General features: G+C 40.5%; 2 protein-coding genes and 1 pseudogene across 7 annotated transcripts; 2 read left to right on the forward strand and 1 right to left on the reverse strand.

Moving 5' to 3' along the window:
* Nucleotides 1–5,556: 5,556 nt before the first annotated feature.
* On the reverse strand, nucleotides 5,557–14,404 carry LOC133569371 (ADP-ribosyl cyclase/cyclic ADP-ribose hydrolase 1). 3 transcript variants are annotated; one of them, XM_061921653.1, is made up of 10 exons: nucleotides 14,131–14,404; nucleotides 13,949–14,032; nucleotides 13,763–13,886; nucleotides 7,892–8,018; nucleotides 7,685–7,802; nucleotides 7,538–7,620; nucleotides 7,400–7,473; nucleotides 7,232–7,324; nucleotides 6,187–6,273; nucleotides 5,557–6,120 (listed from the first exon to the last, which is right to left on the reverse strand). In XM_061921653.1, exons 2-10 carry the CDS (start codon nucleotides 13,965–13,967, stop codon nucleotides 6,018–6,020), a joined length of 828 nt encoding a protein of 275 aa, XP_061777637.1. In that variant the 5' UTR covers nucleotides 13,968–14,032; nucleotides 14,131–14,404; the 3' UTR covers nucleotides 5,557–6,017. The 3 variants fall into 3 exon arrangements, with proteins under 3 accessions (XP_061777637.1, XP_061777636.1, XP_061777638.1); XM_061921652.1 differs by having other exon boundaries at nucleotides 7,685–7,820; nucleotides 14,131–14,402; XM_061921654.1 differs by lacking the exon at nucleotides 13,949–14,032 and having other exon boundaries at nucleotides 7,685–7,820; nucleotides 14,131–14,403.
* Nucleotides 14,405–18,363: 3,959 nt separating this feature from the next.
* On the forward strand, nucleotides 18,364–73,560 carry impa2 (inositol monophosphatase 2). Of its 4 annotated transcripts, none has more exons than XM_061921659.1 (13): nucleotides 18,445–18,662; nucleotides 20,021–20,091; nucleotides 20,193–20,296; nucleotides 22,809–22,942; nucleotides 23,117–23,221; nucleotides 23,463–23,508; nucleotides 23,672–23,780; nucleotides 23,863–23,971; nucleotides 27,269–27,420; nucleotides 40,179–40,255; nucleotides 59,210–59,253; nucleotides 73,254–73,373; nucleotides 73,500–73,560. In XM_061921659.1, exons 3-11 carry the CDS (start codon nucleotides 20,234–20,236, stop codon nucleotides 59,228–59,230), a joined length of 816 nt encoding a protein of 271 aa, XP_061777643.1. In that variant the 5' UTR covers nucleotides 18,445–18,662; nucleotides 20,021–20,091; nucleotides 20,193–20,233; the 3' UTR covers nucleotides 59,231–59,253; nucleotides 73,254–73,373; nucleotides 73,500–73,560. The 4 variants fall into 4 exon arrangements, with proteins under 4 accessions (XP_061777640.1, XP_061777643.1, XP_061777641.1 ...); XM_061921657.1 differs by having other exon boundaries at nucleotides 18,446–18,662; nucleotides 40,179–40,345; XM_061921656.1 differs by lacking the exons at nucleotides 18,445–18,662; nucleotides 59,210–59,253; nucleotides 73,254–73,373; nucleotides 73,500–73,560 and adding exons at nucleotides 18,364–18,419; nucleotides 33,594–39,213 and having other exon boundaries at nucleotides 40,179–40,299.
* LOC133569376 (inositol monophosphatase 1-like) lies at nucleotides 59,224–89,187 on the forward strand (annotated as a pseudogene).
* The last annotated feature ends 52,452 nt before the right edge of the window (nucleotides 89,188–141,639 follow it).

Raw genomic sequence — 141,639 nt, forward strand, 5'->3', positions numbered from 1 at the left:
AAAAGAAAAGTATTTGCATAAGGATCGGTGTGAATTGGTTCCACTTGAAAGTTCACCTCGCGCTAGGACCTCACATACCTCCTGTATCGTCTGTAGAAGTTTGAAAGGGGAACATTATCACAATTTCTGAAGGGTTTAAACCAATAAAAATCACTTCCCAGTGGCTTTTTTTTTTCCTCGAAGTTTTTCTCAAAATTTTACCTATCACGCAATATCCCGAAAAACGGCTTCAAAGTGCCCGATTTATCCATCCATCCATCCATCATCTTCCGCTTATCCGAGGTCGGGTTGCGGGGGCAGCAGCCTAAGCAGGGAAGCCCAGACTTCCCTCTCCCCAGCCACTTCGTCTAGCTCTTCCCGGGGGATCCCGAGGCGTTCCCAGGCCAGCCGGGAGACATAGTCTTCCCAACGTGTCCTGGGTCTTCCCCGTGGCCTCCTACCAGCTGGACGTGCCCTAAACACACCCCTAGGGAGGCGTTCGGGTGGCATCCTGACCAGATGCCCGAACCACCTCATCTGGCTCCTCTCCATGTGGAGGAGCAGCGGCTTTACGTTGAGCTCCTCCCGGATGGCAGAGCTTCTCACCCTATCTCTAAGGGAGAGCCCCGCCACCCGGCGGAGGAAACTCATTTCGGCCGCTTGTACCCGTGATCTTATCCTTTCGGTCATGACCCAAAGCTCATGACCATAGGTGAGGATGGGAACGTAGATCGACCGGTAAATTGAGAGCTTTGCCTTCCGGCTCAGCTCCTTCTTCACCACAACGGATCGATACAACGTCCGCATTACTGAAGACGCCGCACCGATCCGCCTGTCGATCTCACGATCCACTCTTCCCCCACTCGTGAACAAGACTCCTAGGTACTTGAACTCCTCCACTTGGGGCAGGATCTCCTCCCCAACCCGGAGATGGCACTCCACCCTTTTCCGGGCGAGAACCATGTGCCCGATTTAACCGTCAGTATATCCACCCGTCCATTATCCTGTGACACACAGAAACAAACGTGGCGGATAGCACAGAAAGGTATAGCGATATTAGCTCGGATTCAGACTCGGATTTCAGCGCCGTGCCGTAAGCGATTGAACAGATTACGCATGTATTGAAACGGATGGTTGGAGTGTGGAGGCAGGTACCGAAAACGAAATTAAAGAAGAAACAGAAGCTTTTGAGTCATATCACGACAGACAGCGGCACGGGAGGAAGCGCAGACTAATTTGGCGATCGCCTTCTAACCAACGATTGGTATGTGTTTGTTTGGCATTAAATGTGGGTGGAGGGAAAGGCTGGATGCAAATATAGCTACAAATGAGGCATAATGATGCAATATGTACATACAGCTAGCCAGGGACGTGCACATGATTATAGAGGGGCAGGGGCTCAAAGTCAGAAAAGGGCAGGAAATGTTTTTTTGGTCTTTTACACAATATGGAAATTAATGTAAAATTAAATTTGCTAGTAGGAAGCTAACTACTTAGTTGTGTGTCCTTTGTAGGTAAAAGTGATCGCCATTTCTTTTGTGTCAACAAATTATTGTCATAATGAGTTAATTCACATTATCATAGGCTTGGAAGACATGAAAAGCAACAAAACACTGGTTTATTATTAGGCTATTTATTGTTAAAGATAAGCACTTTAATATTGAACGGTGCAACATGAACTTCAAAAAAATAAAAATAAAATAAATACCCAAATAGAAAAAACTTCAATGTGAAAATCTGTCCTTCTTCCCTTAACTTGATGAAAACACCATCAAGTTGTAACTTATGGTCTTTCTCACCTAATGCTCAGACTAAACAACTGAAACGCAATACAACCTTATATCTAAGCCTCTACTGTGAGAGAAATGTGATCCGCCATAAACACAGTGCATTTTATTTTGAATATAACCCGGTGTTTTATTTTGTATTTTTTACACTACTTCCTGTCCCGCACGATCCGCTCTGCTCTGTGCGGAATAGATGTGCCGTGCTCAATTGATGCGCTGTGCTCCGACGTCCGGCAAAAACAGAAGCTGACACAGTGAATAATAGAATAATACAGCGTTTTTCTGAAATATTACCCATATTAGATGCTGAATAAGTGGACGGCGACTAGACCATAACTCACAGGTTCAAGTTGCTCCACTGTCACGTCTCCTCAGGCCGCAGTTGGCTCTCTCTCCTCTCTCTCTCTCTCTCTCTCTCTCTCACTCACTCACTCACTCGCCCTCTCTCTCTCTCTCTCTCTCTGGCGGAAGCGCAGTCTCAAACAACCCGGTATTACAAGAAAACGTGGAGTTTTTGTACCGCTGTTTTTTTGTTTTGTTTTGTTTTTTTACATCCCTGACAGGATTTTATTAATGTTGTTTAAAGAAAAAAAAGCAAAACAAAAAACACACACACAGGCAAAGGGCACTTTTTAAGACGAGGCAAGAAAGGGCAGGGGCTCAAGCACCCATAGGGCCCTATGTGTGCACGTGCCTGCTGTGACATCACAGCGTGATCACACAGAAACAAACATGGCGGATAGCACAGAAAGGTATAGCGATATTAGCTCAGATTTCAGTACCATAAGCGATTCAACAAATCACGCATGTATTGAAACGGATGGTTGGAGTGTGGAGGCAGGTAGCGAAAACGAAATTAAAGAAGAAACAGAAGCTTTTGAGCCATATCACGACAGACAGCGGCAGGGGAGGAAGTGCGGACGAATTCGGCGATCGCCTTCTAACCAACGATTGGTATGTGTTTGTTTTGCATCAAATGTAGGGGGGAGGGAAAGGCTGGATGCAAATATAGCTACAAATGAGGCATAATGATGCAATATGTACATACAGCTAGCCTAAATAGCATGTTTGCATCGATTAGCTTGCTGTCATGCCGTGACCAAATATGTCTGATTAGCACATAAGTCAATAACATCAACAAAACTCACCTTTGTGATTTCGTCGACTTTATTGTTGGAAATGCATCTGCTTTGAGTGCCGCAGGATATCCACACATTCTTGCCATCTCTGTCGTAGCATAGCTGTCGTCGGTAAAGTGTGCAGAACAAACGAGGGAATTTCGCATCTTTTGGCCACTGGTGCAACTTGAATCCGTCTCTGTTCGTGTTGTTACACCCTCCGACAACACACCGACGAGGCATGATGTCTCCAAGGTACCGGAAAACAGTCGAAAAAACGGAAAATAACAGAGCTGATTTGACTTGGTGTGTGTAATGTGTTTGAGAAAATGGTGGATGGTTTCCCATTGTGACGTCACGGGTGAAAGGTCATTGCTCCGACAGGCGAATAATTGAAAGGCGTTTAAATCGCCAAATTCACCCATTTAGAGTTCGGAAATCGGTTAAAAAAAGATATGGTCTTTTTTCTGCACCATCAAGGTATAAGTCGACGCTTACATAGGTCTGGTGATAATGTTCCCCTTGAAGAATTGGCGGCGCTTTATTTTAGGCCGTGTAGCAAAGCCTCTTTTTTTGTTTTTTCTACAAAGCTGTCCTTCGGGCAGTGTTTGAGTGCCTTTTCCAAAAAGTAAGGCAAACAAGTGAGGCAGATGTTAGATTTGTTTCTGTAGGGACACTTTTTTACTGGTAGACAGTCGTTCCAAATGTACTTTTGCATAGAAAAAGTGGCAAAGCATAGACCTGTGCCAAGGACCAACAATCCACCTCATTCTAACTTTGTGGATGCACTGAGAAATTCCGAATGTGTTGGTCACAGAATAGTTTTTTGGGTTGGGGACGTAGATTTTGCCCCAAGTGAAGGAGATCCTCAGGATTTTGTTCACGAGTGAAGGAAGGTTGGATCGGTGCGGCCTCTGCAGTGATGCATCGATGTATCGATCTGTCGTGGTGAAAAAGGAGCTGAGCCGGAAGGCAAAACTCTCAATTTACCTGTTGATCTAGGTCCCTATCCTCACCAATGGTCAGGCGCTTTGGGTTGTGACCAAAAGCCGCTGCTCCTCCGCATAGGGAGGAGCCAGATGTGGTGGTTCGGGCATCTGGTCAGGATGCCCCCCCAGAACACGTTGCGAAGACTAAGTCTCCCGGCTGGCCTGGGAACACCTCAGGATCGACCGGGTGGAGCTGGATGAGGTGGCTGGGGAGAGGGAAATCTGGGCTTCCCTGTTTAGGCTGCTGCCCCCGCGACCCGACCTCGGATAAGCGGAAGATGATGGATGGATGGATGTAATAAAAATAATGAAAACGCAAAAAATATATATATATACATATATATATATATATATATTATATATTTTTTCCCAATATATACGTATGTATATATGTACACAAATATATATAAAAAAACATTTTTACTTTTTTTTTTACAAGTAATCTTTTTTTTGAATACATTTTTAATTTATAATTATTAGAATTTTTTTTTAAAGATAAGATAAACAAGTCAATGTAATCAAACCATATATATATTTTTTTTGTTGTTGTTGAAATTACAGTCAAGTATTGTTCTGTACAAACTTTTTGATCAATATTGTTCTGCAATCGAGCAAAAAATCGATTTGCAACCAGAGAATGTACGAACAGAACCTGAAAAAAAAAAACTGAAAAAAGATTTGCAAACAAAAATAATGGATTTTCAACCAAAAAAAAGCTTTTCATACAAAAAAGGTTTTTGTCGCAAAAATTTTTTATGGTTGCAAATATTTTTTGGGTTTTGACTTAATGTCAATTTTGTGGGTGGAGCCGCCTCTGAACATTATGTTAAAAGCCTTTTAGTTGGTCAGTAATGCACACCTGTCACGCCAATACAAAAGCTTCTCTGCAATTCAGAATCGATTCTCATTTTTTTTTAAATCGATTTTTTTTTTTAAACTTTGTAATTTTTTCTTTTTTTTTTATCAATCCCACAAACCAATACACAGCAATACCATAACAATGCATTCCAATTCCAACTGCAATAAACAGAGCAATTGAAAGGAGACACAAACACGACACAGAACAAACCAAAAGTAGTGAAACAAAAATTAATATGATCAAAAACAGTATCAATATTAGTTATAATTTCAGCATAGCAGTGATTAAAAATCCATCATTGACATTATCATTAGACATTTATAAAAATAAAAAAAGAACAATAGTCTCACAGTGGCTTACACTTGCATCGCATCTCATAAGCTTGACAACACACTGTGTCCAATGTTTTCACAAAGATAAAATAAGTCATATTTTTGGTTCGTTTAATAGTTAAAAAAATTTACATTCTTGAAATCAGTCGATAAAACATTGTCCTTTACATTTATAAAAGCTTTTTACAAAAATCTACTACTCTGCTAGCATGTCAGCAGACTGGGGTAGATCCTGCTGAAATCCTATGTATTGAATGAATACAGAATCGTTTTGAATCGGAAAAATATCGTTTTTGAATCGAAAATCGCGTTGAATCGAAAAAAATCGATATATAATCGAATCGCGACCCAAAGAATCGCTATTGAATCGAATTGTGGGACACCCAAAGATTCGCAGCCCTATATATGTATGTACATATGTGTGTATATATATATATATATATATATATATATATATATATATATATATATATATACATACATTCTCTCCATATACAACAAAACCATCAATGGCTAAGTAAAATGTTGAAAAATGCTGATAAAAGTTGATGAAAACATGATATATTTGTTTGTGCTGCTTCTAAGATGGCACCATATATTAAAATCCATAATTATTAGGTGAAAATGTACCTAAAAAGCTAGCTTCCAATGTCAGCATGCTAATGTTAGCATGCTAACAGGGAAACAGCTAGCATACATTTAAGATAGCGCCAAGCAACACAATGTGTGATTATTAGGTTAATATGTATAAAATTAGCTGAAATGCTACCTCAAAACGTGATTATAAGGTTAAAAAGTACAAAATTAAGCATTAAATGTGATTTGAGCTTTTTGGAAATTGGTCAGTTTTTGCATAAACCATCAAAGTGGTGATGACATCCCAGCAACAAAGAAAAGAGGTATGCAGTCTTTATCGGAGACATGTGGTTCCGATAATGAAAGAAACGTTGTCCTTAGTTCCCTGTGAACGCGGTCTTTCCGTGTGACAGGCTGTCTGCACATGTCCTGCAGGACGGATGTTCTGGGTTCTGGACGCACTGCAGGATCATCAGGATCCTGCAGACACAGACGATGTCACGTTAGACCCCACTCATGTGTCTTCCACGGTGACATGTCTCTTACTGGTCGTTGTCTGAGCAGGTCCAGCGGAAACCTCTGGATTGGAGGATGTGGATCAGGTCCACAACAGAACCCTGATGACAGGATTCTCTATGGATGAAAAACAATGAGGGTCTTTGAACTTTTGAAGAAGGAAAACATCTCTTTCCTCAAAATGTGTTATGGTAGCAACACACCTGCAGAGAGTCGTGTATAAAGACAGAATGGCCCACTTGCTTTCAAATTTGGGAGTAAACATGGTGCCCTGTAGTCACATGGGGGGCTTTTGACCAATCATTTAGGGGTTCATCAAGCCGTACTCTCGCTCGCTCTCTCTCTCTCTCTCTCTCTCTCTCTCTCTCTCTCTCTCTCTCTCTCTCTCTCTCTATATATATATATATATATATATATATATATAAATATATATATATATATATATATACATATATATATATATATATATATATATATATATGTATGTATAATGTATACTATATATACAGAGGTGGGTAGAGTAGCCAGAAATTGTACCCAAGTAAGAGTACTGTTACTTTAGAGATGTATTACTCAAGTAAAAATAAGGAGTAGTCACCCACATATTTACTTGAGTAAAAGTAAAAAGTATGTTGTGAAAAAACTACTCAAGTACTGAGTAACTGATGAGTAACCTGTTCGTTTAATGATGACGACAACAAGTAATGCACAAAAACATAAGAATAGCAATGAACAAATTCAGAGCCAGGAATATCTCTTAAGCAACTAAAACAATAATTTTTCAGAATCAGAAATACTTTAGTACTCTAAAAGGGGAAACATATATTATTTTAAAAATTGTACTATTAATATAATATTATATTAAAATATATTAAGTAATAATGCATTAAAATAAAAACAATTAAGGCTAATTGAGCCACAATAACGCAACAGCACCATAGCAGCGAGTAGCGAGCTGCAAGTAAATAAATGGAGCGGAGTAAAAGTCGCGTTTCTTAAGCAACTAAAAGTCTGATTTTGAGAGGATTTGAAACAAGTACTACAATATTGAAGCTTTCAAGGTTAGCATCCTCACATGAACGGGCCATCCAGGTTGGTCACCACTTTGACGTTGACATAGTTCACCCTGTGTGGATTCAGACCGTCCAGCTCCACACTTCCAAACATACTACAATATTTGGAAAAAACAAATCAATCAGAAACAATCGCAATGTTTTGACGTTATCCATTTCCCACATTGTACCTGTTTTTATTGAAGGCGTCGTCAATGGATCCATTGAGTAAGACGGTGATGTTCCCACATGCTGTTTCTGCAAACTTTAGAAAGAAGAAGCCCAATGGAATGTTCTAGAAGCGTTCATATCGCGGGTAGAGTACTCACGTCCTTTGAAGCTTGCCTCCACAGAGAGTGCACAGGGTGATCCAAACAGGCCGACCACTGGGGACAGGAGCCGAAATCAAAATCTGTGCGGGAAACAATGACGATGACATCGCCGTACCCAAACAGATCAGACAGGAAGTGGTATACCTGCGTCTTCCTGCTGACCGCACCAGATGAGATCGTTGAACATGTAACCAACCAGCGTGTCCTCCAGGGTCCAAAAGCCACGCACCACAGCTGCGTAGTCGTGTATGAGCGCCCGAGTCTTGCTCCAGAAAAGGAACTGATTAAAAGCAATGGGAGGTGGGATTCCTTCAGAATGAAGAGTTACTTGCAGGAAACGGTCCGCCATACCCGGTCACAGGCCCACGTTTGCGGCATGGCTTGGAACATGTGGCGGTAGTCCTCGACGGCCACGCCGCAAGACGCCTGCTGCACCACCGCCTCCTCAAACTGTTGCCAGATTTCCTCGCAGTCGTATCTGCGTATTGGAAAGGACTGCAGTGTGAGCATGGAACCATTTTTGGTGAATTATATCAGTGTTCTTCAACCACGAGTGCGCCGTGAGATACAGTCTGGTTTGCCGTGGGAGATTATGTAATTTCACCTATTTGGGTTGAAAATATTTTTTAAAAACCAGTACCTATAGTCTGCAAATGATGTGTTGTTGTTCAGTGTCGGTGTTGTCTGGAGCTCGGCAGAGTAACCGTGTAATACTTGTCCATATCAGTAGGTGGCAGCAGGAAGCTATATTTAGAGGGAGGCAGTGTGCAGGTAAAAAGGTGTCTTATGCTTAGACCAAAAATAAACAAAAGGTGACGATTTAAACGCCTTTCAATTGATAGCCTGTCGGAGCGATGACCTTTCACCCGTGACGTCACAACGTGAAGCGATCCGCCATTTTTTCAATCTCATTACACGCACCAAGTCAAATCAGCTCCGTTATTTTCCGTTTTTTCGACTGTTTTCCGGTACCTTGGAGACATCATGGCTCGTCGGTGTGTTGTCGGAGGGTGTAACAACACGAACAGAGACGGATTCAAGTTGCAACAGTGGTCAAAAGATGCGAAAGTCCCTCGTTTGTTCTGCACACTTTACCGACGACAGCTATGCTACGACAGAGATGGCAAGAATGTGTGGATATCCTGCGACACTCACAGCAGATGCATTTCCAACGATAAAGTCAAAGAAATCTGCTATATTGGAAAATAGACCACCACTGAATCTGCTGGAGTGCGTGAGCTATTCAGGGACTTTTTCAAGCGATGACGGCAGTCTATTCCCGCAGATAAGCGAGGTAAACCCGCTGGATATCTTTGCTAAAACGTGATTTATGCCACTTCTTTTTCCGTCTCATTTTGTCCACCAAACTTATAACTCACAAAGGTGAGTTTTGTTGATGTTATTGACTTATGTGGAGTGTGCTAATCAGACATATTTGGTCAAAGCATGACTGCAAGCTAATCGATCCTAACATGCTATTTAGGCTAGCTGTATGTACATATTGCATCATTAGGCCTCATTTGTAGCTATATTTGAGCTTATTTAGTTTCCTTTAAGTCCTCTTAATTCAATTTATATCTCATGACACACATTTAATGCCAAACAAACACATACACATCGTTGGTTAGAAGGCGATCGCCCAATTCGTCCTTGCTTTCTCCCGTGTCGCTGTCTGTCGTGTCGTTTTCGTCGGTTTCGCTTGTATATGGTTCAAAGCGATATGGCTCAGTAGCTTCAGTTTCTTCTTCAATTTCGTTTTCGCTACCTGCCTCCACACTCCAACCATCCGTTTCAATACATGCGTAATCTGTTGAATCGCTTACGCCGCTGAAATCCGAGTCTGAATCCGAGCTACTATCGCGATATCTTTCTGTGCTATCCGCCATGTTTGTTTCTGCTGGTTTCACGCTGTGACGTCACAGGATAATGGACGGGTGGAGATATCGATGGTGAAAATCAGGCACTTTGAAGCCGTTTTTCGGGATATTGCGTGATGGGTAACATTTTGAGAAAAACTTTGAAAAATTAAATAAGCCACTGGGAACTGATTTTTATTGGTATTAACCCTTCAGAAATTGTGATAATGTTCCCCTTTAAGAAAAGGCATTGAAGCTTAGGGAAGGCTTATGCAGAACGAAACTTAAACTGAACTGGCTACAAAGTAAACAAAGACAGACTGCTAGACAACAGCAAACACTTACTGTGGAGCAAAGACGGTGTCCACAAAGTACATCCAAACATGACATGACAATCAACAATGTCCCCACAAAGAAGGATAAAATCAACTTGCTAAAACAAAGTAGATGCGGGATAAATCCCTCAAAGGAAGACATGAAACCGCAACAGGAAAATACCCCAAAAAAGAAAAAGCCAACAAAATAGGAGCGCAAGACAAAAACTAAAAACACTACACACAGGAAAACAGCAACAAACTCAAAATAAGTATTGTGACTACGACTTTTTACTGTCAAATGAGTTTGGTTTTTTAATGATTTCTGCTGGTGGTGTGCCTCCATTTTTTCGCAATGCAAAAAAATGTGACTTTACTCAAAACATACTGACTCATATATTGGCTATTAGGCAAAGGAGTGATGGGAAGTCATCCATCCATCCATATTCTACCTCTTGCCCCTTTTAAGTCGCCGGGGTTGCTGGAGCCTATCTCAGCTGCTTTCGGGTGGAAGGAGGGGTACACCCTGGACAAGTCGCCACCTCATCGCAGTGCCAACACAGATTGACAGACAACAATCACACTCACCTTCACACACTAGGGACCATTTAGTGTTGCCAATCAACCTATTATGTCAGCAAATACGCCTCCTAGTGGCAGCGAGTGGGAAAGACACGATAGTCGTCTCACTGGAAGCTCAGGAATGCTCTTCTAAGATGACATCCAATATGTTTTAATGGGGGTTGCCCACATCTGAGGTCCTCTCCAAGGTTTCTCATAGTCAGCATTGTCGCTGGCGTCCCACTGAATGTGAATTCTCCCTGCCCACTGGGTGTGAGTTTTCCTTGCCCTTGTGTGGGTTCTTCCGAGGATGTTGTAGTCGTAATGATTTGTGCAGTCCTTTGAGACATTTGTGATTTGGGGCTGTATAAATAAACATTGATTGATTGATTGATAATTCCATCCATTTCTACAATTTGTCCCTTGATTTACGAATTAATTCGCTCACAAAATCATCAAAACATTATAAGGGAATAAAGCGATTAAAAAAGGAAAAACATAAAAATCCTACCCAATATTTTGAAATTAATTTACTAATTAATTTACTCACACAAACATAAACATTTTATATTAAACTCTAGTATTAAAAAAAAGGAACAATTTCCCTCGTGGTTGAATAAAGTTAGTATAAGTCTATTGAAATATGATCAATGCAATTATATAATTCAACACCAATAACCAATAACCAACAAAAACATATTAATGGTATTAATAATTAAACTAAAAAGATAACAAAAAGTAAATCAATTGAAAACATAAGAAATCCTTCCCAATATTTTGGAATTAATTTACTGATTAATTTACTCACACAAACATAAAAATGAGACAAAAAAAAGGAACCATTTCCCTTGTGGATCAATAAAATTTGTTTAAGTCTCATAAACTATTATTAATATAATTATTTCATTCAACACAATGACCAATAACCAACACATATACATATATATATTTATGGTATTATTAATTCGAATAAAAAGATAACAATAAGTAAATGCATTGAAAACAAAAAAATCCTACCCAATATTTTGGAATTCAATCACTAATTAATTTACTCACACGAACATTAAAAATGTTATATTAAAATCTATGATACAAAAAAAAGGAACCATTTCCCTTGTGGATCAATAAAATTTGTCTAAGTCTCATAAACTATTATTAATATAATTATTTCATTCAACACAATGACCAATAACCAACACATATATATATATATATATATATATATATATATATATATATATATATATATATATATATATATATATATATATATATATGGTATTATTAATTCGAATAAAAAGATAACAATAAGTAAATGCATTGAAAACAAAAAAATCCTACCCAATATTTTGGAATTCATTCACTAATTAATTTACTCACACGAACATTAAAAATGTTATATTAAAATCTATGATACAAAAAAAAGGAACCATTTCCCTTGTGGATCAATAAAATGGGTCTAAGTCTAAGTCTAATAAACTATTATCAATATAATTATTTCATTCAACATAATGACCAATAACCAAAAAATATATATATTTATGGTATTACTAATTAGAATAAAACGTAAATACATTGAAAATAAACATTTCCTACCCAATATTTTGGAATTGATTTACTAATTAATTTACTCAGACGAGCATAAACAATATATATTAAACTCTATTATAATGATATACTTCAATACAATACAATTTTTGTTTGAAATAATTGAAAACATTTTTAGGACAGTTTTGTTTATCATAATGTTATAGTTCAATGCTATAACAAATCATTTTATATAATGAAAATTATTGGTACTTGAAATATCACTGAGAAAAAACACAATTTTGTATTCCATTGCAGTAACAAATTATTCCAAATAATATTATTGGTGATTGAAATATCACTGAGGAAAAAAAAAATATTATTTGAAAAAATTAAACATAATTTTTAGAATTAATTTAGTAATTGATTTACTCTCACAATACTAAATATATTATAAGGAACTATGATATAAAATAATATAGCTCAATACAATAACCGATAAATGATTAACATTATTAATAATTAAAATAACATTTTGACAATTGTTGGAAAAACTTGAAAATCCTATCAAATACAAGATTGTGGAATTAATAAACTCATGATTTTACCTACACACTCCTAAAGTTATTATAACAAACTATAATTGATACAATGACATAGTTTAACACTATAACCAATAATTTATGGGGGATTTGTAAATTATTTTTAATTAACATAAATAAATAACAAACAGCAAAAACATGTTTAAAAAGAAAAATTAAATTCAATGTTTTGGAATTAACTTACTAATTAATTTACTCACACAAATATAAAACATTTATATTAAATTATGCTTAATATAACAATGTACAATACAATAACAAATTATTCCAAACAATTAATATAATTGATAATTAAATATCACCATGAATTGATTAACGTGGACCCCGACTTAAACAAGTTGAAAAACGTATTCGGGTGTTACCATTTAGTGGTCAATTGTACGGAATATGGACTGAACTGTGCAATCTACTAATAAAAGTATCTATCAATCAATCAATCAAAACCACTAAGAAAAAATATATATATATAAAAAAAAAGTTCCCATCTAATACTTCAGAATTCATTTACTAATTGATTTGCTCATGATATCCTAAAAATATTTTTTCCAACTATGATTAATACAATAATGTAGCTCAATACAATAACTAATAATTCTAAATGAGTAACATTTTCCACATTTAAGATATCATTTAAAAAAAAATAACTTTTAGTAGGGAAAAAAGTAAAAATCCTATCTATGATTTTTTTAATTATTAAAATATAGTATAATATACAAATATACTAATTGATTTAGTCACACAGTTCTGAAAATACGTTAATAACTATGATTATCATAATGATAAAGCGCAATAAATCATTATAAATACTATTATTAATAATTCAAATAAAATCTTGACAAAAAAATCTCCAATCACGTTTAATGTTGAAATTATTTGAAAAAAATTAAAATCCTATTTGATATTTTGAAATCAATTTACTGAATAATGTACTTAACAGTAAAACAATTATATCAAAACATGATAATACAGTGGCATAATACAATATAATAACCAATTAATCAAAAATATTTATTCAAATAAATACAATAAAATTGTAAAAAAAATAATAATATGAAATCCAAGCCAATAGTCTTTTTTTTAAATGAATTTACTTTCAAAATAATACAAAAATAATAATGAAAATAAGATTAATGTATTGATATAATACAGTACATTAACCAATAATTACGAACAAAAATACCTTTAACAATTAAAATACAAATACAACTTACAGACAATTTTTGGGAGAAAAAGTCAAAGTAAAACAATAATTTACAACATAAAATATTTAGGGTTTTTAAAAAGTATTTTATTAGAAGCCAAATGTTCCTGTTATCAATATAATTAATGCCAACCTACAATTATTCAAAGGGAACACATTACCTGACGCTGGGGTTAACAAGTGTGATGTAATTGAAACACCGTCCCATCACGATGTGCTTGATGTTGGGGGTCGTCCCGAAATGTGCTAGCAGGGGCCCGAGACACATGGAAAGCACAAGGAGGCCTATTGGGAACGGACAACAAGTTCACTGTTGCAGAAATGTGAAAAAATTGCGAAAAACTTACATGCGGTCATGCTGATCATTACTAAAGATGCTTTAGGGGTGGTTGCCGTGGTGACAGAGGGGTACCTTACAAAACCAGGAGACACTGTACATGCAAAATGATTGACAGGACAGGACCCTATGCGGTATTGTGCATAAACTTGTGCAGATTTTGAACAAAAAAAAAACAAAGCACATGCTCACCAATATTTCTGGTTTCATGGTGCTGCCCACTGTTTCACTCAGGAAAAGTATCTTCCTTAAAAGAGTACTAATTCCTTCTTCTCAGGACTGATGGGTGTCGATGCTGAGGGCGAAAGCGGACTTTCCCCTTAACCCCGTGGACAGACATTGGTCAAAAAGATGTTTTCCCTCCAGGGCCCTGTTGCGAATAGTGCCTCCGCATGACTCCCATTATGATGCCATGAAGAATTTCCCCAGGCAACGTGTGGGCTGTCTTTTAGGAAGAGGCACACCAGCTGAAGGAAAACATTGAGATAATATGATGTGATCGACACCTGTCATTGGACAACGTCACATTTCATACTGTATGTCATCAAATGAACCAGAAGCATCAAACATAAATGATAAATGGGTTGTACTTGTATAGCGCTTTTCTACCTTCAAGGTACAAAGCGCTTTGACATTACTTCCACATTTACCCATTCACACACACATTCACACACTGATGGAGGGAGCTGCCATGCAAGGCGCCAACCAGCACCCATCAGGAGCAAGGGTGAAGTGTCTTGCTCAGGACACAATGGACACATCATATGTTTTTTTGTTATTGTAATATTATTTTATAAATTACATTTTCAGTCCTGCATACGGTATTTAATCGTTTTTGACTACACTACAGTACTGATACGTAATTATGAAGTTATTATAATGTTATGTAACAATATCTATTATATAATAATACTTTTTTTTCCTATCGCTGCTAAAAACAATCTTTGTGGGGCAGCTAGTGAGAAATTATTCAATCTGAAAAACAATTAAATCGTACTATAATTTGTATTAAATTAAAGGCCTACTGAAATTAGATTTTCTTATTCAAACGGGGATAGCAAGTCCATTCTATGTGTCATACTTGATCATTTCGCCTTATTGCCATATTTTTGCTGAAAGGATTTAGTAGAGAACATTGACGATATGGTATTGTGAATAAACTTGTAAACCAATAACCAAAAAATATATATATTTATGGTATTACTAATTAGAATAAAACGTAAATACATTGAAAATAAAAATTTCCTAACCAATATTTTGGAATTGATTTACTAATTAATTTACTCAGACGAGCATAAACGATATATATATTAAACTCTATTATAATGATATACTTCAATACAATACAATTTTTGTTCGAAATAATAGAAAACATTTTTTAAGACAGTTTTGTTTATAATAATGATATAGTTCAATGCTATAACAAATTATTTTATATAATGAAAACTTCGCAACTTTTGGTCGCCTATAAAAAAGCCTTGCCTGTACCTGAAGTAGCAGACGATGTGTGCCTGACGTCACGGGTTGTAGGGCTCTCACATCCTCACATTGTTTACAATCATGGCCACCAGCAGCAAGAGCGAATCGGACCGAGAAAGTGACGATTTCCCTATTAATTTGAGCGAGGATGAAAGATTCGTGGATGAGGATAGTGAGAGTGAAGGACTAGAGAAAAAAAAAGGCGAGGGCAGTGAGAGCGATTCAGATGTTATTAAACACATTTACTAGGATAATTCTGGAAAATTCCTTATCTGCTTATTGTGTTACTAGTGTTGGAGTGATATTATAAAGTCATACCTGAAAGTCGGAGGGGTGTAGTGACCGCCAGTGTCTCTGATGGAAGCCATGGAGGAGCCAAGAAAGTCGCAGCTGCCCCTTTGACAGCTGCAGGAGGACGCAAGCTCCGCTCATGTCTCCGGTAAGAGCCGACTTATTACCACAATTTTCTCACCAAAACTGTTCCATATTAAAGCTTCACAACAAACAAAGAAACACCGGCTGTGTTTGTGTTGCTAAATGCAGCTGCAATCCACCGCTTTCCACCAACAGCATTCTTCTTTAGATTCAGCAACACAGATGTCCAAAATACTGTGTAATTATGCGATTAAACCGGACGACTTTTAGCCGTGAGTGGTGCTGGGCTAAAATGTCCGCTCCAACCAATAACGTCACAAGCACGCGTCATCATAAGCGTCATCATTCCGCGACGTTTTCAACAGGAAACTTTGCGGGAAATTTAAAATTTCAATTTAGTAAACTAAACCGGCCGTATTGGCATGTGTTGCAATGTTAATATTTCATCATTGATACATAAACTATCAGACTGTATGGTCGGTAGTAGTGGGTTTTAGTAGGCTTTTAAGTATTGTTTCAATTGGGTTCACGTGACGAACAGCCGGAAGTTTTTCAGAGAGTTTTCGCCAATGAAAGTAACAGATCAAAAGCACGTGACCATTCAGTAACTTGAGTTCTAAATGTAGAAATGTTTAAATGTAAAAGTCCATCCATCCATTTTTATACAGCTTATTCCCTTTTGGGGTTGCAGGGGGCGCTGGCGCCTATCTCAGCTACAATCGGGCGGAAGGAGGCGTACACCCTGGACAAGTCGCTACCTCATCGCAGAGCCAATACGTCCGACACTGGTTGTTATTTATTACTTCGGTACTCTTGTCTTGTTCTGTATATTGTACACTATTTTGTATTTCTATAGTGTTTTGTTTATTGTAGAGCAGGGGTCACCAACACGGTGCCCGCGGGCACCAGGTCGCCCGTAAGGACCAGATGAGTCGCCCGCTGGCCTGTTCTAAAAATAGCTCAAATAGCAGCACTTACCAGTGAGCTGCCTCTATTTTTTTAAATTTTATTTATCTAATAGATAGATAGATGGATAGATAGATAGATAGTACTTTATTGATTCCTTCAGGAGAGTTCTTTCAGGAAAATTAAAAATCCAGCACCAGTGTACAGAGCTGAGATCAATTTAAAAAAGTAAAAAGTAAATAATGGGGGTTTAAATGAAAACAAAATAGAGAAATATTACAATAAGAATAAAAATAAAAAGCAACAATGGGAATGAAAATATAACAGTAAAATAAGAATATAACAAGAGAAACTAGGCAGTAGTGACCATGTTATAGCAAGCCGGTCTCGCTTTGCTAAAATACAACCTTAAAAATGATTTTAGGATTTTCAAAGACATAATTCTTTTTACCTTTTAAATTCCTTCCTCTTCTTTCCTGACAATTTAAATCAATGTTCAAGTATATATATATTTTTTATTGTAAAGAATAATAAATACATTTTAATTTAAATTTTAGCTTCTGTTTTTTTGTGGAAGAATATTTGTGAAAATAAAAAAAAATAAAAAATAAATATTCTGGCAAATCTAGAAAATCTGTAGAATCAAATTTAAATCTTATTTCAAAGTCTTTTGAATTTCTTTTAAAACTTTTGTTCTGGAAAATCTAGAAGAAATAATGATTTGTCTATGTTGGAAATATAGCTTGGTCCAATTTGTTATATATTCTAACAAAGTGCAGATTGGATTTTAACCTATTTAAAACATGTCATCAAAATTCTAAAATTAATCTTAATCAAAAAATATTACTAATGATGTTCCATGAATTTTTTTTTTTTTTTTTTCAAAAAGATTCAAAATAGCTAGTTTTTCTCTTCTTTTTTTTTCGGTCGAATTTTAAATTTTAAAGAGTCGAAATTGAAGACAAACTATGTTTCAAAATTTTGTTTCCCCCCCCCCCCCCCCTGTTTTCTCCCCTTTTAAACCGTTCAATTAAGTGTTTTTTTCATCAATTATTTTCAACAAAATACCTTCCGTAAAAGGAAAAAAAAATGTATGACGGAATGACAGACAGAAATACCCTTTTTTTTTTTTTTACATATATAGATTTATTTAATAAAGCTAAATTGAGCAAATTGGCTATTTCTGGCAATTAATTTAAGTGTGCATCAAACTGGTAGCCCTTCGCATTAATCAGTACCCACGAAGTGGCTCTTGGTTTCAAAAAGGTTGGTGACCCCTGTTGTAAAGGATTGCTGAATATTTTTATTGGATAGTAGTCTGTTTATTTCAATTGTTATTTTTTCCCCTTTATTACCTCTTGTGTTATTTATTTCACCCCATATTTGTTCCCTCTACCGCACCTTAAATTGGAGTCTTTAATCTCGTTATATGCAAATATAATGACAATAAAGTCCATTCTATTCTATTCTAAAATGTAAAAGTACTCCTTAATTTACAATTTTAATATAAAATGTTGATTTTTTTTTTTAAGTAGTGTTTTGTTTTTACAGTTACCATTTTTTTGTAATATAAATGAATCAACACCGAAAAGAACAACCGGAAAAAGATGACTACGATCCTGCCAATGAAAATGCCATATCAGTATCACGTGATAAGTACCGACCAATCAGAGCTCTTGTGTCCTACCCACTCCATCGGTTCCGGTAGCAGTCCTCGCTAGGTACCTTTACAAGTCACATGAAGTTCCCTGGTTGATAGGATAGTTTTATGCTTAAACATATTTAATGTCGGGGGTTGTGTTGTTATCGTTAATGTATTCAGGTACTCATTTGGCCGATTAGACTCCTTATTAAACGCTCTCTTACCGACTGCTAATCAACCAGCTAGTTAGCGTTAGCAGCTAAAGCGGAAGTTGTTGAAGTAATAAAGTAAACAAGACTTTAGCGGAAGTTGTCAAAATAAAGTAAGCGAGACTTTAAAATGACACCCTTTGAAGCAGGGGTCACCAACGCGGTAGCCTGTAAGGACCAGATGAGTAGCCCGCTGGCCTGATTCAAAAATAGCTCAAATAGCAGCACTTACTAGTGAGCTGCCTCTATTTTTAATTTTTTTATTTATTTACCAGCAAGCTGGTCTCACTTTGCTCGACATTTTTAATTCTAAGAGAGACAACACTCAAAAAGGATGTGAAAATCCAAGAAAATATTTTAAAGACTTGGTCTTCACTTGTTTAAATAAATTCATTCATTTTTTTACTTTGCTTCTAATGACGTTTAGAAAGACTATTTTAGAGAAAAAATACAACCTTAAAAATGATTTTAGGATTTTCAAACACATATACTTTTTACCTTTTGAATTCCTTCCTCTTCTTTCCTAACAATTTAAATCCATGTCCAGGTATATATATATATATATATATATATATATATATATATATATATATATTTGTAAAGAATAATAAATACATTTTAATTTAATTCTTCATTTTAGCTTCTGTTTTTTCGATGAAGAATATTTGTGAAATAATTCTTCAAAATTATTATGATTAAAATTCCAAAAAATTATCCTGACAAATCTAGAAAATCTGTAGAATCAAATTTAAATCTTATTTCAAAGTCTTTTGAATTTCTTTAAAAATGTTTGTTCTGGAAAATCTAGAAGAAATAATGATTTGTCTTTGTTAGAAATATAGCTGGGTCCAACATATTTAAAACATGTCATCAAAATTCTAAAATCAATCTTAATCACGAAAAATTACTAATGATGTTCCATAAATTTTTAAATTTTTTCTAAAAGATTCGAATTAGCTAGCTTTTCTCTTCATTTTTTACGGTTGAATTTTGAATTTTAAAGAGTCGAATTTGAAGATAAACTATTTTTCAAAATTTAATTTTCATTTTTTTTCGTGTTTTCCCCTCTTTTAAACCGTTCAATTAAGTGTTTTTTTTTCATTATTTATTCTCAACAAAAAACGTTTTATAAAAAGGAAAAAAAATGTAGGACGGAATAACAGACGGAAATACCAATTTTTTAAATATATATAGATTTATTTATTAAAGGTAAATTGAGCAAAATGACTATTTCTGGCAATTTATTTAAGTGTGTATCAAACTGGTAGCCCTTCGCATTAATCAGTACCCAAGAAGTTGCTCTTGGTTTCAAAAAGGTAGGTGACCCCTGCTTTAAAGTGTCAGCTGTGTTCACACGAACGACTTTTTTTTTTCCGATACACCTGTAAATTATTCTGTCCAATGTCTTGATAATTAACGTAAGAATGAATGGGACTCTCCTCAATGTTGACACTTTCCTATCGCCCACCAGGTGTCTCTCATTAGCCGAGGCGCACTTGAACGCATCATCCCTCCAGGCAGCAGCTTGCAGTGACCTGACAGGTTTGTCCTGCTCTTTTCTATGTTTTTTCAAAAAAAATTTTATCACAGCTTGTTAAAGCGTGACATGTGTTTACACCATTTTTTTTTTTTTTTACATCTAGGGTGTCTTTCTATTGGACTTGTTGCTAGTTTTCTACAAACAATGAATGATCCGTGGCAGGAGTGCATGGAGCACTGTGTGGAGGTCACCAAACAGGCTGGAAAGGTGCTTTTTCAACAGAAACATAACTAGAGTGGAATCAAAATACATTATGTAGCTTGGAAATATGTTTATTTTGGGTTGTAGTGTTTTTAGCCAATGACACTTTATGCATCTTCTGAGTCCGGCATATGTGGTCGGTCACTGCTAGAGTGCTGGTACCTTACTGCAGGGGTGTCAAATGTACGGCTCGAGGCCCGCAAACAGGTTTTGTCCGGCCTGCGGGATGAGTTTGCTACGTATAAAAATGAGTCAACATTTTTGAATGAAAAAAACTGCTGTTTTAAATATGTCCACTAGATCTCGCAATAGCAATTATTTGTATATTTTGTAGATGATGCTGCATATGTAAAATAAAAATAAACCTCATGATGTTAGTGCACCAGTCTAGGAAAATGAGCAAAGTACCGTATTTTCCGCACTATAAGGCGCACCGGATTATAAGGCGCACCGTCAATGAATGGCCCATTTTAAAACTTTGTTCATATATAAGGCGCACCGCCTCATAAGGCGCATAGACTAGACGCTATAGTAGAGGGTGGGGTTACGTTATGCATCCATTAGATCAGGGGTAGGGAACATATGGCTCTAGAGCCAGATGTGGCTCTTTTGATGACTGCACCTGGCTCTCAGATAAATCTTAACTGACATTGCTTAACATGATAAGTAATGAATAATTCCGCTGGTAATCACAGTGTCAAAAATAACGTTCAAAATATAAAACATTCTAGTGCATTTTAATCCATCAATCCGTTTTCAACTGCACCTGTTCAATAAGTCACATCAATGGTAAGAAGTCCATCCATCTATTCTCTACCGCTTGTCCTTTTTGGGGTCGCGGGGGTTGCTGGAGCCTATCTCAGTTGCATTTGGGCAGAAAGCGGCGTACACCCTGGACAAGTCGCCACCTCATCACAGGGCCAACACAGATAGACTGACGACATTCACACTCACATTCACACACTAGGGCCAATTTAGTGTTGCCAAAGAAGTATTTGATTTATTATTGGTTAGCTTCAGTGATATAAAATATAAGACTTTTACTCTAAAAATGTAAGTCTTACTTAAAAAATGCATGCATTTAGTTGTATTCAGTGTTAAAACATATGATACTGCTCTCACGGTAATACACTTTAAAAAATTTGGCTTTCATGGCTCCCTCAGCCATAAAGGTTCCCGACCCCTGCATTAGATGGCGCTGCACTAAAGGGAATGTCAACAAAACAGTCAGATGGATCAGTCAAACTTACTAGATTACAAAACAGCGTTCTGACAACTTATTTCACTCCCAAAATGAAAAAACAGCTGTTTTATTGTTTTCCCCGATTCAATAAACACGTAGAAAACAGTCTGATACTGTTACGGTAAACTCAAAATAGTGCAAAGCAATAATATATCAATAACTCAATTTTGCTCAAACGATAATGTCACACAACACACAAAATAAACATGTAAAGCTCACTTTATTAAGTTATTCCTCATCCACAAATCCCTCAAATTCTTCTTCTTCAGTGTCCGAATTAAACAGTTGGGTGAATACGGCATCCAACATGCCCGGCTCCGTCTCGTCGAAGTCGTCATTAAACGAGTCACTGTCGCTGCTGTTAATGTTAAATTCTCTCGCTGTTGCTCTATTCCCGAGTTCTACTGAGTTTAAACTCTGCGTCGTAAGCGTGTCTCTTAATAGGAGCCATTTTGGGGTTTTTACATAAACACACAGAAACGGCACGCCTCCCGCAGTCAAATATCCCAGCATGCACCACACACTTCTTCTTCTACGTGGGGAAATGCAGTCGGCGGCTACTTACCATAGAAGACGAAGCGCGCTCCTTTTTCTACGGGGGGGAAAATGAAATCGGCGGCTGCTTACCGTAAAAGAAAAAGTGCACTTTTTCTTCTACGGGGGAAAATGAAGTCGGCGGCTGCTTACCGTAGTTGCGAGACCTGTTGTGGCTCAATATTGGTCTATGTATAAGGCGCACTGTCAGCTTTTGAGAAAATGTGAGGTTTTTAGGTGCGCCTTGTAGTGCGGAAAATACGGTACATAAATAACATCCTGTAATTTGATTTAGATATTTTCTATCTTGATAGATTGAAAATTAACACCAATGAGTTGACTGATTAACATTATTACATAATTTATGAGGAAAGTATAAGTAATGACAAATAATGATATACTATTAAGTGTAAAAAAACAAAACAAAACATGATTTGTACATTTTCAGAATGTTATTATTCTATTTTTAAACAAAGAAAACAATCTAAAGTTGTCTTTATTTTTTAAGTTATTGTGCTATAATTTTACCAGTCTGCCCCACTTTGGGAGTAGATTTTTCTCCATGTGGCCCCCTGATATAAAATGAGTTTGACACCCCTGACTTACTGTATTTTCTTTCTCTACCCCCTATAAAAAGTGGTGCTTTTGTTGAAAAGGGTCTACTTAATCTGCCCTCCATCTCTTCCCTAATGTGTCAAACACTAAACCACTGAAGAGCTCATTCTTGTTGGCCCCCGCCAGATGATCCGCGAGGCGCTCCAAAAGGACATCGCCGTCATGCACAAGAGCTCGGCGGTCGACCTCGTGACCGAGACGGACCAGCGAGTGGAGCAGCTCATTATATCATCCGTCAAAGCAAAATTCCCCACGCACAGGTGCAATGTCCAGATAAGGTCATGAGAGGCAAATGACGTCAAGTAGGAATGGGACTTATTTTGTTCACTTCAGATAAAAAACAGAATAGATCTTGCAATGGGCCTTTCTGCCCTGTAAATGTGAACCTAATGTTGTGGCCCAAAAGTATATATTATAATTTATTTTTTATAAAGCTTTATAGGTGAGGAGTCGGTGGCTGCAGGCGCCCCGAGCGTTCTTACTGACGACCCCACTTGGATCATCGACCCGATTGACGGCACCACCAACTTTGTCCACCGGTACATGCTGCCGGCACTAACACATACACACACATAGCCTTTGGAGTTCGTTTTATTTCTGTCTCGTCTATTTTGGACTTTTAATTGGGCGTCTTCCCTGTCTACTCTAATTAGACAACCTCCATGAGACTGAACAGAATAGAAATGGATTCCTATGAGTTTAAACCTAAAGGGAATTAATTAAACAGTGGCTTTATAGTCAATATTGTTTACTTTCTCTTTTTTTTTTTTTTTTGCACAGGTTCCCATTTGTGTCTGTATCAATTGGCTTCACGGTGAAGAAAGAGGTTTGAGAGTCATTTGTAATAAAGTTCTTCAGTGGTGCAATTATCACCCTCATGTACCCATAATGTATTTTTTAATGCTCGCCTGTGCAGCTGGTGTTCTGTTTCACGTTCTAGCTCATGAAGCTAAATCACCGCACTTTAATATGAAGTATCTCGCCCTCAGATAGAGTTTGGGGTTGTGTACAGTTGCATGGAGGACAAAATGTACACTGCGCGCAAGGGGAAGGGCGCCTTCTGCAACGGCGTCCCCATCAAAGTGTCAGGACAGGAAGGTGACTTTTTCACAATGCAACCAGCAGGTGGCGGCAACAATCCGCGAGAGCGTCACCTCCTTTCTGTGTCGCCCTGTGTCAGATATCAGCCGCAGTCTGGTGCTGACTGAGGTGGGCTTCAAAAAGGACTCTGAGCAGTTTGCAACAATGATGGCCAACATCAAGACCATCCTGACAATTCCTGTGCATGGGTAACTACCTCCATCGTTTCATTGCGGTTTGTGCGTTAATTGGCAAGGACTAAACAAAAAACTACCAAATTTGGTAGTATTTAACTTTGCTGGAGGGTGAGGAGTGGGTCAAGGAAGAATTAGAATAAATTTGGTGCTGACAGGGTTTGCCATTTCTTGACTTGTGAAAACAAAATTGTACAGCAAATGGATGTCTATTAAAGGAGCCATATGTTGGAATCTGTCCAGAAATGGTACTGCAATCATGGTCTAAATTTTGTAGTCCCCTACCCTTCTCTCTGACTGAAGTTGCCAGATACACAGCCAAATCTAGCCGATCGACCGGGCTACTCCAAGGAACTTCAAACATCCACTGCCTCTTATTAGGGGTTGAGGTGCTGCGATCATAATAGCTGAAGAGACAAGCATTTTGTCAATAACAAATCTCTAACCAACACATTTTACACAGAAATTTGATTATTTTCAGGAAGACGTACATCATGCCTGCATACCATATCACAACAAATGGAAATCATATGCTTATTGTTAGTACTATCACAAAACAAAGACTAAAACTAACTATAACCAACGCTAGCAATGGTTATACTGGTGAAAATAAGTAGAGCATGCTAATGTACGGCCAAAACTAAATGGGAGGCATTATACCTATAAATGCCTGTAGGCTACTGTTTCAAGTGTTTCAGGTTGCCATATAACTTGGTACATGTATTGCGCAATATGCAAACACAAATGAGGAATTATTTTATCATGTGATTTGGCTGTCTCCATACGTTTCACATTGCCATGATGACAGCTGTGCTGATGTTGGAACCCATTTGAGAAAACTGAGAACAAAATTGGTGCTGACACTACCCATATCCACATAGGTTTTATTTGTCGAAAATATATTTTGCCCTGTCAGTTCAATTACACATCGACATACAGGCTATATGTTCAAGTGTATGCTCCCATTGACCGGGCTATCATGCTAAGCATTCGTTGCACGAACATATTAGTTTTGTTAGACAAGAAGACCATAGACTGTATTGGACAATAAACAGTATTTTACATACGAAATGTCAATTTCCATTTATTACAAGTAATAAGAAAATGTAAATGCCTTACCTGCCTATAAAGGAGGAAATTATCAAGTTTGGCATTACAGATGAAAAAATCTTCTCTGCCGTTAATCGTCTTAATTTTTCAAAGGCATCACTATACAAATCCTTGTTTTGTTCCTGGCTTTGTCATGAACAAGTTGACAATCGTAACGAGGCCTATTGGATTTACTAAAGTTTAACATTTTTAGTAACTTTACCGGTGACAGTAGCTAAACCAGGGGTCTCAAACTCAATTTACCCGGGGGCCACTGGATGCAGAGTCTGGGTGAGGTTGGGCCGCAAGAGAAGATTACTCAAAAATATATTTTTAAATTTCTTTTTTTTATTTTTATTTTCAACACAAAATAAAATCAAAATATAAGTGGAACAAAACGAGAAGTAAGTAATGTGAGGCAATGCAAATTAAACAATGATAATAAAAAAAATAACGGTTTGAATTGGTTCAGGTTATCGGAGACCGTTATTACTGATGGACAGGTGTCGCGGTGAGACTGCAGCCAGGCACGTAAGAAAACCGTCGTCTCCATGGCAAGGTTTCTGTCACGCATTTGCCGCTTTTCCACTAATGCAGGGGTAGGCAACCCAGAACGTTGAAAGAGCCATTTTCGACCCAAATAACAAAAATTGTCTCGGTCTGGAGCCAACGGGAGAATGTTGGGGGGTGCGAGGCTCGCTTTGGAGTTTACAGTTACTGTAGCACAATTAGCCCCGAACGGGCTAACACCACGACTACCGTGTTACACGTCCGATTTGCCCACCGACTCTCTGCCGGAGTAACAGCGCTGGGGTCCAGTGCAACACAGTTTTGCGTTGTCGCTCGGTCCTTCGGCGAGTGCTTCGGAAGCTACCGGGCCGCTCGTCTCCCCGGCGCCGGGGGAGGTAGCGAGGGAAACACGCACACACACAGTGACAGAGAGAGTGAGAGAGAGAGCAGGCGGGCGAGCGAGGGAGGGTCTAGTTGAAAAGCAGCAAAACGTTTCTCTGCTTCCATCACGCAAGTGACGTCGATGTTTGGCCCTCGAGAGCCACATACCACACCGTGATTGGTAGATTTCTTCAGCTCCGTACAGAACACTGTCAAGTGCCATTCATATAAAACTCGCGGGCCACGCTAACATTAAACTTTCATATTAAAGTGGGGGCCGCGAAATAACGTCTCGCGGGCCGCAATTGGCCTGCGGGGTGCGTGTCTGAGACCTCTGAGCTAGACGAAGATGGCGTAATCAGCAATCTGGATGTAACACACTCACAGACTTTCTATTTGGTCACACGGTGGAGGGTGGGGCATCGAAATGTAAAGAATAACAAGATTCCGGTGCTGTAAATCAAATTGTAAGGGAGCATATCCGGGCTGAACTACTGTTATCAGTTGTAGAGGCATTTGAAAATAACATGATTTATAAATACCTGTTGAGAGACAAGAGCATATGTATTTTTTTGCATTCTATTTTGGAATAATTGGCTTTCCGGGTGCGGCCACCGCTCCTGCTCACTGCTCCCCTCACCTCCCAGGGGGTGATCAAGGATGATGGGTCAAATGCAGAGAATAATTTCACCATTATTTAGAACTTTTTTTAACTGGTTCTACGTTGCTAAGCAATGGAGCTTATACGAGTAATGCATCCAAAAAGCGCCAACAATAAGACATTTACATGTTGTAAACTGAATATTAACCGAGTATTATCAATATTCTTATTATAAGCGTTTACACAGACAAATTAATGTTAAATGTTATTATGAATGTGCCTGTTACTACATTACATACCTACATAATGTATATAAACATTGATGGAAGTGTTTGGATGTTTTTTAGAGAGAAATTTCCATTGACTCCATTGTTAGCTGTTACGTTTATTTATGATAAGAACGCATAAAAAAGAAACATGTGTGATTGTTTCTCATAATTATTGTGAATTCCAAAAAACTACAGTTTCCCTTTAACATGTAGTCTTGCCTTTAGCTATACTTATGGTGATGTGTCATTGTTGATGTTCTTTGGACGAACCGCTGTTGCTTTCCTCTACCGCCACAGCTGTGAAAGTGCTTGATTTGATATGCAGCTGAACCTGGTTTTAAAATGTCATCGCTGATGATCACCCTCATTTAATCATGACTGCCAACATCGTGATTATTTTTGTGCAACCTTAGTTTGCTGTCGTAACCTGTCCGATTAAAACTCTCCTTCCCACCCCACCAGTATTCGATCGCCAGGCAGCGCAGCCATCAACATGTGTCTGGTGGCCTGTGGCTCGGCCGACGCCTACTTCCACATGGGCATTCACTGCTGGGACATGGCTGGAGGGGCCGCCATCGTCACCGAGGCTGGAGGAGTTATCATGGACATATCAGGTGTGATAACTGCATTCATAATCGTATCATACAGTGAATGCTTTAATCAGAGGCTGGAATAGAGGTCTGAGATATCCATTAATTTTTAATCTTCTGGATATTTGTATGCGCCAGAGCTTCAGGCTTTGTTTTAAAGGGAAACTGCACTTTCTTGGAATTGTGTCCGTCATTCACAAAACTTATGTGAGACAAGCACACATGTTTAGTTTTCATGCATTCTAACTCATAAATAAATGCTACAAAAAGTCCGCAAACAATGGAGCCAATGGAGATCACTGTATTCTGCCTATAAAGCACTCTAAAAAGCATTCAAAAACTTCCATTAATGTTTTGTATACATTATGTTAATATATACTGTATGTAATGTAGTATAAGCTTCATTCATAATAACATGTAATATTTACATATTTTGTTAATTTTAAGCATGCAGTGCCATCCCGATGTTCACTTTTTCCCTTCAGCGACATTGATAGTATTGTGAATGATAGGTACATTTCCAAAAAATTGCCGTGTAGTGAAGCCTTAATTTAAAGGCCTACTGTCACAACCACTGGCTTGTTAGTGGCTGTAACATTAAGGGAGACCACACCGATTTGTACATTTTAGCCAACAGATCTTTTATTTACAACATGTATCAGTGATCAGTAATGTGAATTAACCAAGGAATGTATCAGTAAATGAGTGTTGTCCCAAAAGGGTGCAAGTGTGGTGCTAATCCCGGCCGTCGTTGCCGTGACCATACGGTCACCAAACGAATGTGCCTGTGGGACGAGAGAGAGAGAGAGAGAGAGCATGAGAGAGAGAGCATGCTGATGGGAGGCCTTTTATAGGCCGCCCAATCAGCAGCCCTCTGAGATGTTGCACGTCTTCACAGACCAGCTCCACCTGCGGGTCGGAGGACCAAAGTGCCCCAAACACTAACCGGCATGACATCCCCCCCCTTAAAAACAGAGACCCGTGTTAACTGGGTCTCTGAAGCACCATAAAAAAATAGAAAACAAAAACCTACAGTAGCCCCAGTAGCTATATTCTAGTCCCACTGACGCACCTCCCCTCCACCCCAGACCAACCAGAACCCAAACCATCCCAAACACCCTCCTTCCCCTCCGACCTTCCCTGCACCCAGCAAATCCTGGTACCCGGACAGCGACCTTTAAGGGAAACAGAGAAAAACCACAGGTTAGGAGTGAGTGGAGATGATTAGACCTCCTGGTCCAGAGCCCGAGAGAGCGCATCAGCCATTACATTTTCCACCCCGCGAATATGGCGGATCAACAGGTGGAATGGCTGCAGAAACAGTGCCCAGCGCAACAGGCGCTGGTTGGTGGACCCTTTGAAAGACTGTAGAAAAGTGAGAGGGTTGTGATCTGAGTAGACCACAATTGGATGGAGACCCCCTCCCACATAGACTTCAAAGTGTTGCAATGCCCAAATCAATGCTAATGCTTCCTTTTCAATCACTGAATGATTAAATTGGTATTTGTTGAATTTTTTTGAAAAATAGCAAACCGGTCTGGCTACTCCATCATCATCAGCCTGCAGGAGGACCGCACCTGCTCCCACCTGGTTTGCATCCACCTGCAGCTGGAATGGCAGATCCAGTTTGGGTGCAGCCAGGACCGGAGCTGATGTTAACAAAAGCTTTGCATTCTGGAAAGCCTGCTGACACTCCTCCGACCAAATGAATTTGGCGCCACCCTTCAACAAATTGGTCAGAGGAGATACAACAGTTGAAAAATTGCAGCAAAAATTACGGTAGTACCCGATCATACCCAAAAAGCGCATACGTTCTTTCTTCGTCGCCGGCACAGGGAAATTATCAATAGCTGCCACCTTTGCGTTAACGGGCCGCACCATCCCCTGGCCGACTACTTTACCCAAATAGACGACTGTGGCACGCGCAAACTCGCATTTCGCTAAATTTACTGTGAGGTTTGCTGCCACCAACCTCTGGAAAAGCGCTCGAATGCGAGCCAAATGTTCGTCCCAACTGTGAATGACAAACGGCGTCGTCCAAATAAACCGCGCACCCCTGCAGCCCCCCAACGACCCTATTCATGAGCCGTTGGAAGGCTGCAGGAGCATTCCGCAAACCGAAACTCATTCGAGTATACGAGTACAAACCGGAAGAGGTAATGAATGCAGATATCTCCTGCGCTCTCTGCGTCAAAGGCACTTGATAGTAACCTTTCAATAAATCAAATTTGCTGACATAACGAGCACTCCCAACCTGATCCACACAGTCCTCGATACGTGGCAATGGAAAAGAATCTGGTCTAGTCACAGCATTTACTTTCCTATAATCCTTACAGAATCTATAGGTGTTATCTGACTTTTTCACCAGTAGACATGGCGATGCCCAACTGGAGTAAGATGGCTTGGCGAGACCATGATCAAGCAGATACTGCACACTGTCCTCCATACTCTTCTGTTTATCGGGAGCCACTCGATAAAATCTTTGTCGTATAGGGCGGGCACCCTGTGTGTCAATGTCATGTTCAATTAGTGTGGTACAGGTTGGAGTGTCGGAAAACAAAGGCAAAAACTCAAAAATCAAATCCGACAACTGTTTACGCTGTACCTCAGTTAAATGACCGAGGAGACTATCTAGCTCCTTTAACTGCTGAGTATTATCTAAGCGCCCGTGTAACACTGAATCATCAGGTGCGCGCACTTCATCCCAAGCTGCCACCTCCGGCCAGTTGAGCGGTTCCCCAACCCCAACGGCTAGACCCACTGGACTCGCAGCAATCCCACCCGCCTTGTCGGAACCTGCAGAGTGGTAAGGCTTGAGTAAATTCACATGACACAGTTGCTGTGATCGTTTACGATCAGGAGTTGACAGTAAATTATTGAGATCTGACACTTGGCTCATAACCGTAAATGGACCAGAGTATTTTGCTGTAAATGGTGACCCCGGAATGGGCAGCAAAGCTAAAACTTGATCACCTGGATTGAAAACTCTGATCTTCGCTTTACGGTCATAACGCAGCTTCATTTTCACCTGAGCTTTAGTCAAATGCTCGGTTGCCTCTTTCCATGCAAGCAACAGCCTACGACGAAAACCATCTACATACTCAGTGAAACTGACGGGAGTGTTCTGCAGATCCAGATTGGCATTTAAAACAGACAGTGAGGTCCGGACTTTGTGGCCAAAGACTAGGTCATTTGGACTAAAACCAGTGCTTTCTTGAACTACACCACGCGCAGACAACAAGAGCCATGGCAACGCCTCCTCCCAATCTCTCCGCATCTCAACACAGTAAGCGCGCAAGAGAGACTTCAACGTGGCATGCCAGCGCTCCAATGCCCCCTGACTCCGTGCGTGATACGCGCTGCTCAAATTGTGCTTCACCTGCATCGACTTCAACGCTGCAGCAAATGTTCTGGAGGTAAAGTTAGACCCTCTGTCGCTCTGAATTACCTTTGGAATGCCAAAGACAGAAATGAATTTAGACAAACATTTCAATATTGACCTTGTGGTAATTGTTCTCAAGGCATACGCTGCTGGATACCGAGTGGCCTGGCACATGATGGTAAAGAGGTACACACAACCAGATTTCGAAGGGGGTAGTGGACCTACACAATCAATAATGAGATGCTCAAATGGTGTGCCAACAGACGGAATAGGTTGAAGTGGTGCAGGTTTAATGGGAGTACTCTGTTTCGCAACCTGGCAAACATGACATGCTTTGACAAATCTAGATACATGGCGTTTCATCCGTGGCCAGTAAAAATGTTCCAAAAGACGTCGGTAGGTTTTCTTAACTCCAAAATGCCCAGACTCTGCTCCATGGGCTGTTCTCAAAATCAAATCACGGTATTTGTCAGGTACCATCACTTGAATCACCTGACCTGCCACTTCAGGATCAACACCTGGCAACCACGTATGCAGCAAAACGCCATTCTGAATGAAGTAACCCATCGTTGGATCAGTAGAAGCTAAGGCAAAATATTTCTCAAAGCTCTGATCATTCTTTTGTGCCTCAATTAAATCTTGACATGACAGAGGTTCGGGCAGCTCAGGAACAAAAATAGGCACAGATTTGGACACATCCGACGATTGCGCCTGCGTGCGAGACATTGCCCTAGTCACAGCACAAGCAGTAAACACTTCTGGGAATTCTTGACAACACGCGTCTGGCTCCTCTACAGATAGCGGTACAGGTGTAACAACTGGAGGTGGAGAAACTAAACACCCACCCAAATTGTTCCCCAGAATTACATGGATATCCTGCATAGGCAGAGACGGTCTCACAGCAATAGTCACCTCCCCATTCACAAATCCTTAACACAAGTGAATTTTGTGCAACGGTACAGAAAATGACTGCATGCCTATTCCTCTAATCAAAACACATTTCCCAGTGTCAGATGCTGTGGAAAATGGCAAAACTGCTCCAGAAATGAAACTCTCAGATGCCCCAGTGTCTCTTAAGATTTTAACTGGAACTTTTTGTGTCCCTCCAACCAATGACACCCAGCCATCACTAATGAATGGAGCAAAATCAGACGCAGCTGACTCTACTGATTTCGTCTGCTCGTCTGACACAGATGCACCATCTTCAATCACTTGCTCACAATGAACTTCCAAACGAGGTAACGGTGTTAGATCAGAGACGCCAAAATCAACTGGATGCACAACAGAAACACACCCAGCTACCTTGGCATTAGATTTACGGCCTTTCAACAGCGGGCAGTCCTTTTTCCAATGTCCCTCCTGCAAACAGTAATGACATTTATCCGTCGGGCTTGGGCGAGATTTGCTACTTCCATTATCAAATTTAGGAACATTACTGGAATTGCCATAATTGGATCGATTTGAACTACGACCATAACGAGGAAGAGAACGTTGTGGAGGAGAACGAGCAGGATCATAACGTTGGTGGCTATTATACCGTGGAGGACTGCTGTAAGGCTTACGTTTATGAGTCAACACAAAGGTATCAGCAAGCGAGGCTGCCTCCTCCACTGACTTTGCCTTTTGCTCATTAATGTAGGTTGCAATTCGATCTGGTACAATGTTCTTAAACTGCTCCAAAATCAACAAATCACGCAAATTTTCGTAAGTTGAGACAGACTCTGAAGTGAGCCACCGGTTAAAATAAGTACTCAACTCTCTTGCCACTTCAGCATGGGTCTGATTATCACGTTTACGCCAGTTTCTGAAACGTTGTCTGTAAGCTTCTGGATTCAGTTCATAACATTTCAAGACCGTTTTTTTCACCTCAGCATACTTGTGCCTATCAACAGGTGTTAATGCCAAGTATGCCTCCCGTGCGCGTCCTACTAGTACAGTTTGCAAAAGCACCGTTCTATCCTCTTCACTCCACTTTTTGTCAGAGGCCATCTGTTCAAACAGTGAGAAAAACACGTCTGGGTCACGTTCGTCAAACTTTGGAACATACTTTACCATGCTATCCATACTTGACCCGGACAGATTTCCACTAATCTTACCTTCTGACATTAGTTTCAAACGATCCTGTTCAATTTTAATTTTCTCAAGCTGTACTGTAAGGTCCATTTCACCTTTTTTCAAATCCATTTCTTTTTCAAATTTGAGTCTCTCCATATCTGCTTGCTGTTGCAATTCTCGTTCTAATTTGATTTTTTCCAGTTCAAAAAGACGTTCTTTCTCCTTAGCCTGTTGCGCCCACTCAAATTCAAGTGCCTTCATCTCTCTTTGTTGCTCAAAAGTCAGTATGCCTACCCTCTCTGACTGCATAGGCTCTGACATACCCTTCACATGAGCGTCACCACCTTTTCCTGAAGGCAAAATGCTCTGCTCACACAAAAACTCGTGAATGGAGTCACGCAAGGGTCCCTTCTTACCAGTTCTAATGGCTGATGACAATTCCATGCCATACTTTTCTGCCAATTGCAACAACTGTTCCTTATTAAGGGCAAACAACAATTTCTCAGATGGTGCTTCCACAAAAGCCTCCATCCTGCTCAACCCAGGCCGTCAGTACCAATCTGGCTACTGTACCAAACCAACAATGAAACTACTGAAAAAACAACCCAACCAAAAACTAGCTCTAATTACGCTAGGCTCTCTCTCTCCAACCAATCCAACCAGGTCTCTAAAACATTACAGTTATGTTAACACAGCAAACTAACCTCGGAGCATCCCCCTAAACATTTTCCCCCCACTAGACTAATCTATTTTCACACAGGGCCCGAGGACGAGGATCATTTACTCACCAATACCTGTGGAGACGTACCATCCCGACAAAGCCGATTCAGCCGTTTCTCCAAGGCGGTGCCCTCGCCCAGGCTCTGTGACAGCAGGAACCTAGAACCCGTACTAGATGGGGATAAAGGCGACAGCTCCTAAGAGGCTGAATGCAATGCTACAAACTGCAATGAAACTAAACCAAGATGGCTGGAACAAACAATTCAGTGTCTACCTACACTTGCACGGTCAAACAAAGCCTCAAAAGTACAAATCAGTAGATCCCCCAATTAACTAACTGATAACAGGCCCCAACTGACTATCAGCAGTTCACAATTAGTAACTCAGCTCTACTCACCTTCCTACGCTCCAAAAGCCAGTAGAAGGAATACTCAATACAAAGAGCTCTACGCACCTCCCTACGCTGCCATAGCCAGTAGAAGGAATTACCATAGCCTAAAGTTACTACCAAAGATCGGACGAGCCCCCATATGTCACAACCACTGGCTTGTTAGTGGCTGTAACATTAAGGGAGACCACACCGATTTGTACATTTTAGCCAACAGATCTTTTATTTACAACATGTATCAGTGATCAGTAATGTGAATTAACCAAGGAATGTATCAGTAAATGAGTGTTGTCCCAAAAGGGTGCAAGTGTGGTGCTAATCCCGGCCGTCGTTGCCGTGACCATACGGTCACCAAACGAATGTGCCTGTGGGACGAGAGAGAGAGAGAGAGAGAGCATGAGAGAGAGAGCATGCTGATGGGAGGCCTTTTATAGGCCACCCAATCAGCAGCCCTCTGAGATGTTGCACGTCTTCACAGACCAGCTCCACCTGCGGGTCGGAGGACCAAAGTGCCCCAAACACTAACCGGCAGAGCCGGGCATGACACTACTGAAACCCACTACTACCCACCACGCAGTCGGATAGTTTATATATCAATGATGAAATATTAACATTGCAACACATGCCAATACGGCCGGTTTAGTTTACTAAATTGCAATTTAAAATTTTGCGCGGAAGTATCATGCTAAAACATCGCGGTATGATGATGCGTGCGCGTGGCGTCACGCATTGTAGAGGACATCTTGTTCTAGCACCGTTCCCAGCTATAAGTCATCTGTTTACATCGCATAATTCCACAGTATTATGGACATATGTGTTGCTGAATCTTTTGCAATTTGTTCAATGAATAATGGAGACGTCAAAGAAGAAAGCTGTAGGTGGCAAGCGGTGTATTGCGGCCGCCTTTAGCAACACAAACAGCCGGTGTTTCATTGTTTACATTTCCGAAAGATGACAGTCTAGCTTTACTATGGAACAGAGATGTCAAACGAACACGGTTGGATTGGACCACACACACAAAGTACAGTGTATTATGCAGCGATCATTTTGAAAGATCGTGTTTCGAAAAGGGTGCCTTGCGAAGGGCAGAGATGGGCATCGCCACCACCCGTCGACTGGTGCTGAAAAAAGGTGCGGGGCCGACCTTCAGGTTGTACAGGTACGACCATATAATCTCACTAAAACACTAGTACAACAAAAACCAGATAAGGGATTTTCCAGAATTATCCTAGTAAATGTGTCTAATAACATCTGAATCACTCCCACTGTCCTTGTCTTTTTTTTTTTTTCTTCTAGTCCTTCACTCTCACTTTCCTCATCTGCGAATCTTTCATTCTCGCTCAAATTAATGGGGAAATCGGCGCTTTCTCGGTCCGGATCGCTCTCGCTGCTGGTGGCCATGATTGTAAACAATGTTCAGATGTGAGGAGCTCCACAACCCGTGACGTCACGCGCATATCGTCTGCTACTTCCGGTACAGGCAAGGCTTTTTTTTTATTAGCGACCAAAAGTTGCGAACTTTATCGTCGATGTTCTCTACTAAATTCTTTCAGGAAAAATATGGCAATATCGCGAAATGATCAAGTATGACACATAGAATGGACCTGCTATCCCCGTTTAAATAAGAGAATCTCACTTCAGTAGGCCTTTAAGAAAAAATGTAACAAAAAGTGTCAGTTTCCGCTCCCCTCTTCTCCCTACAGTGAAGCAAACAAGTAAAGGAAATGCTTGAGTTTGTTGCACATACCTAGGGCAGCGCGGTATACCAGTATTTCAGACATTACCGCCATACCGATAATCGTAATTCGTAATGTCTTGACGTGGAAGCAGAGTAGGATCCGCGCTCATTTAACCCAAACCTCCGTACAGGGAGTGGGTGAAGCATACCTGTCAACCTTCCCCTTTTTGCTTGGAAATCTTGTATTTTGTTCTTCTTTCCTGGCGTCTTGCCGGTGCGGTTTTTCCCAGGATTTTGCTCTTAATAAAAAAATAATCCTCAGCAGTATTGTTGCCAGCAATCGGGTCCGTTTGACTCAAGCCTCGGCAACATTCAGCATCACGCGGGGCATCATTCCGGTTCATGACACCAGCATGGCGAGTTTCAATGTACGTGATCCAGAGGTGTGGACTCGACTCGAGTTATGAATTTATTGACTTTAGACTCGACTTGACAAAATGTAGAGACTTGCAACTTGACTTAGACTTTATCATCAATGACTTGTGACTTCACTTGGACTTGAGCCTTTGACTTGACAAGACTTGCTACTTTCTCTAAAACCCAAAGATTAACACGTTATTCTGGAGCGCTCCGTATCTTTCATGGTGTACGTGTGCGTCTGTCAGCGTGTGTGCTGTCGGTACAACATCCAATCAAATTAGATCCACGTTGTTTTCATCCGACAGCATTCATCCAGTCAAATTGCAGTACAACCAACAAAGAAGAGCTGGCAAACAACGTGAAAAAAATTATACCAAAGATAGTTTCGTTTGGGTATAAACACTACGAGTTGGTCAACAAAAAACTAATTGTAGTATGCAAAACATCCAATCAAATCAAATTAGATCCACGTCGTTTTCATCCGACAGCATTCATCCAATCAAATTGCAGGACAACCAACAAAGAAGAGCTGACAGACAACGTGAAAAAAATGATACCAAAGGTAGTTTCGTTTGGGTATAAACACTACTAGTTGGTCAACAAAAAACTAATTGCAGTATGAAAAACATGTCCGAAGATTACAGACGGAGAAGCAACAACTTTCAACTTCGTTCGACATTTAAAGTTGCACATAGAACGGTAAGTTTTGAATGTAAGCTAACGTTTATAGGCTAAGTAACGTAACTTTTATTTGCTGTGTAGTTAAATCAGTGAATTGATTAACGTTGACCCTGACTTAAACAAGTTGAAAAACTTATTCTGGTGTTACCATTTAGTGGTCAATTGTACAGAATATGTACTGTACTGTGCAATCTACTAATAAAAGTTTTAATCAATTAATCAATCAATGAGGCAATCTGTTGCTTCCACTTCAGTTCATATTTGTCCCGTTTTAGCTAGCTTTCCAACTGCTGGTTGTTTACCTCACAACAGCCCTGGTGGCATCATCGTGCACAAATGACTGACAGACTCTTGGCCAATTTGGTCTTTTGCAAATGCAATGCAGCATTGGGCTCTGACATGTAAAAAGTACAATTCTGTTCATTGTTATGTTCATGTATTTATGTTTTTCATGTGTACGCACACATCAACACACACAGTATGAGATGAGAGCAATGAGATAAGGTAAGAACAGGATAGAAACTGATGTAGAACTAGTTAAAATGCAATATGCCATAGAAATACTATGTTAACACTTTTGTACAAATATGTACAGTTGCACTTGTTTTTTCAAATGTGTTTATTCTGTAAAGGAATGAGTTAAATGTTTAAAATGACTGGTTAATAGTGTTTTTATGAAGTGCATTGTCAGCACAATTTTATTTCCTGCAATTTCAAATGCACTTGTTTTAATAAATAAATACAGCGTTTTAAACGCATACACAGTCAGTGTAAATATATTAGTCTCTGGTTAAAAGGACTTGAAAGGACTCGAAACTCAAAATGCAGGACTTGGGACTTGACTTGAGACTTTTCAGTCTTAAATTTGAACTTGACTCGGGACTTGCCTGTCTTGACTCGGGACTTGACTCGATACTTGAGGGCAAAGACTTGAGACTTTTTTATGACTTGCAAAACAATGACTTGGTCCCACCACTGACGTGATCCTATCCAAACAACAATGCGAGAGAGATTGATGCATTTGAAAACGATGGTGAAGACATTTCTGGCAAAATATAATACACTTTGTGTAAATAGATGTGTTCTCAGTTGCAACGGTATGAAAAAAAACATCTCTACAAAGCTGCCAGAAATAATTAACTTGTTATATGAGCTTCCCAGTCACAACTATTTTGCTCAAGAAGCACTGCCAAAACAACTGAATACACACTCTGACAGGGTGTTAAGCGGCAGGAGCAATATTGTCAGCTGCCACACAGCATTCTGCAGTTGACAGCCTTCTAAAAATGTTGAGCTAAAAAAAACACTTTTGTTAAAGGTGAACTATTTTAAAGGCCTGCTGAAATTAGATTTTCTTATGTAAACGGGGATAGCAGGTCCATTCTGTGTCATACTTGACCATTTCGCGATATTGCCATATTTTTGCTGAAAGGATTTAGTAGAGAACATCCACGATAAAGTTCGCAACTTTTGCTTGCTAACAGAAAAGCCCTGCCTCTACCGGAAGTCGCATACGATGACGTCACATGTTGATGGCTCCTCACATCCTCACACTGTTTTTAACGGGAGCCTCCAACAAAAAGAGCTATTCGGATCGAGAAAACAACAATTTTCCCATTAATTTGAGCGAGGATGAAAGATTTGTGTTTGAGGATATTGATAGCGACGGACAAGAACAAAAAAAAAAAAAGTTTAAAAAATATATGCGATTGCATATTTTTAGACACATTTACTAGGATAATTTTTGGAAATCCCTTATCTTTCTATTGTGTTGCTAGTGTTTTAGTGAGTTTAACAGTACCTGATAGTCGGAGGTGTGTGTCCACGGGTGTACGTGTCTCAGGGAAGTAGACGGCAGCTTTATGGGCGGCACAAGCTCAGCTGATCTCCGGTAAGAAGCGACTTTTTACCACAATTTTCTCACCGAAACCTGCTGGTTGACATTCGGTCGGGATCCATGTTCGCTGTGATCCATAGTAAAGTTTCACCTCCGTGAATTTTAAACAAGGAATCACAGTGTGTTTGTGTGGCTAAAGGCTAAAGCTTCCCAACTCCATCTTTCTACTTTGACTTCTGCAATATTAATTTAACAAATTGCAAGGGATTCAGCAACACAGATCTCCAAAATACTGTGTAAGTATGCGGTTAAAGCACACGACTTTTAACTGTGTGTGTGCGCAGCGCTCATATTTCCTAACAGCCGTGACGTCAAGCGTACACGTCATCATTACGCGACATTTTCATGAAAAAACTCCCGGGAAATTTAAAATTGCAATTTAGTAAACTAAAACGGCCGTATTGGCATGTGTTGTAATGTTAAGATTTCATCATTGATATATAAACTATCAGACTGCGTGGTCGGTAGTAGTGGGTTTCAGTAGGCCTTTAAATTTGATGCTGATGTTTAAAATGTATTCTTAAACCAGGGACTTTATTTAATATTTTGTTCTTTTGTGTTTCAGTTATTAGCTGAGGATTTCAGCATAGCTGAAGGTTTGTTTTATTAAAGATTGAAGATTATACTTTACTATTCTATATCATTTTCAAGGATTTTTAATATTTAACTACGCATGAAAGTTTAAAATTTCCCGAAATTTACCCATGTTAAGTATTTGTTTCAACAAAACATCTTGACAAGCATATTTGGGTTTGACTTGGTCTAGATTCACTTTCCGGAAAATATATCGTATAATGGGATTCAGCCAAAATATTTTGGGATATGACTTTTGGTCCATATCGTCCAGCCCCACTCATACCCACATATGACTTCTTGTAAATAAGTAACTTTTGCACAATAGGGAGCCTTTTAGATTGAGTCACCTTACTTTATGTTAACTTCTTGTACATAAAATATTGCATACGTTCAAAAGTGGTCATAAAATCCTGCAGACATACTCTGAAATCTTGTAGATAATTTCCAAAGAGAGACTAACTCCACCTCGTCCTCTCTTCTGTCCTGCGGTGACATTACATAAGCTACAAGTTGAAACAAGCGTCTTAACTTAATCTTGGCGGCTTGTTCTGTTTTTCCTCAAAACAGAAAGTGGAAAGGCTCTAGCAATGCAATCTTCCTCAACAAAGATTAAAAAAGCTCATGCATGACCACCGTGTTAAAATGGTATTAAAGCAACACGAGAGAGGAAGCAAGCACATTATAAACACCTTTCAGTGTGTCCCTACTTTACATACTCCTTCAAGGACGTGTCGCTTCCAGTCTAATTTGGATGTCAAGTATCATATCTGCAGACCTTTTATTCAAATTTGACTCACTGGGCGTGAAGGGGTTCATGGTAACTTTAAAAGGAGGCCCGCGTCGTGCATCATTCTCCACTTTGAAGGCCAAAGATCCAAGAAGATGGCTTGAGGCCGCATACTACTCCTTCAGGAGCGTCTCAGCCACATGAATATATGCGACATGAAATGCTAACGCTGCATGTCCTCCTTCGTCTCTCATCCAGGTGGCCCGTTTGATCTGATGTCCCGCCGGCTGATCGTGGCTAGCAGCAGAGCCGTGGCCGAGCGCATCGCAGCGCAGGTAACAGAGTTTGGCGTCGGCAGGGACGACGCAGATGGCTCGTAAAACTGCTGCCGCCGCGCCCGCTGCACCCGCCTGTCAATTTAACGGGTATTCACACATCTAACAAGCCCAGGGTTTGCTTTCAGGAGCCAACATGTCACCCTTACCTCCGAGGAGTAGGTTAGTCCAGCATTCACTCGGCTTGCTTTCCAATTGAATTTGTGATGCGCTTGTGGCTTTTTAGATGCACATGTCTTTGAGGCAGGCACACTTTTATCTGTCCTGTGAATACCACCAGACTGGTTCAAGAATTCAGTTTTTGCAGTTAATTCCTAAAAACACCGCAGCATTGCGAACCTAAAAACAGAGGAGCACTCCTGTCCTGTATGAATGTAAACAAACTGCTTCAGTTTTTCTTTTATGACTCTATTACCATATGTATAGTATTATTTAGTGAATGTTTAAAGGCCTACTGAAATTAGATTTTCTTATTCAAACGGGGATAGCAGGTCCATTCTATGTGTCATACTTGATCATTTCGCGATATTGCCATATTTTTGCTGAAAGGTTTTAGTAGAGAACATCCACGATAAAGTTCGCAACTTTTGGTGCTAACAGAAAAGCCTTGCTTTTACCGGAAGTCGCAGACGATGACGTCACATGTTGATGGCTCCTCACATATTCACATTGTTTATAATGGGAGCCTCCAACAAAAACAGCTATTTGGACCGAGAAAACGACAATTTCCCCATTAATTTGAGCGAGAGTGAAAGATTCGTGTTTGAGGATATTGATAGCGACGGACTAGAACCCCCCCCCCCCCACCCCCCAAAAACGCGATTGCATTGGGATGGATTCAGATGTTTTTAGACACATTTACTAGGATCATTCTGGGAAATCCCTTATCTTTCTATTGTGTTGCTAGTGTTTTAGTGAGTTTAACAGTACCTGATAGTCGTAGGTGTGTGTCCACGGGTGTCTTGACGCCAATGTCTCCGGGAAGTCGACAGCTGCTTTATGGACGGGGCAAGCTGAGCTGATCTCCGGTAAAAAGCGACTTTTTACCACAATTTTCTCACCGAAACCTGCTGGTTGACATTCGGTCGGGATGCATGTTTGCTTGACCGCGCTCTGAACCATAGTAAAGTTTCACCTCCGGGAATTTTAAACAAGGTATCACCGTGTGTTTGCGTGGTTAAAGGCTAAAGCTTCCCAACTCCATCTTTGTACTTTGACTTCTTCAATATTAATTGAACAAATTACAAAAGATTCAGCAACACAGATCTCCAAAATAATGTGTAATTATGCCGTTAAAGTAGACGACTTTTAGCTGTGTGTGTGTGCAGCGCTCATATATCATAACAGCCCGTGGCGTCATGCATACACGTCATCATTACGCGACGTTTTCAAGAACAAACTCCTGGGAAATTTAAAATTGCAATTTAGTTAACTAAACCGGCCGTATTGGCATGTGTTGCAATGTTAATATTTCATCATTGATATATAAACTATCAGACTCCGTTGAGGGTAGTAGTGGGTTTCAGTAGGCCTTGAAATTGGTATACCCTATTTCCTTGAATTGCTGCCGGGGCGCTAATTAATTTAAAACCTCTTCTCACTCCTGCGCTTACCAAAGGCATGCAGTAAAAGTAAGCATCCGTTAATTATTTTAAAACCTCTTCTCACGCCGGCACTTACCAAAGGCACGCAGTGAAAATTTGAGTGTGATGTAAGTTTGGACCTTAAATCCTACTTAATAGCTCTTAATCTTCTTCCCTTTATGCGATTTCAAATTACCAGTATTGAAATCAGCCTCCTCCATTTTGAAAATGATGACAAGGGAAGTGTCACTCGTGATGTCACGAGTTTGACCAGGCGGTAATACTAAGCATGCTCTAATTATTTTGCAAAGCGAGTTTGACCCGGCAGTAATTTAAGGCAGGCGCATACTTTATGCCCGGCGGCAATTCAAGGAAATATGGTATACTGTATCTATGACAGTTTGCTGTAATGAATTAATAGTAAGTTTTTGCTGCACATTTTAGGGTATGGCAGAGCGTTGTATCGACAAATAGAAATTGTTGTTAGATTTTATTAAGGGGCTGAATATTTATGTCAAGAGTGTAATCAAGTGTAGTTTTAGATGTTTTGATCCACCATACTTTCTTGAATATGTTATTTACAAATGTATGTAAGCTGTGAGTAAGTTGTCTTTAAGAAGATCAGCAGTGTTGATAGTGATTATAGCACGAGTCTCCAACAGGAGCTACCACCATTGATTTTTGAGTAAACTCTTCGTATTTTTTTCAAGTTTTCTTCCCGGACATTATACTTGTTTTTAATAACAAAGAGCATAACAACACACTATAATTGCACTTCTTGAGCGGGGAGATGTAAATCTAAATCACTGTCAAAGTAGCTGTAATGGTGATAAAAGTTTGGCACCTCTGATTTGAAGTAAAAAAAAAACTACAAACTTTACACAATGGTCACATTCTTGGTACATACTTGTGTCCCTTTGTGGCATATGTGGCTGACGTTCCACCTCAGAAATGCTACATGCTGCATATATGAATTTGTATCATTCGCACATGGTGATTCAGCATAATTTAGCCCTGAATAACTTTCTGATTAATGCCAATCATGACAACAACTGTTTTAATCGCACTGTGAACATTGTAGTCCTCTTAAAGAGATCAGTATTATGGTTGTGTATCCACCAACATTAAATACCTCTTTCCACATCGTCTGCTCTCCTTGTTGGAACATTTTAAGTGTGGTAATCAGGAGACTAAACAGACAAACACAAGCGGGCCTGTTGCTTTTGCTCTGTACAAAGCACAAGGCTCTGTATAGGCCAGATGGAGGCGCTCTTAGAGTCAGTCATGACACATGCCAACCTGTCCATTATCTGCTCTTTTAAACATAATAGAGCGAAAGAGAGTGTAAGAGATGCATGCACCACGCCCAACCCTCGGCTCCAAAAAGACAAAACAAAAGAAACAACTTGAAGGCGGCATAACTTGGTGCTCCGGGCAAGACCGTTTCAAATTCAAATACAAACCCCGTTTCCATATGAGTTGGGAAATTGTGTTAGATGTAAATATAAACGGAATACAATGATTTGCAAATAATTTTCAACCCATATTCAGTTGAATATGCTACAAAGACAACATATTTGATGTTAAACTGATAAACATTTTTTTTTTGCAAATAATCATTAATTTTAGAATTTGATGCCAGCAACACGTGACAAAGAAGTTGGGAAAGGTGGCAATAAATACTGATACAGTTGAGGAATGCTCATCAAACACTTATTTGGAACATCCCACAGGTGTGCAGGCTAATTGGGAACAGGTGGCTGCCATGAGTGGGTATAAAAGCAGCTTCCATGAAATGCTAAGTAATTCACAAACAAGGATGGGGCAAGGGTCGAACAGTTTTAGAACAACATTTCTCAACGAGCTATTGCAAGGAATTTAGGGATTTTACCATCTACGGTCTGTAAAATCATCAAAAGGTTCAGAGAATCTGGAGAAATGACTGCACGTAAGCGATGATATTATGGACCTTTGAGCCCTCAGGCGGTACTGCATCAAAAACCGACATCAGTGTGTAAAGGATATCACTACATGGACTCAGGAACACTTCATAAAACCACTGTCAGTAACTACAGTTGGTCGCTACATCTGTAAGTGCAAGTTAAAACTCTACTATGCAAAGCGAAAGCCATTTATCAACAACACCCAAGAACGCCGCCGGCTTCTCTGGGCCCGAGCTCATCTAAGATGGACTGAGTCAAAGTGGAAAAGTGTTCTGTGGTCTGACGAGTCCACATTTCAAATTATATTTGGAAACTGTAGACGTGGTGTCCTTCGGTACGAAGAGGGAAAAAATAACCGGATTGTTATAGGCGCAAAGTTCAAAAGCCAGCATCTGTGATGGTATGGGGGTGTATTAGTGCCAAAGGCATTGGTAACTTACACAGCTTTGAAGGCACCATTAATGCTGAATGGTCCATACAGGTATTGAAGCAACATATGTTGTCATCCAAGCAACGTTATCATGGACGCCCCTGCTTATTTCAGCAAAACAATGCCAAGCCACGAGTTACAACAGCGTGGCTTCATAGTACTTTCTTGGCCCGCCTGCAGTCCAGACCTGTCTCCCATCGAAAATGTGTGGCGCATTTTGAAGCGTAAAATACGACGGCGGAGACCCCGGACTGTTGAACGACTAAAGCTCTACATAAAACGAAAATGGGAAAGAATTCCACTTTCAAAGCTCCAACAATTAGTTTCCTCAGTTCCCAAAAGTTTGTGTGTTGTTAAAAGAAAATGTGATGTAACACAGTGGTGAACATGCCCTTACCCAACTACTTTGGCACGTGTTGCAGTCATGAAATTCTAAGTTAATTATTATTTGTAAAAAAAAATAAAGTTAATGAGTTTGAACATCAAATATCTTGTCTTTGTAGTGCATTCAACTGAATATGGGTTGAAAAGGATTTGCAAATCTTTGTATTGTGTTTATATTTACATCTAACACAATTTCCCAACTCATATGGAAATGGAGTTTGTACACTGGCCAAATGTAATAAATGTAATTTTGTTGTGAAATACTGTATGAAAAATGCCAACATGTTATGGCAAGATACCATCCTCTACATAACATGTAATGATGGTTCTTTTGTCAAAGTGTTGCATAGATTATGTTTTCAAGCCACTCTCTGACCGTCTCTTCAGGTTATGCCTTATTTACATGTCTCCACCTGACAGCATCTTCTCCCAGTCATCTTTGTTATAGATTTTAGCACTTGAATAGAGAATCTACTGAAAGATTAAGTTGGAACTATACACTTATTTGTATTAGAAATCGCAACATCTGAGGATACATGTGCATGTACTAGCCAGTCTCCCGCACAACAAGAGAGGAAAAAGAACATCTTAATTACTTCAACTTTGTACTACAATACTTCATTAGAAGTATATCAAACAAACCTTTAATCGAAGTGATCATTGCAAACTTGTTCGTTCTTTGACTCTATTCCATTAAACTTGAGTGGGTGCCACTTATGTCATCTTCTTTCGAATAATCTCACACTCTTCTGCCCTTCTTGATTACCTCTCAAGGATCTCTAAAGAAACGTTTATCCTTACCAAATCAAATCAACTGTATTTATATAGCACATTTAAAATTGACCACAGGGGTAGCCAACGTGCTGTACAATAGGCAGGTTAAAAGATAACGGAAGAAAAACGAGCAAGCACAAACAGAGCACGATAAATTTTTTTAAAAATAAACATAGAAACAGGTTCACAGCAGGTGCATTATGGGACGTCATAGCAGGATGGAGATCACAGAGTGTTAGAAGCCATGGAATAAAAGTGTGTTTTTAAGAGCGATTTAAAAACAGGAAGCGAGGAGGCCTGTCTAACACTCAAAGGTAAGTCGTTCCAGAGCTTGGGAGCAGTAGCGGCGAAAGCTCTGTCACCTCTGAGCTTCAGCCTTGTGTCAGGGACCGTCAACAGCAGCTGATCGGCTGGGGGCGGCAGTAAGGCTGAAAGAGGTCGGAGAGATATGTTGGAGAGAGGTTATTTACACATTTGAAAACAAATCATCATCATCATCATCAGCCGTTGTCAGTCCACTGCTGGATGAAAGCCTCAGCATGTTTCTGCCATAGTGAACGATCTCTAGCTGCTCCCTGCTACTGCACTGTTCCCCTGAAGCTGCTGGGGACTTGGGGCTGTCTTCTTGGCGTACTTTTCATGCTGGTTATTAGCCTATACCTTCCACGTTGGTTTGGTGCGGGTTTGAAGGGGTATTTTATATCAGAGATCCTTCTCCTAGACTAATTGCCTTAGTGGGCTGTTGAACTTAGTCTGTCCTGTTGGTTATCCGCGCCCCATTTACCCAGGGACCCGCTCAGCTTTATGGCGCGGACCGCCCGCCAGTCACAAGAGAAGGTGCAAACGGTTCTTTGTGTGCATTTTATAGACATTAGTTGGGACTCACTAACCCCACACACAACCTCCCATCTCATGCCTGGATGTAGTTTAACGTCATACCCAGGACCAAATAGAAAACAAATAGTAGGAGTTAAAAGTTGATTCGGTAGTGCACAGGGCGCCAGTGAAGGGATGCTAGTATGGGGTGATGTGCTCACACCTGCTGGTCTGTGTGAGCAGACGAGCAGCAGAGTTCTGCACAAGTTGCAGGCGGGCGAGGGAGGTCTGGCTAATGCTTACGTACAGGGCATTGCAGTAGTCAAGGCAAGTCGAGATAAAGGCCTGGATTAATTTCTCAAGATCAGGTCCTGACAAACGATTTCACTTTGGCTATTTGGCGTAGTTGATAAAATCTTTTTTTGTACGACGCTGTTGATTTGTTTTTCAAACTTAAAATCTGAGTCAAACTTTACCCCCACGTTTGTGACACGGTTGCTGAGATACGGGGACAGAGTGCCGAGGTCAACGTTGGCGGAGAGAGAGCGACCTGGACCGAACAACATAACTTTTGTTTTTATTTAGGCTCAGGAAGTTAACTGAAAGCCAAGCTTTGATGTCGTGCAGGCAGTCAATGAGACGTTGGGCCGTATTGTTTTGTGCCATGGGAAAGTAGATCTTGCAGTCATCGGCATAAAAATGAAATGCAATACCGTGCTTCCTGAAAACAGAACCAAAGGGGGAGAAGGTAGAGCGCAAATAAAAGAGGACCAAGGATTGAACCCTGGGGGACCCCATGTGGAAGAGACATAAAGCTATCTATTTTTACACAAAAACTCCTGTCAGTCTGGTATGACCGGAACCAGTTGTGGGCAGCGCCCTTAATGCCCACACAGTTCTCAAGACGAATGATTAAGTTGGCGTGGTCGACGGAATCGAATGCAGCAGACAGATCTAAAAGCACCAGGACAACATATTTACCAGAATCTGTTGACAGGGGGATATCGCTAGATACTTTTAGAAGCGCTGACTCTGCGCTGTGGAGGTTTTTGAAACCGGACTGAAACAGCTCAGTGATACCATTATCCTCCAAGAAGCGCAACAACTGACTGTAGACAACCTTCTCTAATATTTTGGAACGGTATGGAAGATTAGATATAGATAAGAGAGGAGAGAGGGGTACGAGGCTTGGTTTTTTAAGTAAAGGTCGTACCACTGCATGTTTAAACTCTGCTGGTACTATTCCAGAAGAGAGACTACGATTGATAATGTTAAGGACACTCGATCCAATAGTTGCATGTACCTCCTTAAATAGGTGAGGTGGCAGGTACATCTGCAGGAGAACCAGAGGGCTTCGTATAACTAACTGTGTCCTTTAGAAAGGAAAAGGACGTAGACGTAGATACATGGACCGGGTGTTGCGCAAGGCTAACAATCATGTAAAAGATTTTCTTTAAAACAATGCGAGAGCCACGGGTGCTTGGTAGATTATTACTCCTGATTTTCACAAGCTACGTAACGTCAACAGCGCGGACCGTCTCTGTGCTGTGCCGTCCATCAAAATTGTAACATTCCTAGTAATGCCTGCTCAGACGGATTCCCAGTTTGTCTTTTTTAATTGTACAAAATGCAACGTTCTCGTACACGGGGCTCAATCTCCGTGTCTCGCTCTCTTTTCCGGCAACATTCCTTTCAACAACACACTTCACTTTCCATCCTCGTCCTTTAAGTCCTGCCCTCCAGTCGAGCCGTTTGCTCAAACCCCTAGGTGTCTTGACTTAACTAGTGGAAAAGAAATAAAGGAAATAAGAATTAAACACCTATATATGAAATGTGTTTTAGAAAAAAGAATATACTGGAAACATGTCATTTACATAGAATGTGCTTATTTTATATTTGAAGAGCTCTACCAGCAGAAGCTTAGTTTTCAGGTTGGGACTGAGTAAATTAAAGGTTAAAAATAAAAGGCGGAACACCGAAGTTGTAGAGGCTTGATTAAAATGCAATCCACTTGTCCAGATAGGAGTTCGACAAATACTTTAGCTAATAGGGCTGTGAATCTTTGGGTGTCCCACGATTCGATTCAATATCGATTCTTGGGGTCACGATTTGATAATATATCGATTTTTTTCGATTCGATTCTCGATACAAAACAATATTTTTCCGACTCAAAACGATTCTGTATTCATTCAATACATAGGATTTCAGCAGGATCTACCCCAGTCTGCTGACATGCTAGCCGAGTAGTTGATTTAAAAAAAAAAAGCTTTTATAATTGTAAAGGACAACGTTTTATCAACTGATTGCAATAATGTAATTTTTTTTTCAACTATTAAACAAACCAAAAATATTACTTATTCTATCTTTGTGAAAACATTGGACACAGTGTGTTTTCAAGCTTATGAGATGCGATGGAAGTGTAAGCCACTGTGACAATATTGTTATTTTTTTTATTATTATAAATGTCTAATGATAATGTCAATGAGGGATTTTTAATCACTGCTATGCTGAAATTATAACTAATATTGATACTGTTGTTGATAATATTCATTTTCGTTTCACTACTTTTGGTTTGTTCTGTGTCGGGTTTGTGTCTCCTCTCAATTGCTCTGTTTATTGCAGTTCTGAGTGTTGCTGGGTCAGGTTTGGTTTTGGAATTGGATTGCATTGTTATTGTATTGCTGTGTATTGTTTTGTTGGATTGATAGAAAAAAATATATATATATATTTTTTTTTAAATCGATTTTTTAAAAATGAGAATCGATTCTGAATCGCACAACGCATTCGATTCGATTCGTATTCGAATCAATTTTTTCCAACACCCCCAGTAGCTAACAACCAAATTCAATGAAGAAGACAATGTTGCTACTATATAAACACTGAAATAAAGTGCATGTACACAATGTTGCAACACATTTCTGACTGCCCCTTCATATATGCCTGCCTACAACCGGCCATTCAGGTAAAACCTGACTAATAGGGCCATGTAAATCCCCTTCCTAATGTAGACTTTTCTTATTTGCGTTATTTCTTTTGTCTACCTGTCGAGGCCACAAATGCAACCAAAGCCCTGAAATATACATTTCTGATGCTCATCCGTTGTACCGTATTTTTCGGTGTATAAGTCGCCCCGAGGTATAAGTCGCACCTGCCGAAAATGCATAGGAAAGAAGGAAAAAAAAACATATAAGTCGCACTGGAGTATAAGTCGTATTTTTGGGGGGAAATTTATTTGATAAAACCCAACACCAAGAATAGACATTTGAAAGGCAATTTAAAATAAAGAATAGTGAACAACAGGCTGAATAAGTGTACGTTTTTTGACGCATAAATAACCAACTGAGAAGGTGCCTGGTATGTTAACGTAACATATTATGGTAAGAGTCATTCAAATAACTATAACATATAAAACATGCTATACGTTTACCAAACAATCTGTCACTCCTAATCGCTAAATCCCATGAAATCTTATACGTCTAGTCTCTTACGTGAATGAGCTAAATAATAATATTTGATATTTTACGGTAATGTTTTAATAATTTCACACATAAGTCACTCCTGAGTATAAATCGCACCCCCGGCCAAACTATGAAAAAAAAACTGCGACATATAGTCCGAAAAATACTGTACTCAACTTTTCAGTTTTGTAAATATTGACTATTGTGTGTGTGAAGGCCTACTTAAATTTTAATTACATTTTAGAATTAGGCCATCTAGTTATGATAAATGTTTTGATGGTTGATAAAATGTGAATAAAATGAATACATTTTTTTTTACTTAAATTGTTTTATTTTAGTCGCCCCGAGGGATTATCACCTTATTGTGGTCAGAGGGTTGTATACCTCAGTGACCTTAAGAGCTCTACCAGCAGAAGCTTAGTTTTCAGGTTGGGACTTGGTAAATTAAAGGGTAAAAATGAAAGATTAGATTAGATTAGATAGTACTTTATTTATTCCGTCAGGAGAGTTCCTTCAGGAAAATTTACATTTTCAGCACAATCCCATTCAAGATCAGACAAACATTACAGGGAGACAGAACAGGATCGCTGACGGGTCTGCCGGCTTCCAGCGCCCCTTACAAAAAAGATGAGATACAGGTAAACGGGGGAGAGGGGGGTGAATGGGAGAAAAAAAAAAATTGAAGATTAAAATAAAATAAAAAAATCGGTCTTAGCCTGGGCCCTGGAAAGGGGGTGCAGACTGAGGCCAAGGGAAAAAAAACAACTCATAGCCATAGAACATATCCCTCTTACATGTGTGCAAGAGGAAAACATCAAACAGCAAAGAACACAGAGGACATTAAAGACATTAAAGCAGCAGATACAACCAGACACTTCTACATACAGCTATGAATAAAAAGTAAAAGAAACATATACACTGTGGTGGCCTCTGCGGTTTTCCACGCCATCGACCGCTGGGGTGGAGGGAGCATGGCCAGAGGCAGGAGCAGACCCAACAAAGCAACCAAGACAGCCGACTCCACTCTCGGCCAGTGTCCAGTCCGCATGGTTGAGCGAGGATACGTCCAAGGAGACTGAGGTGTCCGATACCTGTTCACCCAGCCAAGACACCGCGAAGCCTCTCCATCCCAGCGCTCAGTGCTAGCTCCGCAGCCCTGTCCCCTCATCCGCATCTCCTCCAGTCCCTCCAAACCGACTCTGGTGTGGCAGAGACCCAGCAGCTGGTCTCCATGGCCAAAAGACTCCCGGGAGGCAGATCCAGAAGTCCACAAAAAAAGCACTGCAGAGGTCACGAAAGTGCCACACCTTGTCACACAGTCCCAAAGCGTCCCGGACCAAAAGGCAAAAAAATATAATAACACATGAAAACAAGAGGGAAACACAAAAGGATGACAGAAGAGCACAGAGCCCCTGCCAACAGCAGCCACTACAGCAGCGCCATCTTGGAAAAAAAAAAAGGCGGAACACCGAAGTTGTAGAGCAGGGGTCGGGAACCTTTTTGGTTGAGAGAGCCATACAAGCCAAATATTTTAAAAAGTATTTCCGTGAGAGCCATACAACTTTTTTCTTCTTTTTTTTAACACTGAATACAACCATATGATTGCATTTTTAAGAAAGACCAACATTTTTACAGTATAATAAGTCTCTTATTCTTTTTAATACCATATTTATTCTGAGGCTAGCCAAAAATAAAAAAAATACTTCTTACCATTAATGCGATTTCTTGAACAGGTGCGGTAGAAACCGGATGGATGGATGAAAATGCATGAGAATGTTTTATATTTTGAACGTTATTTTTGATATTGTGATTACCGGCGGATTTATTCATTACTTATCGTGTTAAGCAACGTCAGCTAAAATTGATCTGAGAGCCAGGTGCAGTCATCAAAAGAGCCACATCTGGCTCTAGAGCCATAGGTTCCCTACCCCTGTTGTAGAGCCTTGATTAAAATGCAATCCACTTGTCCAGATTGGAGTTGGACACATACTGTAGCTAACAACCAAGTTCAATGAAGAAGACAATAATGATACTATATAAACACTGAAATAAAGTGCTGCAGCATGATGCGACATTGTGTACATGAGGTACCCTTCACATTTCTGACTGCCCCTTCATATATGCCTGCCTACAACCGGCCATTCAGGTAAAACCTGACTAATAGGGCCATGTATATCCCCTTCCTAATGTAGAATTTTATTATTTGCGTTATTTCTTTTGGCTACCTGTCGAGGCCACAAACGCAGCCAAAGCCCTGAAATATACATTTCCGATGCTCACCCGTTGTACCATATTTTCCCGGGTATAAATCGCTTCGGACTATAAGTCGCACCTGCCGAAAAAGCATAAAAAAGAAGGAAAAAAGGATATATTAGTCGTACTGGAGTATAAGTCTCATTTTTTGGGGAAATGTATTTGATAAAATCCAACACCATTTGAAAGGCAATTAAAATAAATAAAGAATAGTGAACAACAGGCTGAATAAGTGTACGTTATATGAGGCATAAATAACCAACTGAGAAGGTGCCTGGTATGTTAAGGTAACATATTATGGTAAGAGTCATTCAAATAACTATAACATATAGAACATGCTATACGTTTACCAAACAATCTGTCACTCCTAATCGCTAAATCCCATGAAATCTTATACGTCTAGTCTCTTACGTGAATGAGCTAAATAATAATATTTGATATTTTACGGTAATGTTTTAATAATTTCACACATAAGTCGCTCCTGAGTATAAGTCGCACCCAAACTATGAAAAAAACTGCAACTTATAGCCCGAAAAATACAGTAATTCCGGCATACTTGTTAAAGCGACGTGCACTCGTTGATTGCCTTCGCTTTGTCTGCAGCTGTCAGTGATGTTCTTTATGGTTTCTTCAACACGCAACACAACCTACTGTATTTATACGATTGTAACCGGCTGTCAGCTTATTGATTTGCAACTTAATTTTATTCGCCTCTGTCAACTTGCGAAAATCAGGGTTAACACGCATAAAATGTTCTTCGCTTAGCAACACAACACTACGTCATGACCAGCATGGCTGGCATTAAAGGCCTACTGAAATGAGATTTTCTTATGTAAACGGGGATAGCAGGTCCATTCTATGTGTCATACTTGATCATTACGCGATATTGCCATATTTTTGCAGAAAGGATTTAGTAAAGAACGTTGACGATGAAGTTCACAACTTTTGGTGTACCGGAAGTAGCAGGCGATATGCGCGTGACTTCACGGGTTGTGGAGCTCCTCACATCTGCACATTGTTTACAATCATGGCCACCAGCAGCGAGAGCGATTCGAACCGAGAAAGCGACAATTTCCCCATTAATTTGAGCGAGGATGAAAGATTCGTGGATGAGGAAAGTTAGAGTGAAAGACGAGAAAAAAAATACAGTGGGAGCGATTCAGATGTTATAAGACACATGTACTAGGATATTTATGGAAAATCCCTTATCTGCTTATTGTGTTACTAGTGAGATTATATGGTCGTACCTGTACAACCTGAAGGTCGGCCCCGCACCTTTCATCAGCACCAGTCGACGGGTGGTGGCGATGCCCATCTCTGCCCTCCGCAAGGGACCCTCTTCGAAACACGACCTTTCGAAATGATCGCTGCATAATACACTGTACTTTGTGTGTGTGGTCCAATCCAACCGTGTTCTCTTGACCGCTCTGTTCCATAGTAAAGCTTCACCGTCATCTTTCGGGAATGTAAACAATGGAACACCGGCTGTGTTTGTGTTGCTAAAGGCGGCCGCAATACACCGCTTCACACCTACAGCTTTCTTCTTTGACGTCTCCATTATTCATTGAACAAATTGCAAAAGATTTAGCAACACAGATGTCCATAATACTGTGGAATTATTCGATGAAAACAGGCGACTTATAGCTGGGAACGGTGCTGGAACAAAATGTCCTCTACAATGCATGACGTCATGCGACATTTCAGCAGGATACTTCGCCGCAAAATTTAAAATTGCAATTTAGTAAACTAAACCGGCCGTATTGGCATGTGTTCCAATGTTAAAATTTCATCATTGATATACAAACTATCAGACTGTGTGGTCGGTAGTAGTAGGTTTTTAAAAAAAAGAAAGGAACTAGGAAGGAACTTGGCTCCCCGTGGTAAAATACAACTTTTAATGGCTTCCTGTGTGTCCTTCCTGGCCGTGAGGAAGTGAGCAACCATTGTTCTGCTCCGTGCTGTATTCCAACATGTTGGCCACGGTCCTTCAGGTCAACATTTTTAAACGCTTTGTTCTCAAAAGGGCCACTCGATGGCTTAGTGGTACCCAGGTTGGTCGCACAGTCAGGAGATTGCCAGTTCAAATTTTCAGTTTGGGAATCCTTGTGTGGAATTTGCACATTCTCTTCATGGTACGCAGCGTGGGTTTTATTCACGTTCACAGGCTTCCTCCTACATTCCAAAAACTTGTTTGTTAGTCTACAGCAGGGGTGCCCATTACGTCGATCGCGAGCTACCAGTCGACCGCGCGGGGTGTGTCAGTCGATCTCCAGCCAGGCTTTTAAAAAAAATAGACCTAAAAATTAGTGATCATCAATCTTCACCAAGACGTCACTTAAATGACATTCGCGGTACCGGAGGGTCTTGTGAGATGACGCTGGCTGCTGCAAGATCATTATTATGAAAATATGACCGAGAGGAAGGCGAGAAACACTTTTTATTTCAACAGACTCTCGCGCCGTACCTTCCGTCAAAACTCTAAAGGCCGACTGCACATATCCTATCTTCACAATAAAAGCCCTGCTTCATGCTGCCTGCGCTAACTAAATACAGAGTCTCGGAAAACTGGCGTGCACAAGCGATCCCTCAGAAAGCTGGCGTGCACATCACTTGTGCACGCCAGCTTTCCGAGACTATTATTTTGTTAGCGCAGGCAGCATGAAGCAGGGTTTTTATTGTGAAGATAGGAAATGTGCAGTCGGCTTTTAGAGTTTTGACGGAAGGGACGGCGCGAAAGTCTGTTGAAATAAAAAGTGTTTCTCGCCTTCCTCTCTGTCATTTTTTCATAATAATGAACTGGCAGCAGCCAGCGTCATCTCACAAGACCCTCGGGTGCCGTGAATGTCAATCAAGCAAGCTACGGAATTTGCTGCCAATGTTTTTCTTGTAAAGTGTATGGAAGCTGGATGAATTAGATGCCAAAAACCAACCACTTTCATGTGGTATTGTACAGAAAGGACAACTTTTTTTCTCCTCCATTTGAAAATGTGGGCGTTATCATCATTACTGTCTCATTCCAATCAATGCAAGTCATCAGAATCAGGTAATACACCAACTTATATTCTTGTCTTTGTGAAAGAAAGACATCTATATGTGTTACACATGCTTGTATTATCATTAAACACATTTAACTTGTTTACAAAAATGTCTCTTTCATAAATAAATAAATATAAATGATATATATAAATGAGGTAGATCCCCTCGAGTTGGTCAATTGAAAAGTAGCTCGCCTGCAGAAAAAGTGTGGGCACCCCTGGTCTACAGTAATTAGAGACTACAAACCCCGTTTCCATGAGTTGGGAAATTGTGTTAAATGTAAATATAAACAGAATACAATGATTTGTAAATCATTTTGCAAATAATCATTAACTTTAGAATTTGATGGCAGCAACACCTGACAAAGAAGTTGGGAAAGTTGGCAATAAATACTGATCAAGTTGAGGAATGCTCATCAAACACTTATTTGGAACATCCCACATGTGTAAAGGCTAATTGGGAACAGGTGGGTGCCATGATTGGGTAGAAAAACAGCTTCACAAAAAATGCTCAGTCTTTCACAAGAAAGGATGGGGCGAGGTGCACCCCTTTGTCCACAACTGCGTGAGCAAATAGTCAAACAGTTTAAGAACAACGTTTCTCAAAGTGCAATTGCAAGAAATTTAGGGATTTCAACATCTACGGTCCATAATATCATCAAAAGGTTCAGAGAATCTGGAAAAATCACTCCACGTAAGCGGCATGCCAGGAAACCAACAATGAATGACCGTGACCTTCGATCCCTTTGATGGCACTGTATCAAAAACCGACATCAATCTCTAAAGGATATCACCACATGGGCTCAGGGACACTTCAGAAAACCACTGTCACTAAATACAGTTTGTCGCTACATCGGTAAGTGCAAGTTAAAGCTCTACTGTGCAAAGCGAAAGCCAATTATCAACAACATCCAGAAACGCCGCCGGCTTCTCTGGGCCCGAGATCATCTAAGATGGACTGATGCAAAGTGGAAAAGTGTTCTGTGGTCGGACGAGTCCACATTTCAAATTGTTTTTGGAAATATTCGATATCATGTCATCCGGACCAAAGGGGAAGCGAACCATCCAGGCTGTTATCGACGCAAAGTTCAAAAGCCAGCATCTGTGATGGTATGGGGGTGCATTAGTGCCCAAGGCATGGGTAACTTACACATCTGTGAAGGCACCATTAATGCTGAAAGGTACATACAGGTTTTGGAACAACATATGCTGCTATCTAAGCGCCGTATTTTTCATGGACGCCCCTGCTTATTTCAGCAAGACAATGCCAAGCCACATTGAGCACCTGTTACAAGAGCGTGGCTTCGTAAAAAAAAGAGTGCGGGTATTTTCCTGGCCAGACTGCAGTCCAGACCTGTCTCCCATCAAAAATGTGTGGCGCATTAAGAAGCTTAAAATACGACAGCGGAGACCCCGGACTGTTGAACGACTAAAGCTCTACATAAAACAAGAATGGGAAAGAATTTCACTTTCAAATCTTCAACAATTAGTTTCCTCAGTTCCCAAACGTTTATTGAGTGTTGTTAAAAGAAAAGGTGATGTAACACAGTGGTGAACATGCCCTTTCCCAACTACTTTGGCACGTGTTGCGGCCATGACATTGTAAGTTAATTATTATTTGCAAAAAAAAAAAAAAAAAAGTTTATGAGTTTGAACATCAAATATCTTGTCTTTGTAGTGCATTCAAATGAATATGGGTTGAAAAGGATTTGCAAATCGTTGTATTCCGTTTACCGTATTTCCTTGAATAGCCGCCGGGCATGTAATATGCACCTGCCTTGAATTACTACCGGATAAAACTCGCTCCCCAAATTTATTAGCGCATGCTTACTTTTACCGCCGGGTCAAATTCGTGACGTCACGAGTGACGCTTCTCCTGCTGTCATTTTCAAAATGGCGGAGGATTTTTTTTTTGCTTGTACTATGTGTAAACTAGGGGTCTTGTTCCACAGCCATACAGATCGCACTAATGGTTGTGATATACTGTTAATCAATTTTAACACTCTTACTAATATGCGCCACACTGTGAACCCACACCAAACAAGAATAACAAACACATTTCTGGAGAATATTGGCTCTGTAAGACATTATGAACGCAACATAAGAATTACCCAGAATTCCAATGCATCCATGACTCTTGGCTATATTATACACCCGCTAGAACCAAACCCCACCCTCCTCCCTCTCCGTGCGTCGGTTGAGGTGGGCGGGGTTGGGGGCGCGTGTATAATATAGCCAAGAGTCATGGATGCATTGGAATTCTGGGTAATTCTTATGTTGCGTTTATAATGTGTTACAGAGCCAATGTTCTCCAGAAATGTGTTTGTTATTCTTGTTTGGTTAGGGTTCACAGTGTGTGGCGCATATTAGTAGGAGTGTTAAGGTTGTTTATATCACAACCATCAGTGTAAATGGTATGGCTGTTGACCAAGTATGCATTGTAATCTCGTATGAGAAGCGGCGAAATGCATGCGTTCTACTGGCACGCAGATAGCATGGTGTAAAAGTGAGCGCGATGACATGTTGTAGAGCAGTGGTCCCCAACCCCTGGGCTTCAGCCGCAGGATCATTTTTTATTATTTTTTTTATTTATCACACTCAATTTTTTACTGTATGCCATTGGTAAGCGCAGGGGTGAGAAGAGGTTTTAAAATTATAAGCGCCTACTTACCTTTACCGCATGCCTTGAATAAGCGCAGGAGTGAGAAAAGGTTTAATTAGCGCCCCGGCGGTTATTCAAGGAAATACGGTATATATATATATCCAACACAATTTCCAAACTCATATGGAAACAGGGTTTGTAATTGGCATAAATGCTAGTGTGAATGCTTATTTGTCTTTAATGTGCTCGTGTCTGGCTTTCAATTGCTGGGTTGCATATGACGTCACATCCGTTTTTCTTCTTTGCGGCTTAATTCACTCGATGGTCAAGTAGCTATAACATAGGATTGAAACAAGTGAGAGTGAGTGTAGAGTTTGAGCAGAGAAATGCCATGTTGCTGTCCTGTTTTTGGGTGTTTCAGTCGTTTAAAAAGAGAAAGGAAAGAGTTTTCATAAGAGTCTTGAAAGATGTGGTTCATAAGGGTAATAAAGTCAGGGGAAAAAACAACAGTGCATCGAAGGAAATGGCTCTTAAAAATATCACTTTCCTCATCTTGTGGAATACAATGGGACCATGCTTCTGTATTCAGCGATCACTTTGTAAAATGTTTGTTTGTACATTTGATTTGTTTGAGAAGCTTTCTTTGATGCAAGCAGTTTTATTTTATACTATATTAGTAGTATTTGATATAACTAAATGTAAAAAAAAAGGAAACTAGATCGCATTAGTTTGTGTTATTTTGTGGTTGCTATTCCTAAATATAACTGTGCAAGTAAACTAACCTCATGTTAGGTTCGAGTAATAAATATTGTGATTGTTGGTCCAACTCACTGTATTTTTGTTTTCGGATTTTCGTTACTGAACCTAAAGTCTTAGTTGTTGTTGTGCAAGAAAGCAAAAAGGATTATTATTTTTAATAAACTGGATGAATAGGCTCAACAGCATATACTGAATCTTGATATCACCAGCAAGCACTGTTGAGCAACAGGGACATTTATAGTTGAATAATGGGACAAAAATATGAACTTCACAGCATAAAAACTGCAGACACGAATTGTAGATGAGACTAATATTTGTAGCAGAAAATCAACTGCAAACAAACATATTCTTTTCCTCATTTGTGTCACAGTACGGCGCCAGTTGTCAAAAGTTTTTGTTGGCAATGCACGAATAAGTCCGGCTTTGTTTTTTAAACCAACTAATGCTTAATTTGTGGACCCCTCCAGATGTGCCTTAAATCTTTTCTTCTCTAAATCCATATGAGTGTCAAAAGAAGTGAGGTGGAAGTGAGCAGTAACATCTTGGTGATGATGAATGGTGGAAATCTTAAAAAAACATATTTTACTTAAGAGTATATAAATCCACTCCAACCGATTTTAAATAATTTTTTTCAGGATTTCTTGTATATTTGCCTTTAAACCTTTCATAATACAGCCAAATCTACGATGATGCAGGTAAATAAACAGTTGCTCGGGCTGTTCAACTACATAATGAAAAGGGCTGCAGTTTCAAGAGCCCAATGGTTTGGGGGCCGGACATCAAAATTTGGAGGTTCCTTTAGAAAGTGCCTCCGCAGGTTATATTTCTTTGAGACTCTGTTTACGTATTTACAAAGTAAACACATTAGCTTTCAAACTGCATTGTCAATACATTCATTATTCTTCCCTCGTTTCCAGCGTGTGCAGCCAGACACATAGTTGACAGCATGAAGAAACGGAAGGTAAGTTTTGTTGATGAATGATATTCCTTCTTCTGAATAATTTGTTTCCCCCATTTTTATGTCTTTATACATCGTCCTTTATTCCGGTTTGTAAGACTGAAAATATAAACATTATGAAAATATTATGTCCATTGTGTGTGTTGCATAAATAAAATAGAAGATATAGCGTTAATATACACAGCAAACAAATGGTTTACCACAATTAAACCTAAGGCGTAGCTTTATCGTCCTCTGCTGGTAAAATTTGGCGCTAAATGCATTTAACCGGTGTTAAACCATCTAAACAGCCAAGAACAACATGACCATGAACACAAAAGGCGTCACAAAGTCCGCAGTTTCAATACATTCACACTTTGCTGTCCAGTCGCTGTTAAAAATTAAATTTTCGCTTTGATTTATTTAGATTTTTTCAGGGTCGATAGTGCCATCTTCTTCTACTCACCCACTGCTGCCACGTTGTGATATACAGTCGTGCTCAAAAGTTTACATACACTTGTAAAGAACATAATATCATGGCTGTCTTGAGTTTCCAATAATTTCTACAACTCTTATTTTTTTTAGATAGAGTGATTGGAGCACATACTTGTTGGTCACAAAAACATGTGACAAAAACATGTGACCAAATCTGCGAGGTCAGAAGTATACATACAGCAATGTTAATATTTGGTTACATGTCCCCTGGCAAGTTTCACTGCAATAAGGCACTTTTGGTAGCCATCCACAAGCTTCAGGCAAATTTCTGCTTGAATGTTAGACCACTCCTCTTGACAAAATTGGTGCAGTTCAGCCAAATATGTTGGTTTCTGAAAAGGACTTGTTTCTTCAGCTTTGTCCACACGTTTAAGTCAGAACTTTAGGTAGGCACAAGTTGAATAGGCCATCACCCGAAACCTGGAAGTGCCTCTACGTCACGTGATTGCAATTCGGTAATTAGTCCAAGTTGCTCTAAGGCTCCTCCACCAGCTGGGCTAGGCCATACTTGCCAACCCTCCCGAATTTTCCGGGTGACTCCCGAATTTCAGTGCCTCTGCCGAAAATCTCCCGGGACAACCATTCTCTTGAATTTCTCCCGATTTCCAGCCGCTTTCCCTCCATATAAACCGCGTGCCGGCCCAGTCACGTTAAAACATCTACGGCTTTTGGAGCTCAGTGCGCAACTGCACACACAACAAGAAGTAGACGATTATTTATGTGTCTGTTATCCATAGTTTTATCCATAACCCATAAAGTAGGCAGGCTCTGAACTTTTTCTCAGCGTGTGTTTATTCCAGCCGGAACGTTAATAGACTGACACACAACATTCAAATTCCCATCATGCATTGCTTCAAAACTACGGCAAGTAGTAATATCCAAAAACATAACAGAGACGAAGCAGAAGAACGAAGAAGAGACAGTCATGGCGACGACGATAAAGAAGAAGAAGTGGAAACAAGAATTTCAGTTTATCCAGGACAGCTCCGAGGGGAAGGGGTATGCTAGGGAGAGATGGAAGATTCCAGAATCTAGGGGAAATTGATGAAGGCACCTTTGTACGTGCCACACAGCAATGCATCATCAGAGAGGGTGTTCAGCATGGTTAGAAAGATAGTGACAGAGAATAGAACGACGATCGACAATTCAACCCTAAACTCACTCCTTTCCCTTGCAAATTAAATTTCACAGATGCTGCCCGTACCTATGCTCCTTTAAAGGCTGGCTACAAAACACTGCACTTTCAAATACAACAATGAGTAGAGGAGTGTTATGTGTGTATATATGTGTAAATAAATGAACACTGAAATTCAAGTATTTTATATATATATATATATATATATATATATATATATATACAAGAAATACTTGAATTTCAGTGAACTGTAGCTATAAATATACTCCCCCCTTAACCCCGGACCGCCCAGTCCACCTCACAACACTTTAGGTATAGTTTTAGGTACAGTAAAGCGCTGTATAAATACAGATCATTTACAATTTTAATATCAGTCAGAAGACAGAAACCTGATTTTGCTCACCCTATAATAAAATGCAAGATCCTTTACAGTGAGTGCAAAATTGTTGTGGGTATAATGACCGATGACACTGCCCATGAAATGGGTGAAACTGAGATCTTTACATGAACCATTAATAATTTGATTGCACAAAAAAAGAATTACGGATGTTTTCTAACTTCCTGTCTCGCATTGGGATTGTGAATGATAGTTGAACAAGTGCATTTTCCCTTTAAGACCTCAGACAATTTGGCAGTAACTCAAAATATCTCTGTGTTTTTCCACCACTGTCGAGTTTTACCACTACGACTATGAATGGCAATGGCAAACCGGTTCTTGTTCAAAACCGGTTCCCAGTGTTTTCCAAGAAAAGATTGCAACAGTGCTTTTGGTAATAATAGTAAAATTGCTTTTTCATCAAAAGGAGGACATATAAATGAAAGTGGGTGTTTTTGAACCGCGCCGATGTCATCCACCCAGCAGCAGTAACATAAACGCGTCTTCTGCCGTAAATACTACAGGCATTAACTCGGCGCCTATCATGTCAGCGCTGTTATTTGTTCAATTGAAGTGAATGCCTTCTCATTTAGATGAGCAAGACGAGAGACACATTTTGACTGAATCCGAGGCGGGCAGTAAGTACTCGCTCCGGTTCATGTGTGCCTCCAGCTTCTATTTGATCGCGGCAGGGAAGCGTACCCACAGAACAGACAAGCAGCAAATAGGTTGTGATCAAAAGCTTCAACCTGTTTGCCACAGTAGACGCTCTTGGTTTTAAAGAAGTGAATTTTCAATAGTAGTTGGAGAAAAGGTGCATGTTTTCCAGCAACCATATTTCCATCATACCGTATTTTTCGGAGTATAAGTCGCTCCGGAGTATAAGTCGCACCTGCCGAAAAAGCATAATAAAGAAGGAAAAAAACATATATAAGTCGCATTTTTGGGGGGAAATTTATTTGATAAAACCCAACACCAAGAATAGACATTTGAAAGGCAATTTAAAATAAATAAAGACTAGTGAACAACAGGCTGAATAAGTGTACGTTATATGACGCATAAATAACCAACTGAGAAGGTGCCTGTTATGTTAACCTAACATATTATGGTAAGAGTCATTCAAATAACTATAACATATAGAACATGCTATACGTTTACCAAACAATCTGTCACTCATAATCGATAAATCCCCTGAAATCTTATAGTCTCTTACGTGAATGAGCTAAATAATATTATTTGATATTTTACGGTAATGTGTTAATAATTTCACACATAAGTCGCTCCTGAGTATAAGTCGCACCCCTATGAAAAACTATGAAAAAAACTGCGACTTATAGTTCGAAAAATACGATACGTGTAATACTCATCTATCCATCCATCCATCCATTTTCTACCGCTTATTCCCTTTTGGGGTCGCGGGGGGCGCTGGCGCCTATCTCAGCTACAATCGGGCGGAAGGCGGGGTACACCCTGGACAAGTCGCCACCTCATCGCAGGGCCGTGTAATACTCATACAATCAGAATATGGTGTAAAAGTCCATTCATGTCAGCAATTCAACTACTAACTGAACTCATTACAGAGTAGGATACAGTATGTAAAGCCTTTTATTTTATTATAATTTTGATGATCATAGCTTACAGCTTCTGAAGACCCTACATTTTCTGAGATTTTAAATTCAAAATGGTTCTTAAACTGTAAGCCCTAATTCAGGCTTGAAATATATTGAGTTGCAAGTTGTGTATTCTGATGGTTGTTTCTCCTTGTAAATGTAAACAAACCATTGTAATATTTTGACTTTCACCACTATAGGGAGATGACAAATCAAAGTTTTTAGAATGTTACTGAGTATTTCAGTCTTTTGTCATTTCCACGTGTTATTTTTGTTAAATTCCATGCAATAATTTTTATTTATTATATTTTTTTTCAAAAGTTTTTTTTCCGATGCTATGTCCCTCTTCAAACCTCACTGTAGGCTTTATAAGGTAAATCAATCAATCAATGTTTATTTATTCAGCTCAAAATCACAAGTGTCTCAAAGGGCTGCACAAACCACAACGACATCCTCGGTACAGAGCCCACATAAGGGCAAGGAAAAACTCACCCCGGTGGGACGTCGGTGACAGTGACTGTGAGAAACCTTGGAGACGACCGCATATGTGGGCAACCCCCCACCCCCTTGGGGGGACCGAAAGCAATGGATGTCGAGCGGGTCTAACATGATATTGTGAAAGTCCAGTCCATAGTGGATCCAACATAACGGTGAGAGTCCAGCCCATAGTGGATCCAATATAGTAGCGAGAGTCCCGTCCGTAGTGGAGCCAGTAGGAAACCATCCCAAGCGGAGGCGGATCAGCAGCGCAGAGATGTCCCCAACCAATGCACAGGCGAGCGGTCCATCCTGGGTCCCGACTCTGGACAGCCAGTACTTCATCCATGGCCACCGGACCTGTGTCCCCCCGCCCCCCCTCCATAAGGGAGAGGTGGGCAGAGGAGAAAAAGAAAAGAAACGGCAGATCAACTGGTCTAAAAAGGCCAAGATTACTTCTAAACTAGGGATGTGTGATAATGGCTTTTTTGCCCATATCCAATATTCCGATATTGTCCAACTCTTAATTACCGATACCGATTTCTATAGTCGTAAAATTAAATAAATTAAATAAATAAATAAATGGGTTGTACTTGTATAGCGCTTTTCTATACCTAAATTAAGACATTATTATGCCTAATTTTGTTGTGATGCCCTGCTTGATGCATTAAACAATGTAACAAGGTTTTCCAAAATAAATCAACTCAAGTTATGAAAAAAATGCCAGCATGGCACTGCCATATTTATTATTGAAGTCACAAAGTGCATTATTTTTTTTAACATGCTTCAAAACAGCAGCTTGGAATTTGGGACATTCTCTTTCTGAGAGAGCATGAGGAGGTTGAGGTGGGCGGGGTTTGGGGGTAGCGGGGGGAATATTGTAGCGTCCCGGAAGAGTTAGTGCTGCAAGGGGTTCTGGGTATTTGTTCTGTTGTGTTTATGTCGTGTTACGGTGCGGATGTTCTCCCTAAATGTGTTTGTCATTCTTGTTTGGTGTGGGTTCACAGTGTGGTACATATTTGTAACAGTGTTAAAGTTGTTTATACGGCCACCCTCAGTGTGACCTGTATGGCTGTTGACAAAGTATGCTGTGCATTCATTTGTGTGTGTGAAGAGCCGCAGATACTATTTGACTAGGTCGGTACGCTAAGGCAGTGCCTTTAAGGTTTTTTGGCGCTCTGTACTTCTCCCTACGTCCGTATACCACTCTGTACAACGGCGTTTTAAAAAGTTATGAATTTTACCTTTTGAAACTGATACTGAAAATTTCCGATATTACATATTAAATCATTTATCGGCTGATGACATCGGCAGTCAGATATTATCGGAGATCTCTAATCCTGATCACTTTTATGCTTTTGATATACGAGACTTACTTTTTAGACACTTTTTGGAAAAAAACTTCTAAAAAAGTCAAATTTTACTTTTTGAAACCGATACCGATAATTTTGAAACCGATGCCGATAATTTCCGATATTACATTTAAATCATTTATCGGCCGATAATATCGTCAGTCCGATATTATCTGATATTTCTACTCTAAACTATACAAAACTGATGCTAGTTGTCTTTTTTTCTCAAATAAGAATTGATAAGAGAATCGATAAGGAACCGAATCGTTAATTCCCATCCCTAACTATTACATATTTAAATATTGTAACCAGGAAACAAAAAAGGGTGGGATTCTGAAAATGATAACTGCTTGCTGATTGATGCTTTTTTTAAAAATCTTGTGTCATATGGTAGCGTTTATGAACATTAATTTGATCTTATGTGAATGTTGTCTGTCTATCTTTGTTGGCCCTGTGATGAGGTGGCGACTTGTCCAGGGTGTACACCGCCTTCCGCCGGATTGTAGCTGAGATAGGCGCCAGCGCCCCCCGCCACCCCAAAGGGAATAAGCGGTAGAAAATGGGTGGATGGATGGAATTCCACTGCTGGTGTGAAAGCACACTCTGCAATACTACAACGCGGCAAACTGCTAACATTCCACATAGTCGGTAACAGTAGGACACGCCATGTCTACACATTCTATGCTATTGTTTCACAGTTTTCCTCATCATGCCAAGCTACACTATTGTTTAACAGTCTTACTGTATGAAATGCAGGGCTGCCAAGTTTCAGAAAATGGAAAGAGTGAGACTTTAGTGTCATGATGCGCTCGAAAAAGAATTTGACCTTTTTTTTTTAACATCACTTGGCCTGTTTTAACGTCGATTTATACTTTAAGATCGATGTTCTCACCTCCAGTGGCTCTCCTTGCACTGTGGCCACTGTTTAAATAGGGTTTTACAGTGGTTCTCAAAGTGGATTTTAAGCCGGTCTAAATTGACTGTTGCAAGGTCCGTAACTCTGACTGTGTTGGGTCCATTTGGTTCCATTTACACTGTGAGAGTTAAAGGCCTACTGAAATGAGATTTTCTTATTCAAACGGGGATAGCAGGTCCATTCTATGTGTCATACTTGATCATTTCGCGATATTGCCATATTTTTGCTGAAAGGATTTAGTAGAGAACATCCACGATAAAGTTCGCAACTTTCGGGGCTAAGAGAAAAGCCTTGCCTGTACCGGAATTCACAGACGATGACGTCACATGTTGATGGCTCCTCACATATTCACATTGATTTTAATGGGAGCCTCCAACAAAAAGTGCTATTCGGACCGAGAAAACGACAATTTCCCCATTAATTTGAGCGAGGATGAAAGATTCGTGTTTGAGGATATTGATGGCGACGGACTAGAAAAAAAAAAAAAAGTTACAAAAAAAAAACGCGATTGCATTGGGACGGATTCCGATGTTTTTAGACACATTTACTAGGATAATTCTGGGAAATCCCTTATCTTTCTATTGTTTTGCTATTGTTTTAGTGAGTTTAATAGTACCTGATAGTCGGAGGGGTTTATCCACGGGTGTCTTGACGCGCTGTCTCAGGGGAGTCGACGGCAGCTATGGACGGCCAAAGCTCAGCTGATATCCGGTAAGAAGCGAATTTTTACCACAATTTTTTCACCAAAACCTGCTGGTTGACATTCTGTCGTGTTTCATGTTCGCTTGACCGCGCTCTGATCCATAGTAAAGTTTCACCTCCAGGAATTTTAAACAAGGAATCACTGTGTGTTTGTGTGGCTAAAGGCTAAAGCTTCCCAACTCCATCTTGCTACTTTGACTTCTCCAATATTAATTGAACAAATTGCAAAAGATTCAGCAACACAGATCTCCAAAATACTGCGTAATTATGCCGTTAAAGCAGACGACTTTTAGCTGTGTGTGTGTGCAGCGCTCATATTTCCTTAAAACCCGTGACGTCTTGCCTATACGTCATCATTACACGACGGGTAGTAGTGGGTTTCAGTAGGCCTTTAAGAATGTACAAAACCAGTGAAGTTGGCACGTTGTGTTAATCGTGAATAAAAACAGAATACAATGATTTGCAAATCCCTTTCAACCTATATTCAATTGAATAGACTGTAAAGACAAGATGCTTAACCTTCGAACTGGTAAACTTTGTTATTTTTTTGGACATATTAGCTCATTTGGAATTCAATCCCAGCAACATGTTTCAAAAAAGCTGGCACAAGTGGCAAAAAAGACTGAGCATTTTGAGGAATGCTCATCAAACACTTATTTGGAACATCCCACAGGTGAACAGGCTAATTGGGAACAGGTGGGTGCCATGATTGGGTATAAAAGCAGCTTCCATGAAATGCTCAGTCAATCACAAACAAGGATCGGGCGAGGGTCACCACTTTGTGAACAAATGCGTGAGCAAATTGTCCAAAAGTTTAAGAATATTTCTCAACGAGCTATTGCAAGGAATTTTTAGATTTCACCATCTACGGTCCGTAATAGCAAAAGGTTCAAAGTATCTGGAGAAATCACCGCATGTAAGCGGCGAGGGCGAAAACCAACATTGAATGCCTGTGACCTTTGATCCCTCAGGAGGCACTGAATCAAAAACCGACAGTTTGTAAAGGATACCACATGGGCTCAGGAACGCTTCAGAACACCACTGTCCGTAACTACAGTTGGCTACATATGTGAGTGCAAGTTGAAACTCTACTATGCAAAATGAAAGCCATTTATCAACAACACCCAGAAACGCCACCGGTTTCGCTGGGCCCGAGCTCATCTAAGATGGACTGATGCAAAGTGGAAAAGTGTTCTGCGGTCTGACGAGTTCACATTTAAAACATTTTTGGGAAACTGTGGACGTCGTGTCTTTCGGACCACAGCGGAAAAGAACCATCCAGATTGTTGTTAAAAATGATTCTTGAGCGTGGCCACCGCTGCTGCTCACTGCGCTCCTCACCTCCCAGGGAGTGGAACAAGGGAATGTGTCAAATGCAGAGAGTCATTTCACGAAATGTAGTATTGTGTGACTATCTGACGGTACTTTAACTTGAACTAATTAGCCTGAAACATTCATGATTTAAATAACTGTCTTGAATCTGCTAAAAGCACATGTTCCTATAATTGACTGCCTGGTATGACATGCACCGCACCTTGATTCTCGCTGTTAAATAATACATTTTCAAAAAGCCGCAGAGACAGGAAGAAAGAGTGAAGAATCCTGCACACCTTTCACAAGACACACCCCCGACCTTGACCGACATGAGGGTAGTTGGCCTCAATTACAGCTGTGAGTCCCAGGAGGTCAGCATCCAAAACATCCGTCATTCCGGATCAATTATTCATACTGGAGTTCCCAGGAAGACAGCAAGACTGATGTATTTGTTTTACTCGTCCTATTACCTCCCTCGGCTTTATCTCTTGAACTTTTTTTTTTAGAGCGCACCGGCGCAATATCACGCTGCTTTCGGCCCCTGGCGGAACGCTCTAGAAATCCCTTCATCCTTTCATTGCTCAGAGTCCAGTGTCGCAGCCGAAGTGTGGTCATTGCTTGCGCCAACATTTAACGCAGGGGTCGGCAACCCAAAATGTTGAAAGAGCCATATTGTACCAAAACTACAAAAAACAAATCTGTCTGGAGCCGCAAAAAGTAAAAAACCTTATGTAAGTGTTATAATGAATGCAACACATTAGGTAACTCCTGGAAATGACTTGCTTAGAATGGCCAAAGGTATAGATGTGTGTGTCCAAATTAAAGAAAAGGACAGGCTGTCGTGTTGTAATGGATTTATTACAATATTTTGCTGTGGTCTGGAACAATATGAGAAATGCAGCCAATACATACACACAGATAATGTGTGATGAGACATGCAAGTATATATTTAATACACAAAAGACATAAGTAAAGGAAATTAAATTAACTCAAATATACCTACAAACGTGGCATAATGACGCAATATGTACATACCACATACTTGCCAACCCTCCCGATTTTCAGTACCCCTCCCGAAAATCTCCCGGCGCAACCATTCTCCCGATTTCCACACGGACAACAATATTGGGGTCCTGCCTTAAAGACCTTGCCTTTAGCGTCCTCTACAACCTGTTGTCACGTCCGCTTTTCCTCCAAACAAACATATAATATATGCGACTTTTTCACACAGATAAGTTAATGCAACGCATACTTGGTACACAGCCTTACAGGTCACACTGAGGGTGTTCGTATAAACAACTTTAACACTGTTACAAACATGCGCCACACTGTGAACCCACACCAAACAAGAATGACAAACACATTTCGGGAGAACAGCCGCACCGTAACACAACCTAAACACAACAGAACAAATACCCAGATACCCAGAACCCCTAGCAGCACCCACTCTTCCAGGACACTACAATATACACCCCCTGCTACCACCAAACCCCGCCCCCCCAACCCTGCCTACCTCAACCCCACCCCCTGGCCCCATCTACCGAATTCAGAGGTCTCAAGGTTGGCAAGTATGACATACCGCTAGCCTAAATAGCATGTTAGCATAGATTATTAGCACTCCAGGCAAGTCAACAACATCAACAATGTTCACCTTTGCGTCCTCTACAACCTGTCGTCACGTCCGCTTTTTCTCCAAACAAACAGCGTGCCGGCCCAATCTAATAATATTTGCGACTTTTACACACAGATAAGTGAATGCAAGGCATACTTTGTCAACAGCCATACAGGTCACACTGAGGGTGGTTGTACGAACAACTTTAACACTGTTACAAACACGCGCCACACTGTGAACCCATACCAAACAAGAATGACAAACACATTTCGGGAGAACATCCGCACTGTAACACAACCTAAACACAACAGAACAAATACCCAGATACCCAAAACCCCTAGCAGCACCCACTCTTCCAGGACACTACAATATACACCCCCTGCTACCACCAAACCCCGTCCCCCCAACCCTGCCTACCTTAACCCCACCCCCTGGCCCCATCTACCGAATTCAGAGGTCTCAAGGTTGGCAAGTATGACATACCGCTAGCCTAAATAGCATGTTAGCATAGATTATTAGCACTCCAGGCAAGTCAACAACATCAACAATGTTCACCTTTGCGTCCTCTACAACCTGTCGTCACGTCCGCTTTTCCTCCAAACAAACAGCGTGCCGGCCCAATCACATAATATATGCGACTTTTACACACAGATAAGTGAATGCAACGGATACTTGGTCAACAGCCATACAGGTCACACTGAGGGTGGCCGTACAAACAACTTTAACACTGTTACAAACATGCGCCACACTGTGAACCCACACCAAACAAAAATGACAAACAGATTTCTGGAGGACATCCGCACTGTAACACAACATAAACACAACAGAACAAATATCCAGAACCCCTAGCAGCACTAACTCTTCCAGGGCACTACAATATACACCCCCTGCTACCACCAAACCCCGCCCCCCCAACCCTGCCTACCTCAACCCCACCCCCTGGCCCCATCTACCGAATTCAGAGGTCTCAAGGTTGGCAAGTATGACATACCGCTAGCCTAAATAGCATGTTAGCATAGATTATTAGCACTCCAGGCAAGTCAACAACATCAACAATGTTCACCTTTGCGTCCTCTACAACCTGTCGTCACGTCCGCTTTTCCTCCAAACAAACAGCGTGCCGGCCCAATCACATAATATATGCGACTTTTACACACAGATAAGTGAATGCAAGGCATACTTTGTCAACAGCCATACAGGTCACACTGAGGGTGGTTGTACAAACAACTTTAACACTGTTACAAACATGCGCCACACTGTGAACCCACAACAAACAAGAATGACAAACACTTTTCGGGAGAAGATCCGCACCGTAACACAACCTAAACACAACAGAACATATATCCAGATACCCAGTACCCCTAGCAGCACTAACTCTTCCAGGACACTACAATATACACCCCCTGCTACCACCAAACCCCGCCCCCCCAACCCTACCTTGCTCAACCCAGCCCCCCGCCCCCATCTACCGAATTCAGAGGTCTCAAGGTTGGCAAGTATGACATACCACTAGCCTAAATAGCATGTTAGCATAGATTATTAGCACTCCACGCAAGTCAACAACATCAACAATGTTCACCTTTGCGTCCTCTACAACCTGTCGTCACGTCCGCTTTTCCTCCAAACAAACAGCGTGCCGGCCCAATCACATAATATATGCGACTTTTACACACAGATAAGTGAATGCAAGGCATACTTTGTCAACAGCCATACAGGTCACACTGAGGGTGGCCGTATAAACAACTTTAACACTGTTACAAACATGCGCCACGCTGTGAACCCACACCAAACAAGAATGACAAACACATTTCTGGGGGACATCCGCACTGTAACACAACATAAACACAACAGAACAAATACCCAGAAAACCCCTTGCAGCATTAAATACAATATACCACCAAACTCCGCCTCCCCAACCCTGCCTACCTCAACCCAGCCCCCCACCCCTATCTACCGAATTCAGAGGTCTCAAGGTTGGAAAGTATGACAAACCGCTAGCCTAAATAGCATGTTAGCATAGATTATTAGCACTCCACGCAAGTCAACAACATCAACAATGTTCACCTTTGCGTCCTCTACAACCTGTCGTCACGTCCGCTTTTCCTCCAAACAAACAGTGTGCCGGCCCAGTCACATAATATATGCGACTTTTACACACAGATAAGTGAATGCAACGCATACTTGGTCAACAGCCATACAGGTCACACTGAGCGTGGCCGTATAAACAACTTTAACACTGTTACAAACATACGCCACACTGTGAACCCACACCAAACAAGAATGACAAACACATTTCTGGGGGATATCCGCACCGTAACACAACATAAACACAACAGAACAAATACCCAGAAAACCCCTTGCAGCATTAAATACAATATACCACCAAACTCCGCCTCCCCAACCCTGCCTACCTCAACCCAGCCCCCCGCCCCCATCTACCGAATTCAGAGGTCTCAAGGTTGGCAAGTATGACAAACCGCTAGCCTAAATAGCATGTTAGCATAGATTATTAGCACTCCACGCAAGTCAACAACATCAACAATGTTCACCTTTGCGTCCTCTACAACCTGTCGTCACATCCGCTTTTCCTCCAAACAAACAGCGTGCCGGCCCAATCATATAATATATGCGACTTTTACACACAGATAAGTGAATGCAAGGCATACTTGGTCAACAGCCATATAGGTCACACTGAGGGTGGCTGTATAAACAACTTTAACACTGTTACAAACATGCGCCACACTGTGAACCCACACCAAACAAGAATGACAAACGGGGCGGCATAGCTCGGTTGGTAGTGTGGCCGTGCCAGCAACTTGAGAGTTGCAGGTTCGATTCCCGCTTCCGCCATTCTAGTCACTGCCGTTGTGTCCTTGGGCAAGGCACTTTACCCACCTGCTCCCAGTGCTACCCACACTGGTTTAAATGTAACTTAGATATTGGGTTTCACTATGTAAAGCGCTTTGAGTCACTAGAGAAAAGCGCTATATAAATATAATTCACTTCACTTCACTTCACAAACACATTTCTGGGGGACATCCGCACCGTAACACAACCTAAACACAACAGAACAAATACCCAGATACCCAGAATCCCTAGAAGCCAGCACTAACTCTTCCGGGACGCTACAATATACACCCCTTGCTACCACCAAACCCCGCCCCCCCAACCCTGCCTACCTCAACCCCCCCCATCTACCGAATTCAGAGGTCTCAAGGTTGGCAAGTATGACATACCGCTAGCCTAAATAGCATGTTAGCATCGATTATTAGCACTCCACGCAAGTCAACAACATCAACAATGTTCACCTTTATGCATTCACACAGCATAAAATGTTTGGTGGACAACATGAGACAAAGCAGGAGTGGCAAAAAAACGCATCGGTGAGTTCACGCACAGCCGAAATTAGTAGGCTGTGCGTGAGGCTGTCCAAATATTCTCATCAGGGAAGCATAAAGACAAACATATTAAACAGTGGGCTTTCTGACAATTAGGATGCTTTGTGTCATGTTTGTCCTCCTATAGAAAATATATTAAAACAACATATATGTTTTTCCCCCATCTTTTTCAATTTTTTGAAAAAGCGCCAAACGGCCACTTGGGCGCTGCTAAAGAGCCGCACGCGGTTTAACCAATATTAGTTTATTCGGCCTCCGCAGACTGGATGTAACATTTGACTCCCGCTGCATGGCAAAAGAAGACTTGCACATGAGGGCTGAGTCAATGCAAGGTGCAGATAGAATGGCATGTCTGAACGAGCCTTGCCTGCCTTTAATGCAAACACAAGTCTCATAATGTCGCCACTACATGCTGATACTGTATAATATGATGGGAAAAAAAATCCACAAAAATGCCACAACATATTTTGAAAATCTTCTCTTGGCGTGGTCGCGATTGCAAACGAGCCATAGCGTGCGCAGCTGTGCGATGATTCAGGAGAAAATTTTCCACTTGCTTAGGCTTACATTGATATGTGGCCAAATGCTGCATATTGTTCTGAGGTGTTGTTTTTGTTTTTTGTTTTTTGTCTCTGAGGCGGTGCCAGTACTTTTCCGACAGCCGTCTTTTGCTGAAACACCTGGAGGTTCATTTCTCAAAGCAAGAAGCGCCAGAAGTCAGAAGAGGTTTCCACCGGGTGAACCATCAATTCTCAAGGTAAAGCTGTCCTGTTATATTTCAATTTAATCTATTGAAGTGAGCTTTTATTAGTTTAGAGCCAAAGCCTATTATATGAACTGCTCAGTTAACTGATCATTCTTTTTTCTTTTTTTTTTTTTTTAGCTTGTACAGTTTGGTGCTCCTAAAAAGAGGCGTGTCTCGGGAAGCTTTCTGCTGCAGGATGTCAGTCAGTTGTACAATGCATTGTTTTGTTGAGAGATCAGGTGTCTTTATGAGCCTCACACAAATGTTTGCCTTGTTTTGCATGCAGCAGACTTTCATGCACTGAACTGGCCCGTTTTCCAATTTTGCTTTGAAGGAAAAGAAAAGCGGACGAAATGATGGCAGACCCGTGGCAGAGGGCGTACGATTTTGCCGTGGGAGTGGCGAGAAAGGCCGGGGCGGTAGGTTTTGAATTTGACGACAAAAACGCGGGAAATTGTGACAAATGGTGGCACAAGGCGGAGAAAAAAATAACCTGGCATCTCGTGTGTGTGTTTGTTCGTGCAGGAAATTAGGAAAGCCAGCGAAAGTGAAATAAGGGTGATGACCAAGAGCTCCACCGTCGACTTGGTTACCAAGACTGATGAGAGGGTGGAGAGAATTATCATCGACTCCCTCAAACAGGAATTTGGAGAGGACACCTATGCGTGAGTCTTGTTGGCATTGTTCCCTCTAAGGTGCGCGCCTGTGCAATTTTTGCACTGCTCAGGAGTCCTCTGCCCACGGCAAATCTATGCCGCACACAAAATCCAATAAAAAAAAAAAAAAAAGAAGCAATTTTCAAAGTAACTGATGACAAAAGGCCACACAACACAGACAACAGTTTCCGTTATCACTGTTCAATTATTGTAATGTCTGTCTAGAAGCTTTGAGGAGGACATGAATTCCATCGATCACTTTTATGGAGCAAAACTCTTTATAAACACATGCTTAACAATTTCTATCTAGCAAAGCAGGTCATTTTCTGCCGTACAAACTAGACCAAAAGCAACTTTGCCATCTGTTATATCAGGGGTGCCCATTACGTCGATCGCGATCGACTGGTCGATCTCGGAGGGTGTGTCAGTCGATCTCAAGCCAGGCATTAAAAAATAGACATAAAAATGAGCAATCATCAATCATACCAAGACTTCACTTTCGTCAGTTGTTTGACATTCTCGGCACCCGAGGATCTTGTGAGATGACGCTGGCTGCGGCGAGCTCATATTTAAGAAAAAAATCACTAACAGCGCGGACGCAGAGAAACACATTTTATTTCTAGAGACTCCGTACCTACTGTCAAAACTCTAAAGACCGACTGCACAGTTCCTGTCTTCACCATAAAAGACCTGTTTCATCCTGCCTGTGCTAACAAAATAAGAGTCTCAGAAAGCTAGCGTGCACAAGCTAGCAAGCTGCGGAGTTTGATGCAATGTATTTCTCCCCCGCCCTCAGCGACCGCTTTCTCACTTGCTTGCACCCGCACAGTCACTGACGTCACTCACCTGCTGCCACACATTAAAGGCTACACACATATGCTACTCTCATAACAAAGTGTTTAAAAACGAGTATGCAAGTTGGACAAATGAGATGCCAAATCCAACCACTTTCATGTGGTATTTGACAGAAAGGAGGACTTTTTTTTTCCTCCATTTGAAAATGCGGACGTTATCTGCACCACTGTCTAATTCCAATCAATGCAAGTCATCAGAATCAAATACACCAACTTATATTCTTGTCTTCATGAAAGAAAGGAATCTATGTGTGTTAAACATGCTTGTATTATCATTAAACACCATTAACTTGTTAACAAAAATGTCTCTTTCATAAATAAATAAATATAAATTATAAATAGGAATGAGGTAGATCTCCTCGACTTGGTCAATTGAAAAGTAGCTCGCCTGCAGAAAAAGTGTGAGCGCCCCTGTGTTATATCAACAGCAGCCGCGATCCTTTTTTCTCACTTGTGCCAACACATGCACATATGGCACTGAGCCAGTGATGCGTTTACAGCCACACAAAAAGTCGGACATTTCCCACACCGCACATTATGTGTCATTCCAGGTCGTTGCACTATGAGTTAACAATCAAATATGTGCTCATTCTACTGTCATTTATTAAGAGCCTTAATTTATGAATATTAATCATGAAATGCTGTTATTTTATTAAAGAAATACTAATAAAACGAAATACATTTTACAAACGGAAAGTTACTGCAATGTTCAAACGATCCAGTGCTTACATTTCATTGTGCAAGATGTGAATGTTTTAATGGGAACTAAATGCGATATCTGAGAGGGGGACACATTATTTCCAATGCAGGAAAACAATATTTGTTGTTCTTGTCATTGCAACTGGGCCAAAACACTTACATTAGAAAATGATCACATGGAAGTGACTGCTGTCATTTGATTAGAATAACAAGAAATGTAAGTCGTTATTTAGTTAGGTTTGGGACAGGTGTGCCACAGGTGTGGCCTCAATGTGCACGTCTGATGTTGTTTACACTGAATGCTCAAGGAGTTTTTGCCTTTGCTCACACACATGACAAAATAGAGGGAACATTGTTTGTTGGTCCTATATTTATGTAGCGCTTTTCTCTAGTGACTCAAAGCGCTTGACATAGTGAAACCCAATATCTAAGTTACATTTGCACCAGCGTGGGTGGCACTGGGAGCCGGTGGGTAAAGTGGTTTGCCCAAGGACACAACAGATGGGACGAGGATGGCGGCACCTGGGACCCTCAAGTTTGCTGGCGCGGGCCGCTCTATCGACTGAGCCACACCACCGCCAAGTTAGGAAATGCCTGATCCTGACTGGACATGTCCGATAATGGCTTTTTTGCCCATATCCGATATTCCGATATTGTCCAACTCTTAATTACCGATTCCGATATCAACCGATACCGATATATTCGGTCGTGGAATTAACACATTATCATGCTTAATTTTGTTGTGATGCCCCGCTGGATGCATTAAAAAATGTAACGAGGTTTTCCAAAATAAATCATCTCAAGTTATGGAAAAAAATGCCAAAATGGCACTGCCATATTTATTATTGAAGTCACAAAGTGCATTATTTTTTTTTTAAATGCTTCAAAACAGCAGCTTGGAATTTGGGACATGCTCTCCCTGAGAAAGCATGAGGAGGTTGAGGCGGGCGGGGTCGAGGTCGGGGAGGGGTAGCGGGAGGTGTATGTTGTAGCTTCCCGGAAGAGTTAGTGCTTCAAGGGTTTCTGGGTATTTGTTCTGTTGTGTTTATGTTGTGTTACGGCGCGGATGTTCTCCCGAAATGTGTTTGTCATTCTTGTTTGGTGTGGGTTCACAGTGTGGCGCATATTTGTAGCAGTGTTCAAGTTGTTTATACGGCCACTCTCAGTGTGACCTGTATGGCTGTTGACCAAGTACGCTTGCATTCACTTGTGTGTGTGAAAAGCCGTAGATATAATGTGTTTGGGTCGGCATGCAAAGGCATGTGCCTTTAAGGTTTATTGGCGCTCTGTACTTCTCCCTACGTCCGTGTACCACTCCATACAGCGGCGTTTTAAAAAGTCATACATTTTACTTTTTGAAACCGATACCGATAATTTCCAATATTACATATTAAAGCATTTATCTGCCGATAATCCTGACCACTTTTATGCTTTTGCTATACTATGGAGATTTGCTTTTTATGAATGCACTTATTAGAAAAAACTGGATACTGTATATCACTCACGTTTACGTTTACCGTACGTTTTATTTCTGGTTGTAGCAAACTTGTCCACCCACCAATGCACTTTGTGTGCTGCGGCAAACATTCCATCTTTGTCATTCCACAGATTTTCTTGATGGATTTTTCTTTTTATATATAAAGTTAAAGTTAAAGTACCACTGAACAAATCACTTTTTGTTATTGTTTCCCCTTATTTATGTTCTTCAATGTGGAGAAACTCCAGTCGCTACAGTCTAAGGCAGGCCTGGTTAATTATTTTTTACTCGGGGGGCCACGTTTCGAGAAAAAAAATGTGTTTGTGAGCCGGTATATCTACTTTTAGGAACACTAATACAAAACCTCGCAATAATGTCTGATTGAATGCTAAAAACGTTATTACAGACCGCCTTAAACGCAATGGAATTTTACATTTGTCTATAAACGATAAAACACTGAATATTGACAAAATATGAATGTCACGCCCGCTTTCGATCGACATATTTTACAATCAAGTGAAACGCAACAAAACTGCAATAAACAGTGAAATATGAACGCGAAGGGTACAAAATAAACCCACCTACAATCTGATATATCTGATATTTGCTGAATTCCCCCCAGGGATCAATAAAATACTTTCTATTCTATTCTATTCTATTCTATATATCACTAAGTTTTAGAACTTTGTTGTGAAAATCTCCTTCCGCATCTGTGGAAACGCTTCCCACCCACACTGCTTGGTGCCTCGTCTGAGCTGCTGTGACGTAGATGACCATAGTAACTAATTAGATTACCATAGTAACTAATTAGATTACCATAGTAACTAATAAGATGACCATAGTAACTAATTAAAATACCATAGTAATTGGTATATCATCCATAAGCGCGGATTCCAACCATCGAAATGCTTTGTATAGTTGAAGATTTACGGTCATTAGAAAACATGACTGCACGTCATAATGGTAGCTACACTTTCCATCGTAAAGATCTAAAAAAAAATGATTTGGGAATGTCTGGCGGACCAGATTGAAAAGCTCAACAGGCCGCATGTGGCCCCCGGGCCTTTAGCTCGTGAGTTCAAATCCCGGCCGAGTCATACCAAAGACTATAAAAATGGGACCCATTACCTCCCTGCTTGGCACTCAGCATTAAGGGTTGGATTTGGGGGTTAAATCACCATAAATGATTCCCGGGCGCGGCACCGCTGCTGCCCACTGCTCCCCTCACATCCCAGGGGGTGATCAAGTGGTTTGTGCAGCCCTTTGAGACACTAGTGATTTAAGGCTATATAAGTAAACATTGATTCATTGATTGATCAAGGGTGATGGGTCAAATGCAGAGAATAATTTTGCCACATCTGGTATGTGTGTGACAATCAGTGGTACTTTAACTTTAATTTGCCCAGGTCTGGTCTAAGGTCACGGGACATCCTTGGCGTGTTGGTTCCTAGAGCTAGCACAAGTGTCGGTAAAAAAGCCTTCAGGTTTGCTGCTCCATGGTCATGTAATTCATGGACCGAATTACAGAACTCATCACTTTGGGAGAAGTTTGAGGCCATTGTAAAGGATTGAGAAGCTGTTTCTATTGGGTACTGTACTTGTTTTTAAAAAGGGACAATCGGTGGAAAATGGATGGATGGATGGAACTATACTGTGTGACTTCTCCTGTTTCTGTTGCTCTATGTGTTTATGAAACCTGTTTCTGCTGCCCTCTGGGCCAGGTACATCTTGCAAAAGATATTTCCATGTCAAGGAGTATTTATCTAGTCAAATAAAGGGAAACAAACTAACCGACTTGTGTTTTTTTGTGTCTCTTTTGCAGTTTTATAGGAGAGGAGTCGGTGGCAAAGGGCAAACCGTGCATTCTAACCGACAAACCTACATGGATCATTGACCCTGTGGATGGAACCACCAACTTTGTCCATGGGTAAGACACCGCTGTGTAGCACAGCAAAAAGTCGCAGAACAGTACCACCCGGTCAGTCGGATCAGTTTCATTCATGTTGAATTATAAAGTTGTATCAAGTATCCTTGTGTAGCAGTGAAAAAGTATATTAATTTTATGTAAATCAAAATACAAAATGGGAAACAAAAATATTTTTGTACCATGCTGTTGCAGATCCACAGTGATAGAAACGTTAGAAAACATTAGAAACCAAACGTACTTGGGACCAGAGGTGGGTAGTAACGCGCTACATTTACTCCGTTACATTTACTTGAGTAACTTTTGGGATAAATTGTACTTTTACGAGTAGTTTTTATGCAACATACTTTTACTTTTACTTGATTATATTTATAGAGAAGAAACGCTAGTTTTACTCCGTTCCATTTATCTACATTCAGCTCGCTACTTGCTACTTTTTTTTATCGATCTATTAATGTTTGTTTTGGTTAATGACAGCGCTTCAAAGTAGGAACTACGCATGCCTGCGTTTCACCAATCACATGCAGTCACTGGTGACGTTGGACCAATCAAACATAGCCAGGCGGTCACATGACCCGATTTATACAAATTGAAAAACGTATTGGGGTGTTACCATTTAGTGGTCAATTGTGCAGAATATGTACTGTACTGTGCAATCTAATAATAAAAGTTTCAATCAATCAATCAATCAAAAGTGTAAAGGAAAAAAGGCAGTTTTTATTTCAACCGTACTTCCCGTCATAAGCCTAAAGACTGATCGCACAGTTCCTGTCTTCACAATAAAAGTGCCGCTCCATCGCTCCTGCGCTAACAAAATAAGAGTCTCCGAAAGCCAGCACTAACAAGTTAGCAAGCTACGGAGTTTGCCGCCAATGTACTTCTTGTAAAGTGTTTAAAAACGAATATGGAAGCTGGACAGATAAGATGCCAAAAACTAACTACTTTCATGTGGTATTAGACAGAAAATAGGAACTTTTTTCTCCTCCATTTGAAAATGTGGACGTCTGAGTCCAATCATTGCAAGTCATCAGAATCAGGTAATACACCAATTTATATTCTTGTCTTCATGAAAGATATGAATCTATAAGTTAAACATGCTTGTATTTTCATTAAAACACCTTCAACATGTGAACAAAAACGGCAAAATAAATAAATATAAATGATATACTGTATATATAAATGTATGTATATATATATATATATATATATGATTTGTGTGTGTATGTATGATGTGTGTGTGTATAAATGATGTGTGTGTGTATGTATATATGAGGTAGATCACCTCGACTTGGTCATTTACTATGTAATTGATAAACGTTGAAAAACTTATTGGGGTGTTACCATTTAGTGGTCAATTGTACGGAATATGTACTGTACTGTGCAATCTACTAATACAAGTTTTAATCAATCAATCAAATCAATGAATGCCTACTGAGGCTATGGTGCTGTTAAGTTATTGTGGCTCAATGTGCCATTTTTTTCATTTTATTTTAATGTACTATTATTTAATATATAATATTGTTTTAGTTGCTTAAGAGATATTCCTGGCTCTGAATTTGCTCATTGCTATTTTTATGTTTTTGTGCATTATTTGTTGCCGTAATCATTAAACAAACAGGTTACTCATCAGTTACTCAGTACTTGAGTAGTTTTTTCACAACATACTTTTTACTTTTACTCAAGTGAATATTTGGGTGACTACTACTTACTTTTACTTGAGTAATAAATCTCGAAAGTAACAGTACTCTTACTTGAGTACAATTTCTGGCTACTCTACCCACCTCTGCTTGGGACACACACACTGTTCTACATCACTTCCTAATTAGGGCTGTCAAATGATTAAAATATTTAATCACATTATTGCAGTTTGTTCATAGTTAACTCAAAATTAATTGTGATCAATCACAGAGAGATATCATTTTTCCTTATTATGTTCAATGTTCAAATTTTTATTACCATGACTGGACAATTAGTCTGCGTCGAAATATTTTTTTTTATTTTAATGATGCTGTTATTAAACCGCTCAAAACATAATGAACATAAATACGCTTCAATAAAAATAATTACCTGCAGTATGTTGGTGTCTTGCCAGATGTTGTATTTTGTAGGAATACTGCATTTGTGTTCCTGCTGTTGAAACACTTGCATTCAGAGGAGAGGAGATACCATCATGGTTGGTTTGGAGAAGATGTTTGGTCATGTGATTTGTGATTTTCTACCTGAATGAATGCTTCCAATATTCTTTACAATTAATTTTGTACAAGTTTATGGAATTCATATCACCGCATGAAAATGTTTTAAACTTCTCTCTTCATTTTTACGATGTAATATTCAGCCTGCTAAACATTCTGTAATTGTGGACTACCAATCACAACAAGTTACAAAAGGATATACCGTATTTTTCGGACTATAAGTCGCAGTTTTTTTCATAGTGCGACTTATACTCAGGAGCGACTTATGTGTGAAATTATTAACACATTACCGTAAAATATCAAATATTATTCAGCTCATTCACGTAAGAGACTAGACGTATAAGATTTCATAGGACTTATCGATTAGGAGTGACAGATTGTTTGGTAAACGTATAGCATGTTCTATATGTTATAGTTATTTGAATGACTCTTACCATAATATGTTACGTTAACATACCAGGCACCTTCTCAGTTGGTTATTTATGCCTCATATAACGTACACTTATTCAGCCTGTTGTTCACTATTCTTTATTTATTTTAATTGCCTTTCAAATGGTGTTGGGTTTTATCAAATACATTTCCCCAAAAAATGCGACTTATACTCCAATGCGATTAATATATGTTTTTTCCTTCTTTATTATGCATTTTCGGCAGGTGCGACTTATACTCCGAACAATACGGTACTGTACTTTATTTCAATCTGCCAGAAAATATTTATTTCGGTAGAAATATCCATTACATTAGATAACATGAATGTAAATTGAGACAATTTTTTATTTTGTAATGGTAGTTAGACTGGATTTGACGCAGATCTTTATTGTACAGCCGAAAGTGTGTGATATGTAAGAAAATAAGTGTTTTAACATGTTTTGATGATGTGAAAGTCTCCTCAAAAAGTGACTCTGGGTTTTCTCTTACTTTCTTTTCTGCTGAGCTTTTATGCCATCTTACTAAAGCACTTAGTGTACAATCTTTGTTATGTTTTCAATGCACTCGGGCGCACGTTCGCTCCAATGATCACGTCTCACGGCCATCAAATAAAAAATGGTCTTGTCTTGTCGGGATAACAAGTTGCCATGGCTTTAGATCTGAGATTATGCATAATCTATTCTTTGTGCATTTCTGCTCGCTGTTTTCCCGCTTGTGGCTCAACAGTAACTCAACGCCATTACATTTCCCACACTACAGAATGGGAAGGAGTCAGGGCGCATGTTCATTAATTGGACTTTAAAAAAAATAGCGCCGTTAAAGGAATTTATACTTAACACGTTATTGCGTTATTACTTAACACGTTATTGCGTTAACTTTGACAGCCCTATTAAAAATACAACATTGTTTTACTGCAACTTTCCCGACCAGAATGACACCGAAGTACATCGTATACCTCAACAATTTAAGCAGCCAAATTACTTTAAAGGGTAACTGCACTTTTTTCATCATTCACAATCAATCAATCAATCAATCAATCAATCAATCAATCAATCAATCAAAGATGACTTGTATAGCCCTAAATCAAAGATGTCTCAAAGGGCGGACTTATGAGAGATAAGAAAAACGATTTTGGTTTGTTTTGTATTCTAATTTGTCATAACCGGCTCGTTCTCGGTAGCTAGCAATACAACAAATGGGAGCAATCCGTTTAGCCTCTGAATCACTTTAAAACTGCGTTCCAATACCACCAGCAATACTTCAATTATGTTGCGTGGCTTGTATAATAACAAAGATGTATTGACATTTTTATTGTAAGAGCGATCACAGCGGAACTCTTTTTATAGTAACACATCACCTTGCTATGGCATTAGCCGTAAGCTAGCTATAGCTTCCACGTCAGCCGCTGATTGGCTTTTGAGTTTGTAATGCACAACACAATGCGATTGGACACACATTTGTACTGGCTGAAAAACATGAACGATCATATTACAGTATTTGTAAAGTATTAGGCCACATTTCAAATTTTTTTTGTACAATGCCAGCTGGACAGTGCATGTACTGTAATTGTAATAACAACCATGATCAATATTATAGTGACTCAATCGATAGGGCGTTTTTTCTCCAACGTTTGAGTCTTTATTTGTACTCGCTTCTATAACCAGCAGTTCATCCTCTGTATATTCAGCTTCAAAAAGATAAGGTTGTGAATCCTCATTTGTCATAAAAAAGTAATTTCCGTTGTCTGTTACCAAGTCTGCCATGATTAGACCACACTCGCGTTTGTTTACAGAAGTCTCCCGTCCAAAGGCAAAACCTAGTAACTCACTTCTAGCTGATTTTGAGAAAACAAAGGAAAACCAATCTATCTTGATGCTGTCTTACAAAGATCTACAAAGTCATCAAACGTATAGATGTTTTCTTGAGCTTTCATTTTCTTGCCGATTGAGCCATGGATTGAATCTGCTCTAATGAGTGTGTGCCCTTTCTCCAGATATTTTATCACAATCTCGGGTGGGCCCCATTCTGCATTTGCACATTGGGCAAGAGCCGTGTACAGCGTCCAGTTTTTATTTTGACCTCCACAGTTATCTGCCCAAAAGAGTATGCAAGGGGAAGAATGAAGAACAATACATTTAATGAAGGTGCTTGCAACGTCCTGGGCCAATCTTCCAAATATCCCCTCGTGCCATAATATCACATAATCACGTTGACCGTTGGCCCCCATTCGTGCAAATGTCTCATTAAAGACAATAAGGCGACTGACAAAGAAGCTCCGATTGGTCCCTTGAGATACTAGGTTTTTCTGTTGTATCTACGCGGTTATGCGGTAGTTGCTAGGTCCTGCCATGCACGTAACAGCTTACTTACGGAACAAATTACAATATCGCATACACTAACGTAAAGCATATCACCTAGGAACTCCAAAATTATTATCAGATCAGTTTTGACCAAACTTGAGTTACTGGGTTTTGCCTTTGGACGGGGAGAAGTAGGAACACACATTTGTTCCGCAAAGTCAGAAGTGCTCTGCTATGAAAACAGAAATAAATCCGCTAAGGAAATAGGTTCCGGTATGGCTTAAAATGACCAAAGTGCGGTAAATATTGTACATATTACATATTGTTATGAATGTATCTGTCATTACATTGAATATATACTTGCAGCGTGTATATACAACGTTGATGGAGGGTTTTGAAGTTGTTTCAGAGGGCTTTGAAGGCTACGACGGTGACTCCTGTTAGCCGCATCTTGCAAGCATTTTTTTTTAGCATCTTTAGAATCCTAAAAAAAAAGATGTGTGTTCTTCTTGCTCATAATGATTGTGATCAATGGGCAAAATTCCCCAAAAGTGGAGTTCCTCTTTAAAGATTCCTTTTCGCCTTCTCACGTTCACAGGTTTCCATTTGTGGCCGTGTCCATCGCCTTTGCAGTCAAAAAGAGGTATGCACTCATTTAGTCTGCAGATCTGTTAGTCACCTTGTTGGAGAAAGTAACAACAAATGTTTGCAGTTGGAGTTGGCGTGGTCTATAGCTGCTTTGAAGACAAGATGTACAAAGCAGGAAAGGGAAAGGAGCTTTCTGCGACGACGAGCGCATACAGGTGTCGGACGTGACAGGTAACCCGTGGAATTGTGTTTTGCCGTGTTTGTACTGGCACCGCAAACTTTATACTAACCCTCGTGGCATGCTGTCACTGCAGATATTCATAAATCCATCATCGTTTGTGAACACGGGACAGACAGAAACGTCGACACGGTCAACAAAATCTTCTCCACCATGCAGAGGATTCTCCGCATCCCAGTGCACGGGTTTGTGCTTCTTTCTTGAAATGTCAAAATTTGCTGCTCCCTAATATCAAGACCGTATAACTGCGGACAAAATTGTAGCTGAGTTTGGCTCCAGCACCCCTTGCGACTCTAAAAGGGATAAGCGGTAGAAAATGGATGGAAAAAGAAAACAGAGTTCATACGGGTGCTTAAAAACCTTGATAATGCTTGGATTTTAATGTTGTGTTTTCAAGGTTTGAAACGTGCTTGAATTTTGGGTGAAGTGCTTGTAAATGCTTGGAAATGTTCATCATATTTCTCAGCAGTCTGACTCAAAAGTTAATTATAAAATGGAAAAAAAGAAGTTTCCTTAAAAATGAAAGCTACACATTTCATCTGTTGCTTTGCACGAGCCCTTACATTAAGTTGTTGTATATACGGCTCTGTGTCGCCCCCAAGAGGACAGTGGTGCATCGGTCCATCATGCCGGGACCTTGTCGTTATTATGAACATGATGTATGCATGAATTATGATACAAACAAACAAGTAAACGAAAATAATTCATGTTATTTCTTGTAAGGAATGAGGCCTATATGAATTATGACACAAACAAACAAGTAAACAATAATAATGTTATTCCTTGTAAGGAATTATGATTACATGAATTATGATACAAACAAGTAAACAATAATAATTATTGGTATTTTTTGTAAGGAATGATGTTTACATGAATTATGATACAAAAACAAGTAAACAATAATGTTATTTCTTCTAAGGAATGATGCCTATATGAATTATGATACAAACAAACAAGTAAACAATAATAATTCATGTTATTTCTCGTAAGGAATGATGTCTACATGAATTATGACAGAAACAAACAAGTAAACAATAACAATTAATGTTATTTATTTCAAGGAATGATGTCTACATGAATTATGACCGAAACAAAGAAGTAAACAATAATCATTAATGTCATGTATTGCAAGGAATGATGTCTACGGGAATCATGATACAAACAAACATGTAAATGATAATGTTATTTCTTGTAAGGAATGATGTTTACATGATTTTTGATACAAACAAGTAAACAATATGTTATTTCTTGTAAGGAATGATGTTTACATGATTTTTGATACAAACAAGTAAACAATAATGTTATTTCTTGTAAGGAATGATGCCTACATAAATTAGGATACAACCAAACAAGTAACAATAATGTTATTTCTTGTAAGGAATGTTGCCTACATGAATTATGCTACAAACAAACAGGTAAACAATAATGTTAATTGTAAGGAATGACGCCTACATGAATTCTGATACAAAAAAACAAGTAAACAATAATAATTATAGTTATTCCTTGTATGGAATGATGCCTACGTGAATTATGATACAAACAAACAAGTAAACAATAATAATTAATGTTATTCCTTGTAAGGAATGATGCCTACATGAATTATGATACAAACAAACAAGTAAACAATAATGTTAATTCTTGTAAGGAATGATGCCTACATGAATTATGATACAAACAAACAAGTAAACTATAATAATTAATGTTATTCCTTGTAACGAATGATGCCTACATGAATTATGATACAACAAACAAGTGATCTTGAAAGTCCTTAAAAAGGTGCTTGAACCTGGCCATGGAAACAGTGTACGAGCCTCAGAACAGGGGTCGGGAACCTTTTTGGCTGAGAGAGCCAAAAAGCCAAATATTTTAAAATATATTTCCATAAGAGCCATATAATATTTTTTTTTACACTGAACACGTGCATTTTTAAGTAAGACCAACATTTCTAGAGTATAATAGGTCTGCTATTCTTTGTAATAACAATGTTATTCTGAACTAACTGTGAGGGACGTGGCCTGTGGGCCTGCAGCGACATGTGCGTAGATGGCCCACCTGGGCCTTGTTATCTAATCACCTGTCGCTCTGTTATAAGCAGCAGCCAGGAGGAGAGACTGGGTTGGGGCTGGAAATACTGTACTATTGCTGGAAAGCAACTGAGAGACTTATTGAAAATAAAACAATATTGTAACCCTGAAACAGGCTCTCATGTCGGTGCTTGGTGGTCTGAAGAACCCCAGGAGGGCAAGCCCCACACTAACCAATTATAAATAAATAACTTCTTACTTGAACAGGTGCGATAGAAAACGGATGGATGGATTAAAAATGCATGAGAATATTTTATATTTTGAACATTAATTTTAACACTGTGATTACAAGTGGGATTATTCATTACTTATCGTGTTGAGCAAAGTCAGCTCAGATTTATCCGAGAGCCAGATGCAGTCATCAAAAGAGCCACATCTGGCTCTAGAGCCATAGGTTCCCTACCCCTGCCTTAGAAAAACAAGCTATTCATTTCAGTTGAAAATCAATGTTAACTTCTTGTGTAGCATTTCATTCTTGTTTTTTTCCCACTCGCCTTAAAATCAATCTATCAATCAATGTTTATTTATATAGCCCCAAATCACAAATGTCTCAAAGGACTGCACAAATCATTACGACTACAACATCCTCGGAAGAACCCACAAAAGGGCAAGGAAAACTCACACCCAGTGGGCAGGGAGAATTCACATCCAGTGGGACGCCAGTGACAATGCTGACTATGAGAACCTTGGAGAGGACCTCAGATGTGGGCAACCCCCCCCCTCTAGGGGACCGAAAGCAATGGATGTCGAGCGGTCTAACATGATACTGTGAAAGTTCAATCCATAGTGCTCCAAGACAGCAGTGAGAGTCCCGTCCACAGGAAACCATCTCAAGGCGATCAGCAGCGTAGAGATGTCCCCAACCGATACAGGCGAGCGGTCCTCTGGGTCCCGACGAGCGGTCCATCCTGGGTCTCGACTCTGGACAGTCAGTACTTCATCCATGGTCATCGGACCGGACCCCCTCCACAAGGGAGGGGGGGACATAGGAGAAAGAAAAGAAGCGGCAGATCAACTGGTCTAAAAAGGAGGTCTATTTAAAGGCTAGAGTATACAGATGAGTTTTAAGATGAGACTTAAATGCTTCTACTGAGGTAGCATCTCGAACTGTTACCGGGAGGGCATTCCAGAGTACTGGAGGCCGAACGGAAAACGCTCTATAGCCGCAGACTTTTTTTGAGCTCTAGGAATCACTAATAAGCCGGAGTCTTTTGAACGCAGATTTCTTGCCGGGACATACGGTACAATACAATCGGCAAGATAGGCTGGAGCTAGACCGTGTAGTATTTTATACGTAAGTAGTAAAACCTTAAGTACATCTTAAGTGCACAGGAAGCCAGTGCAGGTGAGCCAGTACAGGCGTAATATGATCAAACTTTCTTGTTCTTGTCAAAAGTCTAGCAGCCGCATTTTGTACCAACTGTAATCTTTTAATGCTAGACATGGGGAGACCCGAAAATAATACGTTACAGTAATCGAGACGAGACGTAACAAACGCATGGATAATGATCTCGGCGTCTTTAGTGGACAAAATGGAGCGAATTTTAGCGATATTACGGAGATGAAAGAAGGCCGTTTTAGTAACGCTTTTAATGTGTGACTCAAAGGAGAGAGTTGGGTCGAAGATAATACCCAGATTTTTTACAGAGTCACCTTGTTTTATTATTTGGTTGTCAAATGTTAAAGTTGTATTATTGAATAGAGGTCGGTGTCTAGCAGCACCGATAATCAGCATTTCCGTTTTTTTGGCATTAAGTTGCAAAACATCAAAGCTCTTTCTTTTACCCGCTCTGTTCTTATTATCCCTCGCTTTTTTTCTGCGGCTAGTTTGTACCATTTGCCCTTATTCACGCAGGCTCCGTGGGTCGGGGACTGCCGCCACCAACATGTGCCTGGTGGCGTCCGGGGCGGCGGAGGCCTTCTCTGAGATCGGGATCCACTGCTGGGACATCGCGGCGGGGGCGGTTATAGTGACAGAAGCGGGAGGAGTGCTGCTGGATGTCGACGGTACGTACGCTTTCAAATGTGATCAAAGGGCCACGCTGCAACGCGGGAGAGCGTTGAGGTTCCTCGCCAATAGATGAAAGCGGGGTGTATTCTTTTGAAAACTTTGCACATGAAACCCATCCTAATAAAAAATCTTTGTGTGGAAAATTTAGGGGGGCCATTCGATTTGATGTCACGGAGGATGTTGTCCGCAAACAACGACGTTATCGCCAAGCGGATCCTTAAGGAAATTGTAATATTCCCCGTGGAGAGGGACGATGCGGTGGTGAGCATGAAATGAGAGGATCTTTGCACCCTGTTTTTAGTAACATTGGATGATATGTCATTGTTTTCTGTACTCTACGCGAATAAAATGACCTCCTTTAGGAGCACCAGTTTTCTTGGTGTATGTTTATTCATGACTAAACTGCAGCAACATTACAATGCACCGTGAAACACGGGTTAGTGCATGTGCCTGACAATATGAAGTTCCTGGGTTCGATCCCCCGTGACTGCGTGGGTTCCCTCCGGGTGGTCCGGCTTCCTCCCACCTCCAAAGACATGCACCTGGGGATAGGTTGATTGGCCCTGGTGTGTGAGTGTGAATGTTTTCTGTGTTGTCCCTGCGAAGAGGTGGCAACTTGTCCAGGGTAGTGTTTTTCAACCACTGTGCCGTGCCGTGAGATATTGTCTGGTGTGTTGTGGGAAATTGTGCAACTTCACCTAATTGGCCATAAAAGTATTTTTTGCAAATCAATAATTATAACATGCAAATATTGTGCCGTTGCTTAGTTTCTGTGCTGTGTAGAACTCGGCAGGGTAACAACGTAATACTCCATGTCAGTTGGTGGCAGCAGGCAAAAGTCCGAATGTGTCTGGTGACACGAGTAAGGTTTATTGTGATCCCAATATGCAGACCACAAAACCAAAAATTAACAAAAGGGAAAGGAAAAGGCAATGGTTATGCAAAACAAAAGTAAAACTGATCTGGCTACAAAGTAAACAGAAACAAAATGCTGGACGACAGCAAAAACTTACGGCGTCCAGAAAGTACATCCATTCAGAACATGACAATCAACAATGTCCGCACAAAGAAGTACAGCAACAACTTAAATAGTCTTGCTTGCTAACACAAAGCAGGTGCGGGGAATTGCGCTCAGAGGAAGACATGAAATTGCTACAGGAAAACAACAACAAAACAGGGAGGGCCACCAAAATAACTAGACAAAAACTATCAGTAGGTTGTGAGTTCAAACCCCAGCCGAGTCATACCAAAGACTATAAAAATGGGACCTGTTACCTCCCTGCTTGGCACTAAGCATTAAGGGTTGGAATTGGGGGTTAAATCACCATAAATGATTCCCGGGCGCGGCACCGCTGCTGCCCACTGCTCCCCTCACCTCCCAGGGGGTGATTAAGGGTGATGGGTCAAATGCAGAGAATAATTTCGCCACATCTAGTATGTGTGTGACAATATCATTGGTACTTCACCTTTAACTTTAAAGCACTACACACAGGAAAACACAAACAAACTCAAAATAAGGCAGGAGGACCTGATGGGGTTTAATTTTTTTGTTTTCTGCTGGTGGTGTGCCTCCGGAATTTTTAATGAAAAAAAATGTGCCTTGCTGACATTTTTTTGAAAAACAGTGGTCCAGGGTGTACCACATCTACCGCAGCTGGGATAGGCTCCAGCACTCTCCGTGAGCCCGAAAGGGACAAGCGGTAGAAAATGCATGGATGGATGGATGGCACGTTACAATAAACACTGGCTTCGCCTCCTCAAGCTGGACATGTCTGATCTTCTGATCACAGCTACGATAGGTGTCCTGTTCTGTGGTCCTGTTTTGTTTAGTTATGTTCTGTTGGTTTTAAAACTCTTTCTCGTTCCTGTTTACGCTCCATCGTTTTGTCACCATGATGACCGATTATTTCACCTGTACTCATTTGGACTAATGCACCTGATTTGTTTAGGACTCACGCACCTGTGTTAAGCATGTCACTATGATTTAAGCCTGTAGTTGCCAGGCAGTCGGTCTGGCGCCAATGTTGTTGTTCCATGCTCTGTTCATTCTCTTCATTCCATAGTTCAGTGGTTCTCAACCTTTTTACAGCGATGTACCCCCGTGAACATTTTTTTAATTCAAGTACCCCCTAATCAGAGGAAAGCATTTTTGGTTGAAAAGAAGAGGTAAAGAAGTAAAATACAGCACTATGTCATCAGTTTCTGATTTATTACATTGTAGTGGTCTTTCTTGAACTGTTTGGAAAAAAAGGTATAAAAAATAACTAAAAAACTTGTTGAAAAATGAAGTGATTCAATTATAAAAAAAAAAGATTTCTACACAAAAAAGTAATCATCAACTTAAAGTGCCCTCTTTGGGGATTGTAATAGAGATCCATCTGGATTCATGAACTTAATTCTAAACATTTCTTCACAAAAAAATAAATCTTTCACATCAATATTTATGGAAAATGTCCACAAAAAATTTAGCTGTCAACACTGAATATTGCATTGTTGCATTTCTTTCACAGTTTATGAACTTACATTCATATTTTGTTGAAGTATTATTCCAAAAATATATTTATAAAGGATTTTTGAATTGCTGCTATTTTTAGAATATTTTTTTCAAAATCTCACATACTCATTGGCATACCTTCAAGTACCCCCAGGGGTACGCGTACCCCCATTTGAGAACAATTGCCATAATTCATGCTTCATGCCCTGCTCGTAAGTTTTGTTTATTGAAGTCACAATTAGCGAGTTTTTCATGTCTTAAGTTTTTTTGCCTTTATGGTAGTTTTTTTTATTTAGCCAACTTTGTTCTCCGCCTTGTGCGCCTTTAATTTGCACTTTTTTTTTTTTTACAGATAAATTAAAATATGTATTTACCTTCACGCCATATCCCCGTCACCTTTTTTTGCATTCGGGGAAAACAAACCCCGCCACAGTCCACATTTTGACAACAGGTAAAGTAAACATGCATCTTTATTCAGATCTGCACCAATATTTCATAAGATTTTTCCTATTGAGCATGTTGTCTTTTGACATATTGCCATAACCGTTCTGTGTGTGTTTACCACGACATAACCCACCTCTGCCTATCCACGCGGAATCATTCCTGCACTCTTTTCCTCTTCCAATTTCTTTCTCCTGGCATCTACATTCTACATGAGCTTGCAGTGGCGCTACAAACCACCAGAGTTCAGTAACGCACCAGCAAAGACGCTCTGAGTGTAATTTGCTTGTAGTGCCATGTCTCCAGTAATTATTATAAATGTGCATTGTTGCATCTTTAAGTGGCCGCCAAATCTCTGCCCCTGTCCTTATTGCCTCAGACAAGGTGGTCGTTTTTCATGTCTGGCCCCTTGGACCTGCGAGAACAAATGTTTTTTTTTTCTTCAACGCTGTTATCTTGTAACCTGTGTTTTAACATATTTTTCCACAATTTGTATTTGTCTGTAGGACTTAATTGAAACTTTTTATTTTTTATTTTTTTTTTACTGCTAAATGTTTTCTTTGAACCACCGCAGCCCATTTAGAACCACGGGTGTGTCCTGCAGTGGACATTTGTGGTTGGTGTAGTCATTGTACACTTGATGACACCTCAAGGAGACAGAATGTCGCTTGACAAGTTCTTTATATTCAAAGTGTTACGTCAACAAGTTTCGCAAGATCATGGGAAGTGCAATTTTGGTAACACTTTAGTATGGGGAACACAATCACCATTATATAATTGCTTATTAACATGCAAATTAATAGCATATTAGCTCTTAACCCTTGTGTAGTGTTCGGGTCTGTGGGACCTGTTTTCATTTTTTATTAAAAGAAAAATGATACAATTAATACATTTTTCAAACTGAGACTCACTGACTTTGGCTCATTTTCTGTGAAAAACATATATCAGAATACATATTCAGTGACTACACACCATACACCCCCCCTACACATTTCTATTACATATAAGATGTCCAGGTCCACTGGACCTGGGGCTAATAGAAGTGTGGAAATGGATGTTCTGTGTACCACACACACACACACACACACACACACACACACACACACACACACATACACACACACACACACACACACACACACACGCACAGCAGGTCTAGGCAGGCGGAGGACACAGTGTAGGTACACAGAGCATCAGAGGGTCAAATGTGCGAGAAAATGAGAGCAGACAGTGTTGACAAACAAATGTTGCAACGTTGTGTGGGAACCGCAGGTGCCGAAACACAAAAGAAGAATCCCTGTGGGATGCAGAAACTGGCAGAGAAATTTGCCGTGCAACGTTCATATTGTTGTTACTCAGCCAGCGCTTGTGGGTCTGATGGACCCGTTGAATTTTTTTTGGCTTTTACTGCCTCACCGTCAAACACGTTTATGTTCTGAAAACATGTTTATTGGGATAAGGTAAACATCTGTTCGGTATTTTAACATAAAAGTGTTTGATGGTGAGGCATTACAAGCCACAAAATGCAATGGGTCCATCAGACCCACACACGCTGGCTGAGTAACAACAATATGAACATTACACAAGGGTTAATTAGTCATTATTAAGTACTTATTAATGCCTTATTCTGCATGGCCTTATTATACAACCAGTAAGCCATTAACCAAAAGTCTTCCCTCAATAACCTCAGAGTTATTGCTTATTAGTAACCCTAAACCTAACCCTTATATGTTCTCCTAGTGTCCAAATAACTCTAAATTAAGTCTTTGTTACTTTATTAGGCAACTAATTAATGGTGAATATGTTCCCCATACTAAAGTGTTACTGTAATTTTTGCCCAAACCATACAACATCTGCAGTCTTATTAGTTGCAATTATATAAACATACATATTAAATGAGCTGTTAACAACAGTTGGTCTATTTATTTTGACAGTTACAGATATCTGAAAAAAAAACTGCCCTTTTGTGCAAAACACTAATTAAAAATAACTTCAGAAGTTGCTGGTTCGGGTAGTTAATAGCAAGCCTTTTCCAGAGATTATTTTTTATAATGGTGTCACAGCGCATGCGCAATCCTGCATGCCTTCTGCTGGAGGCGCGCCTGGACACGCCTCTGCTCGCTCTTCTCACATCACAGCCACACCCCTACTCGGCTGCAAGCAATCTGCAATCAGCGCATTTGTTTTTTGATGAGGGCAGACGGCTTAAAGACCAGCGTACCCGAAGATCCAGTGCCGGAACGTAGTTCCCTGTACACAGTAAGCTATCACTGCCCTCCCTCGTACTTGCTCTCTTTCTGTGCCTTCCCAGTTCCCACGTCTTATATCTTTTGTGTTTCCCGCAGTGCTTTCCCTGTCTCCCGTGATCAAGCTTTGTGCCTCGACTTCCTTTTAGATTCCGGACTGCCTCCTTCGATCCTCGACCCCTGCTTGGACACGGACCTGTTGACGCCTCGCTATACCGCCCCAGCAAACTGCCTGTCTCACTGACATTCGAGCATGACTTTCCCCTCCAGGACTTCCGCCTCTCGCTCAACACTCACGGTAACACTCAGCAAGTAATTTCCACACATAGTCTCACACCATACACTCTTGAATTTAGTCGTACTCCATTCTTGAGTTTATCATATTATTGTTTATTATGTATATATTTTACTATATTATTGTTTTTTATATATATATATATATATATTTATATATATATATATATTTGTTTTTTTCCGGCAGCGCAGTGGTACAGGGGTTAGTGCATGTGCCTCACAATACAAAGTTCCTGAGTTGTCCTGGGTTCCAGTTTGCATGTTCTCCCCGTGACTGCGTGGGTTCCCTTCTGGTACTCAAGCTTCTTTCCACTGCCAAAGACATGCACCTGGGGATAGGTTGATTGGCAACACTAAATTGGCCCTAGTGTGTGAATGTTGTCTGTCTATCCGTGTTGGCCCTGCGATTATGTGGCGAATTGTCCAGGGTGTGCGCCGCCTTCCACCCGATTGCAGCTGAGATAGGCTTCAGCGACCCCCGCGACCCCGAATGGGACAAGCGGTATAAAATGAATGGATGGATATATACACATTGTCATTATATATATAATAAAACATAGAGCTACTATGCCCCCTTGTGGTATGTGCCGTCTACTCCTCCTAAAAATAAAAAAATGGACCTACAATCATGCGCAATTGTGTCTTTTCGGGAATAAATCCTTATTTATTAGTCCAAAGGTAAGATTCTTATTGCGTCTTCTGCGAATTACCTAATTTCTCCCATCTCCTGATTGGCCTGAATTGGGTTCTTTTGAAGCCCGTTGCTTGGTGCCATGAAATGCACGTGTCCATGTCTTGACAATGTTTTCCTGCATCAGTCGGCCGTGCATTGTTATGTGTTGCAGTAGACCTTGGCACGCAACATTCAACCATTTAACATTTGTCTGACTTTGCCTGCAGGGGGAGAAAAAGGTGGCGTCAGCCGTGTTGGAAATGCCAAAAGGGTGAGACAGCCACACACGCCAGGTCATAGGCATCCATTTAGCATGTTCACTCCACACACGTACGTAAACACATTTCTACTTTTCTGTGTGTTTTGTCAACCAAGGCCATTTGAATGTGTCAGAAATGTTTATTATCAGCTGGGTTGTTATATTTTGGCCATTGTGCATACCAAATAGTCATGAAGAATTAATTGATAACAAAGAAGCCAGCATATTCTCATTTTCTCTCGCTCACTGCAGCCTTTTTATTTCAGTTATTTTCCTCCACCATTTCGCTATTATTTAGTTTTTTTCCCCCTGCTCCACTTGCAAGTTCCTAGTGGATGTGCCAGGTCTGACAAGGAAAAGTCAACAGCTAATTTAAGATGCATGTTAGTGTGGATATCATATGAGTGATCAGACCGAAAATATGTGCAATTATCTGGTATTGTTATGAAATATGTAACACATTTATACAGTTGTGGTCAAAAGTTTACATACACTAGTATAGAACATAATGTCATGGATGTCCTGAGTTTCCAATGATTTCTACAACTCTTATTTTTGTGTGATAAAGTGATTAGAGCACATGCTTGTTGGTCACAAAAAACATTCATGAAGTTTGGTTCTTTTATGAATTTATTATGGGTCTACTGAAAATGTGACCAAATCCTCTGGGTCAAAAGTATACATACAGCAATGTTAATATTTGGTTACTTGTCCCTTGGCAAGTTTCACAGCAATAAGGTGCCTTTGGTAGCCATCCACAAGCTTCTGGTTGAATTTTTAACCACTCCGCTTGACAAAATTGGTGCAGTTCAACTAAATGTGTTGGTTTTTTGACATGGACTTGTTTCTTCATCATTGTCCACGGGTTTAAAGGGAAACATTATCACAATTTTAGAAGAGTTAAAACCCATAAAAATCAGTTCCCAGTGGCTTATTTTATTTTTCTAAGTTTTTTTCAAAATTTTACCTATCATGGAATATCCCGAAAAAAGGCTTTAAAGTGCCTGATTTTCGCTATCTGTAAATCCACCCGTCCATTTTCCTGTGACGTCACATAGTGACGCCAATACAAACAAATATGGCGGATAGAGCAGCAAGATATAGCGACATTACCTCGGATTCAGACTCGGATTTCAGCGGTTTAAGCGATCCAACACATTACGCATGTATTGAAACGGATGGTTGGAGTATGGAGGCGGATAGCGAAAACGAAATTGAAGAAGAAACTGAAGCTATTGAGCGAATAGCTATTGAAGCTATTCGGCTTTGAAGCTATTCGGCGATCACCTTCCAACCAACGATTGCATCTTTTGACCACTGGAGCAACTTAAATCTGTCGATTGGTAAGTGTTTGTTTGGCATTAAAGGTGGGTGGAGGGAAAGGCTGGATGCAAATATAGCTACAAATGTACATACAGCTAGCCTAAATAGCATGTTAGCATCAATTAGCTGGCAGTCATGCTGTGACCAGATATGTCTGATTAGCACATAAGTCAATAACATCAACAAAACTCACCTTTGTGATTTCGTTGACTTTATCGTTGGAAATGCATCTGCTTTGAGTATCGCAGGGTATCCACACATTCTTGCCATTTCTGCCATGTTAGCATCAATTAGCATGCCGTGCTAATCGATACACACTCCACGTAAGACAACTTGAATCCGTCCCTGATCGTGTTGTTACACCCTCCGACAACACACCGACGAGGCATGATGTATCCAAGGTACGGAAAACAGTCTAAAAAACGGAAAATAACAGATCTGATTTGACTTGTGTGTGTGTAATGTGTTTGAGAAAATGGTGGATGGCTTCCCATTGTAACGTCACGGGTGAAAGGTCATTGCTCCGACAGCGAACAATTGAAAGGCGTTTAAATCGCCAAATTCACCCTTTTAGAGTTCGGAAATCGGTTTAAAAAACATATGGTCTTTTTTCTGCAACATCAAGGTATATATTGACTCTTACATAGGTCTGGTGATAATGTTCCCCTTTAAGTCAGGACTTTGGGAAGGTCATTCTAAAACCTTCATTCTAGCCTGATTTAGCCATTCCTTTACCACTTTTGACATCTGTTTGGGGTCATTGTCCTGTTGGAACACCCAACTGTGCCTAAGACCCAACCTCTGGGCTGATGATTTTATGTTGTCCTGAAGAATTTGGAGGTAATCCTCCTTTTTCATTGTCCCATTTACTCTCAGTAAAGCACCAGTTCCATTGGCAGCAAAACAGGCCCAGAGCATAATACTACCACCACCATGCTTTTAATTTTCCTGAAGGAACTTTTTAATTTTCCTGAAGGAACTCTCCTGAAGGAATAAATAAAATACTTTATATCTATCTATTGCAGGGGTAGGGAACCTATGGCTCGCAAGCCAGATGTGGCTCTTTTGATGACTGCATCTGGCTCTCGGATAAATCTGAGCTGACATTGCTTAACACCATAAGAAATTAATAATTCCACTTGTGATCACAGTGTTAAAAATAACGTTCAAAATATAAAACATACTCGTGCATTTTAATCCATTCATCCGTCTTCTACCGCACCTGTTTACCATGAATTGATTATCGTCGACCCTGACTTAAACAAGTTGAAAAACTTATTCGGGTGTTACCATTTAGTGGTCAATTGTATGAATATGTACTGTACTGTGCAATCTACTAATAAAAGTTTCAATCAATCAATCAAAATGTTCAAGAAGTTGCGTTAATGGTAAGAAGTAATTTATCTATTATTGGTTACCTTCAGAATAACAATGTTATTACAAAGAATAAGAGACCTATTTTACTCTAGAAATGATGGTCTTACTTTAAAATGCACGCGTTTAGTTGTGTTCAGTGTTGAAAAAAATATATGGCTCTTACGGAAATACACCTTAAAATATTTGGATTCTTGGCTCTCTCAGCCAAACAGGTTCCTGACCCCTGATCTATCTGCTTGACGGTAGGGATGGTGTTCCTGGGATTAAAGGCCTCACCTTTTCTCCTCCAAACATATTGCTGCGTATTGTGGCCAAACAGCTCAATTTTTGATTTACCTGACCACAGAACATTCCTCCAGAAGGTCTTATCTTTGTCCAAAAAAACTGCACTCATTTTGTCAAGAGGAGTGGTCAGAAATTAAACCAGAAGCTTGGTAAAAGCTTGGGGATGGCTTCCAAAAGCCCCTTATTGCAGTGAAACTTGCCAAGGGACAAGTAACCAAATATTAACATTGCTGTACGTATACTTTTGACCCGGCAGATTTGCTCATATTTTAAGTAGACCCATAATACATTAAAAAACAAACCAAACTTCATGAATGTTTTTTGTGACCAACAAGTATGTGCTCCAATCACTCTATCACAAAAAAATAAGATGTTATGTACTTTACAAGTGTATGTAAACTTTTGACCACGACTGTACATATACAGCTTGGGCGTAACAAAACAGTTTATTTCACAATCATATTAAATAACTAGTCTTTATTCTTAATGGCATTTAAAGCACTGTGTCTACTTGACTTGAGGCTCTAAGTCAGGGGTGTCAAATTCAAATACAGAGTGGGCCAAAATGTAAAACTGAACAAAGCCGCGGGCCAAGGTTGAACAAATTATCCTTTTAATAGGCACCCAAACAAGTTTTGCATTGAATATTGAACAAGCAAGGCTTATATAACTTTATAGTCACATGCAAAATTGAGTCTCAAATAATAATAATAATAATTACAAAAATATCAATGGCATATCAAATAAAATGTAAATAGAAATTGAATGCCTCTTTTCTATTTGCAGCCTTCTGAGGTAAATATCCCCCCCAAAAATTTCCACAGGCTAATAATACATTTGAAAATAAAAAATAACAATAATGAATGAATCAAACATTCAAGCCTTGAAGTAGCAAGAGAATGTGCATGAATAAAACCTTTATTATTGCTCAATTTGCTACACTGATTTGCTTTAACACTGAATATGGAACAAGCAACGCTTATATAACTTGATAGTGCAAAATCAACTTTCAAAAACTATCGAAAAAACATCAATGGTATATTAAATCGAATGTAAATAAAAAAAATTGAATGCCTCTTTTCTATTTGCAACCTTCTGAGTTAAATATCAATATAAACTTTTTCCACAGGCTAATAATTTTTTGAATAAATTAACAATAAATAAATCAACCATTCAGGCCTTTTTATTGCTCAATTTGGGTACACACTGATCTAATCAGATATGCCCAAGCCATGGCATCTTTTCTTGGATGCTAGTTCATTAATGTCGGGGCTGAGTTAGTGCTGCAAGGGGTTCTGGGTATTTGTTCTGTTGTGTTACGCTGCAGATGTTCTCCCAAAATGTGTTTGCCATTCTTGTTTGGTGTGGGTTCACAGTGTGGCGCATATTTGTAACAGTGTTAAAGTTGTTTATGCGGCCACCCTCAGTGTGACCTGTATGTCTGTTGATCAAGTATGCCTTGCATTCACTTACGTGTGTGTAAAAGCCACATATATTATGTGACTGGGCCGGCAAGCTGTTAGTAAGGAGGAAAGGCAGACGTGACGACAGGTTGTAAGGGACGCTTAAGACAGTTCCATTAAGGCAAGACAGTTCCATTAAGGCACACCCCCAATATTGTTGTACGGGTGGATATATGTGGCTTTTACACACACGTAAGTGAATGCAAGGCATACTTGATCAACAGACATACAGGTCACACTGAGGGTGGTCGCATAAACAACTTTAACACTGTTACAAATATGCGCCACACTGTGAACCCACACCAAACAAGAATGGCAAACCCATTTTGGGAGAACATCTGCACCGTAACACAACATAAACACAACAGAACAAATACCCAGAACCCCTTGCAGCACTAACTCAGCCCCGACATTAATGAACTAGCATCCAAGAAAAGATGCCATGACTTGGGCATATCTGATTAGATCAGTGTGTCGCAAATTGAGCAATAAAAAGGCCTGAACGTTTGATTTATTCATTCTTATTTTATTAAAAAAATTATTAGCCTGTGGAAAAAGTTAATATTACAGAAGGCTGCAAATAGAAAAGAGGCATCCCATTTTTTATGTACATTTTATTTAATATACCATTGACGTTTTTTTGATTGTTTTTTGAAAGTTGATTTTGCACTATCAAGTTATATAAGCGTTGCTTGTTCCATATTCAGTGTTAAATTAGATTAGATGAGATTAGATAGTACTTTATTTATTCCGTCAGGAGAGTTCCTTCAGGAAAATTACAATAGCAAATCAGTGTAGCAAATTGAGCAATAATAGACGTTTTATTCATGCACATTCTCTTGCTACTTCAAGGCTTGAATGTTTGATTCATTCATTATTGTTATTTTTGATTTTCAAATGTATTATTAGCCTGTGGAAAAAAGTTTATTTTGATATTTCCTTCAGAAGGCTGCAAATAGAAAAGAGGCATTCAATTTTTTTTTTTACATTTTATTTGGTATGCTGTTGATATTTTTGTAATTATTATTATTATTATTTGAGACTCAATTTTGCATGTCTCTATAAAGTTATATAAGCCTTGCTTGTTCAATATTCAATGCAAAACTTGTTCGGGTGCTTATTAAAAGGTTAATTTGTTCAAGCTTTTAATAGGCTTTGTTAAGTTTCACATTTTGGAACACTCTGTATTTCAGTTTGACACCCCTGCTCTAAGTGGTATTAACCAGGCAATTCTTCTGTGGACCCATCGTTGCCTGGAGTCCCAGTTAATGAATTCTTGGTAAATTAAATATATATCTGATATATGTTAGAGTGTCAAATTTGATCAAAAGAATGGTGGGTTGTGGTATTCACTAACAAACCATATCTAATGACTGGCTCATTAATATGAACGATGGAATAGGGACACTGCAGTGATTTTATATCAACCTGACATGAAAAAAGGGCCACCATGCGGCTCTTTAAACCATGTAGCAGCTTCTCAGTGGCCTTGTGGTTAGAGTGTGCGCCCTGAGATCGGTAGGTCGAGAGTTCAAACCCCGGGCCGAGTCATACCAAAGACTATAAAAATGGGACCCATTACTTCCCTGCTTGGCACTCAGCATCAAGGGTTGGACTTGGGGGTTAAATCACCAAAATGATTCACGAGCACTGCTCCCGTCACCTCACCTGGAACAAGGGGATGGGTCAAATGCAGAGGGTCATTTCACCACACCTGGTGTGTGTGTAACTATCAGTGGTAACTTTCAATTTAACGTTGCACATGCGGTCTCCTCTTTGCACTGACATGATGAGCTCGCTAGCGAGATGTTCAACTTTTGTCGCAGAGACAGGGTTGAGGTGCAGGCAGCATACCCCTTCCCCTTCGAGCTGTCCTAGATTAAATTAAATTCTTTTTTTCCAATCATTTTGGAACCTGCGAGCGTATTTCTTCTTCTTTCTCGTCGTCGCCATGTCTTCGTTCTTCTGCTTCGTCTCCTTCTTGTAGTGTGCGCAGTTGTGGACTGAGCTCCAAAAGCCGTAGATGTTATTGTAGCATCGCGGAAGAGTTAGTGCTGCAAGGGATTCTGGGTATTTGTTCTGTTGTGTTTATGTAGTGTTACGGTGCGGATGTTCTCCCGAAATGTGTTTGTCATTCTTGTTAGGTGTGGGTTGACAGTGTGGCGCATATCCATTTTCTACCGCTTATTCCCTTCAGGGTCGCGGGGGGTTCTGGAGCCTATCTCAGTTACAATCGGGCAGAAGGCGGGGTACGTCAGGTTCGAACACTGATGACATCTATTAAATAAGACAAAAGGCAAAGAATCAAACAGAGACAGAATTAAATATGGACTCAGATCTGAGGAGAGACATGGCCACTGTACTCTCTGTACAATCCTGCACCACGCTCTGCCCCAAGATTGTACTCCTCCTTCTTTATTTGACTTTCTCCCCCGTCCTTCCCACAGCTGCTTCCAGAGGGAAGTGGGTCGTAAACAGCATTGCCCTCGGTTACCGAACAGTTCGGAGAGAGTTCGTCAAATAGTTAAAAAAGAGTCCCATAAAATAGTTCAAAGAGAGTCCCATAAAATAGTTAAGAGAGAGTCCCATAAAATAGTTCAAAGAGAGTTCCATAAAATAGTTAAAAAATAGTTTGTAAAATACTTCAAAAAGAGTTCCTGTGGAAGTTGGGCAGATCTTGCCATCTGTCCGCTTTGAAGTCCCAGTGGAGTTTTACGAGGATTCTTCTTGGTAGATTTCAGCCTTTTGTCTTCTTGTCAGGAACACAATGTAATACAAAGTTTTTGGGGATAATTTAGAAACAATTATTCTAACAGTGTACACCCTGGACAACTCGCCACCTCATCAGAGGGTCAATACAGATACACAACATTCACAACACTAGGGCCAGTTTAGTCTTGCCAATCAACCTATACCCAAGTGCCCATTTGTCCATTTTCTACTGCTTGTCCCATTCGGGGTAACAGGGGGTCGCTGGAGCCTATCTCTGCTACAATCGGGCAAAAGGCAGTGTACACCCTGGACAAGTCGCCATCTCATCGCAGGGCCAACACATTCACAACACTAGGGCCAATTTAGTCTGGCCAATTAAACTATCTCCAAGTGCCACTCACTTCATTGGTACTTTAACTTTAACTTTAAAAATAAATGTTTAAACAAAAAAAATGGAATTGGAAATAGATATTTGGATTGTCTTGAAAAGGGATTGGTCTTCACATGTCAGGTAAAGCGCGGCGGTCCAGTCAGGACGGGGGTCAGAGGACGGGCCCGCTGCGGTCTTTTATCGCTAACAGTGTTAAAGTTTTTTATACGGCCACCGTCAGTTGGACATGTATGGCTGTTGACCAAGTATGTCTTGTATTCACTTGTGTGTGTGTGCTTGAAATGAACGTTATCATTAAACAAGTTAAAAGATCATACAACGTGTCAGCATTTGTTGACATCCTCGAGTAAAGACCGTTGTTAAACCCGTCCAACGCTACATTATTAAGTGACTGGGCCGGCATTCTGTTTATATGGAGGAAAAGAGGACGCTTGGACAGCATGAGGCTGTAAAGGGGTGACGGTTTCAGGTGACAGAGGTTGCGGTACGTCCTACTTGCCAACCTTGAGCCCTCAGAATTCGGGAGATGTAGGGGGGGGTTGAGGTGGGCAAGGTTTGGTGGTAGCGGGGGGTGTATATTGTAGCGTCCCGGAAGAGTTAGTGCTACAAGGGGTTTTCTGAGTATTTGTTCTGTTGTGTTTATGTTGTGTTACGGTGTGGATGTTCTCCCGAAATGTGTTTGTTATTCTTGTTTGGTGTGGGTTCACAGTGTGGCGCACGTTTGTAAAAGTGTTAAAGTTGTTTATACGGCCACCCTCAGTGTGACCTGTATGGCTGTTGACCAAGTATGCCTTGCATTCACTTATGTGTGTGTAAATGCCGTGTTTATTATGTGATTGGGCAGTCACGCTGTTTGGAGGAAAAGCGGACGTGACGACAGGTTGTAGAGGACGCTAAAGACAGTGCCTTTAAGGCACACCCCCAATATTGTTGTCCGAGTGGAAAACGGGAAAAATTCGGCAGAATGGTTGCTCCGGTAGATTTTTGGGAGGGGCACTGTAATTCAGGAGTCTCCCCGGAAAATCGGGAGGGTTGGCAAGTACGGTCACTGCTCGTTGATGAAGCTTTCACCTCAAACTACAAGAAACTGAAACGTCTCCAATAAACACCGAAATAAGTCGCTAGGGACAAATCTCTAGTAGCTGTTGACCAAAAAAAAGTAGCCAAGAGGACTGGAAAGTCGCCACATTTAGCGACGAAGTCGCCGAGTTGGCAACACTGACCTGTGGATGTGTTCAGGGCATGTCTGACTGTCAGGAGGCCTAGAGGAAGACCCAGAAGTGAAGTGTGTGAAGTGAATTATATTTATATAGCGCTTTTCTCTAGTGACTCAAAGCACATTTACATAGTGAAACCCAATATCTAAGTTACATTTTTAAACCAGTGTGGGTGGCACTGGGAGCAGGTGGATAAAGTGTCTTTCCCAAGGACACAACGGCAGTGACTCGAATGGCGGAAGCGGGGATCGAACCTGGAACCCTCAAGTTGCTGGCACGGTCATTCCACCAACCGGGCTAAACCGCCCCTACGGACGCGTTGAAAGGACTTTGTCATTCAACTTAGTGTCCCCCAGGCAGGGCTGGACAAAGTAACTGAGAAGAGGCAAGTCAGGGGTTTCTCTGCATAGGCTGTTGCCCCCGCTACACGCCTGCATTGACTTATACAAACTCCCCATACCATCACTGATGCTGGCTTTTGAACTTTGCGTCTATAACAGTCTGGATGGTTCGCTTCCCCTTTGGTCCGGATGACACCATGTCGAATATTTCCAAAAACAATTTGAAATGTGGACTCGTCAGACCACAGAACACTTTTCCACTTTGCATCAGTCCATCTTAGATGATCTCGGGCCCAGAGAAGCCGGCGGCGTTTCTCTGTGTTGTTGATAAATGGCTTTCGCTTTGCATAGTAGAGCTTTAACTTGCACTTACATAGGTAGCGACGAATTGTATTTAGCGACAGTGGTTTTCTGAAGTGTTCCTGAGCCCATGTGGTGATATTCTTTTAGAGATTTATGTCGGTTTTTGATACAGTGCCGTCTGAGGGATCGAAGGTCACGGTCATTCAATGTTAGTTTCCGGCCATGCCGCTTACTTGGAGTGATTTTTCAAGATTCTCTGAACTTTTTGATGATATTATGGACCGTAGATGTTGAAATCCCTAAATTTCTTGCAATTGCACTTTGAGAAATGTTGTTCTTAAACTGTTTTGACTATTTGCTCATGCAGTTGTGGACAAAGGTGTGTACCTCGCCCCATCCTTTCTTGTGAAAGACTGAGCATTTTTTGGGAAGCGGTTTCTATACCCAATCATGGCACCCACCTGTTCCCAATTAGCCTGCACACCTGAGGGTTGTTCCAAATAAGTGTTTGATGAGCATTCCTCAACTTTATCAGTATTTATTGCCACCATTTCCAACTTCTTTGTCACGTGTTGCTGGCATCCAATTCTAAAGTTAACGATTATTTGCAACAACAAAAAAATGTTTACCAGTTTGAACATCAAAAATGTTGTCTTTGTAGCATATTCAACTGAATATGGGTTGAAAATGATTTGCAAATCATTGTATTCCGTTTCTGTTTACATCTAACACAATTTCCCAACTCATATGGAAACGGGGTTTGTACACTATAAGAAAAAAAGTACACATGAAATGTTAAAACTTTCTGAACAAAACCCCGCACTGAAGACATTATTTGGGATTTTCTGTCCCTCTGGACTTGGACCGGCGAGTCCTGGCGTCTTCATCCGAGCAGACCACAATCAGCCGTGAGAAGCGCTGATTGACAAATTGCCTCTCGACTCAGACGTTGAAAAACTGCCATTGTTCACTGCCCTTCAATTGGACAATGAGGACACAAGTGCGCAATCAGCTCAGATAGCTTTTCTGTCAGGGGAGTTGATCTCATGTCCTGCTCTGAGGAATATGGAATGGAACGGTTTCATTCTAAAAACTATCTCCTCTTTGGTACTAGCAGCGTTTAATGCCGAACTAGACAGCGTTATATACAATCAAAGCAGTATTATCTATAATCAAAGTAGAACAAGTAGAAGCTGTTGATTAGTGATGGGTGGTGTTTTAATCAAAAGTACTACGAAGACAATCTTTTCTGGTCCATTCCGATCAAATTTTGGCCTTCATTGTGTATCTATGGGCGGTATAGCTTGCTTGGTAGAGTGGCCGTGCCAGCAACTTGAGGGTTCCAGGTTCTATCCCAGCTTCTGCCATCCTAGTCACTACCGTTGTGTCCTTGGGCAAGACACTTTACCCACCAGCTCCCAGTGCTACCCACATTGGTTTGTGACTGTGACAAGTCTCCAGCTGTCATCGTGTGGGTTGGAGTGACAATCGATACAGGACGCATCGTAGCAGTTTTGACTCTGGTTTATTGTTTCAATAAACTTGTTTTCTTGCCAGTTTCTTGCGCGCCGTTTCTTCCTGCTCGTCGCGGCGCACCTTTCGGTGGCCGGTGGATGGTCTTCCGCGGGGGCTCATCGCGTTCGTGGTCTTCCTTCTCGGGTGGTTTCCTCTCTTACTTCTGCCGCGATTGTTCCTCCTTCTCCCTTTTTCTGGTTCAGAAGAAGATGTAGGGATTGAGAGCAGGTGTGTGAACTACGCACCTGACTCTGATGGCCGCGGTGTCGCTCCATGCGTGCCCCGCCTCTCTGCTCCGCCTCCTGGCCGCCATCTTGGGCAGGACCACCGTTTGTCCTAGCCTTCTGTCGGCTCGTCGGCTCCGTCTTTCCACAGTGACTTAGATATTGGGTTTCACTATGTAAAGCGCTTTGAGTCACTAGAGAAAAGTGCAATATAAATTCACTTCATCTGTTTTTTGCTTGATAAAAACAAAACCCTTTAGTTCTTACATCCTGTTATTCTCTATGAACCGGGAAGTAGCCTGCCAACAAACTTTTACTGCGCTCCATTCTACGCATGTTATGATTGGCCTCCGCATCCTTTCATTCTTGTTTTTGTTTCATATTCGTCCTCTCCCCCCTGCGACAGCTTAAGTTGTGTTATGCAAATGTTTTGAAGCCAAGCCAAGGCAATGAGCTTGTCCTGGCCCTCAGCCATATTGACTGGGTCCCTGTTGTTTTCCGCAACAAAGTCGGGACGCGATCCTTCGAAGCGTGCACTCAACTCTGTGCGGCGTCCTCCGCCCAACGCTCACGTTGAAAACATTCAGGACCCGACGTTTTTAAAATCAATTTTTTTCTACCGTAATGCCCTCAAAGTGGAGAATTGATGGCATTATTAACATGAAAGTCCCAAGCAGATCGAGAGCCAATCAATGAAGATAATCCTAAGTAACAGCCCTCCAAGCTGTTCCTACATTGGCTTCTCTGCCTTTCGCTCCCCCTGACATATTTATTGCCCGCCTAAGTGCTCTGTTTTCTGAGCGCTCTATCCGTCTCCGTCTTGTCCGTCCATCATTATTGATCCGTTAAACATGCACTTTGGCTTTAATTACACCTGGCCATGCTGTAGTCGGGGTCACGTTTTTGTCACACGAACATCGCAGCCTCCGCAACGTTCTCCTTGTCTTTCAGGATCTTTCAGACCTGAAGAATCAATATGCCTTCCCAGATGCTTGTGTAGGCACTCGCATCCAGCATTTAGTGACTTTTACTAGTGGCAGATAGATCAAACCACTTGTTGGTTGCTAAAGTCACTCGTGATGCACGAATGGATACTGATATATCGATACCAGGTATTTAAAATGTTGATACTTTTGATCAGGGTTCCCCAAACTTTTTGACTCGGGGGCCGCATTGGGTTAAAACAATTTGGCCGGGGTGGGGGGGGGGGGTGGGGGGGGGTGGGGGCGGCTGGGCTGTATATATATATATATATATGTATATATATATATATATATATATATATATATATATATATATATATATATATATATATATATATATATATATATATATATATATAGCCCTGCGATGAGGTGGCGACTTGTCCAGGGTGTACACCGCCTTCCGCCCGATTGTAGCTGAGATAGGCGCCAGCGCCTCCCGCGACCCCGAAAGGGAATAAGCGGTAGAAATGGATGGATGGATATATATATATATATATATATATATATATATATATATATATATATATATATATATATATATATGTACTGTATATACATATAGAGATGCGCGGTTTGCGGTCTCATCCGCGGAGTCCGCGGGTAAACCGCGGGTTGGGCGGTTGACATGACGAAAAAATTGATTTTAATTAGATTCGGGCGGGTGGCGGTTGAACCATCCGTAGACACTTGATATACATGGTTCTGGGATCGGTATCCTTTGCCATTCAAAGAACCATTTAAGCCCCATGTCATAAAGCGAAGAAAAATATAGGAGCCGCTATTATTCTCTTGAATGACTACCGGTAGTCACCCAGATATTAAATATTAGTGCGTGCTATGAAGCCATTGGCTTTGTCGCCCACTACATCATACACGATCTGCTTGTCAATTCAGCATCATGTTGTGTGAGGCTTCCGTGGCGACACGCACACGACTGCAAGGCATACTGAGTGACACAAAGTACACTAATGGTTGTGATATAAACAATTTTAACACTCTTAGTAATATGCGCCATGCTTTGAAGCCACACCAATTAAGAACGACAAACACATTTCGGGAGAACATCCTCACAGTAACACAACATAAACGCAACACAACAAATACCCATAATCCTTTGTATTAATGACACTTCCTGACTATTTTATACACCCCAAACTCCGCCACCCCCCCGTGCGTCGGTAAGGTGGGCGGGGTTGGGGCGCGGGGGTGTAAAATATATTCGGGAAGTGTCATGAATACAAAGGATTATGGGTATTTGTTGTGTTGCGTTTATGTTGTGTTACTGTGAGGATGTTCTCCCGAAATGTGTTTGTCAATCTTGTATTGTGTGGCTTCATAGCGTGGCGCATATTACTAAGAGTGTTAAAATTGTTTATATCACAACCATCAGTGTACTCTGTATCACCCAGTATGCGGGCGGGTTCGGTCCCGTTAAAATGTTGGTTCGGGTGGACGACGGGTGGATGACGATTTTGGTGACACGGATGCGGATGATATAATTGCCTATCCGCGCATCTCTAATATATATATATATATATATATATATATATGTATATATATATATATATCGGGACGGCGTGGCGCAGTGGGAGAGTTGCCGTGCGCAACCGGAGGGTCCCTGGTTCAAATCCCCCCTAGTACCAACCTCGTCACGTCCGTTGTGTCCTGAGCAAGACAATTCACCCTTGCTCCTGATGGGTGCTGGTTGGCGCCTTGCATGGCAGCTCCCTCCATCAGTGTGTGAATGTGTGTGTGAATGGGTAAATGTGGAAGTAGTGTCAAAGCGCTTTGAGTACCTTGAAGGTAGAAAAGCGCTATACAAGTACAACCCATTTATCATATATATATATATATATATATATATATATATATATATATATATATATATATACATATATATATATATATATATATGTATATATACAGTGGGGCAAAAAAGTATTTAGTCAGCCACCGATTGTGCAAGTTCTCCCACTTAAAATGATGACAGAGGTCTGTAATTTTCATCATAGGTACACTTCAACTGTGAGAGACAGAATGTGAAAAAAAAATACAGGAATTCACATTGTAAGAATTTTAAAGAATTTATTTGTAAATTATGGTGGAAAATAAGTATTTGGTCAACCCTTCAAAGCTCTCACTGATGGAAGGAGCTTTTGGCTCAAAATCTCACGATACATGGCCCCATTCATTCTTTCCTTAACACGGATCAATCGTCCTGTCCCCTTAGCAGAAAATCAGCCCCAAAGCATGATGTTTCCACCCCCATGCTTCACAGTAGGTATGGTGTTCTTGGAATGCAACTCAGTATTCGTCTTCCTCCAAACACGACGAGTTGAGTTTATACCAAAAAGTTCTATTTTGGTTTCATCTGACCACATGACATTCTCCCAATCCTCTGCTGTATCATCCATGTATCCATTTTGGTATAAACTCAACTCGTCGTGTTTGGAGGAAGAAGAATACTGAGTTGCATTATACAACTAGAAATGTTGAGGAGTGTGCAAAACATTTAAGAAATCTTTTTTTGCGGCCCAGCCTCACCCAGACTCTGCATCCAGTGGCCCCCAGGTAAATTGAGTTTGAGACCCCTGGTTTAAAGGGTTATCCGGCTTAGTGTAGACATGGCCTTAAAGAGCCAAGTTTTTTCTGAGGTGGTACTTGGTGAAAAGAGTTTAAGAACCACTTTCTCCAGAGAGACAGTCGTCCCTCTTTGAAGGGATCCCACAGGATTGCTGCATACATCCTCCCGAGAAGCGGCGTCGTCTGAAACATTTTTGTGTAATAAATGCGAAATAGACCAAAAACAACCACGAAGGACGCCGGTCCGGGAGGTCATTTGTCGCACTTTTACCTCATTCCACTGTGACACGACTCAAGTACGTCTTGGCGAATAAGTCCATCCGTCCAGTCCGCCTGTGGCAAATGGCGGCCTCACCTTGTGTCACCGCGCTCTTCCCGCATCCAAACAGCGTGAGGGGGCCATTACGCACGGGGAGTGACCACGTCTCAGCTGCGGTTGGCGGGGGCTGACCCACAGGCAGAGTTGTCCATGCATTTAAATAACATTTGCATATGCTGGTACTTCCAAGTCGCCCGGGTACCATGATTCACTCTCTCCCCCCACCCTTAGCCATCATGTGTTGCTGCTGGTATGGAACAGGATGGATAGGAATGCAAGCGCCTTTATGAATCTTTGAGACAGCTGAGTGCTAAGAAATGAAAGCGGGGAAAAAAAAAAAAAATCAACAACACCCGCCACAGACTGACTGCAGAATTACTCTGCTGTAACATGCACACACATCAGTATGACTGCTGGGAAGTTTGGTCCACCAGGAAACACCTGGCAGCGCTCTAAATTGTGGCGAGAAGAGTTGCAGCGTATTGAGCAAGTGCCAGTTAGCTTGTATGCGGTGCACTGGAGCGGACCCTCTCCCGGAGCCTGTAATGGATACAGGTTTTCAGAGATTCAAGGAGGCCTCACGTTCTAAAACCTAGCTAGTCGGTCTCATTCTGACCTTGGTCGGCATCGGACTTTCAACTGTTGACTTTGATTGACGGCTGATTTGGTTAACCCGCTTAGTGGCCTTGTGGTTAGAGTATCCGCCCTGAGATTGGTAGGTCGGGAGTTCAAAGACGTACCAAAGACTATGAAAATGGGACCCAGGCACTCAGCATCAAGGGTTGGAATTGGCGGTTAAATCACCAAAATGATTCCCGAGCGCGGCCACTGCTGCTGCTCACTGCTCCCCTCAACTCCCAGGGAGTGGAACAAAGGGATGAGTCAAACGCAGATGGTAATTTGACCACGCCTAGTGTGTGTGTGTGCGTGTGTGTGTGTGACAATCATTGGTACTTTAACTTTGACACTGGAAGAAAAACTAAGTTTGTCACAAGACTAAAGTTAGAGAAAACAAGTCATAAATAGACAGAAGTTGTGATGCACAGTACTTTCAAAAAGCTTTTCACTTTTTCCACATTACGTTATGTTACGGTCTATTTCCAAAATGGCTTGAACTCATTTTTGTCCACAGACAACACCCCATACTGACAAAGTGAAAACGTTTTTTTTATAGTCATTGACACATGAACATAAACATACTTGCCAACAATCCCGATTTTTCCCTGGAGACTCCCAAATTTCAGTGTCCCTCCTGAAAATCTCCCGAGGCAACCATTATTGATTTCTAACAATATTGGGGGCGTGCCTTTAGCGTCCTCTACAACATGTCGTTACGTTCGCTTATCCTCCATACGAACAGCGCCCAGAATTGTGCCCAGCTGGGTGATCCACGCACCTGATGTCCATTTCGGAGCCGGTCCAGGCACGCCCCACCTCGCTGCAGGTCCGCCGGCCACGCCTTCTCACCGCCATCTCAGAGTGGGCCCCGGCGTGTCCTGCCTCGCTGCAGGTCTGCCGGCCACGCCTCCTCACAACAATTATTGAAATACTGTGTACAGTTCTAGACTTACGGTCATTTGAAAACATCACTGCACATCATAATGGCAGCTACACTTTCCATCTTAAAGATCTGAAATCTTTTTTGGAGGGGAATGTCCGGGGGGCTAGATTGAAAAGCTTAACGCATGTGACCTCCGGGCCTTAATTTGTCCAGGTTTGGTGTATTGTTTTAGAATTTTGAGGACAAAAATGACTTCATTCCATTTCGGAATAAATGCGCAAACATAACTTCGCAAAATATAGAAAGAGTGAAGTTTTACACATAATAAAAACTTATTGTAATTATATTTTTCATAAAGTTAAAACTTTCTTTTGAAATGACAACGTTTTCCGGTGGAAAAAACTGATTTTGTCTTCAAAAATAATGAATTTGATTTTGGACTATTACAACTTTTTTTTCATAGTTATCACTTCTTAAAATATTGACAAATAAATACTAGTAGTAGGTGGAAGCTGCCTTCCAGTGGGTCCTCCTGACCACCAAGCAGTTTTAGGCAAGCCTGTTTCATTGTTTATAAGACAGTTTTTATTCTCCAGAACAAGTCTTTGGTGCTTTTCAGCAGTCGCCTTTGGTCAATGGTCGTTGTGCTCTCGCTCTCCTCCATCTCCAACTCCGTCTCTCCTCCCGGCCGCTGCTTATACAGAGCGACAGGTGATTAGACAACAAAGCCCAGATGGGCGGTCTACACACCTGTCGCAGACTTCGAAGCCGGTCCTTGGCACACCCGCCTCGCTGCAGGCCACGCCCCCTCCACATAGTGTCACTGGTTTCAACAAACTGTATTCGTAAAAAATGTTTTCTCTTTAACTGACTTGAATCGTAATACGACAATGTCGTTATTTCAATAGCTTTATGGTCCTCGGTTTCCATTGGTGATCCGTTCCAAAATGTCAGACGACCCGCCGACTTAAACGAAAACCGAAGCGATTTTTCCCCATTAAAAATAACGTAAAATTAAAGTATTCCGTTAGGCACCCAAAAATATTACCACATTCCAGCTGATGAATAAATGATGGATGCAACTGGTAAACATTTGACATCATTTGTGCTGAAGACTGTTACGAGCAGAGCTGGAGAAGGGGAGTGTTTCTCAACTTCTTTGTCAAAGTGCTGGCACTTGTGTTATATCCAAGAACGCAGCATTGACGACTGTGTGCTCACATGACTTTATCTACCTCAACTGATGCTCTCACGCGCACACACAATACCGCTACACTATGGTCGGCTACATATCTCAACTTTCTCTGGCCCCAATGTGGCCTTTTTTTTTTAATTTTTTTTTTAGCAGCCGTGGGTTTCTTCGTATAGGCGTCTAATTCTACGTAATATGAGGGTTTGTTACGCCTAATTTTTTAGCCTTGCGATTACTGCGGTTTCCACTATAGTTAGGAATTATTCTTCCTCTTCTTCTTGCTATCAAAAGGATGACTCTCCTGCCTTCACATTTTATTGTAGCTATGACTAAGTACTCAGAATAGTAGGATTGTTTTAATGTTTGTCATGACTATAATATAACTTGCAATCAGTCGCACTTTAGAAAAACAAACAAGTTTTGCTTCCTAAAATCAGTTCTCGTAATGTTGTGCAATCTTTTGGTATAATTGAAACTTTTTCTCACTACAGAATAGAATAGAATATACTTTATTGTCATTATATTTGCATATAAAGAGATTAAAGACTCCAACTTAAGGTGCGGTTGTGGGAACAAATACGGGGTAAAATAAATAACACAAGAGGTAATAAAGGAAAAACTAACAATTGAAATAAACAGACTACTATCCAATAAAAATGACAAGCAATCCTGTACAATATACAATACACTATAGAAATACAATATACAGAACAAGACAAGAGTACCCAAGTAATTACCAGAAGATACCTAAAAGTTATCCCTTTTCTTGTAAGATTACAGCTTTTTCCTCCTCCTAGATATCCTAAAACTACTTGTTTCTCATAATTGCAGGATCAACGCCGGGTCAAACTCGTTTCACAAAATTTTATTTTTATTAGCACATGTCTAGAATCTCTAACTCGTTTTGCAAAATAATTAGCATATGCCTAGAATTTCAGCCAGGTCAAACTCGTCACGTCACGAGTGACACTTCACCTGTCATCATTTTTAAAATGGAGGAGGCTGATTTCAATAATTTGAAATCGCATAAAAGGAAGAATATTAAGAGCTATTCAGTAGGATTTAAGGTCTAAAATATGAATATGCTAAAAATAACAGTAAGCAGCTATGTTTTATTAATATACCGTAGCTGTGTGTGTCAAATATGAGTCATTAAATGACTCCCGCATCCTGGTGGTAGAGGGCGCTAGTGATCATTCTTGCGACCACTCGGCTGCAGAAGAAGTGACAACAAGCAGCAAGAGTGAGCAGCGTGTGTTTATTTTTTCCTCTCGCTTGCACTTTTAACATGGAGGATTACATATCTAAAATAAAACCGTTTTCTAAACTGGGCTTCCGATCGAAGCAGGAGGTAATAAAGGAAGATCTCCATCGAGACAGAGAGACTTTTAAAACTGAAGAAAGATAAGGAAGACTTGTATAAACAAGTTATCAATGGTTTTGATCAGAAGGAGCTGCGCATGGACTTCATTTATAAGTAAAGGTAAGACCGTAATAACGTTTTTCATGATGGTATGCTTACATCACACTCAAATTTATAAGCGCAGGCGTAAATTCACCGCATGCCTTTGGTAAACGCCGGAGTGAGAAGAGGTTTTAGATCTCTGTCTCACCACTCCGCCCTCAGCTAGCTAGCTGCTAAGCTAACGAGGCTAGCGGAGAAAGGCAGCGCCGGTCTGAAGGAAGCTTCTCCCCCGACACCGTGACCATCACTTCCCGAAGACAGCTGGCACCCCACTCGGCGACGGAAAGTTTCTGTGAGTATGGCTTCCTGCGCTTCGTGCACTTTACTCATGGATAGGTTGGCTTTGCTAGAGAGCCGTGTCCGCCAGTTAGAGCAGTGTAATTTCGTAACTTTAGATGTTGCGGACACATCTGCTAGCGTTAGCTGTAGCGAGCTAACTAGCCCAGCTTGTAGCAGCCCTAACCGGCCTACAAGCTACGGTGTACCGGTTGAGACGCATAATAGATTTAGCCCTTTAGCTAGTCCTACACCCCAGTCTACCGGGCACCACACTTTAGTCATAGGGGACTCCATCACCCGAAACATAAAGCTTAGCAAACCAGCCACAATTAAGTGTATTCCCGGGGGCAGAGCACCTGACATTGAAGCTAATCTTAGGGAGCTAACTCGCAACAGGTCTAATAAACACGTACGGCAGGCTAACCGCACCACTAGTTATGCGAATATAGTAATACACGTTGGCTCCAATGACGTTAGGATGAGACAATCAGAGATTACAAAGAGAAACATAGCCAGGGCTTGTAATCTCGCCAGAAAGATGTCCAGGCATCGAGTAATTGTCTCTGGCCCCCTGCCTGGGAGAGGCAATGATGAGAGATATAGCAGATTAGTCTCTCTTAACAGGTGGCTGGATAGCTTCTGCAGACAACAGGGATTTACGTTTATTGATAATTGGCCCTCTTTCTGGGGAAAACCTGGCTTGCTGAGGAGAGACGGCCTTCACCCTAACCAGGAAGGCGCTATCCTCTTGTCTCGGAACATAGACTTCGCATTGAGCCACATTTGACTAACTGCACTAGAGCAAGCCCGGTCACAGGCAATTACAGAGCCTGCTAGCCTGGGTATGGAGTCAGTTAAGTTAGAACTAGCCAGCGCCAGGCTGGATGATCCCTGTACACATAGCAATTTTCGTAGTATAATACACAACTCACAAAATGTTTTTTCTACTGTGTCTATGACTACGTCAGAGTTAGACATGCGCTCTACTGAGGTGGCAAATTATGATGCGTTCAGTTTATCGCAGCGCCAAGTAGACAATCTGAAAATTCCCGTCATATCAATTCCTAGATATGGTCGTAATTATTTTAAGTACACTGCGCATAATAAACGTAACATTATTAATATTGCTACGACGGATAATTTCATCAACAACTCCTTAAAACAGCCCACTACCTATAATATGGGCTTTCTAAACATCAGATCTTTGTCTCCCAAAACGTTATTAGTCAATGAGGTCATTAGAGACAACAACCTTAACGTCATCGGTCTTAGCGAAACCTGGCTTAAACCAGACGAGTTTTTTGCGATAAATGAGGCATCCCCTCCTAACTATACGAATGCGCATATTGCCCGTCACCTCAAAAGGGGAGGGGGTGTCGCACTAATATACAACGAAAACTTTAACTTTAGTCCTAACTTAAATAATAAATATAAATCGTTTGAGGTGCTTTCTATGAAGTCTGCCACACCTCTGCCTCTGTGCCTGGCCGTTATCTACCGCCCCCCAGGGCCCTATTCGGACTTTATTAGTGAATTCTCAGAGTTTGTTGCTGATCTAGTGACGCACGCCGATAATATAATTATAATGGGGGACTTTAATATCCATATGAATACCCCATTGGACCCACCGTGCGTGGCGCTCCAGACTATAATTGATAGCTGTGGTCTTACACAAATAATAAATGAACCGACGCATCGCAGCGGCAATACGATAGACCTAGTGCTTGTCAGAGGTATCACCGTCTCCAAAGTTATGATACTCCCGTATACTAAAGTAATGTCCGATCATTACCTTATAAAATTCGAAGTTCAGACTCATGTTCGGCAAGCTAATAAGAATAATAACTGCTATAGCAGCCGCAACATTAATGCTGCCACAACGACGACTCTTGCGGACCTACTGCCCTCGGTAATGGCACCGTTCCCAAAGTATGTGGGCTCTATTGATAACCTCACTAACAACTTTAACAACGCCCTGCGCGAAACCATTGATAGTATAGCACCGCTGAAGTTAAAAAAGGCTCCAAAAAGGCGTACGCCATGGTTTACAGAAGAAACTAGAGCTCAGAAATTATTATGTAGAAAGCTGGAACGCAAATGGCGCACGACTAAACTTGAGGTGCACCATCAAGCATGGAGTGATAGTTTAATAACTTATAAACGCATGCTTACCTTAGCTAAAACTAATTATTACTCAAATCTCATCCGCATTAATAAAAACGATCCAAAATTTTTGTTTAGTACTGTAGCATCGCTAACCCAACAAGGGACTCCTTCCAGTAGCTCCACCCATTCGGCAGATGACTTTATGAAGTTCTTTAATAAGAAAATTGAACTTATTAGAAAGGAGATTAAAGACAATGCGTCCCAGCTACAACGGGGTTATAGTAACACAGATACGATTGTATATACGGCGGATACTGCAAATATCCAAAATAGTTTCTCTCGTTTTGATGAAATAACATTAGAAGGATTGTTACAACGTGTAAATGGAATAAAACAAACAACATGTTTACTTGACCCACTTCCTGGGAAACTTATCAAGGAGCTTTTTGTATTATTAGGTCCATCAGTGCTAAATATTATAAACTTATCACTTTCCTCGGGCACTGTTCCCGTTGCATTCAAAAAAGCGGTTATTCATCCTCTCCTTAAAAGACCTAACCTCGATCCTGACCTCATGGTAAACTACCGACCGGTGTCTCACCTTCCCTTTATTTCGAAAATCCTCGAAAAAATTGTTGCGGAGCAGCTAAATGAGCACTTAGCGTTTAACAATCTATGTGAAACCTTTCAATCCGGTTTCAGGGCAAATCACTCGACTGAGACAGCCCTCGCAAAATTGACTAATGATCTATTGCTAACGATGGACTCTGATGCGTCATCTATGTTGCTGCTCCTCGATCTTAGCGCTGCTTTCGATACCGTCGATCATAATATTTTATTAGAGCGTATCAAAATACGAATTGGTATGTCAGACTCAGCCCTGTCATGGTTTAACTCTTATCTTACTGATAGGATGCAGTGCGTCTCCTATAACAGTGTGACCTCGGACTATGTTAAGGTAACGTGTGGAGTTCCCCAGGGTTCGGCCCTTGGCCCTGTACTCTTCAGCATCTACATGCTGCCGCTAGGTGACGTCATACGCAAATACGGTATTAGCTTTCACTGTTATGCTGATGACACCCAACTTTACATGCCCCTAAAGCTGACCAACATGCCGGACTGTAGTCAGTTGGAAGCGTGTCTTAATGAAATTAAACAATGGATGTCCGCTAACTTTTTGCAACTTAATGCCAAAAAAACGGAAATGCTGATTATCGGTCCTGCTAGACACCGACCTCTATTTAATAATACAACTTTAACATTTGACAACCAAATAATAAAACAAGGTGACTCTGTAAAAAATCTGGGTATTATCTTCGACCCAACTCTCTCCTTTGAGTCACACATTAAAAGCGTTACTAAAACGGCCTTCTTTCATCTCCGTAATATCGCTAAAATTCGCTCCATTTTGTCCACTAAAGACGCCGAGATCATTATCCATGCGTTTGTTACGTCTCGTCTCGATTACTGTAACGTATTATTTTCGGGTCTCCCCATGTCTAGCATTAAAAGATTACAGTTGGTACAAAATGCGGCTGCTAGACTTTTGACAAGAACAAGAAAGTTTGATCATATTACGCCTGTACTGGCTCACCTGCACTGGCTTCCTGTGCACTTAAGATGTGACTTTAAGGTTTTATTACTTACGTATAAAATACTACACGGTCTAGCTCCAGCCTATCTTGCCGATTGTATTGTACCGTATGTCCCGGCAAGAAATCTGCGTTCAAAAGACTCCGGCTTATTAGTGATTCCTAGAGCTCAAAAAAAGTCTGCGGGCTATAGAGCGTTTTCCGTTCGGGCTCCAGTACTCTGGAATGCCCTCCCGGTAACAGTTCGAGATGCTACCTCAGTAGAAGCATTTAAGTCTCATCTTAAAACTCATTTGTATACTCTAGTCTTTAAATAGACCTCCTTTTTAGACCAGTTGATCTGCCGCTTCTTTTCTTTCTCCTATGTCCCCCCCTCCCTTGTGGAGGGGGTCCGGTCCGATGACCATGGATGAAGTACTGACTGTCCAGAGTCGAGACCCAGGATGGACCGCTCGTCGGGACCCAGGATGGACCGCTCGCCTGTATCGGTTGGGGACATCTCTACGCTGCTGATCCGCTTCAGATGGTTTCCTGTGGACGGGACTCTCGCTGCTGTCTTGGAGCCACTATGGATTGAACTTTCACAGTATCATGTTGGACCCGCTCGACATCCATTGCTTTCGGTCCCCTAGAGGGGGGGGGTTGCCCACATCTGAGGTCCTCTCCAAGGTTTCTCATAGTCAGCATTGTCGCTGGCGTCCCACTGAATGTGAATTCTCCCTGCCCACTGGGTGTGAGTTTTCCTTGCCCTTTTGTGGGTTCTTCCGAGGATGTTGTAGTCGTAATGATTTGTGCAGTCCTTTGAGACATTTGTGATTTGGGGCTATATAAATAAACATTGATTGATTGATTGATAGATTCAAGGAAATACGGTATTATGTCCATGGACATATGAGGACTTTGAATATGACCAATGTATGATCCTGTAACTACTTGGTATCGGATTGATACCCAAAATTTGTGGTATTATCCAAAACTAATGTAAAGCATCCAAACAACAGAAGAAGAAGTGATTATTACATTTTAACAGAAGTGTAGATAGAACATGTTAAAAGAGAAAGTTAGCAGATATTAAAAGTAAATGACCAAATAGATTAATAATTAATTTTGTACCTCTTGTCCTTAATAATGTTGACTAAATAATAGAATGGAAAATGACACTATTTGTTACCGCATACGTCATTAAATTAGGAGCCTTTGTTTGCTTACTTACTAATAAAAGACAAGTTGTCTTGTATGTTCGCAATTTTATTTAAGGACAAACTTGCTATAAGATATATATGTTCAATGTATCGTAAGATTTTTTGTTAAATTATAGCCAATATAGCAATTTTTTGTGGTCCCCTTTATTTAGAAAAGTACCAAATAGTATCGATAGTAAGTACCAACATATTGGTATCGGGACAACACTAGTGGATAGTCTAACGCCCAAATTTGTCACGTTTCATGTGTTAGGTAAAACGCGACAAATGGGGCCATATGGACCCCCTTCCTTTTGTGTATGTATTTAAGTGGAATTTTGTTCTGTCTGTGGTTTTATTACTAAATGCAACAAAAAGTGCAAATAATGATGGCATGGCAACACTTTGCCACACGCACTAACTGGCCAGAAAACGTGGAGAAATGAAAGATGTCAGCGTGCCACTGTCACAAAAAGCAGTATGCTGTTTTGTGATAGACTGGCAGAGCGTGCGAGCGCCGCGTCCTTGGAGAGACGCTGGCTGCTGTTAGGGTCGCGTAGACGGAAAACGCTGGTGTGAGAAACGGAGAGCGAGACCGAAACGTGGAGCTCTCGTTAGGCTGCTCGTGTCTGTGAAGGATTATGGTCTGTGTCCAGCCCAAAAGTCCACCATCAACTCATGTGACCCACAGGAGACGAATACAAAAAAATAGATGACTGGAAGAATTGTGGAAATGCTTAAAACTTTTTTTGGTATGGTTTCTTTAAACACGGCTTGAGGTGGCTTGTTGCTTCAATGAAAGTCAGAACACTCCATCTTCTGTTCAATGGGAGTGGCCTAATTGTTTTAGTACGCACTTATATCCTTAACATCAAACTAATGGCTAATGACTTATCTGCTATTATTTGCTAAATGTGGTTGTACTAGTGCAGAGGTGTCAAAGTCGTTTACACCGAGGGCCACATCGCAGTTATGTTTGGCCCCAGATTGTCAGGCTTGCCACTGACAGTTTGTTTGTGTTTTAGTTTCTCCTCTGTGTGTTTAGTATTTCCTGTCCTTAGTTCCTGTCAGCACTCTTATTTTGGTTCAGCTTCCCGTTTGTCTCCCTGAGTGCTTTGTTTCCCCTCAGCTGGGGCTGATTGGCACCTGGCCACACCTGGTGTCAATCAGCCCGCTCCTATTTGTACCTGCTTTGTTCCTCCAGTCAGTGCTGGATTATTGTCTCTCTTATGTCGTTGCTACCTGTCGTGTCGTGTCGATGTCATCATTACAGCTACTACCTGTCGTGCTACTATTTGTCCTTGTCTTCGCAGTGGTAAGCTGTTCCTGTTAGCTATTTGTAGTTTGTTTTCTCCTAGCTTTTTGGTTTCGTGTTTTGTTGTTAGCCATTAGCTGTTACCAGTTTTTCTGTTTCCTGCTAGATACCTGTTAGCTTCCACGCTAGGCGTTTTGTCTGTTATCCGCCCACGTGCGCGCTTTTGGTTTGAACCCATTGTTTGGTTTTGTTCTAGATGTTTATATTAAAACCATGTTTTCTCACTCCACGCCTGCCTCCTTCTCTGCAACAAACTTTGACACAGAGGGCCTTTTTCTAACAGTGAAAACTATTATTATACAATTTTATAAAAGTAGATTTTTAAAAAACTATAATGGTAAAATATGGTAAGTTGCTATAATTTCACCTCAAAAGGGTCTTTCTTTCATGAAAGTGTTATACATTCAATGCTAAAATATCTTTAAATCAATTTCAAATTTAGCTGTTAACAAGAAGTTTAAAAAAATATGTATGTTCGTGCAATATTTTCCTCAATAAAATTTTCACAGTGACATATTTGATTTGAAATTGGAGCTTTAAATAGACAAAACATTTTTTTTGTGGGCGGTATAACTTGGTTGGTAGAGTGGCCGTGCCACCAAATTGAGGGTTGCAGGTTCGATTCCCGCTTCCGCCATCCTAGTCACTGCCGTTGTGTCCTTGGGCAAGACACTTTACCCACCTGCTCCCAGTGCCACCCACACTGGTTTAAATGTAACTTAGATATTGGGTTTCACTATGTAAAGCGCTTTGAGTCACTAGAGAAAAGCGCTATATAAATATAATTCACTTCACTTTAACAACAAAGCTTTTAAGTCATTATTTTTTGTTTAAAAAACAATCTGACTAAAGGTGTGTCAAAAATATACTATTTTAGCTTTTGATCTAAATGACGATTATGATGTTTTATTCTTTTTTGAGCAATGGCAGTTTTAAAGTTAAAAACTGCCCGCATGGCAGCATTGTTATTTCTGTCAACATTGCAAAATTTTTCCTTACATTACACCTGTTTGCTAACATATTTAAATGTTGTTTTTTTTGTAATAGTTGTGGAGAGGCGGATCCGGCAGTCTGACAGCGAGGCAGGGCACGCCGGAGCCCGGCCCAAGATGGCGGCGAGGAGGTGTGGCCGGCAGTCCTACAGCAAGGCAGGGCATGCCGGAGCCCGGCCCAAGATGGCGGCGATGAGGCATGGCCGGCAGTTTGACAGCGAGGCAGGGCACGCCGGAGCCCGGCCCAAGATGGCGGCGATGAGGCGTGGCCGGCAGTCCGACAGCGAGGCAGGGCACGCCGGAGCCCGGCCCAAGATGGCGGCACGGAGCCATGGACTGCGAGCAAGCAGCGAGACGGTGCGCGCCGGAATCAACCCCACAAATATTATTATATGCGTGGGTCGCCCAGCTGGGCACAATTTAAATCTCCTCTTGCACTTCATAAAAGGGCAGCAGCCGTAAACGGCGGGAGGAGAAACGGAGAGTGAAGGAGCCAGAAGCAGAGAGAGAGCCACTGGAAGACGAAGACGCACGCAACTGAAAAGGTGGAGCGGCAGAAGAAGCAGGACACGGAAAGGTTGAAAAGCAACCCGTAAAGCCTTTTATTATTGAAAAATAAAAGAAAGTCAACCCTGCGCAACAATGTCCTTCCTTGGTGGTCCTGAGAACCCGCACGATACCAAGAGACTGTCACATAGTATTTTTTTTAAATGTGCCGTAGACCTTGAAAAAAATGTAGCTATGGCCCACAAATGCCCTCCCGCCCCGGGCCTGCACTTTGGACACCCCTGCTGTGTAGAAAAAAAATCAACTTGTAATCAGATTTTTAAAAATAAATATAAATACAAGCCACACTCACTACATTTGAGAAGAAAATATATAAGTCGCAGATATGTATGTTGTGAAATGAGTTATTCACACGGAAATGTTCTGTATATGTTTCATAGTCTGCGATGAGGTGGTGACTTGTCCAGGGTGTACTCCGCCTTCCGCCCGATTGTAGCTGAGATAGGCACCAGCGACCCCCGTGACCCCAAAGGGAATAAGCGGTAGAAAATGGATGGATGGATGTTTCATAGTATCATGAATGACATGACAGGTTTGGACATTTATTTATTTTCTTTAATGTGTTTGGTATTGTGGGCTTCCCGGTGAAAGAGGGGTTAGTGCGTCTGCCTCACAATACGAAGTTCCTGCAGTCCTGGGTTCAAATCCAGGCTTGGAATCTTTCTGTGTGGAGTTTGCATGTTCTCCCCGTGAATGGGTGGGTTCCCTCCGGGTACTCCAGCTTCCTCCCACCTCCAAAAACATGCACCTGGGGATAGGTTGATTGGCAACACTAAATTGGCCATAGTGTGTGAATGTGAGTGTGAATGTTGTCTGTCTATCTGTGTTGGCCCTGCGATGAGGTGGCGACTTGTCCAGGGTGTACCCTGCCTTCCGCCCGATTGTAGCTGAGATAGGCGCCAGCGCCCCCCGCAACCCCTAAAAGGGAATAAGCGGTAGAAAATGGATGGGTGTTTGGTATTATTTCATTTCCAGTGCTCTTATTTTCCATAGTACTTCCTGTTTGCTTCATTACTTTGGCTCCACTTCTTTCTCCCATACCTATCTTAACACACCTGTCCCAGGTTGCCAATCAGACTTCTTTGTACACCAGCCTGGCCTGCACACTGGCCTCGGTCATTGTCTCCTGTTTTTAATTGCATGTTCCTTGCACGTGCACTACCCAGCTGCACTATTTCCTTTTGATAGTAAAGCATGCCATCTCTGCATCTTGGGATTCAAGACCAACAGAACCTAATACATAGAACCTACTACCTGCAAAAGATAGCTGTCTAATCAGGTAAACAGACTCAATAACTCCACACTGACACTTTGGTGAATTTACTGAGGAACTAGTGACACTGAAACAATACAAAAATAATGCTTTTGTAAGGTAATAATACTAACAAAGATACTTGTAAACATGTTGGCATATTAGCTAATGCTAACAATGCTAGCTTGATTACATAAAGATAGTGCGTATAAATATGCATTACAACACTCCTACAGACGTCCCACATGGGACAGTTTAGTGGGTATAGAGAGTTTTAGTTATATTGTACAACATAGAAATGTTTCTTGGATTTATGAATGAAGAATCCACAGGTGTAGGAACGCTATGCACGGCTGGGAGACCAACGGCACTTCTGGTTGAAAAAAAAAAAAAGCATTAGTCGTTCAATAGAGAAATCGTTCTCAAAGGGGGGTACGTGTACCTCTGGGGGTGCTTGAAGGTATGCCAAGGGGTACGTGACATTTTTTAAAAATATTCTAAAAATAGCAACAATTCAAAAATCCTTTATAAATATATTTATTGAATAATACTTCAACAAAATATGAATGTAAGTTCATAAACTGTGAAATTTTTTGTGGACATGTTCCATAAATATTGATGCTAAAGGTTTCTTTTTTTTGTGAAGAAATGTTTAAAAGTAAGTTCATGAATCCAGATGGATCTCTATTACAATCCCCAAAGAGGGCACTTTAAGTTGATGATTACTTCTATGTGTAGAAATCTTTATTTATAATCGAATCACTTGTTTATTTTTCAACAAGTTTTTAGTTATTTTTATATCTTTTTTCCCCCCAAATAGTTCAAGAAAGACCACTAAAAATGAGCAATATTTTGCACTGTTATACAATTTAATAAATCAGAAACTGATGACATAGTGCTGTATTTTACTTCTTCATCTCTTTTTTTCAACCAAAAAGGTTTTGCTCTGATTGGGGGGTACCTGAATTAAAAAAAATGTTCATAGGGGGTTCATCACTGAAAAAAGGTTGAGAACCACTGCTTTCGATGGTGGCATAGAGCACACAATACATTTCTGTGTTTGCATGTTTTTGTTTGTTTTTTTTAAACATTTTTGATGATGGCTAAAAATCCATAAACTAGCCACACTGTCTTATAAGCCGCAGGGTTCAAAGTGAAAGAAAAAAGTAACCAGAATTTACGGTAAACATTTTTTTCGTTTTTTTTTTTTTAATGATTGATATATTTTTAGTTCAAATTTGAAAAAAAAAACAAAAAAACAAGAGCAAGCCTGATTCAATACAGTGCTATAGCCTTAACAGCCATTATAACAAAAATGAAAACAATGGAGGATTAAAAACAAAAACAAATGAGCATTTAATTTTTTTTTACATATTGGAAAAGGAGTGAGAAGAAGTTTTCACTCATTTAATCCCACCCCTTTTGCTTTAAATCATTAATTACTCCGAGCTAGAACTACTTGTTCACTCTATGTGCATATTCAATGAACTTTTATATACATAAATGATAAATATATACATACTATAAGTCGCAGTTTTTTTCATAGTTTGGCCAGGGGTGCGACTTATACTCAGGAGCGACTTATGTGTGAAATTATCAACACATTACCGTAAAATATCAAATATTATTTATCTCATTCACGTAAGAGACTAGACGTATAAGATTTCATGGGATTTAGCAATTAGGAGTGACAGATTGTTTGGTAAACATATAGCATGTTCTATATGTTATAGTTATTTGATAGGTTGATTGGCAACATTAAATTGGCCCTAGTGTGTGAATGTGAGTGTGAATGTTGTCTATCTATCTGTGTTGGCCCTGCGATGAGGTGGCGACTTGTCCAGGGTGTACCCCGTCTTCCGCCCGATTGTAGCTGAGATAGGCGCCAGCGCCCCCCGCGACCCCGAAAGGGAATACGCGGTAGAAAATGGATGGATGAATTACTCTTACCATAATATGTTATGTTAACATACTTTATCAGTTGGTTATTTATGCGTCATATAACGTACACTTATTCAGCCTGTTGTTCACTATTCTTTATTTATTTTAAATTGCCTTTCAAATGTCTATTCTTGGTGTTTGGTTTTATCAGATAAATTTCCCCCCAAAATTTGACTTATACTCCAGTGCGACTTATGTCTTTTCCTTCTTTATTATGCATTTTCGACAGGTGCGACTTATACTCCGGAGAGACTTATACTCCAAAAAATACGGTACATATGCACGCGACAAACATACATAGCCGCATCATTACCACTAGTGATCATGGAAATGGTATTATGCCACAGCGGCGTCACCACTGCCTCAATGGGCAGCACCGTACTTTTCTGTAACAAAAAAAAAACAATATCAAACCCCTTCTTCATATCTGTACCTCTGGAATACCATGTATCTATACTTCTTTTTACACTGCTTTATACTTGGACATTGCTTTAACTCCACATTCAAACCATTCCATAGTTTCACTCCACAAATTGAAACACAAACACTTTTAATGGTCGTTCTATAACTAAGCATGTTTAAACTAGAATTCCCCCTTAAGTTATAACTTATATCTTGGAAAAAACGGTAGCTACGTTGTGTCGTTAAAGCTATAACTTCAGTATACACATATCTCTTATGTTTGACTGCCATTGTTATGCCCGTTTGATTGTGGACTATTACTGACACCTTGTGGCGATGGGAAATGCTGCGCATTATTAGTTTGGCACTTCCGGTTTAGTTTGGACACTTCCGGTTTACGATGTTAGTTTAGTTCATAAAAAATAAGTGGACGAGTTGTGTTAACTCTTACAAGCCTTGGAAAAGATAAGTCTGTAAGTAAACTGTTTAACTTGTTTATGTAACTCAATACTAAGGTGGAAAGTGGCTAAATTTGATAGTAAGATGTATATTGAAAAACGATTTTTGTGCACTATTTTAATTGTTTGAGGATTTTAAATGGCTGCCGGTCGCATATATCCACCATCGAAATAGTTTCAACACTCAGTAGTATTTGTTTGGTGATAATGCTGTATATTTGTGTAAAGCTAATGTTTACATATTGTGTATTACATTTCAGTTTGTTAATTGAATCATACAGCTTATACATTGTCCATCCATCCATCCATTTTCTACCGCTTATTCCCTTTTGAGGTCGCGGGGGGCGCTGCGCCTATCTCAGCTACAATCGGGCGGAAGGCGGGGTACACCCTGGACAAGTCGCCACCTCATCGCAGGGCCAACACAGATAGACAGACAACATTCACACTCACATTCACACACTAGGGCCAATTTAGTGTTGCCAATCAACCTATCCCCAGGTGCATGTCTTTGGCATTGTGTGTATTTAAGTTTTACAATAATAATAATAATTTTAAAAAATTAAATCCAGTGCAAGACAAAGCAAGATCAACAACAATAAAGAGCCTAAATGGATTCATCTGCTTTGGAACTTTATTAGAACGTCGTGGATTGGTTGTTAGCTGTCTGCCAAGCTGTACAAATAACCTCAACACATTCAGTGAGAGGCTTCACGGTGGAAGAGGGGTTAGTGCGTCTGCCTCACAACACGAAGGTCCTGCAGTCCTGGGTTCAAATCCAGGCTCGGGATCTTTCTGTGTGGAGTTTGCATGTTCTCCCCGTGAATGCGTGGGTTTCCTCCGGGTACTCTGGCTTCCTCCCACCTCCAAAGACATGCACCTGGGGATAGGTTGATTGGCAACACTAAAAATTGGCCCTAGTGTGTGAATGTGAGTGTGAGTGTTGTCTGTCTATCTGTGTTGGCCCTGCGATGAGGTGGCGACTTGTCCAGGGTGTACCCCGCCTTCCGCCCGATTGTAGCTGAGATAGGCGCCAGCGCCCCCCGCGACCCCGAAAGGGAATAAGCGGTAGAAAATGGATGGATGGACATTCAGTGAGGGCAGAACAGCCATCTACTGGTCACACTTATCATTACAACATGTATCAAATAAAATTGCTTTGAGGTCTGTAAGCAAAACCAGAATTATTCCAAATTAAACGCACCGGGTTGTACATCGAGTAATTATGATTATAAAATTATAACACGTGTGCCGAAAATTTTTTGAATGCTTCCTGGGAGTTTATTTTTTGGGCTTCACACATTATTCGTGCAGTTTGATACACAATAATATCATTACATTTCAATATTTTTGACTGTAAGAATAGTAGAGTATGGTCCAGATATCCAACCTTGTTGCTCTTTTCTGAAGTACAGTTATTGAGTTTAATGAGCTTTTGTAATTGTTCCCCCAGACTTCCACACAGTTGATAACAGAGCGGAAAAACAGGTGAAAACAATAAATTCCCTTGTGGATCAATAACGTTTAAGTCTAAGTCGTCTAAGAAAATAATGTTTTAGGAACACAAGTGAAAGTTCCACCACTCTTGTCTCCGACTGCTCGCCCACAGACACACTCTTCAAGCAGACGTCGAAACGAAATATCCAGTAAAACTGCGAAAGCCAAGATGCTTGTCCTCTTCCTTCTTAATTTTCTTGGCCAAAAAAGAAAAATGCAAACATGACATCCGACCCTGCAGTGTGAACGTAGCCAATACTTCAAAGTTATAGCTATAACGACACAACATAGCTACCGTATTTTTGAAGATATAAGGCACCCTTAAAATGTTGATTTTATTTTCAAACTCTATTTATAACCCAGTGTGCTTAATTTGGAATAATTCTGGTTTTGTTTACCAACCTCGAATCAATTTTATTTGATACATGTTGTAATAAGTGTGACCAGTAGATGGCAGTCAGACATAAGAGATCTGTGTATACTGCAATATAATGGCAATATGACTCAATTAAACAACACCAACACCCTGCAGTGTGAACGTAGCCAATACTTCGAAGTTATAGCTATAACGACACAACATAGCTACCGTATTTTTGAACATATAAGGCACACTTAAAATGTTTTTTTTTTTAATGTTATTTTTTAAACTCTATTTATAACTCAGTGTGCTTAATTTGGAAGAATCCTTGTTTTGCTTACCAACCTCGAATCAATTTATTTGATACATGTTGTAATGATAAGTGTGACCAGTAGATGGCAGTCAAACATAAGAGATATGTGTATACTGCAATATGATGGCAATATGACTCAATTAAACAACACCAACACCCTACAGCATGAACATAGCCAATACTTCGAAGTTATAGCTATAACGACACAACATAGCTACTGTGTTTTCCAAGACATAAGGGACACTTAGATTTTTTGATTTTTTTTTTTTAAACTCGATTTATAACCCGGTGCGCTTAATTTGGAATAATTCTGGTTTTGCTTACCGACCTCAAAGCAATTTTATTTGATACATGTTGTATTGATAAGTGTGACCTGTAGATGGCAGTCAAAGATAAGATATATGTGTATACTGCAATATGATGGCAATATGACGGAATTAAACTATACCAACATTTTATATGTTCCGTTGAAAATATACAACATTACACACGGCGCTCAAACATCTATCAAAATGTTTTAGTATGACTTTGGTAAGCTATGAAGCCGCATCGCTTGATGGATTGTACTGTTCTTCAACATACAAGTATTATTATTGTGTGTGTGTGTGTGTGTGTGTGTACGGTAAGACATATTATCCTGATTTGTTTAGCAATATTATGCAAAAGCAACTTTTCTTACCTTCTGATACCTGCTGATCTGTATTTGGGATCTGCATGAATCCTGAAAATTTGTGCACATCCACCTTTGTAGTCTGTGACGACCCAGTAGTCGATAACCTTCTTTTTCTCTCTTCTTGTTATAGGATATTCATCCTCCGCTGTTGCCATTTCAAATATAAAGTAATGTAAAGTTCTTACTTATATCTGTCAGTGAACTCGCCATGAAAGCGCTAAAACACACCGGTGTAGTGAGTTTACATTATTCACCCAAGGAACTTTAGTTATTAAAGTTCCGGATGAGGAGACGTTGCTTCATTGTTGATTTAAGTAGACTAACAAGTCAGCCCTTGTTAGTCCTTGCACGCTACACCGCTACAACAAAGATGTCGGGGAGAAGACGCTACCAGAGGTAAGCCACATAAATGAGCCACAAAACCGTGCATCCTGAAGCGACTGTCAGAAAGTGCCTTGAAGATGATCTGTAAAACATAACCTATGCAACATTTTGACCAAAGAACTACCATTACATGTTATGTAGACCACAAGGAAGTGGTTTCAATTTATAAAAAAAAAAAAAAAGACTCCTTTAATGCGCCCTATGTATGGGAAAAGATTGAAAATAGACCATTCATCGGCAGTGCGCCTTATAATCCGGTATATTAGCCATATTCAGGTTGTTTACATCCTCACTATCTTGTTTACATCGAGAGAGATGTGTGATGATAATCTCCCATCGTCTTTCATTTACCAACAAAAATGACGGCTAAGGATCGCACTCAACAGTTCCCTAAGGTTCTCAACAAAAGCAGGGGTGACGAGGTGCAATGTGTTGGAACACCAATGAAAGTTTACGATTTAAAACCACTTTTTACCCGTAAAACATACACGAAAAATGTATTTGGCTTGTGGATAAAAGAGCAGACATCCATCCATCCATCCGATTTCTAATGGACATTAAAATACACTTTGGTGGTATTTGTTTTTATAATACTGTAATTTGACAAAGGGGTTTGGACCCGGAAATGTGCTATACTGCCACGTGATCATGTCTGGTAGAAAAACTGTTAAGGTTACCAAGAAGACTTGAAACATTGATAACATAATTAAAATCACAATATGATGCAATTTTTCTTAGAAAAATGAGCCTCCAACATCCTTGGAATCGTTGTGTAAATCGGAAATAATAACAGAAAAAAACCTGTCTTTTTCTATTTTGTGTTCCAAATGAAATATTTGCAAAAACTAAAGTTTATCAGTTTGAACATTAAGTATCTTGTCTTTGCAGTGTATTCAATTAAACATAGGTTGATAAGGATTTGCAAATCATTGTATTCTGTTTTTATTTGCAATTTACACAATGTGCCAACTTCACTGGTTTTGGATTTTGTAAGAAGTGCCTGGCTAACTTTTGTTTTCATGGCAATGTGCCTTTAACTGGGAAGAAGTCGCTCCGAGTGTGGGCCAAGAAGAGTCCGAGCTGCTTCACCCTCAAAAAGATAGTTTTTTTGGGGGGGGGGAAATTACTTTTAATGGCTGCCTCGGTGCCAACTATTGATGGCAATGGAGGAGACAATAAAAGGATAAGTATTAAAAGTAGTAAGTGCAGAATTCCCCTTCATCAGGGGTCACCAACCTTTTTGAAACCAAGAGCTACTTCTTGGGTACTGATTAATGCGAAGGGCTACCAGTTTGATACACACTTAAATAAATTGCCATATATAGCCAATTTGCTCAATTTACCTTTAATTCTACGTTATTGTTGATAATTAATGATATTTATCTTTGTGGAAACACTGATCATCTTAATTATTTCTCACAATAAATATATATGGAAACAGATAAATATAAAAAAAAAAAGGGTATTTCTCTGTCATTCCGTCGTACATTTTTTTTCCTTCTGTGGAAGGTTTTTTGTAAAGAATAAATGATGAAAAAAACACTTAATTGAACGGCTTAAAAGAGGAGAAAACACAAAAAAATGAAAATGTAATTTTGAAACGTAGTTTATCTTCAATTTCGACTCATTAAAATTCAAAATTCAACCGAAAAAAGAAGAGAAAAACTAGCTAATTCAAATCTTTTTGAAAAAATTAAAAAAAGGATTTATGGAACGTCATTAGTAATTTTTCCTGATTAAGATTATTTTCAGAATTTTGATGAAATGTTTTAAATAGGTTAAAATCCAATCTGCACTTTGTTAGAATTTATAACAAATTGGACCAAGCTATACGTCTAACAAAGACAAATCATTATTTCTTCAAGATTTTCCAGAACAAAAATTTTAAAATAAATTCAAAAGACTTTGAAATAAGATTTAAATTTAATTCTACAGATTTTCTAGATTTGCCAGAATATATATATTTTTAATTTTAATCACAATTAGTGTGAAGAAATATTTCACAAATATCCTTCATCGAAGAAACAGAAGCTAAAATGAAGAATTAAATTAAAATGTATTTATTATTCTTTACAATTAAAAAAAAAAATGTTTACTTAAACATTGATTTAAATGGTCAGGAAAGAAGAGGAAATAATTTAAAAGGTAAAGAGGTATATGTTTTTAAAAATCCAAAAATAATTTTTAAGGTTGTATTTTTTTCTCTAGAATTGTCTTTCTGAAAGTTATAAGATGCAAAGTAAAAAAAATAATGAATTTATTTAATCAAGTGAGGACCAAGTCTTTAAAATATTTTCTTGGATTTTCAAATTCTATTTGAGTTTTGTCTCTCTTGGAATTAAAAATGTCGAGCAAAGCAAGACCAGCTTGCTAGCAAATAAAAATTTTTTTTAAAAAAAATAGAGTGGAGTGCCATCTCCGGGTTTGGGAGGAGATCTTGCCCCAAGTGGAGGAGTTCAAGTACCTAGGAGTCTTGTTCACAAGTGAGGGAAGAGTGGATCGTGAGATCGACAGGCGTATCGGTGCGGCGTCTTCAGTAATGCGGACGCTGTATCGAACCGTTGTGGTGAAGAAAGAGCTGAGCCGTAAGGCAAAGCTCTCAATTTACCGGTCGATCTACTTTCCCATCCTCACCTATGGTCATGAGCTTTGGGTTATGACCGAAAGGACACGATCACGGGTACAAGCGGCCGAAATGAGTTTCCTTCGCCGAGTTTCCTCTCTCCTTTAGAGATAGGGTGAGAAGCTCTGTCATCGGAGAGGAGCTCAAAGTAAAGCCGCTGCTCCTCCACATCGAGAGGAGCCAGATGAGGTGGTTCGGGCATCTGGTCAGGATGCTACCCGAACGTCTCCCTAGGGAGGTGTTTCGGGCATGTCCGACCGGTGGGAGGCCACGGGGAAGACCCAGGACACATTGGGAAGACTATGTCTCCCGGCTGGCCTGGGAACACCTCGGATCCCCTGGGAGAAGGTGGACGAAGTGGCTGGGGAGCTTCCCTGCTTAGGCTGCTGCCCCCGTGACCCGACCTCGGATAAGCAGAAGAAATGGATGGATGGATGTATATCATGTTCAACATATGGCAAATGTTTATATTCAACTTGGAAAAAGTGAACCACCAGGTTTAAGTAAATAATGGTTTAGAACAGCGGTCTACAACCTGCGGCTCTTTGGCGCCGTATTAGGGGCTCCCTGGAGCTCTTCAAAAAATGTATGAAAATAAAAAAAGATGGGGAAAAAAATATATTTTTGTTTTAATAGTGTTTCTCTGGGAGGACACACATTCTTAATTGTTAGAAATCCCAGTATTTAAAGGGCGGCATGGCGTAGTGGGTAGAGCGGCCGTGCCAGAAACCTGAGGGTTGCAGGTTCGCTTCCCACCTATTGACATGCCGTTGTGTCCTTGGGCAGGACACTTCACCCTTTGCCTCCGTTGGCGCTCACACTGGTGAGTGAATGATGAATGAATGATTGGTGGTGGTCGGAGGGGCCGTAGGCGCACACTGGCAGCCACGCTTCCGTCAGTCCACCCCAGGGCAGCTGTGGCTGCAGACGTAGCTTACCACCACCAGGTGTGAATGAATGACGGGTTCCCACTTCTCTGTGAGCGCTTTGAGTATCTAACAATAGAAAAGTGTGATGTAAATCTAAATCATTATTATTATTATTTATATTATTATTATTTATTACACATGCTTTTCTGATGAGAGTATTTGGCGAGTGCTATTTTGTCTAAATTTGTCAGTTCGTGAACTCACCAAAGTTTGTTTACATGTATAAACTTCTCCAACGATGCCAGTGAAAGATGTGTCACGCAACTCTGTCTTTGTCTAATTTTGTCCACCAAATTATTTATGCTGTGTGTGAATGCACAAAGGTGAGCTTTGTTGCTTTTTTGACTTTTGTAGAATGCTTATCAGGCATATGTGGTCAGTGCATGACTGCAAGCTAATCGATGCTAACATACTATTTAGGCTAGACTTAAGTACGTATTGCATCATTATGCCTCACTTGTTTTGATATTTGAGCTCATTTAATTTTCAATGTCCTCTGTGTATTTAATTTGTATCTGCATTTCTCGTGACATATTACCTAAATGTAGTAATTCCTGCATTTCAGCTTGCATAGATTGTTATAAATCCATTCGAAGAAGATAGCCCAACATCTTCTTTAACTTGGACCTTTGACCATTCTAAACCAGTAATATCAAAACGTTATCTCACCCATCCATCCATCCATTTGCTACCGCTTATTCCCTTTTGGAGTCGCGGGGGGCGCTGGCGCCTATCTCAGCTACAATCGGGCGGTAGGCGGGGTACACCCTGGACAAGTCGCCACCTCATCGCAGGGCCAACACAGATAGACAGACAACATTCACACTCACATTCACACACTAGGGCCAATTTAGTGTTGCCAATAAACCTATCCCCAGGTGCATGTTTTTGGAAGTGGGAGGAAGCCGGAGTACCCGGAGGGAACCCACGCATTCACGGGGAGAACATGCAAACTCCACACAGAAAGATCCCGAGCCTGGATTTGAACCCAGGACTGCAGGACCTTCGTATTGTGAGGCAGACGCACTAACCCCTCTGCCCTCTGAGATTATATAGAGGAACCCCACATTAAAAAGGAAGAGGAAGAACTCTGGATCACTCAGGAGGAAGCATGTCTCTTCGGGCAGGGAGAGGTCAAGCGAACATGGTTCCCTACCACATGTCAAATGGCAGGTTTTGGTGAGAAAATTGTGGTATTAAGTCGGCTCTTACCATAGACATGAGCGGATAGCTTGCGTCGTTCCTCTGTTTTACTAATGTTTTCCAATGTTGTAAAAATGGGTCGAATAAATATTATATTTCAACATTTCTGTCGACGAAGATTTGTGTCAGCCTGCAACACAGTCATTTTGATAGTAGGCTAATATAGCTTATATAGACATACTCATTTCATGTGTAGCCTTCATTATAACACTTATATACGGCTTTTAATTTTTTGCGGCTCTGGACAGATTTTTTTGGGGGTATTTTTGGTGCATTATGGCTATTTCAACATTTTGGGTTGCCGACCCCTGGTTTAGAAGGAGCCTTAGCTGGACATTTGCATGTGTACTGGAATTAGCTCTCTCACGAGAAGAATCAATAAAATCAGGCTTCAGAATGCAAAAGCTATAGCTCCATCCTGGAGGAGAGTCTCCATATTTATCTTAAACGTCAACCTACAAGTTATGATATACATCTGTTGTCTTCCCAGTCACGACACACAAACATCTCCTTACATGGTCAGGGTGTGCTGTCCTGACTTCGCACACACCCAGACAGAGAAAGAAGGAATATAAGACTGATGGTTTGGCTTCTCCAAATTAGGAGTACTTCGTTTTTTACCTGAGCTCCTCCGGGTACTGCAGACCTGTTTAAGGACACTCGCTTGTAGTAAAGCAACGTTTTGTTCAGCAAAGCATCTCCGATGTCCCTTTTGATCCAGCCGCAGTGCCGTGTTGCTCTTCTGCCCGGGAGGGCGTGACAAGACCAGAAATACATATCAATGCCAAAATAAATGTATAAGCAGAGGCAGGTAAAGTAACTTTTGGAAACAAGTTTATTTGTCGGAGTAGTTTTAATGTAGCATACTTTTTACTTTTACCTGACTATTTATGTTAAGAAGAAATGCTAATTTTTTTCTGGATACATTCATTCTTATAATTATTTATAATCTATTGATTAAAACTTGTAAGGACAAATTCATTTATCAGCGCGCCTTCTGTCACATGACTCCGTTTCGCCAATCCAACGTAAGGTTTAGTGACGTTTAACTCCATTCCACCAATCAGGCAGAGCCTGGCATAACAAGTCGGTGGCAAGTGTTAATATCGTAGACTAAAAATTGTCGTCTTAGTTATCGTCAACGCCCTATTTTCCCCCTGACGATGGTGAATCAGAGCAAATGCACGTTGACGAAAACAGTGACGGAATTGACAATTTTGTCAATGAAAATAAAAACGAGGCGGAAATGTTGACATAGACTAAATCCAATCATAGAGGCAGCACAAAGCTTTAATGATTACTTTCAAACTAGTAAAAAGAGCAATTATATCATGTGCTGTCATCTGTGTCAGTAGAAAGGTTCACATTTCAGCCTACAAGAATTCCACTTCCAACTGCATGTTGCAACAAATTGAATTTGAATTTTATATTTTACACACGCACACTCATATCAACAATTGTAGTCCGAGAATCTTTAAAATGAACTACTAAATACATCAAAAGTTACTCAATACTTAGGTAGTTTTTTCGCGGAATATTTCCATAGTCTTACTCAAGTACTTATATTAATGACTACTTTTACTTGAGTTATATTATTGTAAAGTAATGGTACTCTTGAGTACGATTTTTGGGTAGTCTACCCACATCTGTTAAAGGCCTACTGAAACCCACTACTACCGACCACGCAGTCTGATAGTTTATATATCAATGATAAAATATTAATATTGCAACACATGCCAATACGGCCTTTTTAGTTCACTAAATTGCAATTTTAAATTTCCCGCGAAGTGTCCTGTTGAAAATGTCACAGAATGCTGACGTGTATGCGGGACGTCACGGACTGTTAGTTGTCTGCTTTAACCGCATAATGTCACAGTATTCTATGACATCTGTGTTGCTGAATCTTTAGCAATTTGTTCAATTAATAATGGAGAAGTCAAAGTAGAAAGATGGAGTTGGGAAGCATTAGCCTTTAGCCACACAAACACACGGTGATTCCTTGTTTAAAATTCCCGGAGGTGAAACTTTACTACGGATCAAAGCGGTCAAGTGAACATGAATCCCGACCACTTGTCAACCAGCAGTTTTCGGTGAGAAAATTGTGGTAAAAAGTCGTCTATTACCGGAGATCAGTTGAGCTTGTTCCGTCCGTACAACTGCCGTCGACTTCCATCAGGCACTGGCGTCAACACACCCGTGGATACACCCTTCCGACTATCAGGTACTATTAAACTCACTAAAACACTAGCAACACAATAGAAATATAAGGGATTTCCCAGAATTATCCTAGTAAATGTCTAAAAACATCTGGATCCGTCCCAATGCAATCGCGTTTTTTTTTTTTTTTGTAGTCCGTCGCTATCAATATCCTCAAACACGAATCTTTCATCCTCGCTCAAATTAATGGGGAAATTGTCGTATTCTCGGTCCGAATAGCTCTTTTTGTTGGAGGCTCCCATTAAAAACAATGTGAGGATTTGAGGAGGCATCAACAGGTGACGTCATCGTCTGCTACTTCCGGTAAAGACAAGGCTTTTCTGTTGGCGGCCAAAAGTTGCGAACTTTATCGTGGATGTTCTCTACTAAATCCTTTCAGCAAAAATATGGCAATATCGCGAAAGGATCAAGTATGACACATAGAATGGACCTGCTATCCCCGTTTGAATAAATCTCATTTCAGTAGGCCTTTAATAAGTAAGTGGTAGGTTTTGGCTTGCCACTCTGCCCTACATTGTGTTGCCACTATACTTCATTATGCATGTTTGCATTCGCAGTGCTTCTGCGGAGACAATTCACGAAACAGCAGTAAAGACGCCCACACAACGCATCTCACGCCCGAAGCCTGCGTCTGTAGCAAAGCGTGACCGGTACGCCGTCCGAGGCAGCGTCGGTTCTGGTGCCCCGCCAAGGAGCTTTCTCGCCGGGCGCCCCCCTCCGTTGCTGTTGCTGGGATACGGAGTGGTTTTAATTAAGGGTTGTGATCCGCACGCTAGGCTGTTAACCTCCATTTTCGCTGGCTGCACTAGCAAAGTTGATGAGCTGTGCTGGGGTTTGCGATTTAGCAAGAAAATTGAAAGTTTTCCCCCAGTATGATGGAAGCTCAGCGGGCGGTCGTATCACCGTGCGTCACGTCTCTCTGGGTCGTGAACTGACAAGTGTCCCGCAGTCGCTTGTTATTCAACATCAGCATGGTGCTTCCCAAACAATGAGCTTTTTTTTTTTTTTTTCAAAAATTTCCTGAAAGCTTGAATGGTCCCCGCGGGACTTAAGCTCCTTTAGTGATTAGGAGAGCTGAACTCTCTGATTTTGCCTCTTTGAATGTAGTCCCCCTCCTTTCGCTTTTGACGCAACTCAGTTGGCGGATGTTGCGGGCTAATTGGCCTCGGGGCTGATGTGCTGTGTTTACCAGCGACCCACTGGGACGCCAGTGAACTGGGAGAGGGGGGGGGGGGGGGGGGAGGGGGCTCTGTGCTTCCGCCTCGTTTCAAGGGTCTAGGCGGGACCCGGGGATAAACGCATGCATCCTGTGAGAGGAAAAACGAGCAATCCAAAGTGAATTATGTGGCGATTACGTTGTCTCCGCTGCATTAAGATGTAGGAGAAAGCTATTTGCTGGCTGTCTTGTTCCTCTGCCACTGTGAGCCCAGCCACTGCAGAGGCTTGAAACAGTTCACATGTTCATTAATTAAAGCCACGCCACGGGTGGTAGGAAACGAGCGTGTACAGCTGTGTGACACGGTTACCACTTGTTGCCGCGTGGCGCTGTCGAGTACGCTTGCATATCGGCGTAAAATAAACCAACGTTTGGGCAACAAATGCAAACCCCAAAACCGGTGAAGTTGGCACGTTGTGTAAACCGTCGATAAAAACACAATGATTTGCAAATCCTTTTCATCCTATATTCCAGGGGTCGGGAACCTTTTTGGCTGAGAGAGCCATGAAATCCAAATATCTTAAAATGTATTTCCGTGAGAGCCGTGTAATATTTTTAACACTGAATACAACTGTCAGGTTCAAACACCGATGACATCTATTAAACAGACAAGAAGCAAGGAATTAAAAAAAGACATGTTTCTATTCAGCTCAATAAAGAGAAACGCGCAGACCTGTACAGTGTCGTCCCACGCTCTGACAAGATAATTCTATGCCTCTTCTTTTATTTGGACTTTCCCTGATTAAAACAACTAAATGCATGCATTTTTAAGTAAGGCCAACATTTTTAGAGTATAATAGGTCTCTTATTCTTTTTAATAACTTTGTTATTCTGAAGCCAACCAATAATATATAAAAATACTTTTCACCATTAATGCAATTTCTTGAACAGGTGCGGTAGAAACGGATGAATGGATTAGAACGCATGAGAATGTGTTATATTTTGAACATTTTATTTAACACCATGATTCCCAGTGAAGTTATTAATTACTTATCGTGTTAAGCAACGTCAGCTAAGATTTATCTGAGAGCCAGATGCAGTCATCAAAGAGCCACATTTGGCTCGAGAGCCATAGGTTCCCTACCCCTGATTTATTCAATTGAATAGACTGCAAAGACAAGATACTTCAGATTCAAACTGGAAAAAGTTATTTATATTTGTCAGGCTTTCCCCTGACCGTTTGTTTGTGTTTTAGTTTTTTTCTCTGCATTTTTCTTGGTTTCCTCTATTTGTAGTATTTCCTGTCAGCGCTCTTATTTTGCCCGTTTCCTGTGTTTCTCCCTGAGTGTTTTTTCCCCTCAGCTGTGGCTGATTGGCACCTGGCCACACCTCTCCGTCCAAAGGCAAAACCCAGTAACTCAATTTTGGTCAAAACTGAGCTGATAATAATTTTGGAGTTCCTAGGTGATATGCTTTACATTAGTGTATGCCATATTGTAATTTGTTCCGTAAGTAAGCTGTTACGCGCATGGCAGGACCTAGCAACTACCACATAACCGCGTAGATACAACAGAAAAACCTAGTATCTCAAGGGACCAATCGGAGCTTCTTTGTCAGTCGCCTTATTGTCTTTAATGAGACATTTGCACGAATGGGGGCCGACGGTCAACCTGATTATGTGATATTATGGCACGAGGGGATATTTGGACGATTGGCCCAGGACTTTGCAAGCACCTTCATTATTGTACTGTTCTTGATTCTTCCCCTCGCATACTCTTTTGGGCAGATAACTGTGGAGGTCCAAATAAAAACTGGACGCTGTACACGGCTCTTGCCCAATGTGCAAACGCAGAATGGGGCCTACCCGAGACTGTGATAAAATATCTGGAGAAAGGGCACACGTTCATGAGAGCAGATTCAATCCATGGCTCAATCGGCAAGAAGATGAAAGCTCAAGAAAACATCTATACGTTTGATGACTTTGTAGATCTTTGTAAGACGGCATCAAGATAGATTGGTTTTCCTTTGTTTTCTCAGCTAGAAGTGAGTTACTAGGTTTTGCCTTTGGACGGGAGACCTGGTGTCAATCAGCCCGCTCCCATTTCCACCTGCTTTTGTCCTCCAGTCAGGGCTGGATTATTGTCGATGTCACTTCTTGACGCTCTTGTCGTTGCTACCTGTCGTGTCGTATCATATCGTGTCGATGCAGCGTTGCGGTAAGCTATATTTGATAGTGGTTTGTAGCTTGTTGTCTTTTGTTCCCTGCTTCCAAGTTTGTTTTCATATTATAAGTACGACTTCTGTTTTTTGCTCGATACCTGCTAGCTTCCACGCTAGGCCTTTTTGTTTGTTATCCGCCTCGTGCGCGCTTTTTGTTGTACCCTTTGTTTGTTTTTGTCTTAGTGTTTTAAATTAAATCATGTTTTCCTGCAAAATGCCTCCCTTCTTATCTGCATCTTGGGGTTTGTCTACAATAAACTCTGACAATATTACCTCATTAGGAATTTTGATGCCTGCAACATGTTTCAAAGGAGCTGGCATGAGTGGGGAAAAAAAGACTGAGAAAGTTGAGGAATGCTTATCAAACACTTATTTGGAACATCCCGCAGGTGAACAGGCTAATTGGGAACAGGTGGGTACCGGGATTAGGTATAAAAGCAGCTTCCGTGAAATGCTCGGCCATTCACAAACAAGGATAGGACGAGGGTCACCACTTTGTGAACAAATGTGTGAGCAAATTATTTTAGAACATTTCTGAACGAGCTATTTCAAGGAATTTAGGGATTTCACCATCTACGGTCCGTAATATCATCGAAAGGTTCAGAGAATATGGAGAAATCATTGCACATAAGCGGTGATATTACCGACATCAGATACCTCAGGCGGTGCGCATCAAAAGGCGACATCCGTCTGTAAAGGATATCACCACATGGGCTCAGGAACACTTCAGAAAACCACTGTCTGTAACTACAGTTGGGTTGCTCCATCTGTAAGTGCAAGTAAAAAGTGTACTATGCAAAGTAAAAGCCATTTTATCAACAACACCCAGAAATGTTCAGATCCATTTTCATACAAAAATTGCACCGGATTATAAGCCGCTTTCAAAGGGGTCATTTGATAACACCCCCCCCCCTCCCACCCACACACACACACACACATTTAAAAGACTTCCTTGCGGTCTACATACATACTGGGTGTGAATTCTCCCTGCCCACTGGGTGTGAGTTTTCCTTGCCCTTATGTGGGTTCTTCCGAGGATGTCGTAGTCGTAATGGTTTGTACAGTCCTTTGAGACATTTGTGATTTAGGCCTATATAAATAAACATTGATTGATTGATTGATGTAATGGTGGTTCTTTGGTCAAAATGTTGCACAGACTGTTTTAAAGACCATCTGACGGGCGCTTCGGGATGCACCGTTTTGTGGGGGGTCTTATTGACGTGGTTCACCTTCGACAGGGTCAGCTCCCCGCCATCTTTGTTGCATCGATTGTTTTTAGCGCTTCCATATGGAGTCTACTGACAGATATAAGTTAGAACTCTACGCTACTTTGTATCAGAAATGGCAACAACGGACAATGAATGCCCTACAACAAAAGGAGAGAGAAAAATAACTTATTTTCTACGGCACGGACTACAATTTTCGGGACTCATGCAGATCCCAAATACACAACAGCAGGCACAAGTAGGTAAGAACAGTTGGTTTTGCATAATATTGTAAAACAAAACACCAGATCAAGTCTCCTAATAGACACCATTTTGGGGTCCTTAGACACACACAATAA

Source organism: Nerophis ophidion, linkage group LG15 (assembly GCF_033978795.1).
Source record: "Nerophis ophidion isolate RoL-2023_Sa linkage group LG15, RoL_Noph_v1.0, whole genome shotgun sequence".
NCBI classification, from domain to species: domain Eukaryota; kingdom Metazoa; phylum Chordata; class Actinopteri; order Syngnathiformes; family Syngnathidae; genus Nerophis; species Nerophis ophidion.

What these genes read in the sequence shown, in the direction of transcription:
- LOC133569371 (XM_061921652.1), bottom strand. An exon ending in CTTGTTAACCCCAGCGTCAG is followed by an intron (nt 8,019 to 13,762) that starts GTAATGTGTTCC and finishes TCCAATACGCAG; the next exon opens with ATACGACTGCGAGGAAATCT. An exon ending in GGAGGCAAGCTTCAAAGGAC is followed by an intron (nt 7,474 to 7,537) that starts GTGAGTACTCTA and finishes TTCTTTCTAAAG; the next exon opens with TTTGCAGAAACAGCATGTGG.
- impa2 (XM_061921656.1), top strand. Translation starts at nt 20,234, where the DNA reads ATGAATGATCCGTGGCAGGAGTGCATGGAGCACTGTGTGGAGGTCACC. An exon ending in CAAAGTGTCAGGACAGGAAG is followed by an intron (nt 23,781 to 23,862) that starts GTGACTTTTTCA and finishes GCCCTGTGTCAG; the next exon opens with ATATCAGCCGCAGTCTGGTG. An exon ending in CTGACAATTCCTGTGCATGG is followed by an intron (nt 23,972 to 27,268) that starts GTAACTACCTCC and finishes CCACCCCACCAG; the next exon opens with TATTCGATCGCCAGGCAGCG.